Below are 132,178 nucleotides of genomic sequence, written 5' to 3' on the forward strand. Positions count from 1 at the left end.
AAAGTGAATTAATACTTCTGTCACACCTAAAGCAATAAGCAACTTCAATCAATTCAAGGTGAAACCGACAGATAAAACAAAAAAAAGAAACAGGAAATTAGAAGCTGGGGTCGTGTTGAAGGTTATCTCCAGACAGTTATTGACTTCTATTAGACGGACGTAGGGAAGCGGGAAGGTCTCAGCGGCACGTCTCTTCCCAATCACTCCAGCTTTGTGATAGTTGTGAAGGTAAAGACCTGCCTGGGAAGCCCCTTATCTTTATTTATCTAGCTGCACATCGGCCGTATTTGAATCATGTTTGACATGACAGAGCAGATAGATTGCCAGTGAACTTGTGTTCAAGTTCAAAGAAAAGTCTGCGTGGATGACAAGATAATACTGTATTTTGTGTTCTGTTCAAGTAGTGGTTCTAAAATTCATGTTGGAAAAAAGAAAAATTCTACACTTTGTTTTCGAGCTAGAATCCAAACCCAACACGTGTGTGTGTGTGTGTGTGTGTGTGTGTGTGTGTGTGTGTGTGTGTGTGTGTGTGTGTGTGTGTGTGAGAAAGCGCTCATCTGCATGTATGAAAGCCTTTTAAGTATGCAAGTAAGCACTCCCAAGTGTGTGTGTGTCTCCTGGAGATGCTGTGGGATTTAGATCCAAATGAGTAGAGTGTGGGTGCATTAATGAGTATCACACAACCCTCACACACAGCAGCACCGCCACCACCCTGCACCACCGCCCTCTCTGCTGACATTTCAAGGCTGTGTTGGGGAGCCAGAGGAGGAACTTCTTCATTTGGAGTGTGAGACAATGTGGCAGGCCGGTTGGCTTTGTGCTCCTGACATCCCGCCGAGGCACAATATGGCCCCGTCAGGGATCAGTGGGAATGCACAATGCCTATTACCCACGGGGCTGTGCGGAGGGCCTCCGGGGCAGCGTCGGGATGGGCCAGTTTCCAGACTACGGGGTGTCTAGGCCACACTCAAAGAAAGATGGAAGGAGGAATAAAGATCAGAGCGGCGATAGATGAGATGGCCGTAGGGAGCCGTGCCGAAATAAAAGTAGTGGAAGGAAGAGGAGGGAAAGTGGAGGGTGGAGAACTGAAAAATGGTGAAGGGTTATGAGAAAGAGCCAAGCGCAAGCGTGATAGCGAAAGAGCAAAAAGAAGGATACAAAAGAAGGGGTATTGAAAGTGAATAAACAGGGAGCAGGTCCTCTGGCAGAGATGGGGTGCAATGAAAGAGAGAAGACACTCTGCCAGAGGGGTGGGGGGGTCCCTGGGGATACAGAGAGAGAGGAGAGAGTGAGGGGGGGTTTGGTTTATCTTGGAGCTGAACTTGGTTGCTTGATCCCACCCAACATAATGGGAGCCTTGAACAAACGCACGCGAGGATGAGATGCATTTTCACCTTCACTGCTGCTGCTTCGACCCCCCCCCACCAGGGCTCTTTGAGGGGGGCACAGTGGGTGGACAGGAGCACACTGGGGGTGGATGTCAGGGGCCAGAGGACCAGAGGTGGGGACAAGGGGCCACCGAGGGGCGCATGGAAGCACAGAGAGAAAGATAGAGAGGGAGGACGTGGGTCAGCGAGCTCGCTGAACTTAACATCAGTCTCCCACGAAAATCGACCCTCCGGCACTGCTTTCCAACTTTCAGTGCTAAACCCGTTAGCTAGACAACCAATCTGCTATCTACAGTCGAGGTACCCTACCTTCAAACGAGCAGGGAGGGTGGGAAAGTGTCGCAAAAGGGATACCATGACCTCCGTGTTGAAACGTTAGGTTGTCCCAAAGTCGACCCACCCAGCTACGTGTGATCGTCACCTCGCTTTGCTTTTAGTTGAATCGTTCGTGCAGCTCCTGACCAAACGCTTGCTCTCACCTTAGTTGGAGGTCAGCTCACGTTTGATTAAATGGGTGAGCGCTCACCTATTTTCAGCCCTTGCTGACAGGGAGATGCATTAGTAATCTGGGAGTACATCCCTGGAAAGGATGGAAAAAGATAAAACTGCTGCGCCGGTGGGTTTGCATGTACCCTAGGAAGTTTTTCCACAGACTTCCCAAAGGTGTATATTTCCTGTAATAGAGGCGCTCTTATCTTTAAACAGCTTGCTTTGGTCTGCTGTGGGTCTATACCCCGTACTCATTTGGGTTCACCAACTGAATCCTTCTGAATTTCCCCCTTTCATTGAGGCCAGCTACAAATCAATGGCTCCCTTCACGTTTATTGTCTCACAGTGTGTTTTTGCAAAGACACACCATCTTTTCCCCCGTGTTTTTGTTGTGCAAATAATCTCAAGCATTCGGATGTGTGATAATTTGGTTCCAACAGGTATTGGTGTAGAAGTTCAGTAATGTAGAGCGAAACCGTTATGTACAACATGCAAATGGTGTCAACAGCCATCATGGGGCTCAGAGCGGAATACGGTCCGGCGCACATTATGCAACCAAATTGACCATCAGTGCTCTTTTTGTGTGTTCCCTCGTAACATCCCGTCCCTCACTTTACCCTCCGTCCCACCCTCCTATCCACTGCTGCCTGCACTGTAGCCTCCACCCTAGGTGCTGCCACAGGTTTATTTAAAGCTGGGGGCATGTCCATACTGCACAGCTTGTCTGAATGGGAGACTCACAACATGTGGCGCCCCCCCCCCTACCAACACGCACCATCTGGCCTGGTCCACGCACAGCAACACACTAGGGACTGCACAGATGTTTGATCAGAATATTCCCATGCTCGTGCACGTATAGCGATGCCGTGATTGTCGCAAGTTGGCACAAAACAAAAGGACACTTTTGCTATTGTGAAGCTTCTATTTTTATTTTTCTTCTATACCAGCCTTTGTCCGTTGGGAATAATACTTTGTATTAATGTAATAAACGATTGTGCCAACAGCATTACACAACACTTGTAACACATCGGGATCGTTTGATTTGGGTGCGCTGAGACCTCAGAGTCGACAGACTGTTCTTCAACAAGAGCTGAAGCACGTTGACCTTTTGGGGTCAGAAATCATTGTGTCCTTTCCCTCCACCGTGTGGTCTCCGGTGTATAATTGACATTTAATGAAGGCCTCCGTTAGCATGGGGCCACAATGGCACTGGTAAAAAGAATGGAGACAGGGGGGACGAGGTAAAATGAAAGGATAGGGAGAGTTATGGGGAAGCATGTTGATAATGGAATGGTAAAAAGGGGTGTGTGGACGGTGCGGGGGGGGGATGTGGGGGGTGAGGAGTGTTGGTGAGAGAAGGGTGCAGAGGCAGAACAGGACTACGTGGGGGCGAGGAAAGGAGCCCCGCAGCAGACACAGAGGACAACGGCCTGTTGTCTTGCTGCCAACCCCATCTGTCTACTTTCACATCGCCTCCGTCACCCCGAAAAGAGCGAGTGAGAAAACGGACGCACCAACGTGCCTCCTGTTGACACTATGCCCCGATATGTCGTCTTAATAGCATGAAGCTGCATGAGGGGCACACACAAGTGAATTGTCGTTTGATTATGACAATGATGAATCGCTGTTATATTACCTGTGCTGCAGGAATCATATTCTCCTTTGGAGCCTGTCAGGGTTGAACAGCACTTAATCTCTTATTGTGCGTCGCCGTCGTCCGTCTGTTTCTGGCTTAATTATCCTCTTTAACAACGGGACGGCTCAATCTGTTCATCAACCAAAAGGCAAAGGTGTGTTCTTAACTTCATGTCATTTGCCTACGCCTTCGAAAAACCTGTGTGTCTAAGGAGTGGCTGTTTTTTTTTTTTTTAATCTGATTCAAACTAACTGACGTTGGCCTGGTATCAAAGTCTCCACTCGGGGAAAACCATGCTGACACAACGACAAAATGGTAAAAGTAAACAACAGCGTGATCGGAGGTTAGCCTCATTGGCACAAAGGGTTTAGCCAGAGGTCACCTGTGGCCTCACAACGGAAACGGGAGATAAGAAGGTTTACGCGGCACATCAGCGTGCAGGAGAAACCCATGAAATATCTGTAACACAAAACATGTTTACTTATTCACTTCCAGCGTTGTTGGATTATGAGCAACCGACCTGCTGGCAATAGTGATGCCAACATTTTTTGTATCCCAATTGCTTCTTTTTGTAAAGTCAAAGAGTTGCTTCCAATGACCGGGCAATGTCCAGCTTTCCCAGCTCCAGTACCTTCAAAGTCCACTTTTCAACACTACAACAAAGTCCACCGAAGAATTCAATGATCCAATCCTGCAATCTTAATTGCTAACCGCTCCACTTTACACAGTTAATATATGGCTGAGATCGTGTTTATATATGAATAATTTCCCTCGGTAGTCATATATCTGAATCCAATCTATACACTTAAATCCTCACATCTCGGGATCTTATAAGACATTACAAACAGGCTGAAAACCACCCCTGAAAAAAAGACTACCGCCGTTTTAGCTCAGAAAACTGGTCACGGTAGGAAAAGCACTAGTGTTACTTATTAACGAATTCACAATACAAGGACCGTTAAATGGAACCAAATGGAATTTAACCATCTTTCATTTGCATTATCTCGACCTGTTATTTTCGTTCTGTGCTCCATCGTTTCCTGTGAAAAGGATCAGTGAATCACTTTTACCTTCTAACTCCCAAATGAACTGCTGCATCATCATGAACGTATTGTTCATTCGTAGCAGAAAAGTAACAAGAGTTAGGATTGATGTTTTGTTCTTGAGACTGCAGGCTGTTAAATGCAGTGTCAAATTATATTTTCTGTTCTCTTACACACTTAGATTACATATCATCACATTCACACACATTCACGCACACAAAGAACAAGGCTTTGCCTTTTTTTCTGTCATCATCCTCATTTCTTTCCTGTTTATCGTCTTCATAACTGTCTTACATTCCTCCACTACCTGTAACCACACTCTTAAAGCTGTTAACGGTGGCAGTAGTGTGTGTGTGTGTGTGTGTGTGTGTGTGTGTGTGTGTGTGTGTGTGTGTGTGTGTGTGCGTGTGTTTGTGTGTGTGTTATTGTGTGCACATGCACATGTGTACAACATAAACAGACTTAGAGACATCAATCTGTCAACGCAGGGAGGTAAACGGTAAATGATACATACACATCGCTTTTGTTCATTTGCCCACTGTAAAACTGTGGGGGGGGGGGGGTTATAGGCATTTGTGTGTGTGTGGGTGTGTGCGTGCGTGCGTGTGGGCGTCTGTTTCAGTGATTGACATGTGTGAGCCAATTGCTTGTAAGAGGGTGTCAGAAATATACGAGAGCCACAGCTCCTCTTAGCCGAACTACAATGATACTCTGTTACACCGATACTGTTCCTCAATACACCAAAGTAAAGAATCTTTAAATAAAGACCCATTCGGTTCAGTTGTGGTTGGTGTTTTCGTACACACACACACACACACACACACCTACACAAACAAAAAAACAAAGTTCAAACTGTGCAGTTTGCCTGTCAGTAGCTATCAGGTGTTCACACATACGGAGGCGATGGAGGGAAGAGCTGCTGCATACCTGGACTTCTCCCCTGCAGGTCACCTGTCAATCACAGCATGTCAAGGCTCATAGAGGCTGCCTTCAACACGGAACTAATCATCTCAGTCAATAAAGTCAAACGGAACTGCAGATTTCTAAACATTTAGTATTTGTTAAAAAGAAGTACGTTTCAATATGTTTCTATTGAAGGTCAGTTTATTTTAACTACGCGCTTGAATTTGTTCAGTCATTTGTCCTGGAAAGGAGGCCGACTTTTCTAGTTTATTAAGATTTCATTCGAATTATCATTACAATCATACTTTAAACACTAATTAAGTGAGAGAAATGATATCAATCCAAATGTGAATGATAGATCAAAACACTTTTTTTAACTGCACTTTTCCACCTGTGGATGGAAATCTGATCAGCTAATCTAGTAATTTATTTCTACTTTCTATTCATTTTAATAAATCTGATATTATAAAACTAATGTAAAAAGCAAATATTGACCCTCAAATGGCCGTAGTGTTATTATTTTTCCATTATAGTAAAACAATAAAGTAAATATATAGAGATACTTGTTGTATTGTATTAATGCTACTTTTAAGCACAGGATATAAAAACATTATTGTCTGTTGTTTCTACCATTGATTTAGCATTTTTTAGATGAAGTTCACACGTAGCCCGAGGCCGGCAAGCCAGAGAAAGTTAAAAGGTCAGAGTTCTAAGGAAGACGACACTGTTATCTGTCATATTTCCACACTGGTGCATATTTCACCTTGAGAGATGTTTGAGGGGAAATTTAAGGAACAACTGCCAGAGGGTGACCTTATTTCCTAACTGCCTCCTTGCTTTTCTTTCAACCTTCTTAGTCCACTTTTCAAGATCAAGCTCCCTTCATCCTCATGCAAACAGTAAGATTTCAGTACACCTGATAGAAACCACGTATAAGCATTCGGCACAGAAAAGGTTTTATTAAACCTGGCTGTGAAATAGTCCTTGAGTGGATTTAGTGAAAAGCATCAGCGCAAATTTCATTTCATTTCTGGAACTCTGAAACCTTTGGATATTTCTCCCTTTGTCTCTGCTGGACAGGTATGGGGAGAGACATCAACTCCTTGCCTCTGCTCAGACATGGCATCTTCTCCTGAACCATAAATCAAAGGGCCCACAAAACAAAGAGCGCCATTGGTGCATGTCAAGAAAGAATGAGGAAAGAGACGCAGAGAGGGAGAGAATTTATTGAAATTAGTTTTGTTTTAAAAAGCAAGTCCAAGAAAAGAAAAAGCAAGAATGAAATTCTATTCATACTTTGTGTGCTGCCACTGACACAGGTATGTGCCCGAACGTAAGTGTGCACGGGTGACGCTGCCCAGCAGCCATTTCTTGTGCTTGACGGGGCTGTCAGAATGCATCGGCTCGTCCCTTTGCCATCGGTACTGCGCGGCATACATTCCTCCGTCAGAGAATAAAAGGACCAGACCTATGAGGTGTCTTGATCCGTGAGGACAGACAGAGAGGTACGAAGGACTTACACCATCTGACAGTGCAGGTAAGTGGAGCGGGACATGGGCTGAGCCCGAGCGTCACATGAGTTCAGAACGCGGTTGACACAACTTGGAGGTTTTACTCTGCAGAGCAAACGTAACCAGACAGAAAGTTTAACTTCAGGGACTTTGGGAAAAAACGGTATAAATATTTTTCATCCTTTACGGTCTCCCCTCAGCTCACTGAGTAAAATCCATCCTCGCTGCAGGCTACTTTCATCCTCTGCCGTGTGCAGACCTGTGTTTGAGACGTGAGCAGACCTGTCTGCCATATCCCACGCTAAAATATAGCCCTTAACCGACAACTGACTTCTATATAAGTATAAATACATAATATATACAAAAAAGTCATATTGTTTTAACTGTAAATGAACATATTGCCGGGGGTCAAGTTCATGCATCACGCCTCCCAACTGTCATGATATTTTCCTAGAAGTTCAGTCCTTTTCCGTAACTGTGACGTATAAAAACTCACAACTCACACTGTGAATGCGTTTGATCGAATGCCGAGAAAAAACAGCACTGGTTGATTTTTAAATCCTCCCCGATTCTCCACAGCCAGGTTGTTACACAACAATGAAAGTGATTAAGTCCCTACGGAAATCTTCAGTCTGGGGTGGCGACCACCGGAGCGTCACACCAACAACACACCAGTATTTCTGACTCCTTCTTCCTGCTTGATGCAAATATAAACACTGGCAAGCCTTAACAATTCCAGTATTGTGTGTGTGTGTGGGTGTGTGTGTTTGGAAGCTTCACACTCGGAGGGATGAAGCGGTTGGCCGCACTTTGATCGTCTGCAGCCAACGCCTCGTCTGTTGTTTACTGTACAGTGAGATAAGCGAGACCCAAAACATGGAACGCAGTCAGCTCCGAATCGAGGGTGAGTTGTTAAAACAGCACACAGTCGTTTGATCCAACAGCAACAAAATCTGTCGAGGTGAGGCGATGGAAGCGCCGTTGTTGTCCACATGAAATGCAAAACTTTTTGCGAAACAATTTAGATGTGGCAGTAAATTTGCAATAGTTTCATACTCAGTGTATTTAGCCGACATATTTTACACCATTAGAAACTACAATTTTGGTTAGAACATCAAACTCTGAACTCTTACCAAAAGATGCATCCGACGTTGTGTGAACAGGCAAAAGGTAATATCATATCGGGATCGGAGAATCAATTAACCGAATCGTTGGTTCACTTGCAGAGGGAGCAAATCTTTTGCATCCAGTTTTACTTTGGTGAACTTGTGAACTTCCGCTGTCCTTCTTCTGTCAAAGGTAACATCGAGGGGACGATGAGCTGGAGAGATGAAATGATATTGTACAATACTGAGCTGCAGCACTTGGATCGACGTGACTCAGTCTCTCGTGTGTTCTCGGCCGGCACACAGCTAAAGTAGTCCTCTAAATAAACTACACAAAGAATACAGGAGATAAGAAATACCCCTCATGACTTTTTTTATTTACATTATGAGGATAATTGCCTTGGGGTAATAAATGAACAGGCATTTTACAACTTTGAATTACTGCCACATTTAAATATATATACAGTAGGGAGCAACCAGGACTTAAACATAACCACACCTACATTCTCCTAAACCCACACGCACACTCACACATGTATAGACACCTACTGTAATCGCACAGCACAACACTATTTTTTCATTTACATTTTTTTTCCATCAGCATTTTTTTAATTGTGCGATTTTGCATTTTTTTTTGCAAAGCGTTCGTAAGGCCACTGGATCCAATTACACAAAGAATGGTCTCCAAACCCATCGTCCAGTCGGAGGAATCACAGAAATATTTATCCTCTTTAAAAGTTTAGGAAGGAGAGAAAGGGCCTTGGCACTAAACCCTTTAGTGAGGCAAGAGGAATGAAAACCGCCAGTGTAAAAGGACCTATTAGTCTCAGGACATGGGCATTAGCATGATAGTAGACTTAGCCTCTGGGCTGAAGGAGAGGGACGCTGTCTACGCTTTCAGCTAGCAGGAGAGAGGAGGGTGGGGGGGTGTTTTTTTATACATAAACACACACACAAGCTCTCTGATAGGCAGGGAAATGCAAAGTGGGGCCCTATACAGAGAGCGTGAGGCACACCAGCGGCCCAGTAAATAACGAGGAGGAGGAGGAGGAGGCGCGGAGGAGAGAGGGCGGGTCGGGGACCGAAGGAGGGCGATGAGGAGAGAGGAGAATTAATCGTGCACACGGCAGCCCAAGAAGAGGAGAACCATTAAAAAAATGTAAGGTGCAACGTGCAGAAACTGCAAGTGACAAGAATGCTTTCATGAGGAGGGAGTTCAACCGTCCGTTTGTTAAGGCTGCAAAAGTTCTATTCTGCTCCGGTCTGTAGTGATAGACAAGAATTCCTTTATGAATACTTTAATCATGAGAGAGGACCAGTACGCGCTACTTTCTCACGCACACGAGGAAAGAAGAAGAACACTTGAGCGACAGATGTTGAATCCAGATTCCAAACTTTCACATAAGCAACACCCACACAGTTTTAATTTAAAATACCAATACGCGCAGTCATATGTGCTCGTATAATTAAGCAAGTGTGTGTGCGTGTGTGTGTGCGTGTGTGTGTGTGTGTGTGCGTGTGTGTGTGCGTGTGTGTGTCTGTGTGTCTGTGCGTGTGTGTGTGTGTGTGTGTGTGTCTGGGGTCACAGAGGGCAGTTATGTACAAAGCATGTGTTTATAGAGTGTAAAGATGGAGGGGACACAAGCAGCCCATGCAGGGAGAGGGCAACAAGTAAGAGAATGAACCTCATTGTATGTCCGTTAGGGAGATGCAGAGCATGGACGGGGGGGGGGGGGGGGTAGTTTTCCTGGGACGCAGGGAGGTGTGGAGGGGTCGGGGGGGGGGGTCAAAAACTGAAACTGAAAGTGCGTGCTGGCATTGAACTGTGCACCGACAAAACAATCGGCGGGCCGAGAAAGGAAGGGGCGGGAGGGGGGGTGGGGGGGCAGGTTCCAGAGGGGTGACACTTCCAGTCAGTCCCTGAAAATATGATAAATGGGCTGTTTGATGTGTGCATTCATAGTTTTGAGGCAAGGCAAGACGTTGAGGGATTAGGCCGTAAGAGTCAATATTAGCGGCGGTGGCATTAGGAAAGCCCTGTCTGGTCAAACACAGTGGGGAATAAAGCGATTCCAGCTGATGTCAATGTTTGAACAATGATTCTATTCATTTGCACAGAGATGAGGTCCGCGTTGGTTTATCTAGATAGATCAGACACTGGCGTGACGCTGAGAGCCCTGCATAGTGAGAGAAGTAACAGGAGTCTCTGAATGTACGTATGGGGTTCCAGTTATTGCATTTAGATGTGATTCTGTTTACATGTCGGAAACAAAATAATCATGAATATCAGCAGCGCATGGAGCATCAAGTGATGATGCAATGATGAGTTGAGTATTACACTGTTACAAGTTGTTATACCTGTCCTAAATCCTTCTGCCTACTCCATCTCTCATGACGGGATTTGGTCTTCTGAGTGTTTTTAGTCTCAACGGCATGAATGATAACGGTGCTCATGTTTGGGCAGTCTCTCCTTAAAGGAGAGTAATAGAAACTAAATTAATATAGTTCAGTGTAGATTACTCTATTTGGATGTATATGCATGTAAGCTGAAAACGTGTTTAAACGCGAGGCCACTGGGTCAATTAAAAGGCTCCGCACTTGCACATTCTAACTGATTAGACCTAATGTCAGCTGAAGAAATCACAATGACAATGCTGTAAATTATATTACGTCCATCAGTAAGATGTCAGTAGGTCCCTTCTTGAGAGGAGACTTTCACTTGTTCACGCTTGTTACAATATCTCTACACTATTCATGTGTCCAGAAGAGCAGGAATGATCCAGGACCCTGGAAGTGAAGTGTTTTCCACTGTGAGATGTCAAAATGTATCTACTCAGAGCGAGTCTGATCAGGTAAACAAGTGCAAACAGCAGACAAACACTGATCTCCCCTGTTAGAAGGAGGTATTATTGCATACCTTCTATACTCAATTGACGTTGAAATGCATGGCAAACTATCAGAAATGACTTCTTGTGCACATAAGAGAAATCAAACGATACAGGCCTAACAACATGTTAAGTGGGCCTCCTGGTTTTTCTGGGGAGATTTTGCACCTCATGTTTCAACTGTTTGTTTTGATGCAGATGATTTACAAATCCCTCCAGTGCAGCAGGAGCCCAAGGCCGTAACTGCCTTCCTACAGTAGGTGCGACATCATGCAAATCTAACCGAGCACCAGATTTGACTGATGGCATGGGAATTCTTTTGAAGAGAGATAACGCTTCTGTAATTGTTTGCATGCACATATTTAGCCGAGAGCATGTGTGGGGTAGCAGTGTGTGTAGAGGTATCCCCAATAAGACAGGGGGAATATGCTCGGCCCGCCTACAGCTGTGATGAATGGGTCTGAGGCTTTGTACCACAATACCCCTCACTTCATTACTGTCACATGGAACAGATGGTGCCTTTCACCATAGCATCACATGTACACACACACACACACACACACACACACTCACACTTTCTTTTTGGGGATTCCGTTATTCTGAGATGTGCACACACACACACGGAGGCTTAATGAATTCTACACCACATGCAGCTTCTGCGTTCAGCGTTCAGACATCTGAAGAGCAACCAAACAAAAAATTAAATCATGAGTATGAAATGTTAAACAAACCCGAGCAGGGGGTAATTGAATGAGGCGGGGAATAAACAAAAACCCTGTGTTCCATCTTCCAAATGGAAAACTGTATTGGTATTTGGGAATCTTGAGTTGCCAGCACAGCAACGCAAAATCCTGTGTTTGAGGAAAACCAACAATGTGTTTGTGTGTGTGAGTGCAGTGTATTTGCATTGAAGCCTTTGGGCTGTAAGGTTACACACTCTCCTTTTCCACTGTGTACCTCGACTGGTGTTCAGTGTATTACAAAAAATTACAAATTTGGGCTTGAGATTTGCATGTAAACACGCTTACTAAATCAACCAGAAAATAGGCCAAAAAAACACTAGTAGTTCAATAACATTGAGATTGGCCAAGAGTACAAACCTCATCTACGTCTTACCCAGTTGTTTCTTTTAACTTTTCTCCTGCAAGCCCCAAAAGCCCCAAGCCGGTGGGTGCGTGTCACGTTTGTGAAGGCCTACTGCCCGCACAACTTTCTCCTCTGCCGTAAACCAAACCTCCCCACCAAAGACACCCTGTCGCCCCTTCCCTTTCTTGTGGGGGGGCGGGGGGGGGGTCTGAGCTGTGGAGTGGAGCGCTGTGAAGAAACACGGCGGTGGGGCGTTCGGGTAGAATTCAACTTATTCCACGCGGAACGGGCATCTTATCTCTCTCTTCTTCTCGTCTTTTTTTTTCTTCTACACACAGACGCTTCACTGACATGTTCTGTTAAAAGGCTGTTTGACCAACGCTCGCAATGTGAGGGGCAAAGTTCACAGGCCTGCACACTCTGCTTTAAAGTTACACCTGCCAATGAGCGGGTGCTGTAAACATTATCTTTTTACTCGGGGCACACACGTTTCGGCCTCACTATCTAACTGAAAATCAGAGCCGCTGATACAGGGGGCCGAGAACACACGCCAAAAAGTCCCCAACCCGAGCTCTATCTCTGAATGGAGCGGCTCAGACTGCATGGTACCAGTATTATCTTATTGGTTTAACATTAAGCAAACTGTGGCAGCACACCAGACCACCAGCTAGTGGTTCCTCTTTGCTTTATTATATTTCTATTTACTTTGCCCCCCTTCTGCTATCTTGAAAGGGGCTATTGAAGATGCATGTTTCTTCTTTACAAGCAAACCTAGACAGGAGCCCGTGCATGTTTAGCTACTTTTATTAGGAATTGAGGAGAAGGGGAAAGGTGCAGAGTAGAGGGAATTATCTTTCAGTTAACCACGTACAAATGAGGTGATAATATTCTCTGTAAATCATTTTTGTCTGGTATATCATGTAAATATGAAATGTATTTTTTATTGTTATTTCATAAGAACATGTGCATGTGTTATCACATTCACAATATACAACAATGGCTGAATGGATAACCTTTTCTTGGACTACGAGTGGAGCAACTGGTCCCAGTGGGCAACAGATGCAGGACAACCTCCTCACTGTGAAACAATAGCTCCCAGGCCGTGCTGTCCATCCATGTGAAAACGTCCAATACAGTAAAGAATCCCTGCAGGAAAACCAACTGGCATTCTCCTGTTGTCTATTGTGCCCAAACTATCACAGGAATGGATCACCGGGAAGACAATGCAACCTAATTCCCTCATACCAAACCAAAAAGAAGGCCAGGGATGGACTTTGATTGATCAGGGAACAAATGGACCAGATTGTCGCTGCCTTGACATACAGTTCGAATGGCTAACTTAGTTCATTTCTACAGCCTGTTGCTTCGTCCCTGTCAAAGTCTGATGGAGTAGCGGGTTCCAGTTGGTGGCTCGTAGTGACTGTGGGGTTCGTAGGTGCTGCTGAAGGTCCCCCCGCCCCCCCCCCCCCCCCCCGGTGTCTCTGAAGTGAGTAGATGTGGACCCCCCAGTAGAGGTGAAAGCACGTCACACATTCCCGAGTCTTTGGGGGGATTACTCATCGCTGCAGTGACACTGGACGCCTTTGGGTCAAGCAGACGCACTTTCACACCGCAACCGCTGTAGGAGCGCTACTGCTTCCTCATTGGTCGATCGCATGCATTGATATGAATTAAGCCCCCTCACCAATTAGAACAGGGCAATGACCCATGTTAACATCACGCATACAATTATTGCTTGTAGCTGTGTCAGCCAGTTCATGAATAGATTGTGACACATCTTTGGTTATGTTTGGGCAACAGAACTGGCACTTTTCACACTTGGTCACTCAAAAGTGTATCATTTGGATGATAATGAATACGGAAGCACCAGTGAACACACAGCAGCATCGTGGCTGAAGAGGTCGCTGTCGGGTTGGACCCAGCGCTCTTTTTACGCTTTCCTGGTTGATCATCACACGGACAGCATGCAGGATGAGTCGCCGGGATACCAATGGATCGTGGCGCTCTCTGCCCGTCTGCAGGGTGGTGAAGACTCTGCCCAGAGAAACGGAACGCGGGGGTGAGGAGGGATGGATGAAGGGAAGAAGGGTCTCATCCTTTATTGCCCATAAAGACCCGGCAGCGGAGTCACTGGCGCTGCGCACCTGTCAGGATGTTGACTCAAAATCTTTATCACCAATATCTAATCGCTTGCCTTTTCCCCTCTGATAAATGGGCTCATGTCGGAATTCTCCCCCTCTATGAGCAAAAGACGCGCTTAACACAGGCGTGAGTGTCGTGTGCGCGTGTTTGACATGGGGACGGGATGTGTGAGGGACGGTGCACTTATTCACTCATGGTTGACATGGTTAATGCTTAAGCAGGTGTAGGTCTATTGATGGCTGTGGATCCGTACAGGACACAAAGAGACGAGACAGAATGGGGGTTCGTTGTGTAAAGAACTGTGATTAATTGTGAGCGGCGCGGACCTGCCGCCACACGCCATCCAAACTAGATACAAGCCAAACACGTGTGCGTGAAATACAGAGATACACGGGTTGCTGTGAGGTGTGTGATGAGTGTGGTGAGTCGCTGCTTTTAAATTTTCTGTCCTTCTTTCTTTCCCTCCAGAAAAGGCCTCCGACGTTCCTTTCAATGACTTAAACAGTGGAAAAGGAAAAATGTTCAAGAACAGAAGCAGGCTGTTTCTTTTATATGACAATGGTGTCTTTTTCGCGGAGGCTCTGTGCGACGTGAGATTTTACACACTTCAAAGTGTTTGGATTACACTGTTTGACCGAGTTAATCCCGGGAGTCAAATGACAAGAGAGAAACCTCAGACGGCTTGGGCCGAAACCTCTGGCAACAAATACACAAGGGAGGAGGAGGGGGGGGGGGAGCCAAGTGCTCTCTGAAATATTGACTCTGTCGCTGCGTCCAGTGCGTCAATAATCAAGTTGAAAGCTCTGCACTGTTACAAAAGCGTGTTAATGGCAGTCTTTTCTTTTTGCATTCACGGATGACGGGACTGAACTTTACCCAGAAACTATTCACACAGGTGCACATCTGTGTGTGTGTAGGTGCAGACAATAAATTGAGAGAAGTTGTTGTGGTGATACAACGGGAGCACGGCAACACGATGCGCTTGAGGCACTCGTGTATCTGCATGCGTGTGTATCTGCACGTGTAAAAAGCTCAGTAGAACTTGTCCCACCACACCCAGAGGTGCGTGTTATAATGGTCCAAACACAACAGACTCTCCCTCACACACACACACACACACACACACACGCAAAGTGTATACTAAACACAATTTTGTGACTTTTGTTGTTAGAAATTAAATTCTTAACGAGAAAAACATTTTCAACTAAAACATTTGTTTGACTTTGCATACAAACATATGATGACCTTAAAAGAAAAAGATTATTAGTTTAAACTAAAAATGTATCCATATCAGTAAAGTGATACTTGTCCAATATACTATACAGTCAATATAACACAAATAAGGAGCATTTGTTTCTCAAATGAAGTACTCTTGATACTTTTAAATTACTTCATTTTTCCTACTTGTAACACTTTATTGTAACATTTTTAAAAGAGACAACACAACCGCACCAACTGTTTAATTGAAGTGCCACAAAAGAGAGTGAAACAGGGGCCTCAGAGAGATTAGAGATTTCAGATAAAGGTGAATGAAAGTGAGGGAAAATGTAACATTATGAGGCCGCCCACCTACAGCGCAGGTGAGTACACACGTTCCAAAACGATCTGCCGATAGGAGCCGCCAGCGAACAATAGAGGCAGCGCTGCAGACGCATACTGATAGTGGATGACCTGGTAAGTGAGAGTGGGAGAAAAGGAAGACCTCCTACCAGCGAGGCCACACAGGATCAGGACCCATTTTACCAACTCAATTGACCCCCGGTCGGCTTCTGTTTGTGTTTGTTTGTTTGTTTGCAACTCGTCTAAATGCCGGCGTCCGGTGATAGCGGCGAACCGGCACGCTGTCCCCTGTTGGAGCTGTGTCGGATTTCATTTATTTATTTATTTGACACAGTGGCGTCGGTGAATGAGGCTGAAATGGGATTACACAGTGGCTTCAGCTCAGTCTCGCTCTTTCTCCAGTCCTGCCCTGGACCCGGTCCTTCTCGCAGGTCTATAAAGCCACTCTGATGAGCCTGACTGGCCACGGCTCTTTGGGCCAGTAATAATCTCTCTTTAGGAGGCTGAGAGGGTGAAGTGAGCCATAAGAACCCTCTCTGTCAGCTTCAACCGGCCAACAAAAAGAAAAAGTCATAATTATAGTACTCTCTCTGCCTGGATTTAAATAAAGCCTCCTGGCTGAGGCCCTATAGACACACACACACACACACACACACACACTTCAATAAAGAGGCACTAATCAATCAGGGCTTCCCCTGCCACAGCTTCATTGGAGCCACCATCTGAAAGAAGGACTGACAGCCCTCAACCTCCCAGTATTGTCAGACAAGACTGATTAGGCTTCTGACCGGCTACCTCAGCCACCAGCCAGCAAAGCACGGAGGTCAAAGGCTCCCCATTTCAAACTGACAAGCACTGAAAAGTTCCGGACACCTGCCTTTTAAAGTGATGCTTGTCTCCGCAGTTCTATCCTCCTTTTATGTCGTTTGCAATTTGAGGGCAGCGCAGGGGAGAGGGGGTTTTTTGAGAGAGAGAGTGAAAAAAAAGGGGTGAGTGGGGTACTGTGTGTGTGTAGGTTTGTGTGCGCCTGTGTTTGTGTGTGTGTGTGTGTGTGTGTGTGTGTGTGTGTGTGTGTGGCTTAAGTTTTGATGGGGGGGGAACATGGCTGCGGGCCAACGGTGGAACAAAGAGGGGACACTCTTTACATGCATAGCCAGACAGAGTAAACTAGCCAGCAGCGCTGCCAGAAAATACAAGGCTCGAAAACAGACTCCGAAGAGGCAACGGAAAGCGGGAGAGGGGGGGGGGGCAGAATATCAGAATATCCCAACCATCCACTTGCTCCGCCACGGAAACCATTCATGCATCGTTCACGTCTGGTTAAAATGAGAAATGTATTAGGTCGGGTGATTACGGGGCATTAAATGGCACAAGCTGCTTACATTTAATTGTGTTTGTTTTCAATACGGAGCTGTGTGGCCGCGGGTAAACGGCAGCTATCCCTCCGCAAACACCCGCATGATTAAAATATGGGTGCAGCACAGCAACAGAGGGACGGGGGGGGGGCAATTTGATTCATGAAACCTGCTACGTTAATAGAAGCAATTATAAAGTGCATTTTTACAAATGAAAAAGACTTTACAATGAGGTTTAACATTCTTAATTTCGGTTAACCCCAAATACCAAGCACAGACGTGCCTCATATTATGTTGTGTGTATGTGACCTGGACAAAACACGACACTGGGATGCCCCCCCCCGCTCCCTCCATCACAGAACTGTATCCTTAACATCTGAATGGCACTGTAGCTTTTGAACAATTCCTCAGTGCCGTGACACTTCAGAAGAATGATTTTCTAAAGCGCAGCTTTTTCTTCCCGTCACTGTTATTTTTAAGAAGGAGGCGCAGTGGATTCCCCTCCCTTTATTCCCTCTATTTTTTTTTCCCTTACTGAAATCAGCTTAAAGCTCTGCAACGACTTTACCCTCCAAAATAGGAGAGCCACTCCATCAACGAGGGACAATAGTAGATTCTGACAAAAAGTCTGAGGGCGTTACGCCACCCTGCCATCACCAGGTTCCCCTTCCATACAGCCTCTGCCGGTGACTGGTAAATGCCACTTTCAATCTCTCTCCTTTCTCTCCCTTTTCCCTTTTCACTCCCGATTCCTTGCAACTCAATGGGTGTGTTAAGTATTGTGCGTTCTGACGGGGGCGGTGAGTCAGTCGGGATCATTAAAAGCAGGCCGAGCCTTTGGCCAGATCAAAATAATTAACTGGAGAGGTCACAAGCTAATGAAATGAAATGGGGGCCTGAAAGGAGCCCCTAAACGGTGCTCACTAATCCTCCCTTCACCTTGTTTTAGGGAGGGGTCAGAACTCTGCATTGGTAAGCCAGGGCACCTCTGCTGATAATAGGTTGTGGGGTGCCGGGGGGACCTGGAACTATGGATTTATGTGTGTGTGTGTGTGTGTGTGTGTGTGTGTGTGTGTGTGTGTGTGTGTGTGTGTGTGTGTGTGTGTGTGTGTGTGTGTGTGTGTGTGTGTGCGTGAGAGAGGGCGAGAGACTGAAAGAGAAAGATGCAAATAACATCGTGTAATTTGAGTCCATTCTGAGTCACAATTTTTTTTTTCTGAAAACAGGAGAAACTGTTCCCTGGAGGGGGTTTTCTTTTTTCGGTTGCTTTAATGCAAATCAGTTTTACGTAATAACGTGTGATTTACGGGTGGAAGGCAGTGAGGCCACCCTTCCTGTTCGTTTCCAGGAATGAGCAAAGCTTCAATAAGGACAGTTTGAGATGCAGTTTACTGAAGGAAAAGTGCGGAACTATTGTCAGCTACGTGAATTTGCGATAACCGGGAACTATATCAGTGAGATGAACGTTAATTATTAAAATGCCTCTTTAATGGATTGAAAGTCCAGAGTCCAGAACTTGTAAAGTTAACGTGCTTAGGTAGGTTATTCCTAAACAGAGACTAATACAAACATTATGGTATAATCCAAATGTGCATATCTAAGTCTATGAGTAAAATGTAGCCAACATAAGGCAGTGAAAACAGGCATAGAAAAAACGTAACTGAGGTTCAACATCACTGAACCTCCCTTTACCGTTTTTTCAAAGCCTAATCCTTCATGTGCTCTCATGTTTCCGTGTAGAATGCTTAAAAAACAAACCATTCATGACTAAGACCAAGTGTACACTCTGCTTTGATGCAATAAAGACGTCCCTTCTATTGACGTCCCTTCTATCGGCATGCAGAGATATTCACAAGACTTCTAAAAGAAAATATCATAAGTGACCTGCTGTCTGCCTGAATTGAACAATAGAAGAATGAAGCTCGGGATCCGATGCTGGAGGCGATGCGTGTCAGAGGCTGATGAAGCCGATGTGTCACCGTGAACAGGTTCTCCAGGGGCAGGCTGCAACCTGTCGAGGACCCAAGGACAAGGCTGTGTGTGCGTGTGTGCGCGCGCGTGTGTGTGCGCGTGTGTGTGTGCGCGTGTGTGTGCGCGCGTGTGTGTGTGTGCGCGTGAGGGGGACGTTTTTTAAGCAAGTTGAAGAAAAGGTATTTTCAAGGTTAAAGGGGGGACCTCTGATGTGCAGACAAACATACAATTTGGACACACACACACACACACACACACACACACACACACACTAGAGGACAACGTATTGGTGAGTGAGGGAATGCACCTGATCAACAGGCGCATGAAGTAAAGCCATTTAAACACACACACACAAAGACGAAACACACACACACACGCACACAAAGAAGAAACACACACACACACACACACAGACTGCAAGCCTACACACAACATGTTTTTATAAAAGACAGTTAAAGGGAGTTGCCGTTTTTTTTCTTTCTTTGATGCATTAACGACTCGTGTCCTCACAAACACGGGCGAGAACGGAGCAGGACAGCGGGAGGGGATGTGGTTTGGTTTGCACCTCATTTTTACGTTGCTTTGGACAAAAGTGTTAAAACGACTTCATTCCAAATATTAAAATGTGCATGTTTTGGGGTTATTTAGCCTGTCACAAATAACTCCAATGGCGGTCACCTGCTTACCAGCCAAGACTTCACTGCATTGCCAGGATTTTTATGGACGCCATAAGCGAGAGGGAAACTGAACCTCAGGCAGCAAAATGTACCCTGAGAAACCACAGAGGCCACATCTACTGTTTAATCACAATCAAGATGTCTCTAATAATAGTCATAACTTGCATTAAAATCAGCATCACTGCTCTCACTACTCCCTGAGTTGCACACTAAATCACATATACTTCCCATTGTCTCCAATTTAACTTGGTTTTAAGACTTAAGAATACCATCATCATTGTTGGCTACGGTTTTCTTAGACAGTCCAATGGACTCAATATTTTGTCCGCCATCCGTTTATCCTTCCTGAACTCATACTACATCCACGCTTACATTTCTCCTTCCAGACGGACGGGCCTTCCAGCATCGTTTACCAGATGATCTGCATCCACACGGCAACCTTCTCAAAAGTATGTGATCATCATCAATGCACAGTGGGCACGCGGGTGACAATGTAAACAGGAAGAAGACGGCATACACGGTCACGTGACAGGAGTGTGGCGAATCAGAGAAGGACCCGAAATGACCGCTTAGAACGGACGCAGATCATCTCGAAAAAAAATGCTGCAGCAATGTTCTTCTTTCCTAGTCAGCCGATACAAGTAAAATAAATGAAAAGCATCTCCTTCTCGAGGATATGCAGCCGTCTCTGTGAGCCATCGTTACATTCATTAGGCAAATATAGGCTCTGTATCACAGGAGTCCACCAGCGTCCAGTCTAACCCAGCACAATTAGCACATCCGTTGGAGAAGAATTACCCTGTAAAATGAGAATGCGCCGTACAAAAGAGGCAGGAGAACTGGAGTTGAAAAAAGAGCGTAAGTGTGAGGGAAAAGGGGGGAGAGAGGAGAAGTAAGGGAGGACGGGGATAGATTAAAATTGTTTGAATTGGGTCCACGCTCGCCCCATTCATTTGGTATTCTGCTCAAATCAGGGCTTTTGTTCGGCCTGGTGTGAAGTAGTGTCAATCATCTCGACCCGGTTTTGTAGAACGGGGGAAATTTATTATGAATTTGCTCCTGCAGATAATGAGGACTACCCCCTGCCTGCACCCCCCCCCCCCCCCTCCCACACACACACAAGCCACCCCTCCTCTCTCCCCTTTGCCTCCACCCCCATATCAATGCTGCAGAATAGGCAATAGAGAGCGAAGTTAGCGATCTCAGGGCCACTCGCACTCTGGGCTCACATCAAAGTGACAGAGACGTCCAATCAGATTTGTCTTACAGGCATTACATGATGAATATGGTGCGGCCGCAGCACAAAAGCGCCTTTGTGTCTCCTCCGAGCGGAGACTATTCACAGCGCGCCACAGCCAGCCAGAGTGGAAGTAAATGGCCAAAAGGGCCCGGGCCCAAAAAAAAAGCACCCAAACTTGGGCAGCACAATGGCCCATGCAAATCACGCCCCCCCCCCCCCCCCCCCCCCCCCACGCCCTCCCGCCACCTCCACCCTACCACACATCCCCAGCTACTCCATCCCTCCACCCTTCAGGTCGGAGCTTGGTTCCTCCTCTGCTGGGTTGTCTGAAGTTTAGGGCCTATTCACACATATACAGAGGTGTCTGTTAAAAGCGCTGAGCTGCATGCATTCAAACATTCGCTTGAAAAGAGAAAGATAATAGAAAAACATGAGTGTAATGACTTGGGCGCTGTGGGCGAGGCTCCTTCTTTTAATGTGGGGAGATTTCCTGCACATTGGAGTGACACTGTGATATTGAATGAAACCTGAAAGACCCATTTGCCACAGAGATAATATTTATATTCATCCAGATATCAATTCCTTCCACACAGCAATGAAACTCAGCGCCTGACTCCGATTCGCACTTTAGAACATCTTTGAACGATATTCAGTCCAATGAAAGTCCATTTTCCAACTCTGGGATAGAACATTTGAATTTGAATCACAAAACTATTAAACTCTCAATAGCCCTGATCAGTTCCTGTTATGCCATTAAAAGTACTTAATCCCCAAAGAAGATTCCATCTACAGCTCCCAAAACTCTAAATAAAGAGAGGAGGAGAGAGACTCTTTAAATGTAAATTGCCATCAGAGAGGCAATGTTACCTGCAGGGGACTGACCAGAGCATCAAGAGTGATTAGTGCAAAGTACTTGTGGGTCCCTTGTGCCTACTGCCAGGGACCTTACCGGATCAATAGCCAAGGGGTCAGCAGATTTTTCTGAACCAGCTGCCTCTCCCCGTCTGTATGTGTGTGTTTGACTACTCCAAGATGGTCTCAGCACATTTTCTGTAGTATAAACGTGTCTGTGACTCTGCTTAAACATTAACACCTCTGTAAGCATTGCTCAAGGTTGTGCCTCTCGTCTGCATCACTGCTCAGTCTGTGCTCTTCTTCACAGCTGTGTAGTATTTCACAGGGCAACTGTGGGTTTCTACGTTGTTCACACCTTTTGCATTAGTTAGTTATTTTCTGTGAGAGAAAAAAAACGTTATTTGTGCTACGGTAAACTCAGAAGGAATCGAGTGGTTTTATCTGCTAAAAGCTGTTTGTTTGGAATTGAATAATTAATTATAAACCTTAGAGAAGAAGCAGGTGATATTGTTGTCTTCATGCATAGTAGGGAATGACTGATGCACTTGTTGCTTTGTTGGCCGTGTGGCTATATGAGCTTTGATCGACGGGCTGCAGCTATTCCAATTATTGCTTGTAATTGAACGCAGCCTGTGTTCTTAGTTTACAGTCACCTTGAGATATTAATTCTAAATACATTTTGGAACATGATAAAAAAGTAATTCACCCCTATAAGTCAACCATCATTTACAGCTGGGAGTCATTACAGCATTAGTAACAGCTGAAGGAAAAACTGTTTAAGATTTCACTCAGCACTTATAAATAAAATAAATGGATGTTTTAATAGTTTCTATTATTATGTAAACTTGGCCTGCAATTAAAACTGTTCATGTCGTGAGAAATAAACTTTTTTAGCCTCCTTTCATTCATGCAAAATGGCTAAAAAGTCCACCGGGCACTGTGATGACTGCATGTGGAGCAACAGATGATCCCTCGCCGCCCCACTCTTTCCTCTTGTAATCTATATATGTTCGCATTTGGCATTTCCATAGTTCATGCATACATCATGGCTTTGCGAAGGAAAACGCATGCATAAATGAGCTGCATTTAAGTGACCATTCATCATTGGATTACGACAACATTTACATGTATTGTAAGCGAAGAGGACATGAATAAATCTATTTTTGCCCTTGCTCATTCCAAACGGCTGAGGAGAGAAATTGCATATCCATCTTAATAGACAGGAGACATGACCTTATTTCTACTTTGTGCTCTGGCCTCTGCTTGACACTGAAGGACATCAGAAACATCATTTCAAGCGTATAATAATGGAGCAGCGGGGTATTTCGTGCCTTTGATTTGTCTTTTTGAGGCCCTGTGACGTAGGAGGCTATAAAGCAGAGCGTAATTAATGTCATTCATCATTTGTAGGAGCGACGGGCCTCACATCAAATACGCGAGCCATTAACCAATGGGAGCGCGAGAGCCTTTGTCACCAAGCACAGGCACGTGGCTTACACCTGCAAGCTGCAGTGGTTGTGCGCGCGTGTGTGCGTGTGTGTGAAAGAAAGAAAAGGCGCGTGCGCGCGAGAGAGAGAGAGAGAGAGGTGGAGCGTGTATTAATGTCTGTGGCACACTTTTAGGTGCAAGAAAACAAGCAACCTTTTCATTTTTGGATTGAAGTTGGAAGATAAAAATGTATTTGAGTTTTTCTAATTTAACAGAAAATATTAACCATATACCAACTTTAATCCGCCTCACTTCCCCACTCCCACAGAGAGCACCGGGTGAAATTAAACTCGTTATTTCTCGTTCTGCCTGGCTGCATTTTGCAACAGTGTTTAATTCCAATAGAAAATCTTCCATAATTGGCATAATGAGGCGCAAAGGCGCACACAATAGTGCTCACTATGTGGCGTCGGGCTCCCCATTTCGCAGGAGATGGGCTTTTTGATTTCACTGTGTGCCCCATGAAAAACACAGTTGGGGATACAACTAGTCTACAACCCCGGGTTTTTATTTAGATTGATCTCAATCGGGCAATAAGAATTTTGACCTCTGTCATTGTCTCGCTGACTTTCCCCGGGCCGTATTTCAAAGCGTCTATACCCTTTGAGAGGCGTGAATTATCCCCCCCCCCCCCCCCCTCCTCACCCTCTCTTCCTACGCTCCAGGCCCTCTGGGCTATTGGGTAAAGGCAGGAGTATACGCAAAGGAAACAATGCGATGCATGAAACGTAATATTAATCTCCTTGTCCTGAATGGAGACAAAGCGCCGTAGAAGGTGCGCGTCCATAATGGTTATTGAGTGCTCACCCAGCTGCGCAATCTTCCCCCGTGTGCGCAGGCAAGGCGGCTAAAGGTCATGCGCGAGCTTTGAATGGAAGAGAAGCTCACTAGTTTGCTCAATTACCGCCACACACACACACACACACACACACACACACACACACACACACACACACACACACACAAACAAACACACGTGTAAGAATAAATGTGTGCGGCATCACTGTAAGAACCAAACCACTGCAGAAGCATATTATATAAATAGAATCATCTTTATTTATAAAACTTGTTTTACACAAAATATATCTGTTAAAATCAAATATTTACACTTCAGGCTACGGGACGTGGAGAACAAGTGCATACATTGGTAAAGGTCTCCTTTTGAAATTTAAAGAAGAAGAAGCAGAAGAAAAGGAAAACAATGTGTCACAGGTTGCCTTGATATTGTTGTCCAGTCACACAAATACATGGCAACTCACTGCCTCACTGACAGCCGGCTGCTCAACAACATTGTTTGTTTGACTCATGTACAAAAATATGTGCCCTTCATGTGGAAACTATTCTTTGACACAATGATGTTTTTTTTTTTTTTTTAGTATGAAAAGGGACCAGCAACGACGCGTTATCTTTGTTTATTGTCTTTTCCAGAGGACGTGGCAGAGAGATGCGGTCTTCATCCAACAAGTCCTCTGGAGGCCGCATCGCCAAACCTGCTGACTCACGTCTTTTGATTGCACTTCATCAGGTCTTTCCTTCCACGCGTCAACGTAACACTGAGTCCAACTCCCTCCTTCGTGTGGGGACTCAGAGACTCTCTCTCTCTCTCTCTCTCTCTCTCTCTCGCTCTCTCTCTCTCTCTATTGCTTTGCAGCCCGGTTTGAGGGAGGGAGGCAACAGATCACTTCCAAGGATCACAGCGAGACTGATCTGACGCCTTTACCAAGTGTTTTCGGAAAGAACGCATATTTTTACGCACAGGCGCTGCCGTCGTCCTCAGTACCGGTCGAACCAGGTTGTAAAGTCCAACAGCTCCTGTTCCTCGGAACTCAGAGGCTCATAACTGCCCTCGTCCGATGAGTAGGTGGAGTGAGGCGACTCCGGGTCGGCGGAGTAGCTGTTGGAGATGGCCGGGGAGGGCAACCCGCACTGGAAAGCGGCCGACACCGCGTCGTGTTCGTCCAGCAGTTGCTGCAAAGCCCTGATGTACTCCACCGCAGACCTCAGGGTCTCCACTTTGCTCATCTTCTTGTTGGCGGCGCCGTTGGGCACGTGCTGACGCAGCGTCTGGAAACCCATGTTGACCTGCTTGACCCGGTTCCTCTCCCGTTCGTTCCGCCGGGCCACGGCAACGGGCTGCTGCTGAGGGATGGAGTAGCCGAGGCCGTTGAAGCTCAGCCGCCGCTTGCAGCGCAGGAGCTCGGGCGAGCTGGAGCGCTGTCTCTTCAGCACCTTGGTTTTACTCTGGAAGCCCGCGGCGTCGGCGCCGGGGTGCGCGGCGGGGTCCGCGCAGTCCTGGGCCGGGGCGTGCAGGCTGATGCTGGCGTGTCTTTCGGTAAATCCAAAGGTGAAGGCGGTCTGCGTGGTGGTGATGGTGGTCGTTTCCATCTCGCCCGATGGGGTTTTGTTCTGAAGTGACGGGAGGCAGAGGTGCGAGCGCAGCCTCTGGTCGGTGGGACGAGAAGAGGCGGAAAGGGGGCTGGCAGCGCACAGCTCTCGTGTCCTTCGCGTGGGGGACCGTGTGGCTAACTCGAGTCCAAGTCTCTCTTGACTACTTACTCCACGAGCCGATCTGACCCAAACTTTGGCAGCACTCTTCTTTTTCAACACGCGCCCCGACGCACACCCCACCCACCCACCCCCCTTTTTTTTGGGAGACGCACGCTTCGTGGCGAGGCCCCGCCCCCGCTGTGTGATTCTTCTGCACGCCGACTCCCCCCGGGCCAGGCGCGTGGCTCCGGGAGCTCAATAAACAATCCCGAGCTTTCACTGGGCCGGGAGCACGCGCTGAGCTCATTTACATTCCTATGTCCCCCCAACTTGAAGGCCCATTGGTCGATTCAAACGGCCTGCAACCGTGCAAAGGGGAAAGTAAGGCGGACAAAAAAAAGAATGGTTTGGTTCTTTGAAATGCCTTTTGAATTTGACAATGTACCCTTGGCAAGTCTTCAAATTATCAGCCCCCACTAACCCCCTTCCTCCCCCCATCGGCCATCATTCTCCTCGAGCCCTTTGCAACACAAATACCAAGGACGCTCTCCCCTGTATCCAGGCTACGGCTTTACAGTGCTAAATAAAGTGCAAGCGTGTCTCCGTGCGTAATGATTGGCAGGACGCGATACACTTTTTATGACGCGCAGGCGTCCGGATGCCCCCGCGTGCTTTATTACACACTCTGCAGGTCCAGTTTGTGGACACTTTCTTGACAGGTGGAAAGTCTTGTTAAATTAAATACAACTGTTGAACTCCCAGCTGAATGCAACCTTTACACTTGTTTTATTGTTTGATTATAGTGTTATGCGTAATATGCGTTTACCACAAAGTCTGGTAAAAACCAAAGCGCAACTCGTAAGTACAGATGCGTGAACGCAGCATTTCAGCACCACATGTGACTGGACAGTGAAACACAATAATGGCTTCGTCGTCCTCCAGTAGACGGAAGTAGTATTTGCTTCAAACCGATTTGGCTTCATTCGGCATTGTTAAAATACCATTTTGAAATACGTTTCGTGACAGTCTCCTTACCAGCAAATTCTAGAAGCGAAGGAGTGTGAGTCGAAATGAGAAGACCGTTGCCTTTTTAATAAAAGTGGGACACTCGTGGCCTCTAGTGGCAGAACATGATACAGGAACTGTGACAACAAGGACGCAGAGGACACCACACATAGAAAAGACAGATCTTGAGGACTTTTATTTCCAACAAAAGCTTTATTCATTTTTTTTTTTTAAATGAATTGAGAAAATCTTTATTTGAATACTACTGATGAATGTACATGAAATGCTCGCTTAATAATCACTTTTGCCTGATGACTAAAAAAGTTGTTCACTATTCATATATAAGAGACATCATTTATCTAGTTTCATACAAAATAAAATGGAACTCACTTTGCACCTCTTTGAAATATCACAGCTTGCACCATCTTTTTTACTTCTAAATATTAATATATATTTAAAGCTGAAGAACGTTCATGTTAAGATATGCAATCCCATTATTAATGGTTAAACGTATTGATACATCATTACTCTCATTTGGTTCTTGACATCTATACAGAGCACTTTACACAAACTTCATTTTATTCAAATAAAAAATGACAGCGCAAATATTGATTGTCACACTCAGTCAATGTATAACCAATTTCTTTCTTTATGGTTGTGTTCTGAAGGTAATATTATTCAACTGTGCAAATGTTGACTTGCTTTGGCCTGATGTATGCTTTTTCATGCTTCTCTTAATGAATTGAATGCTTTGACTTTTAATTGTAATGCTCGCTTTCAAACACAAATCTTTCTCTACCTTGTTAACAGCAGAGGGCGCAAAATGAAAATAAAACGGTAGATCACAGTAGATCGTTCAACACAGGTCATTTAGAGCCTTTCAAATGACACATCTCTCCATGCTACGTAAAAACTAGTGTCTAATAAATTTGCCATCATAAAAAACGCACTATAATCATGTACTATGATAACCTTTGCTAAAGAAGTCTTGGCAAGACTTTGTCATGCTTTAATTTGTCGATTATTAGTGAGATTTCTGCATCAGGATGACTTAATTAGTTTGCAAATATATCAAGACAAATCAGTGTGCGTGTTCTCAGTTTGCCAAACAATGAGTCATGCATGGACAGCCTGGGGAGATGTGAAGTACAAAGTTCAACAAACAGTTCATTGGGTGTGACTAACTCTTTGATACATTACATAAAAGTCACGCATATATTGTATATTTATATCAAAATATATCCACATGATATATGTATTTATATATGTATATTATACAATTTTATTATTTCCTATACTATTGTTTTCCTCAGTCCAGCCACGGAAATACACTCACACCTATCAATTAAGTCTGTGTCACTGTCAGGTGAAGGTGTGGCTGTTTATGAGAACCGTGGCAGGTTTCTTTTAAATACACTCACACTGCAGTGGCTCAAGTCAACATGGCCTCACATCGAACACGCGCCGCAGGTGAGAGAAAGAGAAATAATGCTGGTGAAGTGTGCGTGTGTAACAACAATTGTGCCTATAAAGTGTGGCATATCATGTAGTAGACACTCACATGCCGGCATGCACAGGGACTAGAAAAAGTGCTCAAAGCAAAACAGCGCACCGTTCTGTCAAAGATCTGCTCTGCGTCTGCCACTAAATATTCAATATTTCAATTTACAGAACAACACATGTATGATATTGCCTTTATATTTAGAAAACAAGTGTGAAATAGGATGTGAGCCATCCGTGTCATCTTTCAATAACCGAGCTCTCCTTCCTGAGAGGCCTGTGCATTCTCGAGGGGCCTCCAACAAGGACGAAGCAGTATTTCCAGTGAGCTCGAAAGGGGAAGTGCTCCATCATAATACGTATCGCTTCTCTATTACTCACAGATGTGTACTGGGCTATGGCCGTGTTAGCCATAGTTCTTAAACAGAGACGGATACAAGCTTCATGAAGCCGTAGGTCATCCCTTCCGCAGTCTGCGGTCAGAACGCGGCCAGAGAAAAAAAAGCAATCTCCACGAGAAGTGAGTAAAGTGAAGTAGGATTGGCATGCACAGTAACCTGACCTTTAGTTTGAGGATAAAACGGTTGAATAAGATTCCAGTGGACGAGAAGCAAATAAATAATTAAGTTTTACTTTTGGGCACGCAGGAAACACAGATGCTAGAAAGAGGAATTGGAGCAAGCTGAGTAGTGTTTTTGAGTAATATACTGAGGATCAAAATGTATGTCGTGGAAAAAAGGGAAACTCCACTGCACTCTCACTTAATGTCTGGCTATTCGTATTTTTGTCTCATTGCAACTCATGACACAACCACACACCTGCAGGTTTTTTACTCTGAAAGTCCCGTATTACACTTGAATTAGCAGCACATATGTTACAAACTATGGAACACTCGCAGGTGGATTCCTTTGACCATATTCTGCAGAACAGGGCTGGTTTCGTGGGTATCTGTTTAAGAAAGAAATCCCTAAAAACAGCCTACAGGTCAGAGCAGGTTGATAACTCACCATCACATGGGAAATACCTATGAAATAATACTAGGGATACGTTTGAAAATGTGTTAGGGGTGAACGGTCATGATGACCTTATGTTGTCTCATTTATTCCAGATCACATAGAAAAAATCTAATAAGCCTAAACCTAATAAGACCACAGGCCTCATTACAGGGTTCTTACCAACAACAAAACCCCATCGACATAAAGATATGACAGCAATGATGCTAATTCTCTACCGAGATCTTGGTTAAAGCTATGAAATGAAACTTGGCACACAGACCCCTATCGCCTACTTTTTATTTTTACCTTCTGCATGTACTTCATCTGCCAATGCAAAGTACAAACTGTTGCATGTTGAATGCATTCAATTAAACCCATCACAAGTACGTTTTACCCGGAGCTTTGACCCTCGTGCTGATGAGGGGCTTTTGGGGGCTCAGAATAGATACAAAAGCATGCTGGCCTACAAACACTGCAGAATGACACTGGATAACTTTAATCATTTGGGACATACAGAGGACATTTTGGTTTAGTTCGTGCATCAGATTTCACTCTGAATATACTTTTGTAACTCTCATTGGCTGTATGACTCTGCAGCTTCATGCATACTAGTTACACACTGTGGAATTAGAGCAACTCTATTAGGTATTCACACACCAGTTATAATAAAGGGCAATATTATGAAGAAATGTGGCCACGTCGCGAGGACCGCCCACGTGAAAACATCCCTTTGAAAACCTCGACGATGAAACGCGGGCTGTTGTGGTGACGCAAGAAAAGAGAATAACCGGAAAGACTCTTTTTCCGACTGCAGCTTCCACTTTCCCAACCAAACGATCGCTACGTCCGGTCTGCAGAGGGAGCGTTTCGTTCCGGAGGAGGTCCCTTCTCGCTTTTCCTTCAATCAAACTCGCTCTCTGCCTGCGCCGGAAATGCTGACGTGGTTGCGCCGTTACCCCGGGGGAGGAGACGGCGAAACCCCAAAGAGCGTCACTGATGTTATTTATACCAAAGGCTGCAAAGGTGCATCGAGGATCACACATCAACAGCGAGCGAGAGCAACTCTCCGATCCGAGAAATGCAAAGGTAGGCAGACCAGCCCGCATGCCTCTTCCTATGACGTTTCCTTCTTTGCTTGGGGCTGTGAGTGGATTGACGCGCGTGTTGAGGTTGTAGGTTGCCCGAGTAAAGATTAAATGAGAATCCCTTCTTGTATGTCGCTGATCGTTGCTTGTGCACACCATGCCAAGGGTCACAGGGTGCTGTGGGCGTCGTATAGCCATTGAACTGTCAGCATTCAACCCATAGCCGTAGTGTGTGTGCGCGGGTGCGCGCGTGTGTGTGTGTGTGTGTGTGTGTGTGTGTGTGTGTGTGTGTGTGTGTGTGTGTGTGTGTGTGTGTGTCCATTTCCTCCCTCTGCTCTTGGGAAGTGTTTCACCGAAGAAGAAGCAGCACGCTGATCTGTCATGTGTCCCTCTCAGCCCTCCCAAGCCTCCGTTCGCCCGCTGGCTCATAGAGCAGGTGGAGACGGGCCAGTACACGGGCCTCCGCTACGAAGGCCAAAACAGGTTCAGAGTCCCCTGGAAGCACAACTCCAGAAAGGACTGCAGCGATGAAGACTGTAAAATATTCCGAGTAGGTTCAACCGCCTCCATTCAACTTCACCTATCTTACCTCACACTGCACGATAAGATCACATGCCGATGGCTTTGTTGACATCTGTTTGACGCTGTATTGTGTCACTACTGTATTTCCATTTGGTAAGAAACTGTTCCACCAACATTCCTCAGGTGGATTCTAGATGAAAATCCCCCATCAAGTCATTTCCGCTACAGGGCTTAATTATGGCAGGGGAAATTATAGCATAGCAACAGCTGTGGAGCGCTTGCACTTCCCTCGAGCCAAAGCTGAGGCTCAGTAGAGATGCCACAGGGGAAGTAGGTCGAAAGACACTCGTAGCTTGAGAACGATGGAAAGATCGCTGTACCGTGTCTTTATTGGACTGTACCTTTTTTTTGCATTTAAATGTTCTTTTGTGGCACACAGGCATGGGCGGTAGCAAGTGGAAAAATCCACGAGTTCCCCAACAACAAGGCCAGGTGGAAAACCAACTTCCGATGCGCCATGAATAACATCGATAAGCGCTTCAAGATGATAATGGATAATTCCAAGAATTTGGACGACCCTCATAAGATCTTCGAGATTATCGACGCTGAGTGTAAAACGATAGTCCCTTAATCCACGTTCCGCTTCCATCATTTATTTTGAAGTTGAATGCAAATGAAACGATGTCTCTCTCTTTCTTTACCTGCAGACAACTATGAAAGTCCACCGACTCAAGACTCCCCGGGGGATTCTTACATGCGTCCTGATATATGCAGCTTCCCCATAGAAGATTTCCCCATTGAAGACGAGGTGCCGTATTGCCTAGAGCGCACTTTCACTTCTCTGTTGATTTGGTTTCATATCACAAAGTCCTTTTCAATACTCACTAGATGCCTAAATATGCTAATTTCTTCTTCAAACAGCTTATTCTACTTGACAATTTAATGGCCTTGGATCTCGGAAACCAGACATCAGGTAGGGGGGCTCATGCTCAGGGAGATACCATACAAGTCATGGTTGAATTTCCTCCTTCCCTGTTCATCTTTTTACATGGTGAAATGAGAACAAATGTTATTTTCAATGTGCTTTTTATTTGCTTTACTAGAGAATATGGCAGAGGACTTTAGCCGCTACCCCGTAGCAGCTGAGCACCACCTGCAGCCTGCACCAGACCAGCCTTCTTACTGTGAGGGTACGTTTGGCCAAATACTCAAATTCCTTTATTGAAATGCAAGACGGGAAAGAAATGATTGTAATTTGTCATGTGTAAGTATTTGGTTGTGTTTTTGCTGGTTCTTTTTCAGTAAATCCTCCACCAGTCCTAAGTTCACCTCCGCAGCAGCCTAGTATATTTGACCTGGAGGTCTCCATCCACTACAGGAAACGGGAAATGCTAAAGGTCACATTGAGCACTGCCCTTCTCCAGCTACACTACCAGCACGAGAGCCCTGAGCTCGACGGCCATCGCATCCGCTTCCCCTCCACAGACGGTCTGCTGGACCAAAGACAGGTAGGCGGTGACCTGGACATTTAAGGAAACCTCCCCAAAACTACTGAATGCAAAAACACCTCCCAGCAGTTTCTCACTTTCTTTCGCCTATTTCATCAAACATATTCCAAAATTATATTGTTTCAACATAAAACATTGACATTAAACATTAAGTCGTCCATTGTTTACCAGCAGTGTTCCTCTACCCCGCCTCTGCATTACTAGGGTTGCAAAGGGGCAGAAAGTTTCCGGAAAGTTTCCACGGGAAGTTTGGCTCGGCAATTTTTGGCAAAAAAAATCTTTTTTTGCAAAAGTCTATAACGGGGAACTTAAATGTAGTTGAGAACAAGACTATGCACGCCGAGCTCAGCTGGTTGGGAACATTGTCTGCCAGAAACCTAAACGTAAACATGAACGTCTTTGTCATTACTGAGCATATTGATTATTTGGTAAACTGAAGCCATGTTCATTTTAATACCAAGTTTATTTGTATACAGCAGTGAGAGTAGGATGTATGTATGTCCACACAAAAGTACACCATCACCTCAATTATTATCATACATTAAGCTTTCGGGGTCCATCAAAAAGTTGGGCAACTTGTCCCACTACAGCAGAGGCCACACTACTGCATTTGAGCACGAGTTTTGATGATATTACTGGGGTGAATATATTAAGACAAACAAGTCATTAACAAACTGGCAGCCTATCGTTGGAGAAGATGTATTCATTTTGAGCTGACCTGAGCGCGAGATGGGCATGGCTACTCTAGAGTAAGATAGCCGTCTTACTATCTGGATGTCTCGTCAAGTCAGGTGTCTGACTCCAGAATGTTTTATGGATGAAGGTATCTCAAAAATACGTTTTTGAACAGTCTTTTAAGATAGTTGATGCGTAGATGACAATGTGTGCCATTGGTGTGCTGAAAGAACGGAGGCTATCTAACGTAGGCTAACGTGCTAATGTTAGAAAGTTGGCTGACGCCTCGCAAATCACATCAACCATTATTGCTGGTTACAATAATGGAGTTATCGGATAGAACAGTGTTTTTATTTCTCAGTAACCTTTGAAAAATCTAAGCGAGAAAACGGCAAAAGATGTACATTTAATAAAAAAACTCACCGTCAAGCAGATGATTTCATGGTATTTTATAAAAGCGGAAGAGACCGAATAACAGATTTCGAACAGGAAGGTAGTAAGACTGCATTTTAAGAGTTTTCAAAAAACGTAGAGAATGACAGATTACGACTCCAATTCATTTCAATGGCCAATGCTATGCTAGCTACTTCCGCCAAGGAAGGGGGGGACCTTCACTCAGGTGTAGTTACTAACATAACTGCCATGGCTACAGAAAAGCATAAAGCTAAACGAAAGACAGTGAGCGTCTGTGTGTTTGTTAGTTATTTTACCGCCACCTTGCTGTCCTGCTGTTGTTTTTTTAAATGTTTTATTAGACATGTTTGCATGCATGCCTGCTTATGACACGGTAAATACAGTTAAATTACCCCCAAATTTCCCATTTATTTCTGGTAATTCCTGTTAATTCTCGTGAAAAGTTTTCAACTTTGAATATTCCTGGAATTTTGCAACCCTTCTTCTCTGGGTTAGCACCAGTTGTGGATGTCAGTGGGATGTTGTGGATGTCAGTGGGATAGTGTGAACCGATCAGCAGGAATGTGCATTATGTCAGTGACTCAGCGTCCTGTGGATGCACAAGATCCAACAAGACTCTGAGCCACTCATAGAAACTCCACAGCACCCATTTAAGGGATTATAATGTCTCTGTTTATAAGAAATGGCCGCATCACAGGCTGCAATGTGCAATGAAAGGGATCTGAAAAGTTTTGTTTTCTCCACCACATCTCTATCGGAGGTTTGTCAGAAATGTTATTCTTCTTTTGACACTCCGCATAACATGAAATATAGAAATGCACCAGACAAGAAAAATACTGAAAATTTAGGCTGGAATGTCCCCACACGTTTATAGACCATACACTGCTCTACATAATAAGTGTGCCGACATATTTCAGGTTGAGTTCACCAACCGCATCCTCAACAACATCCAGAGGGGTCTCTTCCTGGAGGTGCAGGACACTGGCATCTATGCCTGGAGACAGGACAGGTGCCACGTGTTTGCCAGCACCAGTGACCCCTCAGTGGCTCACCCAGAGCCCAGCAAGCTGCTCCAGAACACCAGGGTGGAGCTCCTCAGCTTTGAGAAGTATGTAAATGGTAGGTGTGGACATCATGATGATTTGAACTAAATTCAGACTCATCGTCTATAGTTCTGCTGTTCCTCCTCACGTGAAATACGTGACTTAAATGGTGATTAATCGAGTTCTGTTGCAGAACTGAAGCAGTTTAGAGACAACAACGGCGGCTCTCCAGAGTACACCATCAACATGTGCTTCGGAGAGAAGTTCCCCGATGGAAAACCTTTGGAGAAGAAGCTCATCGTAGTCAAAGTAACCCTCCTTCCTGCTTTGCATAATCTTCACACACACTCGGTATTTGCCTCTCTTTTAGTTGTGCCTTCGTTTTTTCCTTTATAAGAGCTGTAAAATGTGTCCCCTTGTCCATGCAGGTGGTCCCTCTGATCTGTCGACACTACCATGAGATCGCCCAGATGGAAGGAGCCTCGTCTCTTCACAGCGCCAACGTCAGCCTACAGATTTCACACAACAGCCTTTACGATCTCATTAGCTCGGTCTTTGGACTGCCGACAGAGGAAGAGTCCGCACGGCCCGCAGCACCTTTACTACCTCAGTCCTGAATTTGGGCGTCTCACTTTCCCCCCCGAAAGGGGACTATTCCAACGACCCGCGCTTACCCAAAGATTTGCTACAAAGTGAGCAGAATGAATTTGCTATTGCATTAATGGGCCACGTTTATTGAGCCTTGCTCATGGGGTTGTGTCACTTAAACTTAAAGGAAAAAAAGTGACATTTTATCACTACATAAATAAGTGAACTTCTCTACTATTGGACTGTTGCGTTACTCAACCCAATGGCCTCAAATATGATTTCCTTATGTCATAACTGTAAATATCAAATCATCTATTAATAAGCGTATGGTTCAGTTAACGTATGAATGCCTAACATGGTTATCGTGCGGTAAACATGTAACGTTTTTGCTTTTTGATTGTGCGTTTATGAGCCATTAAAAGTTTAAATTAATATATATGTGGAACTTTTTTTATTAACTGAAATATATATATATATATCTATATCCGTTTGAATTGTTTTTGCTGTTCGAAATTAGTTTGACATGTTATTTTTTACAAACAATGATAGACATTTGAATTGTATGACTAAAAGGTACCTAAAGTCTGTTGTGCGGTGGTGAATAAAGGAATTGCTGGATACGGTTTTATCTTCAGAAGTATCACTTCTCCAACTCCTTAAAACCAAATAGGACATTGAGCAGGTAAAGCATCAAACTGAGACGAAACCTTGTTTATATCCTCAGTGATTTATTCGTATTTGTGTTTTCTCTTAGAAACAGCTGACCTGTCTGATCAAGTAAATGCTGAAAAAGTGAAACACATTCAGATAAACATGAGCACCTGTTTTTATAGATTCCTCTACCACTCATCTTTATAAAGCCGGCTTAAACGTGACAACAAAGAACAAGTCCGCCCGCCGCTTAACAAACTACTGGAGACAACAAAATGGTGGACATGCAAAATGAGTTGGCTTTAGGACGATGAATCCACAGTGAGAAGTACTGCAGGCAAACAGAACGTATTCCTATAATACTGACAACTAAAAGGCCGTGTGGTGTTTTTCATATCGACCTTGAAAAGTGTTGCATGTTCCTTTTTTTTAAATCAGATTATATATATTTATCTCACAAAAGCATGACATGTGCCATTAACACGAATATATACATCAAATGCAAAATAAAAAAACAACCCTGTAGTTTAAATGTTTGTGTACATGAGCACCAGGTAAGGCGGTGAAAAAATAAGAACATTATAATAATCGGACTGCAGCTCAGCCACTGAGACATGAAGTGTGTATTATTCCCTTTCTTGCCCAAATAAAATCTACCCAATGAATTCTTGAGTGGTGATCCATTGAAGGAAATGTTACATTAATATCATCCTCCTCATTATTTCCATTTGTTAATGTGTTCGTTTATCCCTACCATCTTGAAAAATACAAGACATTCCCTGGTTCTCTAAAACCAGTAAATTGTTGAAAAAACGGATACGATTCAAAAGGTTTGTTCTGAACATAAACGCATCTGCCTGAAAAGAAGAGACTGTTCCTTTCAAACTGCTGAGAAAGAGTTTGCCTGCAGTATGCTGGAGCAGATTCAGCTCATGGCCACGAGGGATGTCAACAGAGCCTTTAAAATACAAAACACAATCAACTATGAACTCAAATCATTTATGTCATTCGCAACAGGCAGAATGTCAGTAAACAGATGAAAGGAACAGAAGTTGAGATTATATATATATATATAATCCAATCTATATTATTTACAACCAAATCTAAAATTGTACAATTACCCTACTCATAAATGTTCTACAAAAATTGCATAACAGTGTTGTTTTTGAAGGATGTCTTTGACGTGCATCCTTCGCACCTCTTAGGTTTGCCACTGATAAATACTCCTTTAATCCCACAGAGAAAAAACAGACACATGGAAGTCAAAGCCCAGGCAGCATCCTCCCTGGTTCAGCGCTTCATGAGGGGGCTTTGCGGTTTGCCTCTTCAAGGCACAACCTCAAGGTCTCCCAGGAAGTCGCTGAGCCGGAGTGAACAGAGGGGCCGGTCCAAGAGCACTACGTCATCAGGCAGAAATCAAGTGGTCAACGGAAACAAATTCAAAGTTTGTCCTAAAACTTCAGGATAGACAGCTCGACTTTACAGGAAGTGTTCCATCTCGAAGCTTTAAGCAAAACCTCAAGCAGCCGTCACGAGTGTGTTAGCCCGAGTTTGATGGTGGCAGGACACAAAGTGAAACATTTAGTGCTTGGAGCCGTCCTCGCCTTTTTGTTACGCCCCCTCATGGACTGTCAGAGGTCCTCCCATCCTCGGCCTCCTGTGCCTGTCCCGAGTCCTCTCCTTTCCTGCGTTTCCTTGCGTGTTTGTATTTGTCCACGTATGCCTTGACCAGATTGCCCACCTTCACAGGGTTGATCTCCCCACTCTTGCTGTGGCACACCTGATGACCAGGAACACAACACAGTCGCACATGTCAATTCTGGTCCCGTTTTAAGTTGATCGGCGGTCGGCGACAAAACCACACGTGAACCCACCTTCTGGACGGCTTTGCGTAGGATCTCTTTGTACTCGTCCTTGTCGATGTCCCTCCTCTGGTAGAAAGGCTTGATGGCAAGCTTCACCTCTTCCACAGCTCGCTCCTGCATGTGCAGCTTCTTCAAATACTGACGGCAAAAGTAAAACAGCAAAATTAGCGGTTCTATTAATTAGTACGCTGGCTATTATTTAGCATGCTGTAGTGGGCGTAGGGACATTTATTTACAACCAAAGATTCGTTGACTGTTCAAAGCCTATGGATTCAAAAGCCGGGGTCACCTGGTCTTTCCTCGGCAAATCCCCTTCCTCCGCGTCTCCTTGCTCCCCTTCGGATGTCGAGGAGGAACTGAGCGGACCAACAGCAGTGGTCTTGGAGGGGTGTCTGGCAGCTCCGGGGATTTCCTGTTTAAGTAAATAGAGATTATAGGAATGAAGACAGATTTTACATTTTATTTTAACATAATGTGGGAAAATGGTGAAGAATGGCCATTATAATTTCCCATTGTCGATCAAGAGTGCATCCGGAAAGTATTCACAGCGCTTCACGATCTACACATTGTTATGTTGCTGCCTTATTTCAAACTGGAAAGACATGTTTCTTTCTAAAAAGTCTACACACCAATACCCCATAATGAAAGTGAAAAGGGGTTTTGGGAAATTTTTGCAAATCTATTAAAAACAAAGCCAGACGGAAGCCCCTCCTCGGTAAAAAGCACACGACAGTCCACCTGGAGTTCGCCAAAGCGGAAGGACTCTCGTTCAACAAGAGACAAAATTCTCTGCGTCTGATGAAACAAAGGTTGAAGTCTTTGGCCTGAATGCAGAGCATCACGTCTGGAGGAAACCAGGCGCTGCTCCTCGCCTGGCCAGCAACATCCCTGCGGTGAAGCGTGGTGGTGGTGGCAGCATCACGCTGCGGTGATGCTCTTCAGTGGCAGGAAGTTGGGAGACCAGTCAGGATTGAGGGAAAGATGAATGCAGCAATGCACATGGACATCCTCGATGAAAACCTGCCCCAGAGCGCTGTGGACCTCAGACTGGGGCGACGGTTCATCTTTCAACGGGACAGCAACCCGAAGCACACAGCCAGGACAACAAAGGACAACTCTGAATGTCCGGGTCGGAGCCCTGACTGAAAATGGCTGCGCAATGACTCTCCCCATCCGACCTGATGGAACTTGAGAGGTTCTGCAAAGGAGAATGGGAGGACCTTCCCAGAAACGGGTGTGCCAAGCTTTTGGCATCGTACTTAAGACTTTAGGGTGTAACTGCTGCCAAAAGGTGCTTCAACAAAGTATTGCGCAAAGGCTGTGAATTTCGTTTATTTTTAATGAATTTGAAAAACCTTTTATCAAGCATTTGTCACCATGTAGTATGTCAAATTTTGAGGAAAAAAATTAATTTTGGAATAAGGCTGTAACATAACAAAATGTGAGACGCTGTGAATACTTTCCGGATGCACTGCATTTCAAAATACAGTCTCATATTGTAGTCCAAAGCTTTTGTAGGAACGACTGTGCAAAGGACTTAGTAGGGAATGTGTGATTAAATGTGTAGACAACAGTTTTCCATTGTAATTTTCAAAGAATACTTTACTTTTGTTGTTCGAAACTACTTCAGTATCGACCATGACGAAGCAGACTGTAGAGAACACGTCTGCCTCCTCTGGATAAACACTGCCACCTTCTGGTCATTTAACCTCTTTGTACACTTGATGACGAAAAAAACTTGTCTGCAGAAATGTTAGGCCGTCTCCGCGGTAACGCACGACTGCGTCCTACCTGACTGGAGGTCTGGACGGCTGAAGACGGTCTGCGAGCTCCTTCCTGCTTCAGCTTCAATTTGTACAGAGAAAGCTCTAGACAAGACAAAATCCAGAGAACGTCAAGATGAAGTTCTCCACAAGTTGAACGTGCGCGTCAGAAAGAATAAAAAGTGGAGCAATGAAGCGGCAACACTTACTGCTTGCAGATTTCTGTGGCTGAGGCCCCTCAGGCTCCTGTATGTTCCAGGTAACCCTCTTCACCTGAGCCTTAGCTTTTGCTCCCCCTGCAGCAGACACCGGTTCTTTCTTCTCCTCTCCGACCTCTGGCTTTTGTTCGACGCACGCGGCGCTTTCCCCTGCGCACTCAGACTTCACACGGTCCAGGTTGTCCAGCATGACGTCCACGTTAAAGTCGTCGTCATCGTCGTCTGAGGGTTGCAGAACTTCCTGCTTCACAGGGAGAGGCAGCCCGGAGGCGCCCGGTTGTCCCACGGGGGCCGTGGACTCTGCGTGAGACGCAGCGGCCGGCGCTTCCCGGAGAGCGTCTGCCGTGGTCGGGGCAGGGGACGAGGTGAAGTGGCACAACTCTGGGGAACCTGGCTCAGATTTAACGAAGGGGGCTTCACAGATCTCCGTCTTGATTTCAAACATCTCCGTCTTAATGGGGTCTTCTCTGCTTCCCTCCTCGTCTTTAGCTGCGGTCGGACGACGAGCGTCGGGTTCTTCTTTCTTGATTTGTTGCGCAGGAGAACAACAGTCTTCAAACATGTCAAGAGATTGTTGTTTTTCTTTCTTAATGTCTTTTTCAATTTTTATCTCTTTCAATATTTCCGCGGTTGCGCTCAAGCAGTCTTTGTCTTTCTTTCTAATTTCCGTGGCGGCAATTCTCAGTTTAGTCGCTGCGGCAGCTTTGTCGTCTTTGAGGGAGCTTTGACTGACATCCTTGTCTTTTTTCTTGCCCTGTAAGAGTTTTGTGTCTTTAGAGGACGAAACGCAGGTTTTCTGAGAACTCTTTGATGGTGACCCTTCTTTCTTTTTCTCTCTTGAGCTCGATCTAGACCCGTGTCCCTTCCTCTCTCTTGACTGTGACTCCTTGTCTCTGGAGGAGAGGGACGATGGTTGCAGTTGCGTGTGGTCTTTCCTCCTTTCCCTCGATCGGGATCGGGATCTGGAGCAAGACCGTACATTTTTTTTTTCCTGTGACCTGGACCTGGACCGGCCGCGTCTCTTGTCCGTTGACACCCGTCTTCTGTCACAGTCTCTCTCTCGGTCATCAGAGCTCTCCTTGCTCTTTTGTTTTGGTTTCTTCTTCCTTGAACGCTCTTTGCTGCTGGAGCTGGAACCAGACCTGAAGAAAACCGCTTACGCCTCATTAAAAAAAAAAAAAGATCTCCGCAACAAACTGACAGCTACTAAACAGTTGACGCCATGAATATTGGAAACAGTGTTATGTACTTACCTAGATCGCCTCCTGTCTCTGGATCTGGACCGCCGTCTCTTCTTGCGAGTCTCATCTGGGGAATTCCACTGGGAACTTTCTGAAGTCGAGCGCGCCCTTCTCGTCGTCTCTCTGGAGCTCCGTCCTCTTTCCGTCTCCTTCCCTCTCAGTCGGCCTTCCTGGCCCGCGGCCCGATGGTCTGCTCTACCGTCTCTGTCCCTCTCTGAACTGCTACAGCGTATCTCCTTTGCAGCCCTGAAGGAATTCTTCTCGTGGCCTAAATCTTTTGACGCGGGAGAGGGTTTGGAATCTGACTTTGTTTCAAGCTTGAGCTTCTTCTCGGTGGGGGCGGCGCTCGGGGCTGATGAACTGCTCTCACAGTCAACACTTTGTCCACTCTCCTCCTCGAGGGCCTCTCTCTCAGTCTTTAAAGGACGCAGACTTTGATAAGCGGCTGTGGTGTCATCCGCTTTCTCTGACTTGAAACTTTTTCCGCTGCGACCAAACCTTTCATTTTCTCCTGTGTCCACTAACCCGGGCTCAGTCTTCACTTTGGAAGTGGCGAGTAACGACGTTTGTTTCTCAGTCTTGATGTCTATTGATCTATGTTCTTCTTCTACCTTGACATTGTCATATGAGCATTTGGCCTTCTGCTGAGCACCCGTTCTTCTTGGTTCTTTCTGTGAGACGTCAACCTCCTGCCTTTCAGCTTTCACACTAACGAGGTCCTGCTCGCTTTTCACGGGTACCGTTTTATTGGCCAAACCGGGAGGCTTCCCCTGAAGTGCGGGATGATGCGCGTGCACCTCCAGGGCTGCGCTCTCAGCTTCGCCACCTGAGCTGCTGGAGTCTGACAGTGTGGGATCAAAGGGATCATAGATGGTCTCACTGTCTGGCTCCTTACTGCCCAGCACGCGTGATGCCAGCAGCATCTTTTTGTCCCTGTGCATCTGCCGCTTTTTTGCCTCATCTGCCTTTGCACTCCGAGATGTCTGCGCACCGCCTCCAGCAGCCGAGGACGACGAGCTGCTCAGCTGCCTCGACTGCCAGGAGTTCCCACTGGAGTTAATGCGGAAGCTTACCGCCGACGATGACGAGGAAGGAAGGGAGTAATGCGGGTGGCTGGCAGAAGAGCCGCCGGGGGACGACGAAGAAGAAGAGGAGGAGGAGAACGAGTTGGAGAAGGTTGAGGAGGAGCCGGATCCATCGGGCCTCTGCCTCGGAGCCGGACCATCGGGTCGACCCTTTTGCCGGTCCACACTTTGCTGCCTCCCCTTGTCCCCAGCAAAGCAGGTCATGCCTGTCTCTGGCACACGGTAACCATTACTACCGCTGGCAGAATTACTACCATTGCCTGTCCCGCCGCCGCTGCTGCTGCTGCTTTTATTGCTGCCGCCGTGGCTAGTGCCTTCCTGTGCGATGCCACTGCTCTCCCTTTTTATTTTTGGTATCCTGGGAAGCACTGACACATCTACCCACGCGGGCTTCGTAGTTGCTTTTTGATGCTGAGACCGGGATGAGGCCCCTCCCTTACTCTTGGAGGCGGAGCTGAGCGCGGGGTGGACGGAGGAAGAGGGGCCGGGCTCCTCAACTCCGACGTTTCTCCAGTGACCAGGAGGGCGTGTGGGTCCTAATGGACGAGGCGGCTGGAGCCTCGGATGACCTCTGGGTGGCAAGTCCGAATGGGAGGGTGGGTGGATGTGGCTGGCTGAGCAGGGCATCTGGGGGGGCAAGCGAGAAGAGCTCTGGGGGGTAGTTCTGTTCATAGACCTGTGGGAGGACCCCGCGAGGTCTCCGTTGGAGCTGGAAGACTGAGCAGCGTCTCCCTGGTTCGGCGACATCCCCGGGCTGAGCTGGGCGCCGGCGTCTCCTGAGCTACTGCAACTTGGATTTAACGCGGACGGCATCGCTGTAACACAAGGAATTTAGAAAGGATCAACTCAATTAAAGAGTGGGATGATTTCTGGCTTTTCTGCATTCCTCGTCAGATTATACAAATTTATATATTGCTCACAGAAATTATTCAGGAGTAACACGTCACAGTGTTACAGGGGACAACAACAAAAGAAGAGCAGCAGACTCAGGCAGTCAGTCAGCTGAGAGTGAGTGAGAAATAACTTCTAATATTTCCTAACCTGACCAACCAAGCGCTTGGTTTTCCCTCATTATTCACCATTTATTGCATTCACATATAAACAGTTTGGAGATACCAACAAGACATTTACAAAACATTAACAAGACAATTATAAGCAACAGGATACAGCAATAATTTGATCAAATGAATTAGAAAAGGTACTAACTTTGGATTCTTTTCAGGCGAGCTTTGCAGGATGGCTCGGTTTAGTATTATTAGTTTGATAATTTGATATTTCAAAAAGGAACAATTACGATGAAGTCGGATCTCTTGTCCTCTATTAGTCTCACAAACCACCAAGTGTCTTCAATCCAACAGCTATAACAAATGTAATTCAGTATTACTGATTAGATTTTGTGTTTAAAAATGTGCCACACACACACACACAAACACACACACACTTACTTGGCTTTATAGCTTTAAGGGTACCATCCCGATTAATAACGACATCAGAGCTGTCCATCAAGAGGACACTCTGTCCCGACAGGATGCTGCCCAGGAGGTCGGGTACAGGAGAAACCTCCACATCGCCCCCTGATTGGTGGATATTCATACCTCTCCTGGTAAAGCAGAGCAAACCTTTAGTCGCGTTAATCCTACTTCCAATTACGATTCTGATTTGTAATAGTCCTTGGAATTACTGTTCATTTTCTCATTATATTTGGTTCTTAACCTAAATGATTACACATTTAATCGTCTTTATTTAAAAGACAAAGGACTTTTGTCTAAATCTGCTGAATGTAATGTCCTAAATAGCAAGGTACTGTTTGATAAATGTTCTCTATGATGTGATGGACATTGTTTACAATCATTTCTGGGTCATCATTATAACTTCTATTGAGAAAACCCTAAATTATTATAACATGCTACAGTAAATTGTTGGTCACATTCGCCGTTGATTAAGCATCAACACATTAGCCCGCTATCTACAAATATGGAACATTCCCAAATAAGACCGGTTCTGGATAACCAACCCTTACACTTCCTGTTAAAGCTGATGTTACCTGGAAACACCTGCAGTGACTGGGCGAGCTACCGGCTGGTGGGAGCGAAGAGCGGAGCGAGAGATCCCTCGTCTCTTGGCCTCCAAGAGCGTTGTAACACGGGCCTGCTGTCCTTCCCCGTCGCTGTTCAAATCGATACTGTAAGACACCATTTGCTTTCAGATTAAAACTGTATGCTCAGCTGCACACAAAGGAGTTACTGGGATTGAGGACCACTGTGTGTGAGTGCTACTAGCAGCCATCTCTATGCAGTACTTGCTCAACGTACAATATTAAAAACAAGAGATATTTGAGTTTGCTATTTGGGTCAGCCCTTCAGGAATGCACAAGTCTTCTTACCGATCCACAAATGGATCCAGGTCGAATGGATCTCCATAGATGGAGAGGGATGCTGCACCTATGTCAGCGCGCATGCTGCTCAGCGTTTGCTCTGACGGCCGGTAGACTGTAGGAAGCGAAGAGTTCTTCGTGTCCTTTACAATTCTGAGATTACTGGCGATACGGCCCCGAGGGGTGGCAGCCTTTTGCAACATCTAGTGGGAGAAAAAAATGGGTATAGTGTTCGAGAGAGAAAAGCATCTCACAACTACAACATGCATAAAATGATTGGGTGTTATTCATTATTTATGGAAACTCATTATTAAAAATCCTTCTAATGCGAAATTCATGGCTCACATTTACATGTTAAGATTCATTGAGTGAAACATTTAAAATCGAATTATCTGAACGGTCAACACTGGTCTTGGAGTCACACTCACCAGATTTTTTCGGGATTTAGTTCTTCTCACTTTCCGTCTCCGCCTGCGGGCTCCTGTGCCGGATTTACCCGTAGCAGAGGACGTCTTCCTCCTTCTTACCTTTCTGCGCTTCCCTGTAAAGTCGTACAAGACGTCCCACCTTACAAATGTCTCTTGATGGTCTGTCCATTACATTTGTTCATGCGTGTGCATGTGATAACGATCAGAAAACAGTTGTGAATGTGTGCGTGTGGGACGACCTACCGGTCTTGCGCCTGCTGCTCGATGGGACACGAGGTGTCAAGTCCCGTATATACACGGCCGTGTTGAGCCCGGACACAACGGCATTGATAGTATCGTCCAGCCAATTGGACTGAATCAGATACGTGGGAGCCAGCTAGGAAGATAAATGTTTGCATCACTCAGCTAGTACGCTTTGACAAAACGTTGCAGCCTAAACGCAAGCACTTCAATCCCCAATCGAACTCAACAAATGTCCAAACCACATGTAACCATTTCTACTGTGAGCTACGCTAAAGTACATCACACAAACGCACAACTCAATGAGGCAGCCAATATTCAGCCCAAAAGATGCAGTGGAGGTTAGTTAGAAAGTAAGCCAACACCGAAGCGTCACGCCTCATGCCAAACCTGCGATGAGCGTGCCTGTGTGATGCGATGGCGATTGACGTTTGCCCGAACCCTCTCGCTCTGCTGAGTTCGGGCAATAGCTCTGGTGGGACCTGCAGTGGCGGACTGGGGGCGACTGGTGGCAGGGCGGGCAGTAGATGGCAGGCTCTCTGCATCACTCACATCATCAGCTGAAGCCCCTGAGGCAAAAATATTTTAACGTCTGACTTGTTGTCAACAAAGTGTTCCGTTTTTTTTCTAGCACTTGTCAAAATAAATACCAAGTAGCGCAAACTATTTCTAAAACATGGCCCCTCTAATATAAGGAATCAGGAAATGCCAAGTATTGCGTTTTTTAATCGAGATGAAATGCACAAAGTGACAAATACAAAACAAAAAGCATAATGAAGTGAATTAATTGAAATACATCATATATGGTCATTTGTGTCCAGTCTGTAAAGGACTAATAAGTGCAAAATATTGTTTGAGCTCTTTTTTTTTTTTTGCAAATAATTTAAAGTCGTACTTGAGTGACGATTGCTGGCTTCACATCCAGGGCAGAACCATTCCTCCACAGGAACAGAGTCAAGGGGGGGCGTGAGACATTCCATGTGATACCTGTGGAACAAAAAGGCATAACAAAATCACACAATAAAAGCAGACTAGAGGGTTATTTAGGTTCATAATATTGAATAAAAGCTGACTAAGAGCGGGTTATTTAGGTGCATAATATTGAATAAAAGCTGACTAAGAGAGGGTTATTTAGGTTCAAAATATCTGTCTCACCCGGCGTCACAGCCATCGCAGAGCAATAGACGGTCCTCGCGGTCACTCCCCCTACAGACTTCACATCTGGTCTGCTCCAGGTCCACATCGATTACTTCCTCTAGCCCTTCCTTCACGGGCTTTTGTACCGTGATCTAAAGGAAGAAAACAAACCGGCCACACAAAATGATGTTTATCGCTTGGACGGGTGTAACAAGAGTTTCAGGAGTGAAGCTACCAAGACTGAACGCACTCACCATTTTCTTCACCTTGCCTCCATAACATTTTCTTAGGTATATGCTGTTGAAGGCAATGCGGTCTACGGGACAAGAGTTGGCATTCTGAAAAGCGGGGAAACAAAAGGAATTCAAATCAATCACTGAGCTTCCTTCCCCACGGATGCTTCTTGAGTGCAAAGGATTTACAGCTAATCGAAAGACACAAGGTGCTCTCCAACAAAGGGCTTTCTCTTCGGGCCTGTTCGACATTATGTGGGACCCACCTTGGCCCATGCGAGGATGCAGTCGAGGCAGAAGTAGTGCTCGCAGCTCTCTGGTGTTGCAACAGGCTGGCTGCTGAATGAGTTAAGGCAGATGGGACACTTTTCTGCATCCTCGTCCGAGCTCATCTCCGCAAGATCAATAGGGATTCCCCCAGAAGCTCCATCCTCGGCCTTAGCATCTCCCTCCTCGACGCCATCTGATGGAAGTGTTGAAATCCGTTGTGATTGTACTATACATACTATATTAAAAGAGATTATTTCAGCACAAAGAAACATAACACAAAGAAGTGTTTTTAGCGTACTGCAGAAGGTTATTTTTCCTCTTTCAACTCTACAGGAAAACGAAGGCTCTATACGCTACAACTTATGTGAGCAAAAATATGAGCATATCAAAACAAAGTGCATATTTTAATTATAGAAAAGACCGTATAACAATATATAAAAAATCTGTCACTTTTACCATCTTCCTCCTCATCTTCCTCCTCCTCCTCATCGTCGTCGTCGTCTTCTTCGTCATCCTCTCCATCTCGATGCCCCTCTTCTTCTTCCTCACCACTGTCAGATTCTCCCTCCTCAGACTCCTCTTCACCACTGTCTGAGTCATCTGAAAGGAGCACAAATGCATGCGGCGTTAGTAACGTGTGTCGTGGGAGCGGATGACATTGGGTGCTCGTTCTCCCCATCAGTTCGTCACCTTACACACAACGAAAAGTGTTGCACGGACTACCTGAGATGGCCCACAGCGCGGTCCTCTTCCCTTTGCTGTGGGACGCGCTGCGGTTGATCAGCTCATCTTGGCTGTCGTCTTCATCCATGGCTGACCATCAGAAAAAATACTGCCACAACAATTTCTTGACAGCTTTACTTTGAAGGAATCCTTCAAGGACAGACCAGAATTACAGGTAGTGTTATTTAACAGAAAAATCAATGGATTTCTATTGAAAACAAATATTCAAAAACAAGCATCACAAAAATTAGTGTGATAGAATCTCATAAAGAGTGTGAGTGTGGTGGTTGCATGTAGCCCAAGTCTGCTCACTGCTTAGAAGTGGGCAGGAGCTGAAGGAAATATATTCATCCACAATGACATTAGTCCACGCTGGGAGTTTAGACTGCAAACCAACACTTGGGAACTCGTGGGTAGCTCAGAAACTGCCAAACAGCAGCATTAATAAAACGAGTTTAAAATAAAATGGTTAGCTATTAACAGCTCGTTAGCGAGCGTCAACCTGCAGCACACTGCAGCTACATTTGTAAACAAAAGGAGAAAGCGAAGCACCAAGTAGATTATCTCCTTTAGAATTCGGATAAAACGTACATGTGGTGTATTTGTAAATGTGTATGTGCTACAGATGTTTGCACTGACAATAGCACGGGACTAACCTTCAACGCTGTTGTTAAAGAACAACTTATGCTAGCAGTCAACGTTAGCTTCAGTGTAGCGTGTTAGCTTGGCTCACAATGGCTAAATTTAGCAAACGTCCACTAAAAGCTCCTTCGGACTGCGGCCAAAGGCGCTCGGTTTGCGGGGCGACGTGAGCGAGCCGTCACCCGAGAACCCCATTCAACCTTCATAACTGCGGTTCCTTATTCGAGCATTTCACGATAATTGAAAACCTACTCAGTAATTCACGGTCATTTTTTGAAGTCTCCACGGTTGATGACTGACACCACCGGCTGCCTGAAGACGGAAAAGGCAGCAGAGCGCAACTGTAACTCTTAAAGAGACAGTACTCGTTTTATTATAGACGCAGCAGGTGAAGATATAAAACACAGAATATTCATATATATATTTATAAATGTGTATAGTGTGATTTGTTAAATCGTATTATATTGTTTTGATACGTGGATCGACAAGAGATAACAAATAGCAAATGTTTTAATTTTAGAGTAAAAGTAGACATCTTAAAATCTGTGTACCTTTTTAACGTGTTAATAATCAAACATTTGGACATGGTTATATTTTACACATAGCTCCAAACCCTAACTACAAACTGATTGAGAGATTAACGATTGTTTCAAACAACAAACAGGCCGTGATGCTGTAAGTGATGCTGTCGCCCCCCAGCGGTAACCCCGATTTGACCAAACCTCAGGTTACATAACGTGATCTAACCCCGATTTTCTACTATGTGTCATGGGGTCATGTGTATCCTGGTTGGGAATAATCCAACAGCACGTTTTGTGTTAAAGACTGTCAAGGAGAAAAGCTCTAGAATAGACAAATATTATCCCAAATGTTGTTGTATATTATGAACAAAAAAATAAACACAAAAACATGGGAAGAACATCATGTTCCGGTTGACAAATTGAAAGGAGGTCAATGAGTGGAAAGTAAATAAATGTTTCGCCTTTATCCAAACATGGGATGCTGTTAGATTTTCCTTTTTAATTAATCATGTCATGAGTAGTTGTCTAAAAATAGTACTTATATCTACGGTTGTACTGAAGTATCCAAACATAACTGTATTCATGTGCTGCTGCGATTGAAAAGATTAAACAAATATAATTCTGATTTGTTAGCCTCAAATGTCTTTTATGCTGCGCACTGTAATTCCGTGGATTCCTAACTCTCATTTAATAATTGTGCTCCTCGAACATCGTGCTCCACCACCTCTCCTCCTCCACTTGGTCGTCACCGTCAGATCACACCGTCATGTGCTGCTTCCTTGGTACGTGCACATCCACACTCCGCTCATGGCAACACTGTACACAAGCGAGCCGAGTTCAACCACTTCACGCTGTAGGGGTAGAGGCGACCTCTGTCAAACCGCCTAAAGTCGGTTTATCCCCCTCCAGGAGCAGCTGGGGCAACACACGGCATCTTTTCGAGGGTGGTGGAAGACCGATTCACGTTTCAGTTTGCGATATATGGTCGGCGAGGACGGGGCACTGTTATAAGATAATGGTTTATTCCTAATGTACGACGTGCAGAACTGAACGCGCCGCACCCCAACTATAACTCACGAAGTCAGCCGCGCGTGCTGGCCTTGCCGGCCCCGCCTCCTCGCGATTTCTATTGGTCGATTATCTTAAATTGATGCGGCGTTCAACTTAAACGCAACAGCCCATTGGCTGTATTGTAAATACAGTTTCTTTTCGATTTGCATAACCAGGTCAGGTTGCAGATGCAGGGGAGTGGGCATGGTAGGAGTAATGCAAGTGAACCGAACTTGTGTGTCTGTGTCTGTGTCGGTGTAGGCAATACAATTTCATCAATGTGCACTTAACTTTAACCGTGCACAATGATTCATTTTAGAGGAAAAATATATGTGATTTTTTAATTGATAGTTGGTTGGGTCCCATCGGCGGAAATTATATATGATTTTATTTTAGGATTAATACAAAAGAAAACTTGGGTAAGTAGCTTCCTTTATCTGCCACTATTCTTTATTCTATATGGCATGCATGAATGGGCCACATCCATTACGTTAGATGTTACTTCTCTTGACATTTTTTACACTTGTCATATTTAATTACTTATATATTGGAAGTTTTTCATTACCATTAAAATGTAACGCATTCATTTGGATAACGTTACATTCTAAGCAAAAGGGATGTTATTAGAAGGTGTACCACTATTCTCCTTACTTTATGTTGGCTGTGTATGTCTGATATGTTCCTGTTTTATTTCACAGTTTCTCTACAGATAATGTGTGCTCGTGATTATGATATCAGAGACATCTAAAAGCAGGTAAGCCACTGACTAACGCACATTGTGCCAGTGTCCAAATCCACTGTGCGTGTGACAGCGGCTAACCTGGTTTTGGGAGCACTTCTCGCTTTTTGGCTCGTCCAATACAAGCCACAGCCGGACCAGACACCTACATCTATAAGAAGTAACCCCCCCCCCCTCCCCCACCCCAACTCTTGATCGTGTCCCGTGCACGTTGCTGGGACGGGCCTACTTAAGATGACTGCCCACCCAGCGGTCTCCATGTGTATTGTGCAGCCTACTTTCTGCTATATGTTCACACACTATTTATTTTGCTATGCTTCTCGGTTCACGCTTACCATCACCTCAGTTTCTTTTTAGGATTTGTAGCTTACGTGTTTCCGTTTTGAGGTCAGGGGTTTCTTAAAGAGGTTCCCTCGGAGCCATCCAGCACAAATTAGCATTATATGGTAAAACACAGAACTTTGTTGTAGTGCAAAATGGATTGAGGAAATACAGTAAGGTGGAAACGCCTTTACAGTAGAATAAGCAGTTTCCCAGTTTATTTACAAATGTGTTGCAAGCAATAAAATCCAAGTAAATTGTATCCAAACACTATATACTTTTATAGATTTTTTAGATTAGATTAGATTCAACTTTATTGTCATAGCACAGGGTACAAGTACTGAGGCAACGAAATGCAGTTTAACATCCAACCAGAGTGCAAAATAGCAAAAAGTGCAGAGTATGTGCATAAGTGTAATAAGTGAATGAATAGATATGTACAGTAAGAAATAGTTGTGCAATATGAACAGTAAGTAAGTAACAGTTATTTGTATCCTAAGTGAAAGTAAATTTTCTACCCAAATCAATTGTGCCATCATTTGTCCTTCTACTTTACTATCTGATGCATTTCTTGTTATCAGTAAGGATGTTTCCATTCGTGCGTAACGACTTGGTTTGACGCAGCCGTAGGTCAGACTCATTAACTTGTGGCCCCCATCCGTCTCCAGAATGTGGACGTGCAGATGCTCACTCTCGTCCAACCCCAAGAAGATCCTTTCCATCAGTTTTCATACAAAAGTGGTCAAATGTTCAACTTTGCGTCCCCTTTTGCATTAATCCAACACCTCGTGGATTTGGTACCATTCTATGAACAATAATAATTCCCTCAGCGTGGTGTCCCAAAACAGGATAATCTGTTAATGTCCTGTTTTCGAGATTGTGCGTGAGTATAAAGTGGATCACTTTGTAGGGTATTAGGAAAAAAACGGTATCTACAAAAGTTCAAGATTGTTGTTTTTTTATTTAAAAGGGCTCATTAGTTTCAAGTCCGAGGGAGGAAATAGAAAGTGAAAGACTTTTTGAGTTTAAGAGTATGTGAACCGTCCCTCGTGTCCACAGGTAGGCGTCAGCGTTGCACCATGTGGTCTTGTGCAGACAGTGGGATCTAAACAGCTTAGCTAACCGCTACCAAGCCACATTTTTCAATGTGTCTATTTAAATGGAAAGAAAAGATGTGGCTGCTTGGAATTATACCTGCCAAGTGAGTATTTATAGAAACCTGCAAGGTTTCCGTCCGGGGCTTTTTCTGGAGCGCAAGGAAGCTCACGTCACTCTCAGTGTGTAACGGCCGGCATATTTACTCCCCGGGGTAAACAAACAGGAAAGGGGTGGAGGAAGAAAGTCTTGTGTAGAAGCCTGAATTTCTGCATTTGTGTGCTTATTCTTATGCCAGGATTTGATTAGTCAGCTAATAAATAAATAACTACACAATTAGTTATTTTGTTGCCAGTTTTTTTTTTTAACTCAGAAGGATGAAGTCAACATTTTTTCCCCAGACATCTTTTGGTGCTAAAAAGAAAGCTTTTCTTACTAATAGTACGAACACACAACAGACCATCAACAATGTGCATTTTCAATTAAAAACATCGTCGTCTCTCATAGATGATGTTTGTTCCCGGGGGCCCTTATGGTCACGTGTCTTGTAGATATACAGTGTTACATCATGTGCGTTACCAGGATGTCAGCCACATTTCCATCTGTGAACTTTCGAGCAGTAACCTGTAAATACCACATATAAAAGGCCCAAGAACGATTGTGGGTGAAAGCACCCATGTAGCACAAGCTATGACGAGAGCATGCATATTTCAGTACCTAAAACGTATTCATAATTCATGTCACATAGGCTCTTCTTGGTACTGTCATTTTTAGAAAGTGCACACTGGTGTGTTAATTATTTACTGCAGGGTATTCTAGATGCACTGTACCTTCACTCATAGCAACTGTAGCTGTAACAATGATCCAACAGGGCATTAAGAAAAACAACCACTCAACAAAATATTAGCTAAAACACAATGCACATTTTTATTATATTTAAATATACAGTGATAGTAATTGCTCTAGGTAAAAGGACTCTAAATTATTTTACATTTCATACAGATTCTTTGCAGTGTTTACAGTAGCAAAACTCTGTAAATATATTTGTCTTATGTATATACAGTATGTATATCATGGTGGATTAAATAATGAGTTACAAAGAAAGGGGTTAAAGCAGAAGTTACGGTGACAGAACAGTGAACACCTTTCCTTTGGCCCTGCGGTCCGTGTTTTATCTCCATGACGACTCTCGGGAAGTGACGACTGCAAGACACACAAAAATAAGTGGGGATGACGCCATCCTTGCAGTCAGAGTCGGTTCGATAGGATTGGTTCATGCATTGTTTCTATACCAACTGAGATGTTGTATAATACCACAAAGAAATCACAAAACTGCAGATGGCAAGGGGGTGCACACTCCAACACACGTCACTTTGACCTGCCAGCATAACACACACACACATAATAGGATGCTGAGTGCTATCACAATGTCAAAATTGGTTTAGGTGGTTTGAAATGGTGATTTGGGAATATCAGTAATGTAGTAGGTAACAAAGCTCATCCTGAATCGGCTGCACATGTTATGACAGGTCAAAGGTTACGCGTGTGATCACAGCAGAGAAACCAGGCGCATACATCCCAACGGAGAAACAGAAAAGAGTCGAACGAAACCTCGGCCTTGTTGCCCTTCTTTTGAAATGTATCCCCTCTTTTATCTCGGATCGAAAAATGTAAGAAAAACAAACTCCAGGGCCGAGGTTTCACACAGGAGGAGAACGGGTCAGTGCAATACATTCAGCAGAGACCCTCCATGAAAGTCTCCTGCTCTTTGGAAGTCAAGCGTCACCAAAGTTCGAGGCGTTGTATAGATACGCCCCCCCCCCGACCCGTATGAATACTATGCATACATAGAAGGCAAACTGAAAAGGCATTGTCCTCCCGTCTTTCCATGTCACAGTGTAAAAAGAGCACTACAAACAGAATGTCTTCTACAGTCATTCCCAGTGCGATCAAAGTGCTACGTGGAGACACATGGTGAAAAGCGGCCGTCGGTGGACCGTTGTTGACTCGGGAAAGGCCGCTCTGTGTTACAGAGGAAGTGGTGTTAGGAGCGAGTTCCCATATGTATTACAGAGTTTAACCAAAGCAGCTACTGTGAGAGACAAGAGCAGAAGAGAGAGAAGAGACGGCATGAAAGGATAGACACACCCAGGGAATCAAAGCGGGAACACTTGAGTAAACGGAAGGGGGGAACGTGTCAAATAAACTGTTAAATAAAGAAAATAAGACAGGAATCAGCCGAAGCCTATGCGTTAGGTGCTGAAGAGAAGTCTTTCAGTCTTGAAAAGGTAGAACACAAGGAAGAAGGCTGAGCAGGAAGCAGGGATCCACCACACAGCTGATCCCACCGCCCGACACCAAACAAACGGCAGCTTGTGCCCCTAAAACCCAATCAAGTCAAGGGTTGGGGGAAAGAATGAGGGCGGCGGGGGAGGGGGGGGGGCTCTGGGACCAGGGGGACGGGCAGGGCAGGAGAGGAGCAGAGCGGGATGGACTTGGGAAGCAGCAGGGTCTCACACATACACACCCTCGGGGTTGAGACTGGACACTAGAGGGTTTTGCAGGTTGCGCGGATGGCCCAGGAACTGTTTGGCGGTGGGGCGAGGCGGCGTTTCCGTGTGAGCTGCACCGGGGCCTGATGGGGAAACAGAAAAAGGGGGTTAGAGGGCCAGTCGTCTGAATTTCAACAGCAGAGTACACAAGCGAGTCTTGCATGCGTACCTCCATTCCTGTACCCATCGGGCAGGAGATGGGCCAGCTCCAACTGCTCCAGCTGCTCCCGGAGCTCCGTGCGCGAGTGGGCGTGCGCCGGCAGCACACCTGTCTGTTGTATAAACTGCTGCAGGTTGCACTGCCTCAGCTCCTTATTCAGCTCCTCCAGCTCGTCCTGCTTGTCCTGAGGTGGAAAAGAAACATGAATGAACGGGGGAAACAAAGGGCCATTGAGAGCTCCCGTCAGTCAGCGCTGACTCACTGAGCACCGGCGCCTTGTTTGCCTGTGAATGGGTGCAGCGTACGAAAGTGTGATGACCTAAATACGCCTGGTTTTGGTAGATCTCGATCTTCGGTTTTGTATGGCTTGAATGTTAAGCAAAAAGGAGAATTTTAAGTATTTACAGGGCAGGATGTGTATTTTTTCTACTCTATAAATCACAACCTTTCACCATGAGGGGGCAGCAGAGTCTATACGTTTAGTCACCCACCATGCAACCCTTCAGCAACAATGAATCACACTGAACAATGAAGTCCCACAGTCACCTTAAGCATACTTCTAATTCCATCACATGCCAAAAGTCTGAGGTATATGCTTGTCGATGGATACATGAAAATGCTCCTTTGCCTGCTGCATCTCTAAGTTGTTGTTGATCGATCAGATGTCAATTGGTCAAGATATTATTCACCTCCCATCAATTTAAACATGGAGATTAGAGATGCTCCATATAGAGTGTGGCATCACCTTCACACACACAGATTCAACTGTGATGCCTATAAACAGGCCCGTCAATCAGTCTTAATCAACTTGCCATTTGCGCTTAATCAATGTCTCTGCACGCAGTACACAAAGCAGTATGCTAGTCACAAACTCCAGCATTTGTGTGTGTGTGTGTGTGTGTGTGTCTATAATTGCTGTTGGACTGACGCAGCCTGCTGAGGCAGCTCACACCTGCAGGTCTGCCTCCATTAGCCTAAGGACAGGAATGCTGCGCTCATCATCTCGAGCACATTCGACTGTCATCTTCAACCCCATCGGCTGACTGACGACACTGCTGCACATGCACACTTTTCAATTACAACCAACTGAGCTGTATTATACTGTATCATATTAGCAGGATTAGCGTGCATCTTATTTGTGATAAATGCAAAAAAAAGTAAGAAATGACTGGGTGGAAAAATGCCTCTGTGGTTACTTTCTGCATATAAACTCTTGTTATGACATGGTCGAGTACCCGGATAATACCTGTTCTGCAGCTGGATGCTGTCTATATAATTGGCAAATTGATCGTGACACAATTCCTCCCTGTTCCATCAATCCGTCTGTTGAGTCAGACACATCCCCAGCAGGATGACTGACAGAAAAGCAAACGGCCATATCATTATGTTTTATTCGGTTTTGCAGCCAGTTTGTCAGTGATTCTTTATAGCCCAGTGGATTGAGCGTTAGACGCAAAGATCTTTCCGTCCGATGAAAACATGGCGGCCTTAACTACAAATGTTTTCATTGTGCTCTACTTCCTTGAGGTAAAACATTCCAAACCATACGACAACGATGAGATCTACCAAGTGGATAACAGAGTCCTGGGTTTCATTTGGATGATCATGGAACTCGAGTTTCGAGCTTCAGACTGGGTTCGGCTTTTATTGATACAGCCGCATCTATGACAACCACCGAAAAGTAAACAAACAATGACACCACAAACTACCATACGTTGAGGCCGGGTCGATCCAATAAAAGGGGCTTTTGTTCTACAAATCAATCCTCTTTAATCTCTTTTTCCATACACAGTGTACAAGGATATGTAGATACTGGCAGCGTAATGTAAACACCATTAGTAACCAAGTGTTCAGGTCATGCATACAATACGATATCCGCCAAACCAGTTTGGCCAGACTTTAAGTTGTTCTTTCAGACAATAAAACATTTTTCATACAAGGTGGGATATGAATATACAGCATTAATGTCATCAAACTCTGTTGATTAATTATTCATATGTAAAAAAAATGCCACAATAAATCATGTGTTTAATGAGTCAAGTGTCTCTGCACTGCTGTTAGTCTGCAGCAGTATGCAGGCAGGAGAGGGATACAGTTTCACAGTAAGAGGGGCCTGTGCTACACCCCTCCAATGACAACACGCGGGCCGATGTGGATTTATAGCCCTTTCTCCAGAAACGTCACCTCTCTCCTTACCTGCATCAAAGACTCTGCTTTCCCAAGAGCCTTGTCAGTCTCAGACAGCTGCTCCTCCAGCTCAGTCCGTTGGTTCTCCCGGCTCTGGAGCTCGGCCTTAATGGCGTCCAGAGATTCCTCGGGCCCGTTGGCTCTCCCCTCCTCCTGGCTCTCTCTCCGGATCTCTTGCTCCAGCTGCGCGGAGCGAACCGAGAAGTCGTGGAGCCGCCGCCCGCAGTCGTCGAGCGTGGCGTGGAGCTCCCCCAGCTTCCTCCTCATAACTCGCTCCCTCTCCACCTCGGCCTCAAGCTCCTCCTCCCAGAACTGCTCGTGGGCCAGCTCCGCCTGGTTCCTCCGCGCTGCGAGCTCCAAAGTGTTCATCTCTTCCTGCACGTGAGCGTGGGGAACTGGCGAAGGACACGGAGATGAGTAGGGACGCTCCCAGGTATGTGACTCCCTCTCGAGGGCTTCCAGCTGGGCCTCCATGGCCCTCAGCCTCTCCTGTTGCTGAAAAACGTTCCTGATGACCTCCTCTTTGGATGGAGATGGCAATGGGGACAGCGCGTGAGGGGAAACAGGACTCGGAGAAGGGGAGGGGGAGGCCCTTTGCTCCGGAGAGTCCCGAGCGGACCTCTTTAACAGCTTGGCCTTGGTTCTAGGAGAGGTGGATGGTCCCAGGTTAAAGGTGAGTGCTTTCTTAGGCTGGCTGCGTTTGGAAAGCTCCGGCTCAGGATGCTTAGGCAGTGAAGGGGGGCTCGGCCTGTCCTGTTTGGAGGAGGGTCCGTCGCTGCTGCTAGGGCCGGTGCGGCGCAGGAAGAACTGGACTTCGCCTCCATGTTGGCCCAATTTAGCCAGAGACTCCAGAGGCTTCTCCGTGGCCAACAGCTGCCTTTCTGTGTCCCTAAGACGCTGGATCAGAATGTAACGGCCTGTCTGACCTGGGGACAGAGAGATGAACAGGGGGTGAGGACGAAGACATATACACATACAGGCTGAAAGAGAACACAAGCTACCGGACCTAAAACACCCCCAAACTGAAGAGACAGTCAAGATCGTTCTTCTCCTTTACTGTCATTAATGCTGTTGATTTAAATCTGGCCGTTACGCAAGTAGTGAAGAAATGACATCGGACGCATTATGATGATGCTCGTGCCTTTGAGGATTGGAAGAAAGGCTTCTTTGTAAGACTTGCAAAACATGTAAAAAATGTTGAATAAACTGAGGTTTCCACAAGGACCTTGAAATTAGGACGAGCCTTCCCCGATGGCTTGGCAGGCAGCTCACTCGTGGAAGGAGCGGAGTGCTAAATCTGGATTTATGTTGTTCAACGCTGCTGCAGCATAAGGCTTGAATAAAGCGAATAAAGCCGGAGGAAAAAGAGACAGGGAGCCCGTAAATCCCAACTGACCCCCTGACAATGCAACAAGAGAACTCAATTTGGGTCAGAGGAGAAGAAAAGGTGAGTGCAAATTCCAATTGTTGTTATGAAATCACTATGCAAGATGAGTCCACCGAGCAGAGACAAGGTGCCGAGTAGCATCACAACACAACGACCCGATGGTTTCACAGCGGAGAAGGCGCTCACCGATGGCCTGGGCCAGAGCGATGACCACATCCTGGCAGGACGTGTCCTCCGACAGGCCGCACACCACCCGCACCACTCCGTCCACCCACACTTTGAGCTCCATCCGGGACCAGGCGGGAGAAGGCGAAGGGTATGATGGTCTTCAAAACAGATCACTTCAGCTTGGCTCGACGGCACGACTCAACACCGCATGTCAAAGACTCTGAAAAGGGGGAGGAGAGATTCAGGTTAGGCGTAGGCTGGCGGGGTTAAGGACCAATCCAGAAATCACACTTTCCAGTTGAAGCAGAGTTGTGGAAAAAGTAGGGAGATCTCGGAGAGGACCAAAAAGGACACAATGCTAAAAACTTTTAGTGGTCAGTAATCACAGAAATGTATCACAGCTAAGTTGCTAACTTAAACACACGTCATTTATACATGCAGCACCCTCACAAAGTGTCTACTCCAAACAGCGGTGACGTCAAAAACTGAGTCAGAGTACAATTGAATTGTAAATCTCAGGACCCACAGCCGAGGGGGGGAGGGGAGAGCAGGGTGGCATTTTGTTAAGTTCATACTGGTTAGTTAAGAGCCTCGGCAGAATCTTGTGGACCTGGAAGCATAAATGCCAATCAGTAACCCAATTAAACGCTCTGCTGGGCTCCTTCAAAGCCGTTATGATAGCTTACTGCCAAGGGGAAGGGACAGGGAAAGTGGAGCAACTCAAGTGTGTCTACGTGTGGGAGAGGGTGTTTGTGCGGGTAGAAATACATAGAAACGTGGCAAGAGAGATAGAACAAGTGTGTGCGTTGAGTTCAGTTTGATCCCCTCAGCAGGACCAGAACCGGGTCCCATCAGACTCCATAGAGCAGATCAGCCGTTTGCCTTACACGCATCGGGCCAGCAGGTTTAACCAAAATGAATATTGGTACGATGAGTCTTCAGTCTCTCTCTCTCTCTCCGTCTGTACTTTTATAGCTAAGCTTTAAAAAGGGGGTAATAAAATACCGCAGTGCTCATAAAAAAGTGAAATGCCTCGGGCGGCGGCAGGATTATCTACCGAGCTTGGCACAGTTAATGAAACTTTGTAGCCTAGGTGGGTAAAAGACAACTCTCCACCAAGAGTCAGACAGATGGTGTCCTCTTTCTGCCGGTCTCCCCGGTTCTCACTGGGAGGCGTTGAATGCGGAGCCTCGCCATTATCCCCCCCCCCCCGCCCTCCCCTCATTCAAGGCCCGGCTCTGCTCCGCTGGCCGCCTATAGGGGAGTCGCTCCGGAGGAATGCACTGACTTCATCCGCCAGCCGGAGGAATTCCTGCTTTTCTTAACAAAGTCCTGACCCCGCCCCTTCTTCTGCCGCTGACCCCGCTGACCCGGCTGCCCCACAGCACCATTACTTTTCCGCTGTTTGGACGGCAAATACAGAAGCTGCTGTGGCAACAGCGTCACACAGAACAGCTCAAATGACACCGGTGTTGTGGGTGGGTGTTATGACGGCACACAGCTTAGAGATACATATCAAGATTTTTTTTGTTCTTCTTTTTACCACATGCAAAGTTGATATGAAAAGGGAGTGCTTTCCTAAATGAAGCACGGCACTTTCAACACTACTGAGAAGACAATAGGTGTCCTTGAAGGAGCAGTGGGCTCTGTTGCAATACGTAATTAAGTCGAACTGGTTGAGTGACGCAGTCACTCGACAATCATTTGCTTTGGCTGTGAGGCTTTTTTTACATGCAGGGGTGAATAGGTATAAACATAACAAACAAAGTCCTCAGGCCTCATGCAGTGCCACCTTGGAACCAGACTCCCAACTTAAAATAACCTAAACTGTGAGAAAAAACTGATTGCAAAGATCGCGAAGATCTTGAACTTCGGATACGTTTTTTTTTAAATACGTGTGAATTTCTCTCTCCCATCATGCTTTGCTCCTGTCCCTCCTGGCTGGTGAACTGTGACGATCTGCACCAACAGGAAACAAACAGGCCTGTGAGTTTCAGGTTGCAATCTATTCTCTTTGTCACAGACACAAGACTGAGAAGCAGACATTCGCCGAACCCAGCTCCTATTTCCCAGCGCAGCGCTGGTCCTGTGGCAGTTGTCATTGAAATGCAGCAGCACCTTCACACGATCAGCGAAATGCAGTCCATAAGGTACAAACCTCTTTGGAGTGGCTCAGGCACAACGAACATAAAACAAACTAGTGATACTGTGTGACGAAAGGGAGAGAAAGAGACAGAGACAGTGAAGGAGACAGACATGGGGGGTGGGAGGGGGGGCTTGACAGATAAGGCTGATTGGAGCCATTCTCCTCTGTCCGCGCTCGCCATCGCTCACCCGCCCAGCTGACCCGCTTTGCGTCTTTCATCACCCGGTCTGTCGCTCTTCAACAGCAGCATTTTTGTGGCCTTTCCCCCTTACATATGACAAATAAATAAAAACACACACACACACAAGCGCCAATGCACAAGATCTGGCGGAGCTGGGCGGACACACCCTGCATACTCGATTTCGTTCAGAGGTGAAACATTCATCTCCGTTTAAGTCATGAGCAGAATTGAGAAACATGCGTGGAAGAGCAAAGCTTATCAGGAGAAGAAAAAAATCCCAAGGGTGTTGTTGCACCGTGGCTTGTGAACACCTGAGCCCTGAGGCTACCTGAAGAGTGTGCTTACTGGGTGTGTGATGTGTGTGAGCGTGTGCGCACGGGGACGTACAGTACTCTGCGTCATGCTGGTCAAAGGTTGGGTTTGCTTGCTTTCATGTACGAGCCTGTGTGTGTGTGTGTGTGTGTGTGTGTGCTGTTGTATTAGTGAGATGTTGCTACAGTGATTTGTGTGCTATCTCTGCAGCAACAGAAGTCCAGCGAACAATAGCGGGAGTAAAAGGGCAGCGCGTGCACCACGCAGCGCTTCAGATCCGAGCCACAGACGGACACACAAGCACACAGGAATACGACAAGTAGGCACTGTTATCCCTATCAGGATCAACAGAGACAATAAGTCCCTGGCCCCGGCCCGTTGAAGTGGACATAATAGGTTTTATTGTCAGGAGGACAATGGACAGTGCCCGGGTGAAGCGCTGTCCTCTGTGCCACTCTGGCCCAGGTTGGCAAGGACAGACAAACAAACACCCAGAGAGGCAGCAACGTGCTGGAAGCGAGCAACCTCGTCTCGTCCGTCCTGCTGAGACACAACCGTTGTCTCGGCGCGCCACAACCGTTGTTGCTTCTTTTGTGGCAACCTGGCAACCCTGGCTCGCCTGCGACGCCGGCTTTTAGTGCCATTCTGCTACGTCCACGTGTTGCCGCGAGGACAGATACTCTCCTTTGTCCTCCGTGACCATTCTGTCTTCGTCACCCGGCGTTTCAGTGTACCAAGCGAGCACAGTGTCTGTGTTGAAGGACAGAAGAGACCAAGCACAAACAAAGTGCCCGGGGTTGAGCGCAGTAGAATACCTATTGACAATAGCAGAAAATGATCCGTTTGCTTCGGCAATCAGGACTAGTTCTCTGTGGAAGAACTCGTGATGAATCGCATGAGTATTCCCAGCACGGCTTTTGTACGGCAACAAGAGAAATGTGTAATTCCTGCCGAAACTGTTTCCATAGGGGTGTCATACTGTGGAATCAAACGCACAAACACATCCTTTGGTCACACACTGTAACTTGGAGAGAAGCTTAACGTTGCATAACACCACCGACAGGCCTGGCCGCGCGCCTCTATCTGCTCATGACGATCTACGAAAGCTTCGCGCCGTACAGCCGCACACCGTAACACCGTAACTCCAGTGGAAAAGTCATAGTGAGCACGGCTTCAGTGCCTGCGGTCAGAGAGCAGGGAGTGGTGCACTGGGCCCATCAGGACACCAGATCTCAAATCGGAGAGTTTCTATTGGCCGATATTAAGTAGTAAACTAACTTTTCAAATGTAAACATACGTCTCACACAGTAGATCATTTGCTTTTATGGGGTGACAAAGAAGTAGAATGTTGGGAAAGTGAGGTCGAAGCTGGAAGGTGTTAACATCAAACAGCATCCAGTCCTCTTTGCGGTTCGTGGAACCGGCTCGACATTTGAAAAGAAAACTGGGTTACGTGTGCTCTTGTTACGCTTCCAAGAGAACATTGTATTTGTGTGCCAACATTAGAGCATGCATGTGTAGAACTGTGTGTTTCACTATGACGGCGGCGGTGACTTTGCTGCTTCTTCTTCTTCATCACAGCAGAGGGCCGGGCTGCAGCGGAATCCGCAGACATGCTGCCTGTTAATTAGACTGAACGGCTGCCTGCTTCCCTGCTAACGGAGCCTCACTGAAGCCTCAGCACACCTCATGAATAATGCATTTCTCTTTTCAAAGCACATTCATTTGGCAAAAGTTTTGCGGTACAAAATCCGAATGCTTGTGAACGACCAACTCTTTGAAAATGGCCCCCCCTCCGCCCGCATCTCTCCTCCATTGACATGCTAATGAGAATCAGAAACAGCGCTAATAAGCTTTAGTCGTCATACTTGGATGCAGGGATCTCTGTCTGCAGCCTTCTCCATCACACCGATTGACTCCTCCAAGTGTGAAATCTCACCGAAAGTGGATCAGTGGTTCATTAATGCAGGGGACACCTTCCCCCTTCTATATCAAGGGCAAATATAGGCAGCGGTACTAATTATTTACAAAGGCCGACGTGCAAACAAAACGTTCGTGACTGAAATCCCAGATGAACTGAACAAATGGGAAATCGTTCGACTCTTCGCCTCTGTATCGCATGTTCAAATGGCGAACACACAGGTACTGCAATCGCTGTGCATGTAATTGATGATCGAGGAGGGTTTAAAAGGTGGATGTCGACTAGTCTGGTTGATCTGAAGCGAGCCTCGGCACGGCAACTCAGGGTCTGGCCATCACCTGTGGCTGTCATTACCACTCCAGTCACACTGTGTAAAACAGCACTTAGCGTGAAATCCCAGCCATCATGAATCACCAGCAGCTCTCACTCAAACAGATGGCCCGAACCACAGGAGAGAAGGAAACGGTGAGAGAAAATAGTTATTTAATTTCAACATTTGAAAAATGCTCAGAAGGTAGTTTTGTTATTTTAACTTTGGGAAAAGTATGAAGAACACTTCTACATTATTCATCTCACCAAGACCTACTCACACTTGATTTGGCATTTGGCATTAGTCATTCTCTTGTTCGCTTCAATCGTGGTCGACGAGCGCAGGCGAGTACATTAGAGACGGGGAATTTGTTCATGCGGACTCACGGATCCGTCCACGGGGCCGGCGTCTAACGGTGAGAATGCTAACGCAGGACTGCACCTGGTCGGGCCGAGCTGGTCTCTACCGAGAGCTTGGCTCGGCTGCCTGCAGGCTTTGCCCTGCGAGTACAGCAGTTTGTATTGTTGGTCGAGCCGGAGAAGAAGGGCTCTCAGACTGCCGATGGGCACCCATATGTAATTATATCCTCCCGTCCTGACTCAGCAATACTTGCAAGGGAAGGAGGACAATGCTCTGTTCCCATCCACATTCCTATGCACACAGCACACACACGCACTAGAGAACACACGCATGCATAGAGGCTGTGCAATAAGTACATGCACACGTATACACAGGCGGATGTTCACTTATCATCACAAGTCACCAAAATAACACGTTGCACAGATAGAAGGCAGACCGGTTGGCGCAAACTTAAAGAGGCTCCATTTGGAACTCAAATAACATGTAACTGTCAAAGTGAACCGACTCATTTCGAGGTGCCATTTACAAATGAGAAGCTTTAAAATGACTGACATGCCCAATAGTTGTAGTTGAGTTCTTTGCAGGTGCACGTGCAGCGGCATCGCCTGTGTGCACGTGCCCTGTGAGTCAGGAGGGCCCCGGCCTTCGGTGTCACAGGTTTGAAGCTCGACTCATTAGTAATTTAAAGGCCGCTTCCATGTCTGCTCATATCAATTATTCGCTCCATTTTTTGGGGGGGGGGGTTGTTCTTACATAGTCCAAACAGAATCCAAGATAGGGGCTCAAATAATGCCAAAGAAAACAATCCTTCAATATAAGAAAAGTCATTTAAGCGATGTAGTTGAAGGTGCATCGACTGCAGAGTTGGCGGAGGAAGGTGGCTGAGACTGGTGTTGGTTTCATCCCACTTTAATGCCATGCATTCCATTATGCAATGTAGTAGACTTGTCCGTCTTCATCTGAGCTGAAGGGCATATTGCCATTAGCAAGCCCGAGGAACTCCCTATCCATGTGCTGCTGCAAAGAAAGAGCCACGCAGGAGAGCTCGAAGCCACAAACTGACATCACCTGCACGAAGCCGAGGCTGTCACATCATGTGCTACAGCGATATATATTTAAATCCAGTTTTATGTGAGGCAGTTATCAACCCAGGACAGACCAGGTGCACATTATTGTGCATGGTTGGACCGGTAACATTACAACAAAAGTGTACGACTCCAACAGAGAGGAAACAAACCCTTCAGCTGAATGAACGCGTTTAACAGATGAATGTGAGGAATTACACCCAGTCTCCTCCCATGACATCAATCTCAGGACACGGACATTAGATGGCGCTTCCCAAACTACTACTATGACTAATGCGCTCCGTTCACCTCTGGTTTTAATCAGACACACCTTTGAAAACAGAAAGCCAAAGATCCTGACTGTGACGTAAGGTCAAGAACTGCGAGGAAGCTTTGGGAGAAACCGCATGCTGTACAGATTAACATGTTGTTCCATTGCCACGGTCAGCCTGCTATGCAAAACTTCTCTTCTCACATTCTACCAATATTTACCTAGGGAGTTTCAACATACCAGGGAGACGGGGATACAGGTAAACACAGCTATGGAGCACCAGAGACCGCCAGTCTCCAGGTAACCGACCCCGGCATTTAGATGTCTTTATCACGAAGGGGATTCATTCCACTAAAATGCTGTTTTCTATGCTGAGATAAGGTCAAGACTGGCGGGTTGTTGAATGTACAATGACATCAAACTGTGAGCAATGTTTGACTTTAGGTAATAATAAAAGTGTTTGCCCTGTGAATACACATCCCAGTTTGGGTCACACTGCTTTTTTAAAGATTTTAAGAGTTTTATTTTAATTATTTATTTAGAGTAAACCATGCATTGGCAGTGAAAAAATACTTTATAACAGAGATTGAAGCTATAAGGGGTCACTCAACACGGGAATATAACTAACCCCAAGAAGATACACAAGGAAGGATTAAGATATAAGTGAACATGTATGAGGAGGAACAGAGGTGGTCAGGCAGAGTGCTTTCTTTTCCTCACAGGCATCATTTCAAAGACACATTTCATTTTATGCCGGTGCAGCGGTTCACCAATACAGATTAATTATAGCATTAGTGAACAGAATTTTGTGGGGGTGTTTAATCTTTGGAGAAGAAGACCAAACCGCATTAAGAATGGGTTTAGCACAATTATGGCATGATATTGTGTAATGTCCTCACTAAAGTTTATCCGACGATACGACTCTATGAAAAAAGTCATAAAAGTCATCGGCATATTTCTGTATGAATAGAGACGCCAAATGTCTGAAATTTTCAAATGTAACGAAAACCTTGCCTGAAAGAAAAGAGAAAAAAGTACCTGAATATTTGATGGACAGTGCTGAACGATACCTAAAATGGACTGAGGGTCGATACCCGGCCCTAAATGTGCGCATTCACAACACGGAGAAAGAAAAGTATCGGTTTGTGTTGCGTGTGGATCAAATGACTGAGGGTGGGCCCCTCAATGAACCTGATTTACAGTGTAATGGGGAGGTGTCACACGGTTCTCTCCCTGTCATTACCCTGAGGAGGGGCAACGATCCTGCCTATTACAGTGTGGGGGGGGAGGGTGTATAGACAGTCAAGATAAGCAAGAAAAATAAAGGTAGAAGGGCAGAGTGCAGATTTACGGCTAATTCACAGTATTCTAGGAAGTCCTCTGGGACCATGGAGGTCTCTGTCGGTCGTTTCCAACATCACTGGAGGGGGGAGGGGGGGTGATCTTTGAACAAGAGGCTGGACAATAAAGCACAAAGAGGAGTGTTGGTTAAAGCGTGAACATTCAGCGGCAGGCAGACACTAACACCCAACCTGAAATATGTCAAAAGAAAACTGACCACACGGTCATGATGGTTGTTTCTCACAGAGAAAATAACCAAAGGTCTTTCAGAACAGGACATGTCTCATGGAGGACGTTTATCTGAAGTGTAAAACCTGGGGCACTTCATGTTCAGGATGCAGGTTCGAGGCAGAGAAGCATCTCTGCAAACCTGCGACTTGGAGTTCACCTCTACGGGCACCAGAAGCGCTCGCTCCGGTCCATTTGTCACTGCGCCGTGGGGCGCGACGACACAGAATCATCTTTAGTTATTCAGTAAGAGCTTTTTTATGTGTCTCCTAAAAAAAAACTACCACCTCCATCCTGTCATATGCTGTAACGTTTTAATAACTAATGCTTTAATATTAAGCAAATGTTTGAACTTTCAGGATATCCTACAATTTAAACTTAAAAGTTGGCAGAAATAACCTGGGGCGGTGCTTATATCCTACATTTTTTATATTCATTGCAAATAAATATTTTAGTCAAAACCAATATGTTAATTTATTGCCGTTCCGATCCTTGCCGCTCCCTACTGCTCTCGTGCCCTCCTGCTCACCGCTGTGCGCCGCGTAACGGAAGCTGCCGTCTTCCCATTTGCTGGCTTTGCTCCTGACGTGCTTGATCAAACACATCTGCATCCAGCGGCGGGTCCAACGTCAAGCCTCTCAGCGCCAGGGACGAGCCTGCCGACTCCACCTGCCGCTCTCCTGCCCCGTCTGTTGATTTAGTATCGCGGAGCCCCGAGGCGTACATTTTTTCTTTCTTTGTGGCGTCTTGACCCCTCCCACGCCCCCTCCCCCGTCACCCCAGGCCAGCACCGCCCCGTGGCCCTGTCCGGAGGCCCTTGGCTCCGGCACCATGTTATTTACTGCCCAGAGAGCTCTGTGTGCAGAGAGTCAACACGGCATGGCTGGTTGAGCATGGAAGCGACCTGCAAACACCCTCACAGCACAGTCACATGACCATCCCACGGGGCTGGCAGAGGTGTTTACCCGCGCTACATTTACCACACACGGTACAATTGAGAGCCATGGAGGGAGAGAGAGAGAGAGAGAGAGAGAGAGAGACAAACAGATACGGACAGACTAAAAAAACCCGGCAACTACAACCTGCCTGTGGTTTCAAACTGTTACAAAAGGAGCACAGAAGTGAAGCTTTGGGTTTGACGAGGTGATGGAGCAAACACCCGTGAAGGCTGAAGTTCAAACTGACCGGACATGACAGCGTTCACTCAGGTGAACTTTACTGGGGGTGGAAACGTGCCCTTTTGGAAGACTAAGCTCTGCAACAACAGTCTGAGATGGGTCTAACCTCTGACCTGCACATGGCCACTGAAGAGAGATTGCGGCTATGAGCGTCGCCTCAAACTGTTCCCACAATATTCCCTAAAAAGGTTGACGGAAGACAAAAAACAAGATGAATGGCTTTCAGTTGGCAACGACCCTCCTTCCTTCGGCATGTGTTTCTCCAACCTCCAGCTGGGCTCAGAACCACTAACAGGCTCGTTTCATATGGCTCCAAAAATGTTACAACCCAAAAATGTGTTTTTCAAGTGCTCTTGAAAGGTCAGTGTCTTAAAGATCTAAAAGTGTACCGGCAGTGAGATTCTTTCTCCGAATCCCCTCCTTCCTCTCAGTAATTATAGCCTTCCGGCTGACAAACTGCAGGTATGTTGTGTTTGTGTGTGTTTTTACCTCCTCGGATACAACAGGTGAAGTAAGGCCTGTGTGTGTGTGTGTGTGTGTGTGTGTGTGTGTGTGTGTGTGTGTGTGCTGGGCTGGGCTGGAGTCCAGTCTCCCTCTGGTTCTGCTAGCCAAGTATATAATGCTCTGCCTGGCTCAACTAAAGGCACCCGGGGACTGGAAGAGGAAAGGGCCTATTTCTTAAAAATATACAGTAAGTCAAAGGATTATTTTTTTGCATCACTGAAAATGTGTAATAGCAGTACAGCATCTGGCAGTAGAGCTGGTGGAGATGATTCATTTACGGGACGACTGACGTTGTGACGAATAGAAAACTGGGTTGATTGAGAAGAGGCGTGCGAGGTGATGTGAACGTGATGCACGGAGGGCCGGGATCAATCTTTTATCGCCGCAGCGTGCTTCCACCCCTAATGGATCCGACGCGAGCAGAGCGCAGCACTACCTTCCGTCACACTGCACAGGCACGTGGGGGGGACGCACGGAGAGAGAGCGAGTGGGGGTGCAAGAGAGGAGCAACACGTGAGAAAGAACGGACGGAGGGAGGCAGAAAGTGGTTCAAACCACCCCTCCCGAAAATAATCACCAAATCAAAAACATGTCATCTTTGCCAACGTGCTGTCATAGCACTTCCAATTGGTCCTGTGCTCCCGGTGCATCTGCAGGACTTGGGGAAACACTCCTGATAAGGCCGGTGGGGGGGGAATCAAGTCTCATCCCGACACCGAGTGTCAAGTCACGAGAGACAGCTCGTCTTTTTTTCGTTTGCCGTGCGAGCTGCGTGACAGACAGACAGACAGACAGACAGACAGACAGGCTCTCTGACGGGGACACGGACAGACTATTCTAGAAAGAGAGGAGAGCCCATCTGTGTGTGCGAGCAGTAAAAATAACACGGCAGGACGACTCTCGGAGGACACTCCCGCTCTCTCTCTCTGTCTCTCTCTGTCTCCATGCCGAACAGGCTCATTCGTGTGATAGAAACTGAGAAATATCCAGGCAATGGAAAGAGAGAGAGAGAATAAGTGCTAACCAAACAAGGCCGGAAAGAACGCCGAAAGTTTTATAATGCATTCAGATGGCTGGCAGCCAGATTGCCGCTTTAGCGATAGTATCTTTAGCCTTTATCAACACACCTTGTGTCACCACTTCTCTGCAACTGCAGAAAACATGCTGGGTTTGTCGGTCATTCAGCGGTTTAAGGGAACAAAAGTCACTATCGGCACCTGGCACGGTTAAATGTGCAAACAAGGATGACCAAGAGCAGGAACTTAGGACCAAAAAAAAGGCACAAAAAAAACAACGGGATTGCTGGAATCCATTGTTAGAGAAAGCTATGAAATATGCTTAATTCACTTTTGAATTGGTTTTACATTCGGTTCTTTCCCCTACAGTCCTTTGTCACGATGACGTTATCGCACTAACGGAGATAACACATGAGGTTACGGCCCGCTGCGAGCTGCGCGTTTGACAATCCGCCGGCAAATGACATGTGAGCCGAGCACGAAAATGAGTCAATGTTTAAACAGGCTTAGAGTGGTTTCTGCCATTAGTGTCTTCATCTGAGAGCACGGCGCTAACAGCCATTCGAGGCAGGAACATGCCCGTGCCCTCCCAGGAGGAGGTGTTATTCCTACGGCGGTAGAAAGGAGCAGCAGACCGGTGCAGGAGAAAGTCTGCACTTGTCCCAACTAAACATTTACACAAAAAGCTCTCTGACTAACACTGGGAGTGCTCCGAACACGAGGAGGAAAAAAAAAATCACTGAATACAAGTGAAAAACACTACTCCCCCAGGTGGAGTTTCACCCAAACAGGTTTGGGGTCCTGTTCTTTTTCTTCTTTTTCATACATACTTTTTTAAAGTACAAAACAGTGTCGCTTCCCCCAAAGACGCCAACGAAAGAGATCCTCTTTGTTTTCTCTGACACTCACAACAAAAAAATACCCCCATCAAGCCGACGCTTGTAACAGCTCTCTCAACACGCAGGCTGGAACACACAGCGAAGCCGAAGACAGATGAGCAGACTTCAGACAAACTTCCCGACGCTGACGTTCAAACAGGCAAAGGACACACGCACGCAATCTGCCAAGGGAAGCTCACCGACTGAGAGGTTGTTGGTGTTTCTCCTTCTCTTCTGTCTGCCTTCTTATTCAATCCCGTCTCTTCTCCTCCGTGCTCCGGGGGGAAATCCTTCACTTCTGACAGAGCAGAAGAGCCAGTTGTGCGGCTGCTGTGCGAGTCAGCGAGAGGGCGCGCACGTGTGTGTGTGTGTGTGTGTGTGTGTGTGTGTGTGTGTGTGTGTGTGTGTGTGTGTGTGTGAGAGAGAGTCCAGAGTCCTGAGGTCAGAGGCGGTCTGACTTGGTCATCGAGGGACATAAAGGATGCGGCGACTTCTGCTCTGCGTTCTCCTCGCTCGCCGCCTCAGGAATGCACTTCTCCTGGGTGTCCTCGCCACAGCCGAGATCTGAGGGACTGCTAGCGATCTCTCTCTCTCTCTCACTCTCCCCCCCCCCCCTCTCTCTCTCTCTGTCTCCACCCCTCCTCCTTGTCTCTGTCTCTCACCCACACAGAAACACCAGTCACTCCTCTCTCACTCGTGCTCTCCCCACCCTGCCTCGTCGCGCTGACGGATCAGGAACCTCCCCCTTTCTCAGGTGCTTGTTTTCCGCTTCTGTCGTCCTCTCTGCGCTCGACACCCTCTGATGACATAAAGTGCTGCTCTTAGGAGCGCGATACGAGAGATAAGAGCAGAATAAACTTCTTTGCATGCGAGTTTGCACCATATGCGGCCCGAGGCAGCAGACATCCACCCGGTGGCCTTCAGTCACATGAACAGCTGGTTACACAAATGAGTCAGGTGATTCTCTTCCTTTTCCTGGAATGAGGTCATAGTCCGGCAGATCAGGTGCAGGTACAGAGAGTCTGCGCGTATGTGTGTTTGAACTGGACAAAAACCTGTTGGGGAAAATCAGGAACCGACGCAACATAATTTCTGACGCTGCTGATCAATTATTGTCCACTAATACAATTCAATCTTTAAACAGTGGCACAATCCCAAACCTTCCGTTCTCCTCAGCTCGCTCCCACACACAAACACGGGGCCAACACATGCGTGACCAATGCGTCAGCCGGAATGAGCTGGAGCCTCTCAGCGTGATCCGACACCCTCTGTCATCACATGTCCCGAAATCTCACATTTCACCCCTTATTGGCCTCTTTTTCTCCCTGACCTTCTCTCACAAACTAAAGACTGGCCACTGAAAACAGACCAGAAACCAATCACATCTCCTAAATGTAAAAAATTAAAAGGTAGAATGTACTCTCACTACAGTAAAAAAAAAGAAAAATTCAGAACTGGATTAAGCATAGAAAAATATAAAATCATAAATAAGCATGTTAACAGCTGTTACCGGAATAATGTCTGTTTACAAAATGAACATGGTTGTGAGTTATATAAGAATCTTTCAAAGACGATACCCACCATAAGTTGGGTATGAAATATTATTGGCACTCCATCTGTGATAAGCCAATACCGGCAGTCACTTTCACCCAAAATGTACACGTCTTTGTGGTTCATTTGGCCTTTGCCCCAAAACCAAGAGTAATTATTAAAGAACTGTTTGTCCTTCGAACCGTTCCCTTAATTAGTTTTTCCTATTTTTCTGAATTGAGCGGAGGACATTGGATATTAAACACAAAAAAAAATGCATGCCACAGAAGAAGTTTCAAAAGATCGTTTTTCTTCCTACTCCATGGCAGCAGGCCATCAACAATCACCATATCTTCCTCATCCGCGTGTTTTACATCCCCTCAATCTGACGTCAGATTGCATTGCGATCGGACTAATGAGGACGTGCCGTCACCGCGCCCAATAACCACTGAGCACATTGTATCAGGCAGATATTCCAAAAATAGACATCTTTGATTAATTGCATTAATTTGAGGAATTGAATCATGCAAACAAAAGACCACTGTTGTAGAATGCCGCAGCTTTCGGGACGGGATGAGTCACGGCGGCCCGCCAGGAGTCCGTTTGCATCCACGCGAGCGGTTTCACTGTTCCGGCTATAAAGCAAAGCTTTTTGCACATCTAAGCTGTGTCGTCCGACAAATCCCTTGAACCACACTGGTGGAGGAGGGGGGAGGAGGGGGAGAGAAGCCTCCTGAGGCAATGGCACCAGTGGCGAGAGTGAGAAAAGGCTGAGGTGCCAAGGATGAGTGACAGCAGAGTGTATAAGTACACTATATGGATCCTGACTGACCGTTACCAAACGCTGGTGGTGCGCTTGCCGATTTCGGGTTAACGAGTGGTGAGTCATCGTTCAATGTTTGGGAGTCTGAAGGTGGGATCACGACGGGGCTGAAATCTGAGGGGTGGGTGAGGGTATTCCAATGTGGTTGCGGAGGATTATCCAACGAGACCTCTCTGACACCTTCCAGGCATTCCTCAGGGCACCTCCCATCCCTGTGCCTCCCTCATCCCACCCTCCCCTGTCAAGCCCCACATTTCAGCCCTCTTTTTCTCTCTGACTCAAACATTCTTTCAACCCCCCTCCTCCTCCTCCTCCTCCTCCTCCTCAACCCTCCCTGTGCTTTCAGCAAAGAAAGCTAAAGAAAACAAAGACAATGTCTAAAAAGCGTTTGAAAAACGACGCTTTAAGAAAATTCTCCTCAAACTTTGTACGCGTTTATCATTTGTCTTTGCCATGTGAGGGCCGAGGACGCACTTCACTCAAAACCCCCCAATAGCTTTTTTGACTGCATTCAATCTGCACCAAACACGTTAATCCATCAAGACTTGATAGGAGACATACATTTGTTGAAAGACAAGGGAGCTTTCATAACTCAACTCAGGCAGGACAGGGAGATGGCTCCCGGGCTGAGAAATAGGCCGGGCAGTTCTGGCAGCAGTTCAATATGTTCTGTGGAGGGGAGCAGATTGAGGGCGATACATGCTGATAGTGTCTTTGTTGGCCGTTATTCACCGAGAATGAATAGCATTAAGTTCCTGCCACCGCTCAAGCCTTCCCGTCCTGCCCCGATGAAACCCTCTACCCCCTTCTTCTCTCTCTGTGTATTCAGCCCTTCACCAAAGACAGACTTCGACAGGTGGACAACGGGTCGGTCAAGACTAAAGCCTGGACAGTGGAGTGGAATGAGAGCAGACAAGGCCGCCTCTATTTTGGAAGCCCAAACAAGCCACAAAAGTTGGTCTTCATACTCATGGCGAGCGACGCATGCCGTGTTTTTTGCCAAGCGTTACCAAGTATAGCACGGCTGTGTCATTGTGGTCCGGACAGCAATGCAGCGCCAGTGGTGAGGCCATGTCTTGTGTATCATTATGACAGGCGCGATGGCTTTCACCAGCAAAGGTAATTGCCCCGTTGAGACGTAAATACAGCCCGTGCAACGCCAAGAACAGACAAAGACTTTTGTTTTCATCCAAGATGAAACCCGGCTCAGAAGATGATTCATGTTTTGGAGGCAAATGCATGCCACTATATCATCGCCTTGCAAACGACAACAACTGCGTTGAAAATACATTGCCACGGTGAACCGGAGGACAAAGGAGAGTAAAAAGAGGAGGGAGGGGAATCAACACACATATACTGCAAGTAAAACAACTTTGCATCCCCCCCCAGAACACAGATTTCCTTCTTTTTTTTTAAACACTCATTTAGCAGCTTTCAAGTTGTCAAGACTTTGGCCGCACCTTATTTTATTCTGAGCCGGTCCAGACTGGCTCGGGGCTGAATTACCACCATTCAAAAAGCAGTTCTACCTATGACATGCACGGCAGTTACATTTTTTGAGGGGCCATATGAAAAGCAATTTTTGGAGAGGAAATTAATTTGGGCATAATAAAAAGCCGCAACACGGGTTTAACAACAAGGCTCTGAAATGGGCGTGTTGGGAGGCGCTAACTAGTGCATCCTATTTCTACAGTAGATGTCGAGGCAATCAATGTCTTTCGAGGCCGAGAGTTGGATGGGATGTTGGCGATCTGCCTTTTCATTTGTCTCCCGGGGCTTTCCCACGTAAAAAGAATGCAAGTGAGCCACGGAAACAAAAGACGGCCAAAGTCAACCAGACGTTCCCGCCACCGGCATCAGGTCCCGGCTAAGCGGAGGACCCGACCCACAGCCTACAACTCTGTGTGCACCGAGAGAGCAAGGAAACAAAGAGCAGGCTGGATGAGATATTGGCCTGCGTGGGGGTTGGAACGGCTGATTTAATGATGATCCCGGTTAAAAAAAAACAAAAAGCCACTGGAGGAGGGGGTGCAGTGGATGCACAGGAAATGCTAAGCTACAGGGGAGCTATCAGGTCGGAGCAGGTCAGGGGTCGGAGGTGAACAAAAGCTTGGTAAGCCCCCCCCCCAAAGCGAGGTAGAGGCCCGGTGGACGCACCACTGACGCCCAGCCGGTGCGTCTACACGCCTGCGCATGGAGGTTGTTTGTCCGACAACATTTTCTAACATCTGTTTGTCGAATCTAAATTCCACTTGTTCTCCATACAGACTAAGACGTCGACCCCATCTTTCTGTCCATTTAGTCCAAACACTGTTTACAATACTGTTCTGTTCCACTCTCGGTGTAGGGAAAGGCCTCTCCGAACACCTGCAGGAAAAACAGCATTTAAAAGCTTTCGCTGCAGCGGGGCTGTCATCTCTTCCCTTTAGTGGCTCTAGTGGATCAAAGGAAAAGCTGTAGCCGTGTATGGTAGGGAAGTCTTTTGTAGCTACAATTACGTGTCTATAAGCACACGCACACAGAGAAATATGGGCACGCATCTGCCCACATGCACATGCGTGTCATCATGAGGACGCGATGACACCAGTGCATAATAAAGTTCTGTAATCCCACCACACTCATTTTGGTTGGAAGCGGAGGATTTATGCAAGGAGGTCTTCAAGTGCAGCCACTTGAAGACCTGTTGAATTATAACAACGCCGGTGAGATTGCCATCGCCATCTTTATCGGGGTAGTAGAGGGTCTGAGGATGTGCATGTGCATGAGACTGAATAAATTACGTCTGTGTGCGTGTGTGTGTGTGTGTGGCGGTGGACATGCCAAATGCCTAATCAGAGCTTAGACAACGGCCATATGTGTGCAAGTCCGTGCATCTCACCCACACATCTCCCACACACTCCCCTCCTCGTCTGCGTAAACCCCTATCAGCAGGAATGTTAGTACTGTCGGGTCAGCAGCGGTGACATCATGGCAACAACACGGCCTCGGCGCCAGTTTCCTCCCGGTTGCATCAGCTGCGCGATACCAGGAGTGAGGACGCGAGCTCCGGCCCCGCTTCCTGCTCGATCCACCAGTCCTCAACATCAGTACGGACAAGCAGCAAGTGTGAAACCTACATATATGCTTGTATTATCCCCACAGATATCCGTCACTTCCGTCGCCGACAAACCCGCCTTTCATGTCTCCACTGTCCGTGTTAGGGGTCGAGAGTCGGCTGCAACGGAGGCTACCGCGTGCGCGCGGGAGTGCGAGTGCGGCTGTGCAAAGGATCCTTCAGGTCATCAGATAAAGTGCACCTGAAGAAGGGGAAAGAGGGGGCGGGGAGCCCGTTTTGCAATGTTGCCACGGTAACCCAATAAAGACGAGACCACCTGGTCGGCGGCGGAGGCCAACAAGGGTTGCAGAGAAGGGGGCAACACTTCAGGAGCGTAACCATGCCAGACAATCCCCGCAAAGTGGCCCGATTCCCGCACACAACCCACGCTGTGTTTGTGCCCCGACGAGCGGAGCAGCTGTTGAATCTTTCATGGAACATAAGAAAAGAAACTAAGCCTACTGCGCAGCTCCTGTTACGGATGAGAAATAGCTCTGGCCCATCCCGGCCGAGTTATCCACACATGGTTTAAGCTTCGTTCCATCCTCTTGGACACTTAAAAGGCCACGCCGAGGCAAGTGTGGCGCCTTACAGCAACAAATGTACAGAATCTGCGCGCACATTTCTTTGTCGTCACAGTACACAAACTAACTGGGGCTGAAGATGATTTCAGAAAGAATTCTCATCAGTTAAGATCACCTAATCTTATAACGAATTATAGCGTGCACTTTTCAGAAATTGTGAAAAAATTGTAAACATGGCGAAAATAACTGATGAAGTGAAGTCATTGTTTGATCAAGTGTTTCCTTGACTTTGGAGGGCTTTTCCCAGCATATTGAAAAAGAGTCCAGCCACAAATAGAAAAGAAACAACAAAAAAACTCTTTAACTCTGAATAAACAAAGCCATTTGTTTAACTCACCCCCTGCAGATTGACGGCCCGCCTGATCAAAAAGGAGAAGACAGGGAGGACGAAGAGTCCCTGCCTGAGTGTGCGTGGTGCTCACGGGACACCTGATCCACCACCGCCTGTGAAAGAGGCAGAGTGACACAGAGACACCGGCTCAGAGCAATGCAGAAGGGAGGAGTGGGGAGGGGGGTGTTTTTTTTGGGTGGGGAGGCGGGGGGGCAGCTGCAGAGAAAAGTGAAGTGGTGTCGCCATTCCCCGTCACCCGGGAAACCAACGCTCTTTCAAAGAAGAATGGCGACCAATGGCGAACACCGGCAATTGTGTTAAGACAAAACAGTCACATGACTGCTAAAACACCACTCCTTATGCACGGAGCGAGAGGGGAGGGAGATAAAAGGAGTAAGGGGTTGGGAGGTGGAGAAAGATAAAGCTGGGGGGGCATAAAGAAGGGAGGACGGAAAGATTTCTTTTTTTTCTTCTTTTTTTTTTTAGGTAGAAGAAGTAAAGCAGCATGAGTAGAGCACAGGGAGCCAGGCCGGATTCAGCCCAGATGTCTGCAGGACGGAACAAACTGCCTCCTCACAGTCCCATCTTCACAGCAGCTTATCAGAGCGGGTTTGGATTTAGCCTATTTCTGTTGGCTAAGAGGAAGAATGTTGAGTGGCACGGTGTGAGACTCAGACTTTACCTATCTACTTCCACGTTAGGCTATCTGCGTTACAGAGCAGAGAAAACATTCACATCCTTCCATCACTCTCTTCCAACCGCAAAGCCCCCACCTTCACTCAACAACTAAAGGTTAACTTACTTACTAATTCACTAAACAGAATTTATTATGTGAAACCAATGATGTTCAGAATTGAATTTTGTTACTGTGTGCATGCTTGTCATCAGCGCATAATGCGAAATAATGTTTTTTTATTATATATTTTAATTTTAGAGGCGGCACGGTGGCGTGGTGGTTAGCACTGTTGCCTCACAACAAGAAGGTCCTGGGTTTGATTCCGCCCAGTGGCCTTTCTGTGTGGAGTCTGCATGTTCTCCCCGTGTCTGCGTGGGTTCTCTCCGGGTAGTCCGGCTTCCTCTCACAATCCAAAGACATGCTCTGGGGATCAGGTTATTTGGGGACTCTAAATTGCCTGTAGATGTGTGAATGGTTGTGTGTCTCTGTGAAGACAGATGAGCAGACTTCAGAGAAACTCTCTGCGATTGGCTGGCGACCAGTCCAGGATGTACCCTGTCTATTGCCTGAAGTTGGCTGGGATGGACTCCAGCCCCCCTGTGTGCAGGATATGCGGTTTAACGATGGATGGATGGATGTGATAGTGGGGGGGACTATACTAAATTTAGGATTACAACAGAAATGCAGTAAAGGTAATCTAATATCACTATTCCAAAAATGTGTATCAACATACCATTAAAGATCATATTGACCCATTTCCATAAAAACATTCAAAAACAGCTGGATCAATGGAATATGTGGGTTGATACTGCATAAATGTTATAAATTTTGTTTACAAAGTTGAGCAATATTTACATCAAGCCTGGCGGTGCCTTACACATATGTAATTAAAATGTCCTCAAACCAGCCCTCAGGACAGCAGAGGTCAGGGCCCAATGAGGCCGGCAGACCCACATCCTCTGCAGCGAGCAGAAATCCCTTTTTCGGTTGACTAATTTGATTTAATATTAGCAGACGGTAGAGGAGAGATCTAAAAGTGCATATGCATATTGATATGACTGCTGAAGTCCCCAAAAACTTTAGCATTTTTGGTTCCTTCATCCGGCAATTCAGACGGAGGGAACCGGTGTGATGCAAAACCTGCAGGTTGGATCCCTGCAGCAATCAGCATATCCTGACACAAAAACGTTTTTTTTTATTAAAGCTACTTGTATGAGGCGACAACTTAACATACTCCCCCTGAACTCCCAAAATCCAAATCCCTTTGAATGTGCAGTGCATCATGTTCCAACTATCCCCACTGGCATCTGTCCTAAATAACAGCCAATAGTGAGACAATACGGCCTACCAGTGTTAAGGCAACAGGGTTATTACTCAGACTGAAATCACACATTTGTCACTTTCCCAGCAATGCACTGTCCACTTGAGCACAATCATCCGCCTCGTAATACATCGCCTCAGCACCAGTAAATTGCCCTACTTGATCTGTGGAAGGCAGGAATGCATTTACCAAGTGAAAAGAGGTCCAATCACCACGGTGAGAATGTGAGAGGATAGCTGATGGGTTATATGGCAAGAGAAGGCGACAAACCCGACAGTATCCAATAAATTGACAGCGAAGACAGGTCTGAACCGCCACTATTATTATTTTATTAGGTAATTAAGACAACTACCTGATATTAACAATCCTGGATCAGCTTGTCAATAGACACGTTCCAGCATCGGGCTTTCCGCACATTTTTCCGGATATTCTCGCAGACGGAGCGTGCGAGCTGGAGATTAGACTTAATCATGAAATGACACTTCAGGCAGTCAGCCTCACAATCTTTGGAAACAACAACTTACAGTCTGAAAAGCAGGAAACCTCCCACGCCTATCTGTACTGCAATGGGGCTTAGTATTAAAGTGCAGAGAAAAGAAAATCTAAACACAGGCCGCAAAAACTAGCACACAACATCAATATATATCAGCCTTTACTGTCCCATTATCTGAGCTAATCTGTCAAGAATGACTCCAAAGAATACTTAGTCAGGGAACAGCCCAAATACTAACAGAAAAGCACGTTGGCTTACGAAGACAAAAATGTATGAAATGCTTATAGCCAAGACATAAAGAGAACGCAAACACCGTGTACGAAGCTGAGCTCTTCAATTAAGGTAAATCATTGACGTGGGAAAGGAAAAGAAAAAAAGAGAAGGAAACTAGATCAGATAAAAATAACGAGGAAGTAAAAGTGTAAAAAGGTACAGAGTGCAGGAGAGGGGGGGAAGTACACACAAGAGACAATAGATGTAATTGACATACAATAGATGTAAAAGACATACGAGAAAATGAAGGGACAAATATGTAAATGTTGTCAGACCACAAAATGAACAAAGCAGCCAGACAGAACAGCAAGAAGAAGAAGAATGAAAGGTAAACGAATAGATAGATGGTCTGAATTCATGAACCAATATTTGTATTTTGCAGATGTGCATTCAGGACATGTGCGATAAAGAAAAGAAAGGGGACAATATATACCAGTTAAGTTATTGAGTTAACAATAACTCAATATGTCGATCAACATAAAATGTTATCTCAGATTATCATTTAACCATTTCAATTATTTATCAACTAGGAATGCCCATCTCACCTGGTGCTTCTGAATTGTGAGGATCGTGTGATTAAGTGAATTATTATTATTATTATTATTATTATTAATAATAATAATAAACAATGGTTGAGAATTAAGATAATGGAGCGATAATAATTTTAAAAAATACAACGTGCTTCAACTGGCAACAGTTTGACTGTTCAAACTATCTTTAATTTGCTACTTCCATGTAAAAATTACAAGGAAGCGTATGATGATAATAATTAGTAGACTAATTGTTGTTGTTTCTCTGTGGTTCGGTAACACTGTAACTACCGTTTAACTAAACTCTAGCCTAATATTTGCGTGTAAAAAGTGGACTAAAACAGAAGATAGAAGTTACGCTAGCACAGCGTTCACAGAATTTACTTATTTTGGCCTTAAAGTTGAAAAAGCGACGAGGACGAATAAAAGCACAAACAGCAGATTCGTCGACTAAACGCGGGCGTTACATGTTTGGGGACGTGAAGCCGGTTTATTGTTCGCCAAACTGCAGGTGCAGCGCTCGCGAGCACTTGTTGCATCCGTTACCAAGATAAAAAAATTAAATAAAAACAATTCAATGTCACTAAAGTCTGGCAGAAAATTAAATACAACGTAAAACATAAACTTACCAGTGATTCAGTCGTCAACCTCGGCGGATGACCGAGTGCTTCATCCTCTGGTCCCCTTCAGAAAAAAAGCTGTCACTCCAAACAGGAAATGGACATTAAACCATTTCCGGTCACTAGTTTCAAATTAAGGGCTTTGAACCAAAATATTATTATGTGGAAAATGTATCTTTACATCTTAGTTCCTTGACAACACAGTTGTAGTCACGGTATTGCTGTGTGCTCATATAAGTACCTATTAAAAACAAACTACAGAAGACTGACAGTTTTGGGGCGACAGCTTTTTAAACGGTAACTGGTGACGACTATGGAACTAGATCCTTACCCATCAAAACCAAAACAAAAGCTATGAAAGCGATTTCTTGGACAGACATATGTATGAGAACATCAATCAGTGCCCTCAAGGTGGAAGTAGTTGTAATAATAGGCCCTTAAGGGTCCCCTAACGACGAAGAAGAAAGGGATGAAATGCCCTCTGGATTTTGCTTAAATGGAAAAAAAAAAAACGCTAGAAAACATACACAGCCTGAGTCCGTTACCGGTGACTGGTGTCAACACATAGCTTGAGGAAGGCCCAGACACTGACAACGGTAGATGTAATCTGATTTCAAATTATAAAACAAAGCTTTTATATTACAGGTGGGCTACATTGTTGGATTATGTAGCGGATATGTTACTAAAAGAGAATATTTTGAAGTTACCGAACTAAATCTGACAGTATCTGAGATAGGGGGAATATAAGGAAGCTGCATTACAGAGAGTTCCCTTTAAAATATGAAACAGGTCACTGCATGTTTGTCATCTAAAATGAGGAGGAAGTTTTAGAAGCGGAAGGTTGTAATTCTTGCAATAATCTTTTCACATAACACATAACACCATTAATAGGTATTTTCATTAAAAAAAGTAAGAGGAACCATCCACGTCTTACTGAAGTCAAGTTAACCATGGGCTTCTTTGTTTTGTACTCTTTTTTTAATTGAACGTGTGTCGGCCCAAACATGTCTATAATTTAGTGCTGGAAGGCTAAATGACACATACAATGATCCCTGGCATTAAAGGATGATGTCACATATTCCTCTTCTGGAATGCTAACTCAAACGTTTCACTTGCATCTTTATGGGCCAAATATTCCTTACCTGATCATGTTAATTAAACATACAAAAGCAACAGTCTCCTCATAAAACGGAAACATATGTTACAGTCATCCCACAAATTACAATCGCTGCTCTACAACAATGTTTTTTGAAGTGAAACAAGGGAAATTACAACATCTGTTCATGGTTTTCTTCCTTTGGAACAAATCAATAAACACATTATGAATCTCTAGTCTATTTTCTTTAACTCCCAGTTACTGGAATACAAGCTTGATGTGATGCAATATTATGAGGTCAGAACACAGGTTTCTCTTCTAGTCTCACATTATTTGTTCTCTTCCAGTGCCTCTTGCTGCTCATAGTAACTGAACACATGCAGTATCAAAACAATCCGAAGGCAATTAATCTTTCTTTAAACGTATTGTCTCAGAAAACAGATCTGCTTTGTCACAAGCATTAGATGCAACTGAGAAAACTGTAAATATAAATTAGCAGTTGTCCGTTACTTTGTGCTTTTGTACCATTACAGTTGTCATTTCTGCGCGTGGTTGTAAAAGTGCCAACAGGGAAACGAGGAATAAACATCTTCGTACGTACCTTGTACGTACTGCAGAGACAGATTGTCCCGGCCTGCCTGGACGCATTCTGTAGGTATTTCCAGTTTCAGCACTTGCTTGGACAAGTGACAAGTCTCATGTCATGACAAGAAGGAGGCTGCTTATGAAAATATGAATCAAATTCCACTTTGGTTACACAGTTGTGTTGTTGTGAATGTTTTTACCAATGTGTTAGCCATCATGTTAGCTACAGTAACAACAACAGGAAACGGGGCTTGGCTTTTCTGACCACAGTGATGCTTTTTCAGTGGAATCCATTGTGCTCTAATAATAGCTTAAAATATTTCAAGAAAATGAAAGATTGCTGGAAAAACCGTATTTACTGAAACTGTTGTTCCACTTCTTATCAGAGGATTACAGGAAGGTGTCTATGGAATCTAATTTTTAGGTTTCCTCAAAGTATTTCCCATCTGAAAGAGGGTTAGGAGGTAAAAAGCTTTCTTTTTTTAATCAAATCATCTGTGCAGATCAGGTCCACCGGTAGCAACCAGCTGTGAGAATGATCCCTTTGAGAGAAATTACATGAGGCGGACCCTCTCCCACTTCCTCACAGTAAAAGGCCTCTCCTTTCATTCCCCTCTCATCTGCCCTGAGCCCTAATGGCACTAGAGAGACGAGGGTGTTGCTGAAAACACCTGCCAGGTAAGTAATGCCAAAAATGAACGATGGAAAGAAGATAAGAAATGCGCTAACATGTTACGTAAGAGCTGGTGAATGGATGTGCACACAAATCATACATTCCTGGGCCTAACAAGTGAAACTCTTCCATTCCGTCAGTGTTGTGAGGAGCGTTAGCTGTGCCCTCAAGGTTGAACTACTGTCTGTGCATTGTTTCTGTACAACTGAAGCACGGCTGACAGAAGAATGGGAAGTGCTTTGTCAACGTCCATGTTGAGGACAGTCCGACATAAATATGAGACCCTCAATAATATATGTCCGTCGAGAACAGGTATTCACTCAGGTATTAGATGTGGCTGCCTCTCTGGTCCTCATCATAAGTGGGCATCAGGACAAAATCAGTCTGCGAGAGTCGTTCATGGTGCAATGGATGGCTAACACACCGGAGCTTACAGTGTGTCACAGTTAGAACATATAAACTCAAAATGCACCCGATTGGTTCGACTCTATTACTCATGCTGTGTATCAATCCATCATGAAACAGTTTCTGCTGTATTAGCAGTGTGGAAGGCATTCTCAGCGATTGGGTGTATGTGTAAATGCGGCCTTAGATGTGCACAAGCAGACTCCTTTGTTTCAAGGTGTTGGAGTTCTAGGATTGTTTGACCAAGGTAGTTGAAACAATAGAATGAGTTTTCGATATAATGTATACATGGAGCGCCTTCAAGTGGCAATGTGCGCCTATTACACCATGACTGACAAGACAATCACTGATCCTTTTCCTGTAATCCACCTCACAGCTTTTTTTTCATTGGGAAAAACAAAATGTAGCATTTAAGTCAATTCAATGTTTTGACCGGAGAAATTCAAATATGATGGTATTAGTCATGTCTTCTTTATTTTTCATCTAGCTAAAGGAGCCACCAGTAAACCAGCAACTCAGTCGAGTTAGAGGGACAACGTCAGCACGAAGCACGTCCTTTAGGTAAGAGGAACGCTCGTGTTGACCTTCATGCTGTCACTCTTGTTCTTGAAGGAATGTCACACTAATTGTACGGATCCTTAGCCAGACAGTCTGTGCCCCTGCACCCCCAGGTTGTCAGTCTGGGTGTGGGCTCCCTCTGCAGGGCTGGTTTGTGAGGTGCTGGTGGTGTTTCTGTAGAGCGGCCCTGGCTGTGTGAGGACGAGAGATCGCTGGTCGGTCCAGAAGTTTGGACATTTGCGTGATTTTAAGACGCCCTCTGCCAGCTTGTTTACTGGATGAGTCCATCTCTGCACTGAAAGACAAAGAACCTTCTTTTAGCATCACATTTTTATGTTTCAATTAAAACTATTACAGATTGATTACCTAATTCACGAAATTATGAAATAACAATAAAATCAAAACATGATGCTGTTTGTCAAACATTTACTGATGAATTATAATTAGCTGATACTTTAAACAAATAAAGATGAATCTATTGTTTGTATTCTGTATACGGTGCACAAAAGATAACCTTTAATAAAGCCGTACCATGAACCTATGAGCCTTTGACCGGGGGCCCTTGTTGGAGGTGGGCGGGGTGTGTATGCAGGCTGGAGCGAAAGAGGCTTGTTTGTCTTTGTCAACTGCTGGATCCCCTGGAGTTTCGGGTGTGTGTCTCCAGGCGTCGTCTCTGCCCCCGGGCAGCGCCCTGCTCTGCTGAAATCAGTATGTTCTGAGTTGGTCTGGCTGAGTCGAAGCCGGCGTGCACGGAGCCCAGTCGGCTTCCTGTCTCCAGTTGCCGGTGCGGCACTGGGAGGGGGAGAGGGGGACAGCGTGGTGCCAGGTGACAGGGAGGGTCCAGCCGCCTCTGAGGAGAAGGCTTCTCTGGGATGCAGGCCTGAAAACAAAACAAAAAAAAAGATTTCCAAAGCTTCATGGCCAGATGGTCAATAAGATTTTCACTTTCTTTCAATTTAAGGTTCGCTCAGAGGGTATTTACCTGGGGAAAGAAACTGCGAAGGGGAATCTGGTGAGGCAGCGTCTCGTCTGTCTCTGCGCATCTCCGCTTCATGTTTTCCTTTGTTGTCATCTCCCCCCTCTTCTTCATCACTGTAACAAATAGCCAGGACCTGTGGTAATCTTTCTGTCTTTATGGCCTGGAGACGCCTGAAAAACAATGCAGAAAGGTGTTGAGTTTCATCCCCCTATGGTCTGCAAAAGAAGCCTGGTTGGCTCAAAGCGTAGAATGAAACACAGATACAATTCTCAATAGATATTTAGAATTCTTTTCATACCGACTCTCAGATCACATTTCAAAGGCTGTCCATGAAGCTGACTTCATAACGTATCATCACAAGCCAGCCTATTTCCAGTTAAAGAAGAATGTCAGTACCTGCCATGCTGCTCCCTCCAAGCTCTAAGCTCGGCAAAGACATCGATGCGTTCTCTGACATCGGTCTCCTCAAGGTCGTACGTGTGCTCAGGTACGTGGATGGGAAGGTCACGGTGGGTGAAAGTAGATCTGGTAGGTGCCGTCTAAGAGACCAAAGAGAGGGAGGAAGAGAATGAGGGGCAGAAGAGGGAACTAGAAAAGAAAAAGAAGCAAAATAGAGGCTTAAGAGCTGAGTACATTCATTATGGATAGATGTAAGAGTAATGGTCAGATAGTGAGGGAGAGCAAACACGAGAGGGGCAGACGGAACGGGGAGAGGAGGTAAGAGGAAGGCAGAGTGACACCAGATGACGTCGAGAGCGAGAGCTCCATCCGTCCGTCCGTCAAGACACTTCTAGAGCCTCAACACATCCCCATCCCCCGTGTCTCTCCTCTCAGGTTTCTGTCCACCTGCAGATAATTAGCTCCTTCTAACAAGATGACAGATGAGCCTATGGTGTCATTTGGCCATAATGGCCCGACCGGGCCCACAATGCTTCTTGTGCCTCTAGATGCTGTGCTGAATGGGAAACAGCGAGCATGAAATGATAGACTGCTGTTGATTAGTTTGATATCTCATTAATACAGATCTGTGTTTTTACCCTCAGCTTTTCACGCCTGGCCCGAACCGCCTGGACCGGGTTTCCGCAGAAGAGAATCTTGCCAGCCCCTTCGAAAAAGCAACAGATAAGAGAAGAATTTCAGTGAATCCGACACAAAGGGCAGCCTCTTGGTGGCACTGTTGAGTAAAGATTACAGAATGTATCTGCAAAAGGTAAAGCTCATGAGAGAAACGAGGAACTAGCGATGACAGTTTGAGACATCAGTTTGAAAGGCAGCCCCCTAACCATGTGTAAGGACGCTGGCTTCTGCTTCCACTGTCGCCAGATCTGAATCTGCAGAACCAGGTCTGGAACCAGAGAGAACTCCAGGCCTGGTGGCTGTCTTGGGTCCAGAGCATACATTGTATGCGGGGCGCCGGGCTGAGGCCGGGCGGCTGTAAGGATATCCACGGTCTGCTGTGTCCTCTGCAAATTCAAGAGGGAGAGGCCACTAAAATACACAGCTGTAATGAACTGGTCCGTGTCAAATCACTCGAAACGCCATGGCCATATACACACCGTATTCAGCAGCTGCCTGGGAGGAGCTGCCGTCTCTGATGCAGTCTCGGAGAATGGCCCAGTCCTCTCCCATGGTGCTGTGGGAGCTCAGGCCGTCCTCCTCCACCCTTAGATCGTCTAGGTAACGCAGCTGAGGGACCAACTCCCTCACTGCGGCCCGATAACTATAGTCTGCCGTCTGGGTGGAGGGGTGGAAGCAACGTAGGGGAACGTAGAGGGGGACAAAACATGATTGGGATTAGTCGAATCAATCGATCTATCTATCTATGTAACGTGTTAATATTCATAAACAAAACAAAGTGAAATAGTTTCAGATACTAATGGTTTAAAAGTACAACATGTATCGATGTGAAACTGAAACTTGTGGCAGCATTAGGGGTCTCATGCATAATGTGAAGCATCAAACCAAACATTAAACATCTTACAGTCCACACAGTAAATCACATTTAAAACACTGTAATTACAATGAAGATATGAACTCATATAAAGGAATTTTTAATTGTTAAAGAGAGATGCTGTTCCCACTGTTTTCTTTCAATGGAATGAGTTCCATCGGCCTGCTGAATTAGCTTAATTTGTTGTTTTAAATGCAGGTTAAATATTCATCTTAATGGCAATTGATAAATTGTTAATGATAAAAAAAGCTTATACAGTAGCAGCCCAAACGTCAGACAGTTCTAAATAGTTGCTAGCATCAAATTGTGGTAATGCATATTAGATAACCTATGTTATATGTTTTTGCACCCATTTTCACCATCATGGCACTTTAATGAAATTGTGGAACTTTACTTCGAGAGAGAGAGAGAGAGAGAGAGAGTCCAGCAGATCACTGAGGTACTAAGTGATCAAACTAGAGCTATATGCCCCCCCCCCCTTCCATCGCTAAACCACACTGACGCAGGGAATGAAAGCGAGAGTGAAGGGCTGGCAGGGTGGAAATGAAAAAGAGAAAGGAGGAGGAGGAGAATGTGTTGGGCGGGAGGAAATGAGGAGATCTTTGTGTTTGGTGGAAAGAAAAGGGAGCAAGAGGAGTGATGGTTTGGCAAGAACGCAAACCCAAGAACCCCTCAGTCACTACAAAGCACAGGCCTAATGCATATTCAGCTCAGCACCTACCCTCATTGCCCCAGTTTCCTAATTAATGCTCTGCTAGTGGGTGTAAATAAACACATTCACAGTGGCCCAAAAAAACTCACAGCACACTGTGTCTCAAATCAGCAAAAGGTGGAAAATGCAGCTTCTACTTTGAATATGCAGCTGCATCGTGCAGCACTCGAGAGGTCCATGGTGCGCTGCTCCTCCCATCAAAAAAAATGCATTTGCTAATTTTCAAAGGCATCAAATAGCTCTGTAATGTAGTGATTAAACATTCTGTCTGTGTCATGATGACTTGATGTTTTATTATTTGGACGCCTCCTGTCTGGTGCATTGAAGACCCAGATGCAGAGCGGTGAGATCACACAGATGCTTTTAAATCTCAGCGCATGCAGATTACATTTCAGTAATCATCTAACAAAGCCATGAAGGCTGCTAGTCTACTAGCACAGGAGAGAAAACTAACTACAAACTAGACATTTTACATTTTTCGTTCTTCCTGAAATCTCCAATTCCACTGTTTTACATTTTGAACGGTGACTATTAGTCAAATATCTGCGTGTGAAAAGTGCAAACAAGGACCATGAAACTATTGGCAACTATTTTTGCTGGCGGCTACACATGTAGTAAGATGTTGTTTTAAGGTAGAAACAAAATGATCAGAGCATACTCCTACCTGGATGGCAGTGGGGTTTGGGTGCGCACACACAGGGTTTCCTTCCAGGGACAGTGTCTGAAGTTTGCCACATAGCCCCAGATACTGAATCTGGACAATGTCATCCACATTATTCCCTTCCAGATCCAACAGCTGCAGGTTCTCGAGCATGCCCAGCTGACTCAGGTCCGACACGTTGTTATAGGCCACGTACAACTCCTGCATCAGAGAGAAGTACATACGGCGTATTCATTTTTTATTACAGTCTTTATACACACTCTTATAGGAACAAGGAAGTGAGGAAAGCGAGGCGGTTATGCACCAGTAACCAACAAACACTACCTTGAGGGAAGTGAAAGCACAAATGCCAGTGAGGTCTTGTAGGGAGCAGCGAGACATCCACAGCACCTGCAGGTGGGAGAGGGTGGTTCCCAGGTCTCTAAGAACACAAAGGAAAGCACCCACTTGATTTAGAGGCAGGAAGGGAGTTACACGACACAGGGAATCATGGAAAAGGCTATCCGCTCCGCTTCTCCAACGAGCAGATCGCTCCGTTGCCTATCGCTTGTCTCTGTGACACACCAGTGCTTTGACCCTTCCAGTAGAGTCTCAGTCAGCGCATAAAAATCCCATAACATCCTCTCCCCTACAGCTGCCACAGCTCAGAGCAGGAAATGCTATCAGAGGCAGCGCACGTCCAGCTGGCTCTGCTCTGCGGCGCTCAGGGTGGAGCACAAAGCTCCGTATCTTTCAGTCTCTCATACCCCAGTTGTCTCTCGGGCAAAAGATTCTCCACCTGTGGAGTCGTGAGGACAACTTGCAAGGTGTGAGTGTTTGGTCTTGGCGGATCATTTGGATGACACAGTCATGGCTGCAATGAAAGTGGAGAAACTGTCTCTGTGTCCTGACTTTTATCCGGACGTTGTCCACGTGGGCAAGCTGATATGCCACAAACCCCTCTGTTCTATTGTGAGACAAGTGGGGGAACCTATTCTCCATGTGTATCGAGCTATAAGACTTTACATTACACCACAAGAAGTAACATGTAACTTCCATACAGAAAAATGGTATTGCAAGTACCCATTAGAAAACAGTGGATAAAGCAGAGCTGAGCCCTACACCTGCACCCAGCGCATCGTACACTTTTTTTTTTTCCGAACAAGTACAAACCCCTGTAACTTCTGACCTCGTATTCAGCTTCAAAGCAGAAGAATCTTTTTTTGGCCTCCAAGACTTCTCAGTAAAGAGTTTCTTATAATCCACATACTGTATTTATAAATACAAGCTTAACATGAAGTGGTTCACCATCAGGGGAAAGTTTTGTTTGACGGTGCATTTTATCTTTGGTTTTGGGATTAGCGGCCTCTTGAGAATCTGTAGCGTTGCATGAGGTAATGTCAACATAATACGAGTGTGATTGTGCGTGTTCCCCAAGGAACAGGTTGCTTTTCCGGAATACAAAGCAGGAAGAACACAAGAAGATGGTTTCTGCGTGTTGTAACTTTAGACTTACCTCACTGACATTATGTTGCTGTTGTTCATTTTGAGCTTCAATAGCCTGGGCAAGTAGGCACCTGCAAGATGATCAGATAAAAAAGGCCATTACTCTCACCGTCATGTAACAGTGGGGGGATTATTTATTGGGTTTCAGAGCAGCCTCCTGCTCTGAATTCCAGTGCACTCCATTCCACTGCAATTAGCTATAAGGAAGAGCACCTAAGCATGACTCACACATGCACGGACCCTGCTCCGTCATGCCTGTACTCGTTGTGCAATCTTGAAGTTTCTGAAGAGGAAGGTGAGCCTAATGAAGTGTTCCTTCACCACTATCTGCTCAGTCATCCTGCACTGAGGCTGGCACACCTGAGAGGGAGCGTAGTACTGATACGTTGTGTGCATCACAACAATGTCTTTATTTCCAACTCCTGCTCCATGATTGTTATTGTGGTCTTTTAAAATCATCTAATCGTCAACAATAAAATTGAACGAGTAATTGCACATTTAACATTCGTAAATGCGTGGGGATGCCGTAGTCATCAGTCATTTTATGTGCTTTGTGTGTGCGTGGACTTTGAGGGCCTCAGTGTTACACCTCTTGTTACTACCTGAAGATTCTGACTTTTATCATTTTCATAATGTGAACTGTACCGTGTCAGATTAACAAATAAAATAAATATAGCTTACCAAAGTTACCCAGGGTGTTTTCTTGTGTGTCTACGCGGATCTCCAGCGAGGTCACATTAGAGAGATCCCGAGTTCCACACACTGATTCCTACCAGAGACGGAAGTCAACAGCCTGCATTATTCTGGATTTTATCTTTATGCAACATAGTTTATCATAATCGTCACTCGCATACATTGGAAACACACCTGTCTGCCCCCCTCCCCACCTCAAAACAGCCATCTGCACAGTATCTGCTGCCTTTTCTCTAGTTACTGTTCATAGAGCACCTCATCTGCCATGACAGAGGGCACTAATTGAATTAATTTACCAACTTCTCCTTAGAGAGGTAAAGCCCCGTTGCAGTTTCATAGTCCTCTCGTGGTTTCGGAGCAGGAGTCGGGTTGATGTGGCCCGATCCACTCGGCTCAGTCACCAGGACCCGTGCCGTGCCGGGCCGGACCTCCCGGGGCACAGGCACATGGCAGCAACTCATTTCTCACTGATGCCTGAAATGAAAAAATATAAGTATCAGTGACTTACCAACCCACGTGAATAACTTTCTAACCGAGGTGATACTAACACAGAAACTGGATTCTCTAACTACCGTTAGATTAGCTAACGAACTATTAAGAACTGCTGTTGTTAATTGTTGCCATAATGCGGGAGGGAAATTAATGTTGATTTCCTCTAAACTAGCTACGCACCTTCCAACGACAATTAAGGGTATTTTCATTGTAATACAAAGCAGTAGTATCCAAAAATATATATATATATTCACCTGACCAAAAGCATCTGCACTTTTCACAGAGAGAGCAATTCGCTTACGAGGAGAAGTTTGCTTGGCAACCACAGCAGACTTCCTGGATACCGCAGTGAGTGGCACCCTGGGATATGTAGTCCACGTGTGAAAGTGAAACTCTTGAAGCAAACGCTTCGCTAATGGATGTCCTATATATCTCTATACGTTTGTTCAAGTCTATAACTGCTACTACGATCAAAGAGTACATTTTAAGCCTCGGTGTATGTTTCTGCAACAATAAACTTAAGCCGCCCTCCCTGGTGTCGTGCTACCTTCAAACCGTCAAATGCGAGCTCTGCTTTTCGAAATGTAAGCCATCAAAATTGTAATTATAATCATAAAGATTTATCTGAATCAACGTTGTTACATTCTTCATGGCTGTTGATCTACATGAAACACTTTATGAGGCAATCATGGTGAAGACAAGCCACGTTAGAGTGAAAATTAGCGATTAGAGATAAGATTGGTGAAATGTAAAACTATTTCAAGAAAATGTTGTTTGTTTGGTGGTTTGTTTTCCCAGCGGGGTGTGTTTGTGATTGCAAATTTTGACTAATGACGCCACATTTTTTTGTGGCATTTGAATTGTTTGCTTGTCTCTTCCTTAAAACCGTCAAGTTGGATTAACGTCAATAGGTCAGCTGGGCGTTATCGCGGAGTTGTCGCATTTCCGACTGTCTGTGAATGCATCAGCAACATGCATGGTAACCGGGGCGGTTCTATGTTTGGTAGAGCTGGGCGTGGGCTCGACCCTCCTCATCCCCTCCACTCTGTGGAAGCACATTGTTCAACGCGGGCTCGTTTTTTACCCAGAACCAATGAAAGCCTCCGTGCACTGTAGCTGTTGAAAAAATTGAACACTTTATCGGATATACTAAAAGGTGTAGATATCCGAAGACGGTGGAAAGCGGACCCCCTCCCCCCAAAACGCACATCCTGTGTCCTTCTGATTACAGCGCAGAGGCAACAGAGTTGGAAGATTTTTTTCCTTCTTCTTCTTCTCCGGCAGACGAAACGTTCCTCTGGCAGCTAATTAGACCTCTGCTTGTTGTAAGTAAGCACTGCACGTTCCCATGTACGAAATGCGTTGGCAGTGACTGTTCTGTCTGATGATACCGCTTTAAAATGTTTTCATATTTCTTTTTTTTGGGGGGGGGGCGCTGGATATTGCGGTCCACAGTTAGCTAACATTAGCTATCCCCGCGTTTTGATTCGCCCTCCCTTCCCTCAGCCGGCTTTTATCTGCCGAGCTCTGTTACAGCTCGTGGCAGCGGTCAACTCTCGGCCACATGTAACGCGATACGATTCATGTCGCAATACGTTATGCACCGTTGTCTCGCGTCCCGGTTGGTCCCCGTTTCGATACTAGCGGTCTCCCGTGAGTTCGGGTGCTGTAACGTTAACTTGGTTATGGAGACCAAAAAAAACCCAGTTCAATAAATGTCCCCATCATCTCTACCGAGCGGCAGTCAAGCGTAAACGTGATAGCGTGTGTTTCCTGCGTTGTTGTTGTTGTTGTCTTTCTGTGTTTCGCCCTTTTTCGACCGTCGGGTGAAGACAATGTAGAGGGCGACGCTGCAGCCCGTAGTGGCCGCAGAAACAAGTACGTTAGGGTGACGCCCCGTCGCACGGAGCAACAGCTCAACGGATCACTGCGGAAGTTGGATTCCATTACGAGCCATTTATATAGCGGACTGCGCCGCTCGTTTAGACCCGCTGCTTTTAAAAAAACTGCTTTAGTTGACTGTGAGGGTAAAAGGTGGCAAAGGCGGTTCTTACGTTTCCATCACTTAAAACGTGGTCGTTAGACTAGTGGGGAAACAAAGCTACCCATCCCGAGCTGACGTAGGTCTTTGGTCCCGGCTCACCAATTTTTCAGTTAGTACCTTCGCACAAAGCAAAGCAACTATTGTGTGTTGTTTTGGTCTGCCTCCCCCTCTTTTAAAAAAAATCCACCACAACATCCCAAAGCCTATGAGTAACATGTGCACCCCTGTGTTTCCATGATCACACTGGATGGGAGGACGTGACCCACTCGTGTGCATTTGACGTCAGATCAGTGGTGGTTGTCCTGGAGAAAAGGCAAGAGCTGGAGGAGGTCCAGTGTTAGAGGTGTGATGCTAATCTATTGTCCCCTTTTTTCTGAACAGCTGTAGCTGGGTGGTGCCCAGCTTCTCAGACAAAATAAGTGAGACTCGTCCAGATGCCGGCGATTTTACAAATGGCAACTTTTAATACAGTTTTTGATTGGGTGAATGGCTGAGACATATTGGTAAATGTCTGTTTGAGACCTACAAATGGCATAGGATATGCTCTTGCGTGTTTTTTAAACAGTATTTGATGTATTTAGGTGGATTCTGAAAGTTTTCTACTTCTGGGACCCAATGATTGAAATAAGGTCTGTTTATGTATTTGTACCTGGAGGTTTACCATTTAAAGTGACTAATGTCTCTTTCTCCACCTTAGTCCAAGGAAAAAAATATATTTGGCATCACTTGGTGGATCCGAAAGTTGTAATTCCACCATTTGGCCACAATGTAAAGTTCTGCTCCAATGCCTTGAGCTCTTCCTTGGGTTTTGGATTGTACCCGTTTGCGTCGTTAAAGGAGAGCCAAGCAATTACGTTGATATTATAATATAGGACTGGATACTGTCTTGGGTTTTTTAATAGATGGCATGTGTTTCCTTATCCAATTGAAACTATGTAATTAACAGGCTATTGTAGCGGCCAGTGCTCATTAACTCGGACCCGCTTCGCTTACCATACTTCGTGGGTGTGACTTTTTGTACAAAACTCTTTACACAAACAGAATTCTTCATTGGCCAATGGGTCACCAACTTATAGCAACATGACTTTAGATGATTATTTATCATTGATCGTTGATGCACCATATTGGTTACACCTTAAATGGCCATTCTAAAGGCCTGTCTCAGTGTTGCCCTTGTTCCTACGTGTTTCGTTCAGGGAGGTTGGTTTCAATTGTTTCTTTTTTGGAGAATTAACCAAACATTTGCTGGGATCTTCTACAGGTTGACTCGCATCTAAGGTTATGAGACCCATAGGAGGCTTTTTGTTCATGTACTCACAAACTAAGACAAAATGGAGATTCGCTCATTATTCTGACTGCAATGAATCCAATAGAAAATAACACCACTGATGATTATCAGGGGTTTTTGTTGTGCGATGATACGCCCCTTGGCTCCTCTAACCGGCCTTTGTGTGGAGGTCAGCTGGCCTTTTCATCTCCGCTGCTGCCTCCTCCGTCTCACCAAAAGCGAGGAGCTGAAAGGCTGACCCAGTGGGGAAAAGGTCACTTGCTGTCCGGTACCTTTTTTAACAGCAGCTTGTTTAAGCATGAGCATATACACAGAAACTCTTCATGTAAATGTTTGTGAGGGAGAAAAATGTGTGGTCGAGGAATTGTTTATTACGGGATTTTGTCTTAAGATTCACAATCCGTTTCATTCAAGTTCGGCCATTTTCCTACCGTTTTAAAGGGTTGCAGTCTTGATTCATAGGAACAGGCATACATGTCCCCACTTACTTGTGTGTTCTTTGGCCTCAGAGAGTAGAAGTGATTGCTCAGCTGCCGGTCAACACTTATGTTTGGATGCTGTTTAGGAGGATGATGTCATCGGAGAGCTTGGTGGGGGGTCTTGGAGTCTCAGTATTTGACTGTGATACCTCCCTAGAGAGGGTCTCCTTACATCGTTGCTCCATTAGAAATCTATTAACTCTGCAGTGGGCTTGTGGCTCTGCCAGTATGGATTCTTTAACCAATTAAGAATTTTAATGGAGGGCAGAATGCACATTCGCGTACCCTGCTTCTTGCATCGTTTGTTTAGCAATTACTGACCGACTTTTATTATTTTTTTAACGCAATGATCCTAGCTCTGCAGCTGAATCACCTAAGAGAAAAAAAAAAGCATTTTCATTATTGATTTCAGTACATATTTATTCAGTTTCGAAGGTGGACCCCTCCCTCCTGTGGTTCTATGTGGGGCATATAGTAAAAGTAGCCCTCAGCCGCTCCCCTCCCATCACCCCTCTCGCTGCTCTGTACTTGCACCCTCCGTACGCTGTCGTGTAAGATTATCCTCTTGGTCCAGGCGGGGCTCTAGGGTTTCAAAACGAACTGTTAATTTCCCAGGCTGGAGGTGGCCGGCTATAAATAACCCCAAAATGCAGGCATACTGCATAGTGCTCCTCGAAAATCCTAAAGAGAACAGCTACGCAAAGATTGTGGGGACTTTGGGGTGAAATAGGTCAGTGACTCGGCGAAGATGACACGGCGACCAGAGCCCGTCTGTGAGCTGAGTATTTGACCAGGGGCGGCCGGAAGCTTTGAACTGCTCACCTTTCTTTTTAATGGGTTGATCTGTTTCTGCAAGTGCCATTGCCTTTGGATTATTAACTTTTGTCTGATATTCAAATTGCACAAAAAAGTGGAACGCTGCGTGACCTCGTTGTGGTTGAATATGATGTTTTTTCCCCTTCATTTACATATGCACTTTATGGGGCAAATGCAATTTGTTTTGACAGTTTTTACTATGCAATAGAAAACTCATGACACGGCCAAAGAGGCAAGTTCATTTGTGTGTTCCGAATACAAATAGATAAAACCTCGACAGAAAGTAGAGAAAATGTGTAAGACGATTGATTGTGATCTCCAGCGGCCGTGTCCTCATCTCTCCTCTCTGTCTGCACAAAGGCCTTCTCTTTATGAGCCCTTCTGGCAACAAGTGGCTTTGGGCAGGCGACGGCATCACTATCAATGATTCATTTAGCTATTCATCTCCTCACGTATGTGTGGATCATTAATAGGCCCGGTCTGTTTTTCCGTGCTCCATTCTCCTGGTGGTGGGGGTCTTGAAGCTGCATTTTGGGCTGAACATTTTTAATCGTTAGGCAGGTGTACACTTCAGATCTGTTTATGTAGAAAGAAATGTGTCAGCATCTGCCGCACTGTGGTTGTGTGACCGAGCAGGTGTCTGCCTCCTTTTTTAGTGTTTGTGTATGTCCGATAGTTTCCTCCTCATCGGGTCCTTTCAGTGCACGTTATTGGCAAGTACATGTTGTAGTACTTGGGTGTGTGTGTGTGTGTGTGTGTGTGTGTGCACGCGCACGCGCACGCACGCAGGAAGAATTGAGGAGATCTGATGTATCAGTAAAAATGACTTATGGTTTCATCTTGAAATTCTGTGCACGCCGTGCTAATTTGAAAAAAAATGGTATATAATTAACGTGGCAACTGACAGAAAATGTTTATTAAAATTGGCCTCATTTTTGTGTTTTAAAATCCATTAATCCAGCCAAATTGCCTCTTCCTCTAATCCGAAGCGTGACATGTTCTTTTTGTGCCCGCGTATTAAGCCAGCTCTGATGTGACTCCCTGCCCTGCGCCCAGCTCGTTGCCCACGGTGACCGAAGGTGTTCCAGCGTCTGGTCTGCCCAGCACAGCTGCTGTTTATTTGGTTAGAGGAGGCTGTGAGGAGCGTGGCGTTCTCTGCCACCAGCCGAGGCGCACTGCACTTTGTACCAGGCTGCTTTTTTTTTTTTTTTGGTGCTAAATGTTTGGCCACAAGATGGAAGATGGAGGATAATTCCCATCCTGTTGTGCCAGCGGGTGTTTTTACAGGGGCGGGGGTGGGCGGTTTAGAGCTACCTGTTTTCCGTGAGCGTGTGAGAGAGAGAAGCTAAAAGTCCGTGTCTTCAGTTAGCAGGTCTGCTTTCCTCTGCCAATCATTAACAGTGAGGCAGGCTTGGTCTGGTATGAACCCAGGAAAGGACAGTCACAAATTAAACTGTTTTCACAGAGGTGCATTTCCGTTACCTTTGACCAAGCTGTCTTTGGAGGCTTTGTGTGTCCTTTGACAACAGTGTTCAAGTCACCCGTTACTCCTCCCTGCACAGAGTTGATTGAAGAGTTGAAGATTCACTCCAGCTGTGCATGTTGCTCCCTTGGAAGATAAAGGACACCCCTTTCGAGGAAGATTTTAGGGCGATGCAGATGTATTAACGGTTTGATGAAGTCTGTGTCGATAGCGGCAAAGACAATGTTTGATTTAAATTCAAAGTAGAAGTTCCTTTTTTAAAGTTGAGTTTTTGATCACTACTTTCAAACTGAAAGAGAAACTACCCCCTGGGAGGATCTGTAATTCCACTGATTTCCCTCTGGAGTCAGGGATGACATCACCTGACCACTCATGGTGTCAAACTGAAGCTAGAACTGGGGGAGACGTCTTTGCTTTCACAATGGGCTTCCAGCAGGAGAGTGGTTAGCCATAGGTGTGGTCATCTCTCAAAGCCTCCATGATGGCTTCATGGCGCTCTGACTCATCGCCGTGGAGGGAACACCATGGATGGAGTTGTTCACGGCTCATGCTTGGGTCATAGATTTTGTAACTTCGTGGTAAATTAGCAAATAGCTGAGTCACACTCTGCCCCCGTAGGTAAGGGAAACGCCCATATGACTGCATTCTTTAGCCATTGATTCAACACGCCTGGAATTTCTCTGGCCATCGGCGTTGTCAGGGGTGATGTCAGGGGATCTGTGTGTGTGTGCCTCTTTGTATTGCCTTCTGTGGCTGCATGTGTGGTTCCAGCTGACTCGATATTTGGCATTGTAATTGCATTTTTGGCATTTTCTGCAAAATCCCACATTTTTTAGCACTCCTGGTTTTCCCTCTCTCTGGTAAAATCCCTATTTGTTGTTCCTTTCTGCTGATCTCCACCTAATATGAAGGAAGGTGTTGCTACCTAACCTTTCTGTAACGTCTAGACGCTTCCAGTTATGGAAAATACTCCTTCCCTACTACATTTATTCTGGAAACCTGCTTTCTATAAATGTTGATTTGGTGCTATGCACTGCAATTTAAAATGCAAATCTAAAGAAGAATTTCCCATTATCTTTTGGGATGACCAAGCAGAACTTTGCATGTCATTCCAAGTCCTTAAAATTGTACCGACTCATCGTACTTGAGTGTTGTATGGGTTAGAATTACAGAAGGGCATAGCACTTGTGTTGTGTAGGTTAAAGCCTCCAGAAAATGGACAACATGCCCTGTTACACCGACTAGACTCCTTTAAGTGGATTCAGTGTTTCCTCGGGGGACAACAGCAGGCACACCTGAAGCCATAAAACCCATTTTTGGCCTCTCATTCTGTCCCTTTAGAAAAAGTAAGGCGAATAGCAAAAGCTTGGTAATAGTGAAAATGTATGTTTTGAAAGGGAACAATATGCAGATCCTTTTTGAAAGATATTTAACTCGAACATGTTTTTCCTTGTTATATTTCTATGATGCATTTTTTGAACGATTGATTGTTTCAGTGTCGTGCCTCCTCTTGTTTTCCCCCTGGCTGTCTCCGGCACACACGCCGCTGCTCACTCTGAGCGGGACGGCTTTTGAACATCGAGTACAGTCTGCATATTTTTCACATTCCCCTCTTGAGGGGTCTCAACCTCAGCTCCCACCACACACACACACACACGTTCACACAAACTACTGGTGTTTCTCACCCCTGAGCTGCAGGGGTTTGTGGCCTCCGTGGCAGCAGTCCAATGGTAGAGAGAGCCAGACTGCGTATGTCCGTTGTTCTGCCCTGACCCGGTACTGTGTATGCTTCTTACCCATGCTAACCTGCACCGTTCTCCCTCCCTTTCTTCCCTCCAGCAGTGGTGTTGGTGCGGGGAGCAGCAGCGGCAAAGATGACGGAGTATAAGCTGGTGGTAGTGGGGGCTGGAGGCGTGGGCAAGAGTGCACTCACCATCCAGCTCATCCAGAACCACTTTGTGGATGAATATGACCCGACCATAGAGGTATGACCCCCTTCTGCATGTTCTACACATTATTCTCATCGGAGACGTGTTGGGGTAGGAAGGTAAACAATGGTTAATTATATTGTGGTAGTGTGTCTGCTGGTGCTCTCTCTCCACTGGGAGAGAGGGGTGGGGGGGCCGTTATACAGATATTTGATTCCAGACTTTTTCAAGGGGAAGTCATAAGCAAATGTCTGTCAGTTTTTACAAGAAATATGTGGTGTGCCCATTTGTAATTCTTACATTTGCGTGAAAACAACACACAAGAGGAGAGGCAAGCCAGTGAGAATGTTTTCTCCTCTCTTCTTCCTTCACTCCATCCCTCTCTTTCTCACCACGCCTGCCTGTGGTCAGACAATGTCCTTTTTGTGCGTTGGCATTCCTGGCCCCTGTGCTCTAACAAACAAAGGGACAGCCCTCCATGTTTTAGCGGCTGCATGTCCGAAGGCTAAACATTGGCTCCGATCCCCCAGCTCCTCTGAGCTCTTATCTGTGCATTTAAGCCCGGGTGCAGACTGGGAATTGATAACAGATTCCAGGTGGTGCACATCCCATCAACATCACATCTCTGTGCGTTCTATTTATGGACATGCTGCTCAGCCCTCGGTGGCGAAGGATGCAACCACCTTTGTGACCCCTTCAAATTCCACCGGCGTTCCTTACAGATTGTTCACCCGTAGATTTGTAGCAGCTTTCCCGTTTTCTGACCGTCTCCCCCTTTTGCCCGCAGGACTCGTACAGGAAGCAGGTGGTGATTGACGGGGAGACCTGCCTGCTGGACATCCTGGACACTGCCGGTCAGGAGGAGTACAGCGCCATGAGGGATCAGTACATGCGGACAGGGGAGGGTTTCCTCTGCGTCTTCGCCATCAACAACACCAAGTCATTTGAGGACATTCACCAGTACAGGTGTGTGTATAGCAGTGGGGCCGCGCACCACCGTGGTGGGAACCCCGAAACTGTGTCAATGACACGGAGCATCGTTGGGGCGGACGACCGAATCCAAGTGATTGCTGTTTACTTCTCTTCTACGCTTCTGTGTATTTGTATGTTCCGCGTGTGTTGCGGGGGACTCCCATACGGCCCCCCGGACAGAGAGGGGTGTGTGTTTACGTACGTGTTGCCAGCTCGCTGCAGTGGTTTGGTGATGTCATGCTGTAGCGTTTAAATCGGCTGAAGAAAGCTTAGCCCCCAACTGGAAGATTACAGCACGATGCCAATGAAATCGATGCTGACTCAATTAGGGGAGCGGAGAGAGGTAGCACTTTCAAGGACGGGGAAGGAGAACGGGGGGGGGGGGGGGGGCAGGGAGGAGGATTCAGCTGTAGATGACAGTGTTCTCTATCTTTGCCACATTTTGTCTTTCTCATCACATTAGCCACCCACTTGGCTGCGCGTTAACTTTGCCACCTCTTCTCCAGGTTTGCAGGTTGTTTGTCTTTTTGGGACTTTCCTACACACACAGACGCACACGGTTTTCTTTTTTTACCTGCAGCCATCGCGGTCCAGCCTTTTTGAGCCTCACTGTACTCATTGTGTAACTTGAAAAATGGATCTTTTGTCCGCTGCTTGAATAGTCCCGTTAGAGCTGTCGACTTATTTTATTATCTGTGGTGTATTTTACCGTTCAAGGCGTTTCTACCAAACCTCTGCTCTGCTGCTGACACCACACTGGATTTTTTATTTATTTATTACAAATCAGTCAACACAGAATATAAAGTATGTTGGTGTTTGCTGTCATTTAGTTAGATTTAGAAATAGCTGCCTCTGCTGAACACCGTTGGCAGTGTTGACTGCAGGGCCGCTGCAGTGGATGCATCCTGCTGCACTGTGGCTCAGGGAGAAAAAGGGCCGGTCTGATAGATTGATCTGACCCTCTCAGTCAGTTCCCTCCTGGCTGCTGGCCGTTTGGTGCTGGCTGCTGTGGTGATGAGGTAATGCTGTATGCTCGTTGTCAATCCCTCTCCCTCCCCCCTTCAGCAGTGCAGCACAGCAAAGTACCACCGGCGGGCTCTGGCTGCTCCTCAGGGTCCTAGAGCTCTCTGGGTGGCTTTCTTTCCAGCGGTGGAGCCGCTGTTGTTTATGAAGCAGGGAGGATCCCTGGACCTCAACTGCAGTGCACGGATTAGGGATAATCAGGAACATTTATTACCCAGACATACAAGGAATTTGACTTGGCATTTGGTGCATAACATCAGACAGTAAGGCACTAGACAACATACATGACAACATAGTGCAAGAACAGCATAGTGCAAGAGGCATTTAAATTGAAAATAAAAGTTGGGTGCACCAGCGAGCAGAAAGTGGCAAGTGCATGTGGAGTGTGAAGGGAGTGACCGGTGGGATGTCAGTCGGTGGGGGACCTGGGCTCTGTTGATGAGCCCGACTGCCGATGGGAAGAAACTATTTGTGTGGCGAGAGGTCTTAGTCCTGATGGACCTCTGCCTCCTGCCAGATGGAAGGGGCACAAACAAACAAAGTTTTTGTCTGGGGTGAGAGGGGTCGGCTACAATCTTTTTAGCTCGCTTCGGGCAGCCTGCCCTTGTCCTTGGCTGTGTGGCTGCAGCGTACCAGACGGTGTTGGAGGAGCAGAGGATGGACTCAATGATGGCCGTAAAAAAGTGCACCATCATCGTCTTTGGCAGGTTGAATTTATTCAGCTGCCTCATGAAGAACAGCCTCTGCTGAGCCTTGGTGATGGAGCTGATGTTCAGCTCCCACTTGAGGTCCTGGGTGATGATGGAGCCCAGGAAACCGATAGAGTCCACAGCGGTGACGGGGGGGGGGGGGGGGGGGACTTCCTGAAATCCACAAGCATCTCTACTGTCTTTAGAGCGTTGAGCTCCAGGTTGTTCTGGCTGCACCACGACACCAGATGGTCAGACTCCCACCTGTAGGCGGACTCATCCCCACCAGAGATCACTCCAATGAGGGTGGTGTCATCCGCAAACTTTAGGAGCTTGACGGACTGGTGGCTGGAGGTGCAGCTGTTGGTGTACAGGGAGACGAGCAGAGGGGAGAGAACGCAGCCTTGAGACATGTTTCCCCAGCGTCACATACTGCAAAATGTTTCCAAATGAATGCCAACTGTGGAAATTCTATTGTGCAATTCACAGAGAACAGATCAAACGCGTGAAAGACTCTGACGATGTTCCCATGGTGCTCGTGGGAAACAAATGCGACCTCCCGGCACGCACGGTGGACACGAGGCAAGCCCAGGAACTCGCCCGGTCTTATGGCATCCCTTACATCGAGACCTCTGCCAAAACCCGACAGGTAGGTCATGAGCAAGAAGCACACGCCCACAATACCTGCCTACGGTGTCGGCCCTCCGACTGGCAGACAGGCGCCTAAAGAGACACACGGTTCACTGATTGATGTTTTTAAGATTCTTTTCTTTCTTTTTTTTAGTCACCAGCCACCAAAATCCTACTTTCTTGTTCTCCTTGTCCTAGTTCAAAACCTTTGTTAGATACGTCATCTAAGTAGTCACAGATATCTATCTTCACAACCCTGCTGTAAGGGAGGAGTAGGCAGAGGGCTTTTCAGGGGTCTATCAAAATTCCGATTCTACGTAAATTTGAACTCCTGTCCTATGTATGGGATCTAGTGAATGATCCGCAGTATTATGCCATTTGCGCTGCTGGAAACGCTTTATGATGCCGCATGCGGTGACTCGTAGCCAGGTGGCCTTGGCAGGCTGCATAAAGACACGTCGCTGCACAGCTCCCACTGTCTCTGACTCACTGTCACACACTATGGAGGAACATGCAGTCTCTCGCATTCATCATTTAACCGGAAGAGCGCGTTAAGAACTGACTGACTTCTTTTCAGTCCCAATGATTTCTTTTGATTAACGGCGTCTGAAATGTCCATGTTGTCATGGCGATGTCACCAGGCCTCTCAATGCTAAAGACACCTGAGAGGTTCAAGGTCTATTCACAGGGGGTTTATGCCGTGCGCTCACATTTAAAATTGACCCTTGCCTGTGTTCAGATGTCTGTGCAACCTTTTGCTGTGTGTTTACAGGGAGTAGAGGACGCCTTCTACACACTGGTCAGAGAGATCAGACAGCATAAGCTGAGGAAGCTGAACCCACCCGATGAGAGCGGTCAGGACTGTATGAGCTGTCGCTGTGTGGTCTCGTGATGCAGGTGAGACATATCTTTTTTTTTTTTACGGTTATCACGCAATATGGGAAGTCCAGTTCGACTTCTCATTATGACCAAGAATAGTTGTGAAACCTCAGTTTCACTTTTCACTGTGTAACCGTCTTCCCCAAAAACGCCACCAAGATGCCACTAATATCCGCGTCCCTTTTTTGTCTCCCCTCTGTCCACAGCGGACTGTTGCATGTTGAGGAGAAATGCTACTGCGCGTAGTGGCAGCATGGACTTACTGATAGAAAGTTAAAACAACGCAATGATGAAATATAAACTTTTTCAAAAAGGATTGCAGCAAAAGCTCTCAAGGGAACCACCAGACCTGACTGAACCGTGGCCCTTCATGGAAAGGAGGATTTGGACCGTTGCCTTTTGTGGCTATCTGAGCGGGTCCGGTCCCTCCTTTTGGTTTCCACGTGTCGCCCTGAGAGCGACGCCACTAATGACTCTTTGTCCACTCCGGCGTGGTCTCCCTGGATGGCTCCACAAGTTTCCTGCTAACTTATTTTTTTTCAGTCTCAACACTGGTCTTAAAGGGGGTGTCTCTGACCTCCTTCCACCTTGAAAGCCTAACCCCCCCACCCCCTCCATTCCCCGCTGCCGCCTGCCCACTGGAAGGACCGACTGACTACAATAGAAAGGACTAGAACATGGATGCCCCTCCCCTTGTCCCCCCATCGCCCTCCACCTGCCCTTTGTGTTCACCCCCCAATGCCTGCGTGGAGCATATCAGTCATTGTGCTGGATACGGGTTGGAGGCTGACATGGAACTGACTATACTTTGTTGTTTGACCGGTTGTACAAAGGCCTAGAGTTTGTTTTTTTGGGATATGACAAGTTTTGTTTGTGATTGCAGAATCTAAAAGCCACAGAGCAATATGTGAGTGAGGGCGTTCATTACAGGTGGGACTGGGCGTGACACATAGAATTTGTTAATATAAAGATGGATGAATTCCCAGAATGCAGCTGCCTTCTTTTCTTTCAAATGTTTTCTTTGCTACAGCAAACGTTGTCTTTCTGTAATAGTAATCACTAATGTACGTAAGTTCTGGTGCAATAGGATTATTTACTGTGGATACTTTGGTTCGGGTGGGTTTATATCTGTTGAGGGTTGCATGTGGAAATAGGAGAAACCCCCTGCACAGTCACACAACGACCGCTTACAGTTTTACACGAAATGACAACCAGGGGACTTTTCTTGCATTTCATTTCGGTAAGTGTATGCTGTCCAACTCGTATTTACTACATGGTGATAACGGCTATTTTTAGATGGCAAGAATCCGTCCTAGTGGATGACAAGGCTCAGGAATCCAGAGTGCAAGAAAGCGTCACCATTCAACAGTCCTGGAAACCCGAGTTCACAATGTCACCAAATAGAGTTTTAACGCACACGGTCCTGCCTCAGACTTACACTTATGCAGTTTTTTTTTTCCCCCTCACACCGTTCTATCCTCAAACCGCTCCTCCTTTCTCTGCCTCCTCAGTTCTCCAATAGAACAATAGTAGTTCAGGTGCTACTCATGTCAGAATCATATTTACTGTAAGTGCGGGACTATTGCGTGTAATAGGTGATGGATATTGGGTTGTGGGAGTGCGTCGCTCTGTTAAATTCATACTAGCTTTTGCCACCGAGAACTGCATTAATTTGCCGCCTACGTGGGAAAAGACTGCTCCGGTTTTACTTATAAATGGACCTTTACATCTTAGCTAGTTTGTACCTCGTGTCTGCAGCGAGATCTACCTGAGACGAATGTGTTCTGCTGGCTGCATTGTTCTGTTTGTTTGATTACGTGTGAAAAACAAACAAAAAAAAGAAAATATTGAAGTGGGTTAGGGTTTAGCGCGTTATGCGCTGTATAGAATTTTAAAGGAAAGGCAAGTCCCTTAAAACACTACACTGATTTTAGAGTGTGGGGGGGGGGGGGGGGGGGTCTGTAATGGCATGTGCGTTTGAATGTGAGTCTGTGACTGAAAGCCAACCCACTTAAGAGCCCAGTATATGCCAAGTTGTCTTGCTTAAAACATTGGAACATGTGTGACTTTTAAGTCACGGTTATACGTCACGTATGATTATGTTTAGAGTTCCAGGCACTACAAGCAGGTTTTTAGCGACAGACCACAGAGAAATCCCACGCTTCCTCCACAAAAGACGTAACCTGTTATTTTGCCTTCGTCTCCTGTCACCGAAACAAAACAAAAGTTTTTCTCACCTAAACGATTTTGTACAGTTGAAGTTCCCTCATAACATGGCTTAAAGTAATATGGTCAGTCTTGTTAGTGTGGATGTTGTAGAGTGTTTTTTTTTTTTTTTTTTTAAATCAGTCAAGTGTTCATGTCTCTGCTGGGAGGAAGGATATGAACTGTGAATGTGTGTTTGAAAGAAGCCTGTTTGTTTAACTTACAATAGTATAATAATGCAGGAGTGGATCCTTGGTCACACTTTTGGCTGTGTTGTTTCTAACCTTTATTTTTCACCCATTGTGCTCATATATATAAAAAAAAAAAGGTGTGGCGTTTGTAACATGTAATTACAGTCATAATAGTATGCTTGTCATCTCCCTGTCAATCATAAAGAAAAAACGTTCATTCACAATAACGCATAGATTTCGATAAATCTTTGTATTCAAGTCCCTGTTTCATTAGCCGTCTTCATCATATTGCAACAGGCATTCTCCAGCCAGCAGACAATGCGTGCACCTGTCAGACCTAGAGAGCATGACGGAGACCGCACGGACCGGAGGGACCTTTGCACAAGGACAAAGTGGCTCAAGGGCTTTGTTTCGCCCTCGCAAACTGTCGTTGGAGGTGTGGAAGGAATAACAACTGTTTTAGCTATTTAAGATGTATTTACTCTTTGAAAATGTGGCAAATGTATTGCGGCGACAGGAATAAAGATGTCAAAAGGAAACCGGTCTTTGGTCAATGAGGTTACTCTCAAATGTAAGATTTGCTGCCATCTGCAGGTTTCTTTATGCATCATATTTGAGAGTTAAAAAAAATCAAGGGACAGAATTTGGTTACATTAAATTGTTAAGATTATTATTAATGTTGTGTGGTTGAACTCAGCTGAAATATGTGCGTGTTCTTTGCAAATACAGTACTGAATAATCTCTGTTTGAATGGGAGGATCACAATGTGATACTGTGTGGTTTACTTTATGGGGCCCAGCTGGGATCAATGTTCAAAGTACTGTCTTAAAATGTGTTTACACAGGAGTTTTGCAATCAGCTGGACCATTTGTACAAAAGTTTTAGGCCCCACAGGTAAACAGGGCAGAGCTTTTATTTATTAAAAGTTAACGAAGTACCCAATAAGGTACGGTAATGATCCCTTCACAGGCAAACTTTGTTATACAAGAGAAGGGGGTAAAATCAGCTTGACTTCCTTGATCCTGATGCAAAACAATACAGTTTCACTGACAACAACCAATCACTGCAGTCTCAATCACAATGATTATTAATAATCCTTTTTAATGTTTATTGAGTAACTGCCTTGCTATGGCTTTTTATGGCAGGTGATTTGCATATTCGTGAGGTTGTTCTTTTCACTGGCTTTCAAGTGTCATAAAAGCTGGGCGGTTACCCATAAACCCGAGAACCACACAACTGGAATTGGTGATCGAAAAGATACACGGAAAGTACATTTTCATTTCGGTTTAAGCGTAATCATGCCGTACTTTGAGAATGCGATTAGGAAAATGCTCCCTACGGTAAGAATAATTATCAACAATTGGACCAATAATTTGTATTCCCAAAATCAATCAAGTTGTATGAATAGAATCCATGTGTATTCTGTTCAGTGTTTGTTTTTGTGTTGAAGAAATATCGCCGCAAACATGTGGCCCATGACATGTATGTTGCAGTGGTCCACTTCCAAAGCCTTGTGCCGATGATGGGCAGACATGGTAAGAAGTGAAATAACAGCTAACAATATCTTCCTTACCGTTCGACCAGAGAAAAATTAAACAACAAGCTTTAGATACCACCGTCAGTCGTCTATTTCTTTCAGTTTACAACGACGGAACCACAAAAAACTTGATGAGTCTAACCGGAACCATTCCTGTCCTGTTTGAAGGTAACAATGACTTTGCGTTTTTTACGATTGAATCAAATGCCGACTGATGTGTATTCTGTAAACAGTTCATTATAAAAAAAAATTAATGTATTTATAATATATAGAGAATATATAGATAAATCACCATTTTCTCTGTTCATACATACAAGACGAGACCTACAACATTCCTGTATGCCTTTGGATTGAGGCAAGCTACCCTCAAACTGCTCCCATCTGCTATGTCACACCCACTAGTGACATGATGGTCCTCAGTGGAAAGTACATCTCCAGCAATGGTGAAGTCATGCTGCCTTACCTGGAGGACTGGAAGAAAGTGAGAATTTAAATGATATCTCGTGCTCTTTCCCTCGTCTGTCTGTAAAGAGACACAGACAATGGCCCTGACGTGTACGGAACGCAGCGCCTCCGAGCTTTACATGTTCACGCGTGATCTCCTTTCTCCTGTCAGGGCGAATGTGACCTCGTCAGCTTACTGCAGGTGATGGTTGTTACGTTCGCAGACTCCCCCCCTGTATGCATGCAGCCTCATCCAGAGCCCGAGGAAGCTCCTTGTGAGTTACTAGTCTCTGTGTTGTTTTAAAAACAACACGTATGTGCCCTGGTTACAAGTTGCTGCAAATAAAATGCATAGGCCACACCCCATTCAGTTCCTGTAAACATGTTCACGAGTTTGTTGTAACAACTTTCTAAAATGAAAATTGTGTTTTATAGGTTGGCTACAGTTCCACAGACAAGCAGAGGTTCTTCCAAAGACAGATGGAAGTTTGTATATGAATTTAGCTGGTGAAGATGGTCTACCTTTCCAGCAAGAAAATGAAACCAACTGTTAGTTCTGTGCAATTTGAAAGTTAATCTGAACAGTTTGTGTGTGTGTCAGATGGTATCCATTGATCATATTATGGTTAATGCATTGATCATTTCAGATAAATAACAGCATGCTTAATTTGTTTCAAATCATTTAGACTATAAATGTCAAGCAGCAGAAAATATATTGATCTAGTTTGGTATGAATGTATTAGACTTTTTTTCCAATATGCATTTTATTTTAACAAAGTTACTATGACATTTGAATGATTTTCTGTCTAAAGACTGACATGCTTTACAAGCATCTCATAAAACGGTGCCTTATCTGTACCCTTGTGCATTTACTATGTTCTTATCTACACATATTTTGGACTTTGGAGTGAGAAAGTCAGTTATTTAAATAATACAGCCATGCAGCCCAATTAATCCGATTTTTTTGTTTATTTAATTTTGACAGTGAATCTATCTGATAACTCTTCGGTTGATTTGAAAAACTATTTCTCAGTTACTGTTTTTAAAAATGTTGTGACTTCTTTTGTCAAACGTTTCATCTGCCGAGCCATTGTGAATAAAGTTATGGTGTGAAACACCTTCAATAGAATATATTTGTTTTGCATAATTGCTTGGTACACTGCGTCCTTTGTCCTTATGGTTCGCGAAAGGAAAGTCACCTAACTACACCGGAACAGCTCGTCTACTACTGACGTCACATGCAGACCGGAAGTAGTCAGGTGGAATGCCGGAAATTTGTTTTGTTGACTATCGGTTACTTATTTTCTACCCCTTTTCTGGAACTACTAACTACTAACTTACGTTGGTTTGTTTTTTGTAATATTTTTGGACTAGATTTTAGCGCGTTGACAGAAGAGTCGTCGTGTTGGAGTGGAGGGCTCCGTATAGACACCGAACGATTGTTGTCGGGTCCCGGGCTGGGCTAACTTTAGCCTAGCATTCCGTGAAGTCCTGCTAACCAGCCTTAGCGTTTGTTAGCTGTCAGTCTAGCTGCGTCAAACGTCAGCCATTAACTCACCTTGCTCACTAACAGGAACGGTAACAAACACAAGTGCAAACACCATGGCAGTCGTGAACGAAGGTGCCCTAAAGAAAATGCTGAAGGTAGGTGTTACGGTGTCTAGCTGACTAACAGTAGCCCGCTGGCTAGCTAACTTAATGTTACCGATACCACACACTGGAACCGTCCGCAGGTTAACATTTCCTGGAAGGTTTAATGGCCGGACGGCATTTTGTCTTTATTTAAGTAAGTTAGTAAGATGCTTTCATAAGAATGAATGTTTAACTGAGACCCTTTTCCACAAATACTCAATCTTAGCTTGTAACGTTACCTCTTACCGTATAGCACAGGCACCTAAACAAGCTGACGTCATTAAAACATTATAAACATGTTGAGTTTTATGATTTATATATTTCCCACCTCAACAAATACCCCTTTGTTGTTCGTCATGTTGTTGAATATGCTCTCTTATAAATACATGCAGTAATCTACATTTTATTGAATATCTTGTACTATTAATAATATATCTTGTGTTTCTTTCAAAAAAAAAATGTATGCAGTTCTGGGATAATCAGCCTTTTTTGATTAAGTAGAGCGTTATTGATGTTCATAATTTACGTTTCGTTTACAGATTAAATGTAAGCATTATGTTTACGTCAGTTGATCACACAGTTGATGGCCTTATGATGGGTTTCACACAAACTTCACAGATGTCATCAAATTGTGTACAGGACCAGAATGAAATTGTATAACCCAGATTTAAGTGTGTTCTCACAGCTTTTAGCAGACAACATCCCACTGGCTTTTCTTCACAGGGCCCGTTTGTTTTAGCATTACCTTTTAGGGTATCTGTGTAACCCATAAATACATAGAAGCAGTATTGGACCCAATGAGCCAGCACGGAGAATGGATCTTTACTAACGTAATTTTTTTCCTGTTAAACTTTTGTTGTCATTGTCCAGCAGTACAAATACAGAGATCTGACTGTCCGTGAGATAACCAACGTCATCCTCCAGTACAAGGACTTGAAGCCACTCATGGATGCTTATGGTAAATGATACTCATATCCTGTTTTATAGAGGTATTGTTTGCTAACTAATGACATATAACCAAATTGTTTGCTTGTTGACATGGCCTTGTTGAATTTCAGTGTTCAATGATGGCTCCACAAGAGACCTGATGAGCCTGACGGGAACGGTCCCAGTGAGCTACAGAGGTAAAAATATGTTTTCTCTATAATAAAAAACAGAAAACGTAATGTATAGTTTCTAAGTAGAAAATGAAAGACTGGGGAATAACAAGTTGACGGTCAGTTTCTGTTTGGTTTTGCTTCTTTGCTCATCGAATCATTCTCTAGTGTAGCTTGCTCTATTTATCTTCCACTCTTTAAAAGTTAAACTGTCATCCCTGCCTCAACCAGAGTATGATTGAGACCTGCTGTTCTGGCATCATGGCTTCAATTGCATTCAGGAGACTTTTGATAAGACATCTCATTGTGAGCATCCACCCAGTTTGGGTTTGGGATTACTAACACATTATCTTACTTGATATCAAGACACAATTTTAGCCTTTAAAAGGTACATTTCAACAGCACATGCTCATTCTGATGTTTGCTCCATGTAGAGGTCCAAATTGCACTTGAAAACAAAATAAAGACTTTGAGAAAGTGTTCTTCGAGTGTAGAGTGGCGTGATGGCAATGTTGAGATTAATACAAAAAAAAAAAAGATACAAACGTTATAACGTGGCGTTTGTTTTTCCTGAAGGCAATGTCTACAACATTCCTGTGTGCCTCTGGTTGCTGGACACGTATCCCTACAACCCGCCCATATGTTTTGTCAAACCTACCAGTGCAATGATGATCAAAACTGGCAAGCACATCGACGCCAACGGCAAGATCTACCTGCCTTATCTCCATGAGTGGAAGCATGTAAGTGTGAGGTCTCGAGTCACTTTGTAACTGCAGACTGTTTTCCGAGGAGCGTGAAATGTTGAAAATGCAAAAACATAGAAATATGGAGCTATACATGTCCACTGTTTGCATAATGCTGTAATAGAGGATTTGAGGCGTCACTGCAGCAGCGACATACAACACTATTATAAGGCTAAGTGGAGCTTCCTGGGAAAATTTGAAACGTGTGTACCAGTTAGTGAGCACTAAACGGCACAGTTATATCGGCCATAAATGTACCTTTGGCTCCAGATTTTCATGTTGATCTTTTGAAGAGGCATTTTGCATTTGTTGTCTTGCTCGATGAAGACATGCGCTTCCCTGTATGTCTTACAGCCTCAGTCAGACCTGTATGGTCTAATTCAGGTGATGATTGTGGTTTTTGGAGAAGAGCCTCCTGTGTTTTCTCGCCCCACCACACAAGCCCCCTATCAAGCGTTCCAAGCTGCCGGACCCCCTAACCGTGAGTGACATCCATTTTTGTTGGGTTGCACGGCAATCTCAGTGGACATGGCACCGACCAATACAGCATAAGGGCAGGCTGGACCACAGGCGTTAAATATTTCTACTTGCACCATATCGCTTTGTAAGAAAACACACTTGAACGCCTCCTAGGACACTGAAAGTTGTTGCTGATGGGCCAACAATTTATATGAATGATGGTCCTCTAATCTCACAGCTTTTCACCATGTACTGCCAAATGAGGCACCACAATGGTGATTGAGCCTACGGTTTGTTCATGAAATCATGGCAATAACATCATTTTTTGCATTATTATAAATGGACCATATTCACACAAAATGAACCACACAATTATTGTGATGGAAGAGGTACCCATATTAGTTTCCCATTCTGAAAACCTATGACATGTGAGCTTCGAATCATGTCAGGAAAAAGCTTTTTTATACTCGGTTATAGTTTGAGCTGGTTTCACATTGTAATGTCACAGATCTTTTGCTGAGACAATATACTAAAGATGTTTCCCATTATTGGAAACTTCTATTATTGGTGCTGATGCCTGAATACAGCACGATGGTTCAAGTGATGCATTTACTTCCTTACACACTAGATGGAGCTCAGACACCACGACAGCGGCCCATAGAATATTGAATTGTTCTGATTGATTCTGATTGTTTTTCCATCTCTCTACCTCAGCTTCCTATATGCCTGGCATGCCTGCAGTCTCCCCCTACGGCTCAACTCCGAACCCAGGGTACTATATTTGCCAAGCAGTTCTCAAATCTCTCCCCGTAATAATAACTCATCCGTGTCGTTCTTCCTGACAAACCTCTCCTGGCATTTCAATTTTCTCACTGAATACCAAACAGAAGCCCTCTTATTAGTGAAACACTTTGCAACGGGCTCAGTTACGTTTACCCCTAAAAGTTGAGGTTAAAATTGAAAATAGGAACAATTGAAATATTTAATTTTAACCATAAATCTATTTGCAGAGGCTACCCAGGATACCAATACCCAGGGGGCAACTCTTACCCGGCCCCTGGTGGACCTGCACACTACCCCACCCAGCCTCCAGTATCCACGGCTGGTAAGTATCACATTTAGTAAAGACGGTGATTTACTTTTCTGTCATGGTTCAATGTTTTAAGTTTAGCATTTGGCACTAAGCACTAAAGATACAGATGAATATGTCCACTCTAACCGTTATCTTCTGCACTCTTCAGTTTCCATTACCTATTTTGGGTTTTGATTTAATACTGAATGAACCTCTGACAAGACTACACTTTCTCCTTGCTGCTGCCCTTATTTAACGTTGCGATAGGTTGTTTAGTATTTTTACTCAAACCCTCTCGCCCTCTATGTGACTTGGGAGGTGCTGAACCACCAGTGAAAGGTCGTTAGTGTAACTAGAGTGGTGCGCATTAAAGGCCAAAGGGTATGGTGCATCAGGAGGGAAAGGCACAGCCTACACCCTAGGCACAGTTTTATATTTAGGACGGCACACAAAGACAGACCTACGATCCGGAGACCCATCTGCCGCCCCAAAATCAGCTAACCGCGCGACTCCCGTGTAGCCGTGTACCATGTTTAGTGAAGGAGGAGGACTGGGTTTGCATGTACGCTGCTCAGGTCTCAAGGCACAATCGACTCTGACATTTATTGTGCTGACTCCAACCTTCACATGAGGTGGTCTCGACCTATGAGGACAGACTCATCGGTGCCTTTACTCTCACATAACCTCGTATCTATCAGCTTTCGAAGCTTTGGTTTGTGATTAATAAAATAAAAAGACAGTCTGGGTGGGCTGCTTTCGGGGGAGCTGTGGTGAGGATGTAGGTTGCCCTGGTGGTCTAGAGCTCGTTGAGGGGGGGATGGGCTCAGGACTGCGCCATTGTCATTGAAAGCGTCAGTAAAGACCTCTTGAGCTTGTTCGCAGGGTTGAGGTCATTCGTGGTGGTGTGGGGGGGCTTTGGGCTTTTTGTTGGTCTGAGAACTCTAGACACAAAGCCGGGTCACTTAGCGAGAGCTGGTGTTGCACTTTCTCACAGCGCCTTGCTAAACTTGTATTTCGACTCTTCAACCACATGCATGTCAGTGCTCACAAATGTCTTACTCCGTTTGTGACCATAGCGGCATGAGTTTAGCAGCAGAAACCCATGTATGCCGCTTACTCATCCAGACTGTTAGTAGTTGTACTGAAAACATCCCAGTTTGTACAGCGCGAGCATCTCTAAAGTTATTCCTTAAGTAATCACAAAAGCAGATAATCAATACTAACTTCGAGAACACTATATATACACTGCACTAGCTATATAAGTTAGGTATGGGTCTTGATTTTTGAATTTCCAAATAGTCATTTAAGATTTAAATAATGGAATAGTTAATGTGACTTACCTTGGGGGGAAAAACTACTACACTGTGTTTTGCTTGTTTGCTGTCCAACGTCACTCCTCAACTTCTTCTCCTGAAGGTCCGAACAGAGATGGCACCATTGGCGAGGACACCATCCGCGCATCCCTGATATCAGCTGTGAGTGACAAGCTTCGCTGGAGGATGAAGGAGGAGATGGACAGAGCTCAGGCAGAGCTGGACGCCCTGAAGCGGACCGAGGAGGATCTGAAGAAGGGACACCAGAAGCTGGAGGAGATGGTCTCCAGACTGGACCAAGAAGTGGTGAGGAGTCCTCTTCTTGCACTTATTTGTTTATTTAAAAGGATCCCCATTAGCTGACGCTGAGACGATAGCTAGTCTTCCTGGGGGCCAAAAAAAAAAAAACCCATAAAAGAACAGTAATCACAATTACTCACATATATCATATATAAATACACACAAAAGACAATAAAAAGCAACAATTCTGAAAGTACTGATTAAAGTAATAAAAAATAATGCAAAACACCAGGACATATGATACAACCTCGCTCAACCATTCCAGACGATGTTATTTGTTACTTACATTTGTGTTAATGGATATGTTTGTGACGGTGGTGTTTCCGTCAGACCGAGGTCGACAGGAACATCGAGCTGCTGAAGAGAAAGGACGAGGAGCTGAGCGAGGCCTTGGAGAAGATGGAGAACCAGTCGGAGAACAACGACATTGACGACGTCATCGTGCCCACTGCTCCGCTCTACAAGCAGATCCTGAACCTGTACGCTGAAGAGAACGCCATAGAGGACACGATCTTTTACCTCGGAGAAGCCCTTCGCAGGGGGGTAATAGACCTGGAGGTGTTCCTTAAGGTAACCACGCCAACGCAACTACATCTTAATGTCTCTCCCATCTGGGTCCACACTATTGGGTGTAGGTCACACGTATTTTGGCGGTGGTCAGTGCTCGACGAAAATGTCCTTGAGGCGTAAGGAGCATCAACGACTCTTCTTCTCTTTTGTTCCAGCACGTCCGCCTCCTGTCCAGGAAGCAGTTCCAGCTCCGGGCCCTCATGCAGAAAGCCCGCAAGACTGCCGGTCTGAGTGACCTCTACTGACCCGCACTGACTATAAAGGAAAACTACATATTTTCACTCTCTTACTCTCTCCTACCTTCTCCCTCCTCTTCTGTTTTATTCCCCCTTTTTTAAATGTCCTCTTGCAACTCTTCTGGTTTTAATCTCGGTAAAAATGTGTTTGTGTAAGATAGCAATCTGACCAACAACAACAACAGAGAATGTTTAAAAACACACATCATGTACAACTGTGCTGTCCTGTGTTGGCACCGCTCTGATAAGACTTCATTTGTATTTTGATCATTAGTCGCTGCCCCTTTTTGCTCCTTTTCCTCAAGAAAGGGGGGGGGGGGGGGGGTGAGGTGGGAGCCTATTGGCGTAGAGTGAGTCTGTGTGTTGACCTGTGTATGTTGCGCTGCATGGGGAGCCAGCAGGTTTTTACACAGTCAATCGGCTGGCAAGCACACATAGTCGGGGGCTGGTAGAGAGCCCCATATGTCCAGTCGTCTCTCAATGGAAAGGTTAGGCTCTGAAATGAAAACCAGGGCAACCTTTTCAGGAAGGACACTGGGTTCAGCTTTAGGATTTATTTCTGCATGAAGTCTGGTTCATGTTCAGGAGCGATCGGAGTCAAAGGGATCACTTTTCATACAGTAGAGGTGATGAACATTGGAACGGTTTTTCTTCGTCTTTTTAATGGGGTACATTTTAAGCCCCCTTCGATCACACTATGTTTTCAGTTTCCGTGTCTCTTGCTGATCAGGTCTGACTGCATTAACCCGTCAATCATGCACAGTGGTTCTTTTACTCTGTACAGGATCTCTGTTGGAGATGAAGGAAAGTCTTGACAGGCTTTAAAAGATGACTTTACTCATGTTTCCCCTGTTCTGTCCACTTATTCTCAGTCCTGTCCAGGGGGTTTGGTTTCCAGTAAAATAAGGAAATAGTTGTGAATATAGCCAGCACATTTGAAGGTACACAAAATAAGGTATTGTACTAATCAAAAGTTGATGTAAAGTTTTCAAACATGTCATTTAAATTCACCTTTTACTAAATGCACTTTGAATTGTATAATGTTTTTTTCCTCGTTTCCAATTCAACCGTAGATCACCTGTTCTTTTTATATCTGTAGATTTATGTAAATCAGTACAAATAAAAGACAACGGATTTGATTCATCTGATTTTCTTTGATCAATATTGTTTATATATTTCAAATTATCTTGAAAAGCCCAACAAAACCGTATATTCTAACAGTGTTGAACAAACCAAACCACGGGGTCAACCTACGTGTGAACTTGCTATAATCTAATATCTCACAGGAGCATAAATTTTTCTTAATACTGCTTATTTGTAAGCACACATAGCAGCCGTTATGTTCACCGTGTCACATATTGAACCTATGATTAGTTTGATCTCCTGCATAAAACCCGCAGTCGGCTTCACACAAACATCTGCATGTCAAACCGAAGGAAAAAAAACCCCAAACACTTATCGTGATCCTGGCAGATTTATTGGATGTAACAGCAATAAAAAAAAAAAAAAAAAACTACCCAGCTGCCACGACAGATTCAGTTCCTCAGGGAGTTTGCCGATTATTAGACTTGTAACAGTAATACATAAATAGATCTCAACAGTATTAACAACTATAAATAACATTATTTTCTCTTGATTAACTCGTTCCCAGAGTTAGTTGCAGTAAAATAAATACAAATCTCACGAGGTTGTTTAGAGTACACTAACAAACAAGTCCCAACGATTATGACATTCATAACGTAACCTTGGCTGTAGCAGAGTACTGGTTCTCTTTGCGGAGTCAAATTATTTTACGTTTCAGATGCAAGAGGTCGTGTTTAATTGTGTCATTACACTTGTGTTACTAGCTTGAACGTAAAACAGTCTGAAGAATTGCCTTTGTTGTCAACTGATGAAGAGACTTTGGTTCTTTCAGGATGTGAGGCCCCGCTCACTGTGACTAGCCAGACATGAAGGCCTCCTCACAGGGGACAGAACAACTCCATTATACCTCCAATAAACAGAACACGAGAAAAGTGGAGAAAAACAGAATAAATATAAACTACCAACACGGAGTGTACAGAAGAAACAGCCACAGTGTACATTTACCAGACAGAACACAGAATGTAAACGCTCAAACTGAAAAGGCCTTTTTATGTGGACGACACAACACAAGGGACACCTCCTTCCATCAGACAGGCTGAAGGTGGTAGTTAGATTCAGTCATGGGGAGAAGAGGACAGGAGGAGTGTGGCAGCAAAGGGACACCTATATGTGGACAGTTTTAGCTACAAACACGCAGAGGTTTCACTCGACTGCTGAAGATTCAAAGGAACGCTCTTCACAGGACGAGCTCCTTCTGGACGCCCCACAGGGTGTCGGCGCTGCTCATCAGCTGCTTCTCCTCGTCGGGCTTCAGCGTCATGTGGATCACATCCGTCAGGCCGCTGTTGCCCAGGACACTGGGGACGCTGAGGAAGACCTCGTCCTTCACGCCGTGCATGCCCTGATGGAGGGAAGGAAGCACGGGCAAAGGTCAGGGGGGAGGGAAGACACGCAACGAGTCTTTGATGAAAGGTATCGCTGAGGAATTTTTTGCAAGTTGTATTAAACGTCCTCACCTGGACCAGCGTGGACACTGGGTGCACTTTATGCAGGTTCTTCAGGATGCTTTCCACCAGGTCGGCCACAGACATACCGATGGCCCAGGAAGTGTAGCCCTTCAGCCTGATCACCTCGTAGGCCCTGCAGTGCACACGCAGCATAAGAATACATTGAAAAGAAAAAGAAAAGTCAGTTTTGGTATTTAACTCCACTCTTCGCACCCAATCAGAGAAGTGTGAAATTGACGCCTGCATATTTGTTTGCCTTATGGCAGGAGTTGACAGTTGTCCGTCCCCCATCTTTGCTGCGCTGTTCTCGATCTGTGCAGGGTGATTAATAATGAACCTGTGTCTTCGATGGCTGACCACCAAAACATTCAAATGGGTAGCGCGGTTTGAGTTTGTCAGTGCAATTTCCTATATGAGTTTGAAATGAAGAGGACGAACATCAAGGTCTTCTCCCCCCCCCCCCATACACTTAATAACGTCAAACATTAATTAAATAAAAAAGCCACCATGTGAACTAAGGCTGCTCTAGTGGCCATGACGATGTGGTATCAGGCCCCTTTGCTGATCTTGGTTCTGTTTAGACGTCCATTCACCAATCGCCTTTGTCCCTCCATCTTTTATTGTACACAGTTATTTTGCAGAGATCTTTGATAAGCCCTCCTTTGTGTCGTAAACGGCTGACTATCTCTGCAAGATAAGTCGGGTCGCCGGACGGGGAAATATTGCTACGATAGCAAAGTTCAACAAGTGTAGCAACGTTTATTGGGTTGCATGGATAAAGTTGCCCGTTTACGGTGAACGCGCCTTTCAAAAGCGTTTTATGTTGCCCGCCGCTTCATGAATGCAGACGTGGGTGCAAAAGGTGAGCCCACGGGCACAGCGCCACAGTATCACGTGACAGCGCACAGCCATTGTGTTTGAAGCCAGGCGCTGTGAGCGCGGCACCGGCCGCTGGCCATTTGGCCCAAAGCCCGGTGCAAATCGCTCACCAGGCATCGCAATTGTGCTTTTGGAATTTTTGGGGGTGTGGCCAAAAGTAGTCAACGGTCCCCGAAACAAGTTTCCACCCGTTTCTGTGTTTGACAGACACGTGCATGACGAGAGTCTAGGAAAGAACGTGGTTTGCAGAGTGGGCTGGAGAAAGAGAGGGAGGGTTTCTGGTGTTTCACTCACCCGTCGACCACCTCCTTATGCACGGCCTTCCAGTTCTCGCTGTCGCCCTCGGCCCCCATCTGCGGGTTGAGGCCCTGCAGAGAAACTCCGGCGACATTCACGCCGCTCCACACGGGCACTGTGAGAGAGACAGCAGACACATAAATGGATGAAAAAAAAGAATTGTCGTGACCCCCCCCCCCCCAACTCTAAACGCGGGGGAATAAAACACGTAGTTCAGGTTGATGTGCGGTTTGGTCTGTAGTCAGAGACTACGTACCACTGGAGTCCCCGTGCTCGCCGATGATCCAGCCGTGGCAGCTGGAAGGGTGGATGTTGAGCTTCTCTCCCATCAGGTGGCGGAAGCGGGCCGAGTCCAGGTTGGTGCCGGAGCCGATGACGCGGTGACGGGGGAAGCCGCTCAGCTTCCACGCCACGTACGTCAGGATGTCCACTGGAGGGTCAAGAAAATGATGAGCACCAACAATCTGCGACCGTTTGAAGCCGCACCTCCTCGCCACATTTCCTTCTAACCTGGGTTGGAGACCACCAGGATGATGCAGTTGGGGCTGTGCTTGACGATGTTGGGGATGATGAACTTGAAGATGTTGACGTTGCGCTGCACCAGGTTGAGGCGGCTCTCGCCCTCCTGTTGGCGGGCGCCGGCCGTCACCACCACCACTTTGGAGTTGGCCGTCACACTGTAGTCTGACACATTGACAGAAGGACAGACGTTGTCATGGCGCTCCGGGATGTGAAAAAAAAAAAGGAAAGAAGAAAAACCAAGCTCTTCCAGGTTGCACATTCTCACCTTTGTCTGCTACGATCTTGTGCGTCTTGAGGAAAAGGGATCCGTGCTGCAGGTCCATGATCTCGCCTTTCAACTTGTCCTCCATCACGTCAACAAGGGCCAGCTCGTCACACAAGTCCTGAATTTGCGCATAGAATTACTTGTAAAACAGCATTGCAGAGCCGGATTCCACAAGGCAGCAGAAGTCTTTCTAAATTCAGAGACCTTTTATTTTTTCTTCTCAATTTGTATTACTCCATTCATCATTTAAGAGTTTATTCAAACCTCCTTACACCTCGATACTGTAATCACTGCACATTCACACACATCCCTCAGCTCGTTCACTCACCTTGAGCAGCACGCTGATGGCACAGGCCATGCCGACCATGCCGACACCCACCACCGTCACTTTGTTTGCGCTGCCAACGGGCTCCTCCTTCATCACGTGGCTGATCAGCTTCTCCTTGGTAGACATCTGAGGGAGAGAGCAAAAGAGAAGGGAAGAAGTTTAACAGGAGTATAACATTTATTTTTATAGGGAGAGGCGGGTCAGTGGGCGGTGAATCAGAGCGGCAGTAACGTAGTGATGTCCTACCGACAGGGAGATGTGTTGCTATTAATAGGCCCACACAAGGACGTACTTGACATGGCTGCTTTCTCCGACAGGAAACCACGGAGGCAAACTGAGGTATTCCCTTTTCAGCTCAGTCACAAAACATGAACGGTGCTCTTCTCATTTTCCTCAAACATACCCCCTGAGCTCCAGTTGGGTAAATCATCCCCAGCTCTCGTGTTCACTTCCATAAATGGTATGCGGAAATCCTCGTTTCCAAAGCAGGACTCTGGGTCGCCATGGCAACCCCTTCCTGGGAAAGTAGTACTGCTGGCCGCCTCTGCGCAGCATTCCCATCGCCTTCTGAGTCACACACACTACTTCACGTTTCCTGTTTGGGTGAGCGTGTGCGAGTGCTCACGCTTGCAGGGTTTTACATCATCAGCATGACGCAGCACGTTGGAGAGTACGTGACAGGATTAAAAACGGTGGAACGCTTTCCCTGTGTGGATATCTAAAATCAATCCGTGGTGAGCTTGCACACAATAGTCGCCTGGACAGCCTCCAGCATGCCAGGCCTCAACCCCAGAGGTCTGCTGGGTTTGTGTTTTATAACAGGACCCTTTGTTAGCCTGAAGTAAAAGGATTACTGTACGTCAAAACCAACCAGACGCATTAGTATTGTAGAAAGACTAAATGAGGATTACAAAAACAGATTATTTGGTAGATGAAAGAGCTCAATGTTGTATTGTAGGCACCAGTTATTGGCTGCACTAGCACTCTCACTACGATCCGCAACCTCAATGGGCCGCCAAATGAGTCCATTTCATGGGCCATATTTATGGGTCAGAAGGCCTTGTTGATGCTGGTCGTCAAGGTCAACAGAGGTCACCACGAACCACCCGATGCAACTAGAAACAAGTTCAAACCGCCTGCACTTTAGGGCTGTTACATTAACTTATAATTTTTTTTTTTTTTTTTAAATATCGGTGATATATTTATTTTCTTTAATTTACGTGTGTCCCCATTATAAGTTAAGCAATAAAAAAAAGGAATATCGTTGAATTAATATATATTTTAATAATAATAATAATAATAATAATAATAATAATTTCAACGACATTCCTTCACGCCATTCATTCAACTGCGACAAGTAGGCTCGGACGTTTCCCCGGTGAGACTCCAGCCGGTTACTTCTGCCACACACACACACACACACCCACACACAATAAACTCCTTTATTACACAAACGGAATGAAACACGCGTAACCGGAAAGCGGGCCGGTCGTAAACTGGCTCATTTCGATCAACACTATAAACACTTGCGATACATCGAGCAGCGACATGGCGCGTTCGGTGTCCTCTTTCCGGCGGCGGAGGGGGGGCATCGTTGTATGAGCCACCCCTCCCCTCCCCATAACACCACTCTCACCGATAAGCGGTTAAATTAACCCAAAGAGACGGGTTCCTGCAGGCGGCCGCAGAGTGAAACACCGAGTCGGGTTATTTGCTGTTGGTAATCAGGGGTCTTCCTACCTTAAGGCTTTCTGGCGTGCAGGTGGAGCAGGAGGAAAAAAAGGAGCTTGAACGCGGTGCTGCTTCCCCGGAGAAGTGGTGCAGCGGTGGGGGTGTGCGCCTGTATTTAAGGGCAGCCTCCTCCCCCCTCCCCCTCGGTGCACGTTACGTGCGCGCATGTCAACGAGGGCGGGCGGGTTGTGTCGCGCATGTCTTTTGTCACGTCCGAGGCAGGATGCTGCAGCGCAACAGCCTGCAACCCTGTGTGTGACGTCACGTCGGTACTACTCGTTTCCTCTTTTTGGATGAAACAACTTCGTGTTTTACTTTCTCGACAGGGAAGAAGCCGTGACGTCACGTTGGGAATGAGGGGAACTGCTTTATCGAGTGGGAATGTGTCCTCGGCTGTAAAGGACGGCAGACCACCCGGATGTACTTTATGACGTGGTTTTAAACAAACGCCCCTCCCGTTTTATAACCGCGATTACGCAACTGTTACTCACCCAAAACGTGACTTACGTGCGGTGGGGGCTCCCCTTGGAGTTTTGGGACTCACGTGAATTGTGTGATGTAATTTGTGTGATGTAATTTGATGTGTGATGTCATTTATGTACACAAAATACGTGTTACTTTAATTAACTCTGTGTTCGAAGAATCGGCAGGAAAGTGTAGTTTTGCGGTTGATGTAATGTGGGAGAACCGAACAGGAAATTGGCATTGTGGAAAAGTGGAAATGTACCGGCATGTCTTTGATGTGAGCCGGCCCTACGTCATCACGCTACAACGTCTGCAGCGTCCCAGCGCCCTCTGCCGTCTGGTTCAAGGTACAACAAGAGGGAGAAACCACAAAAACTTTTAACACCAAGACATCTGCTCTACTTGTCTGAGGAGTGTTCTTAGTCTGATAGAGCTGATTTGAGTTACAACACGACATTTCCATTGTTCATTGTTCTGGTGAAATATTTGCCCTGCTAGGGGACAAAAAGATTTGGTCCACTCATTTCCTTATGAGTAACCTACATCGCCTGCTGTCCAAATGCGCATAAAACCAAATGAATGACAAATATGTCCGTTTATGATACGATGGTATTATTAGTCACGGTCGCTCCCTCCGCTCTATTGTTACGTGAGGATTTCACATCCTGCCATGTAATCTCTTTTCAGTGTTTCAGCAACCTGCTGGCTTAACTTTAGACAACCAATCTAATCAGCTGTCATGTGAGGTTGACATTTTGCAGTTGGGTGGGTATCTTTTTGTGTTACTGCAACGGCACACTGCATAAACTGACAAAGGTGGAGGCATTTGTAAAATCAGTCACAGGCAACGTGAGACAACTATATAATAATACAAATTGAGACAATGGGTAGAACCCACATAAGGGTCAGGGCCGATACGCCCAGTTGGGTGACTAGAAGGTCAAACCCAGCTGCTCTCTCGTTGGACCCTCACGATAACAGCAAGGTGGTGCGCTGGTGGTGCAGGGTGTCAGGCGGTCAGAAATCAACTATACAGTAAAAACATCATGATTTGATGGTGTGTACACCATAAAAACGAGATGTACACATTCTGTATACGCAAGATAATGGATTGTGTGACTTAATGGACCGTCTCTCTGAGTTTTCTGTGCAAAACAGATCCGACGGTCTAATAAATGACATCACTGTTGAATGTGTTACGTCCCCCTTTCTGGTCGAGGGACAACTTGAGACGAACACACGACAACCAAACAATGTAAAAAAGTCAGCATTAGTAAAATTATTTATTTAGGTACATTCAAACATAGATTCTCAATCAACGTGGTCAATCCAAAGAAATATAAAACAACGTTACAAAACTAGGCCTGGCTTACTCCTTCCCCTAAACGCAGAACAAATCGGCTTTACATGCTTCTCCAAACATTTCTTCACCAAGACAACAAACTCAGAGGTTGCACCAATAATCCTAATGCATCTCGCTTAAAGTCCCCCCAACAGAAAACGTTAAAACAGCGTAAACAGGCAAAGAACAAAAAAGCTGAGAGCGAACTCCTCAGGCTTCTTTTATGCTTGGTCCCACTCTGCTGATTGGCCGGTTTAAAATCTGTGGGAACTAAGGAGAAGCATGACTGGCCTGCAAAGGTGGAAACCAATCGCTATAATGGCACCCGAGGAGAAAACAAGGGAGGGAGACAGAAAGAAGGGCAGGAGGGGACAAAGCATGTGCACAGACGCCTTCCCCCGGCCTGACACGGAGCAACGTGACCAGAGACAAAGAAGCGTCTCTGCAATCAGAGCAACGCAGCTGGAGAGTTTTCTTTTTCGAGAAGAAAGCAACACAATACAATTCTGGAAGCTTCATAACCGTTATATGGAACGAGTCGAGCGTTATCCACGTGTGTGCATCAACAAAAGGCCAAAAATGTCAGGTCGAAGAAAACGTCCAGCAATCAAGTCAAAATATTAAAAAATGTAGGTCATGGGAAAAAAAAAAAGTGAAAAAATGTTTGCGTGAAAAATGGCATGTTAAAAATATTTCCCTCCGCATGAAATGCCTTTGCAACGCAGGCAGTTCCCCAACAGGAGGTGCTGTCATACAGGCAGCAGATCAACCTCCAGGCTCTCCTGCACTCAGACCACATTACCACATGGACCGTATTAACACCCACGGTTACATTGTTTGTGCAGACGGGAGATTGAGCATCCACGGTTAAAACAATATACCACCGCTGCACTGAATCAAAGGTGTGGTACATTTTAGGTCCCCTGACTCGTCTTTAGTTAAAACACCTGTTACCTGACTTGAGGAATGGGGAAAACTTCATTGAATATGTCTGACTATGAAACTTCCCTGGAGAGCGGTGATCTTACATTAGATTTGTGTGAAATCATTCTTCATCTCCCGTTGTTAAATGTCTTCAGTTTGCCTTCAGCGGTGTGCTTAAAATTTCCCCCAGACTCTAAGCAACTTCTCTCCTTTTCTACTGAATTACTTGTCTTTTTCTCCATCTTTCCCCAACTCTTCCAATGTCCTCTGGAGCGTGCGCCAATATAATCCCACCTACCCCCCCAAGTGGAATAAAGAAACAGTAGTTTGTCATGTTCGCTTCCCTTCTCACACCGCAGGGTCAGTTGAAGGCACGCTGTTATTGCGCAGGGCATTAGGACCGAGGCGTATCTGCAGAAGGGGGATATCCTACCTGGTGCCCTGCTATGTAATGGAGAAGAATCTAATCACCTCGCCACAGCCTCCTCCTCCTCCTCTTCCACACTGTTCGGAAAAAGAGCTGGAACAAGGCCACATCAATCATAAGGAGGATTTCCCAGGGAGCGAGATCCCTCTCACAGCTCCTTCAGAGCAACATCCAGCACACTGACGCCACCCTGCCTCACCTCAGACGGACACGTCCCGAAACACAAGCATTTAAATCCACAACGCCGTGTTTTTCTCTGTACCAATTTGTCCTTCCTTGTCTTTCAAAATGAATCAAACACTTTACCTCCTCTTTCATCCCACAAACACTTTCGTATCCCCTCTCCCTTCTTCACTGCTCCCAGCCCTCCCACATTTAGCTTTTCTTGGCATCCAGTTTCACTCCAGTTTCACTCCATGCACACCTTCTGTCTGCGATTGATAACATCCCCGATGGAGCTCCTTTATTAGCCACCCACAGGCAGATTAACCAAAGCAATAATACACCAATCAACAGCAATTATGCCGAGATAAACCATGGGAGAGCTCTGCTGGGTGCTGGAAATGATGTGGCAGTTGCAGAGTGATTGGGGGTGTTTTAGTGCAGAATTAAAGGTTGTTTGTCTGTGCAAACATTTACGTGTTCTACAAGTAAATTGAATTGAGTGTACTTTGTTTTGCCCGCAGTCATAATCCCTTCATAGGGCATGTTATTATAAGAAGATTGGAAATCTTTATTTGGAGCTAATTAAGTCATGATCAGGCAGGTTGTATTCTCATCGGTGTCTGGTATCAAAGTCATTATTGAAAGTAGAAGCATGAGTGTAGCAAACCAGCAGAACGAGTGCAGGTTTGGAATCAATATCGTGGCATCATTGCTCACTGAGTAGAATGGTATTGTTGAAGGGATCCCTTCCCACATCATTATAGCATATTAAAGCACTTCAGTTACAATGTGGGCACTTGTTTTGGGACCTTGATGCCTGAACAGCAGCCTGGTATTGTTTTAGATCAGCTAAATGATGATGAAAACGAGTGGAAGCTTAGATATGTGTTTACTGCCTGCAGGCATTCACACGCCGGCCAAGTCTGATTTTGACAACAGCTGTGCTGATTTAACCTCCCCTCCCCCCCTATGCATTTCTTTTGCACTCACAAGCATGCATTCACACAAGTGCAAATACACAACAGCATGTGCGCCTGGAATATGTACATGCTTGCACGGCCACGGAAAAACACAAGCTACTTTGTAAAGGCCGAGCAACGACCCTGAACTCTGTTTACCGCAGTGTAACTGGGAAAGCCACCAATATTTAGATTCCCGATTTGCTTCATAGCAGCATACTTTCCAAATTGTGTTCGCAGATGCATCAGATTAGTGCTCCGCTATTGGCGTCAGAAACGTGATCCAACGCTCATACCAAAGTAGACCACTGATCATACTTTTTTTAAAATTGATTTGGGCTCTTTTAGGACTCAGCGCGGCAGATTGTGATTTAATTCTTGCAATTCCAGGCAAAAGGCTGCGCTTTAATTCTGGAAATTGGCACCGAAATGCCCCTGGACGCTCGGCGGGTGGAGGAAGTAGATTTCATGTATTTCTCCTCCAACCTTGAGGTGCCTCAGCCAACGACCTCCAAGACCTAATCCTAAAACAGAAAATGAAGCAGGCATTTACTAATTCTCATCTCGTGCATGAAATTAAATACATTTCCCTTTTTCCTTGAGCTGTCCCAGCTCTAATTATTTCAAAGGATTTACGACAGGGTCACTGTTATGTGTTTAAAGACACTGCCTTGTAGCCTCGCATTCTTTACCGTGTCACCGGGGAAGCTGCGAGGAGCTTCTGTCTCCCAGTTCAGTGACCTTAACCCCTTTGATTGATATGGGCAGGGAGGTGTGCGTGTGAAGGCATGGTCTACCCGGGGTGTGTGTGCGCGTGTGTGTGTGCACATGGGTGCATGCATGTCTGTGTGCTAGAAGGGGGTAAGGTTAATTGAAGTTGTTAGAGTGAAAACGATTCCCTCGGGAGGAGGGAGGGGGCACAGCAGGTGGTGGAGGCGGTGGGTGGGTTCAGCAGCGGGTGACGGAGAGATATCATCAGAGAGGGATGCTGTGGAGGGGGCAAATCAAAGGGGGGGGGTGAGGGTCAAAGGGGTTGCTCTTCACCCCCGCTGCTCAGAGGCTGTGAAACATGGGGATGAAGATGAAAATGATTCACCTAAAGGTCAGGCGTGTCTCTCCTCGCCTACATTTGACCCCCGTCACCCATCCCTGTTTTTGTCTCTGATCCTCGTGGCCCCCCCCCTGCTTGTTTAACTCGCTGCTAGATGTGGACTAATTACCAGTTCTCTTCAAACTACGTCTAGTGGATTCGCATCGTAACCTTTGGTAAACCAATCTGCGTGCTCCGCCCCTCTTCTCCCCGTCTCACACCTCCCTCCGTGGCTCGCTCCGTCCTTCTGTCCCCTCCTGTGGCCTTTCCCCTCTCCTCCCATACTGGCCTTCATTTCACAGATGACAGGTTGGCTCACTGTAATCCAACAGATGCTGGGGCGAGGAGGCCTGACCAACGGTTTTAAGTTCAATCGGCTTTTATTGCTCTCCGGAGGAACTCCGCGCAACCCCATGCCGGCCTGAAATTTCAGAGAGCAGGAAAGAGAATGAGAGGAAAACCCCACAATGTGTGTACATGCATCTGAGTGTGAGTGTGTGTGTGAGTGTGTGTGTGTTGAATAAGACAGCGGGGGTTGATGGGGAAAAAGGGGTGACAGTCATTACCCCCTGTGCCTGGTGTGGTGCCAAACCGCGACGTTAATCAAATAGTTTCATCTGTGTTTTTTTGAGTGTGCGTGTGTGTGTGTGTGTGTGTGTGTGTGTGTGTGCGAGGAGGAGCCCGGCATCAGCGGGGATGGAGATGTCGCTGGTAATGCATCTGCCAGTGTTTCTGGTCCCCGACAACTTGAGCCACCCCTGCATCGCCGGCGTCTGTCGCCTCCTTCTCGTCCTCTATCCATCTCCCTCTCGTCACCCCCCCCCCCCCCGTCCCTCCCTCTGTTCCCCAACCTCAACCTCCCTCCATTCCTCCCTCTGAGACAAAGACAAAAGCCACCGCGAGTTACTACCAGTATGACTTTGCAGCGCTTGTTTAAATGGCAAGATGCTATTTTGATGTTTTTGTCATGTGAGCTGTACCTCTAGAGTCTCCCTAAATGTCGCTTTACAAATGATTATCGCCAAAAATGTTTACCTTTAGTGGCGAACACATTGTTGAATTCTTATCTGCATTAATATATTCTAAAGACAGAGTAGCCATTATAAAGCGTGGTCATTATGGAGGCAATTCTATGCATCATTCATATTCCTGTGACAGCTATAATGCAATTTAAAAAGTGAGTAGTAATTCAAGTTCTTTTAGTCCATGCGGTTTTATTCTTTTATTTTATTTTACTTAGTCAAATGTGGTAAATGAGATGCCCAATAGCAGAATAGCCAACTTCCAGAAGCCATCAGTCATTTGATAAGCGGGTATCTCAGTTTATCTGATGATAAATGGGGTTGCGGTGCTCTCAGTAGAGCCTGGGGCCACTTGAACTCTGCAGCCTGAGCTGCATGCAATTAAAGCCATTTAAGACCCTAGAAACCCGTTACTGCTGCTAACACAAATAGGTTTAGTGACCTTGTCCGCGATGGTATTGTTCAAACGGGAGATTGATATCATACAAGTGCACTTGCGATGTAAGACATGCACAAATATGAATATATCTTTTTGTATGTTTTGTATTTCATTGTAATTCAGGTGTCTCATATGGAGCTTGGAGAAGAGGTTATGATGCACTGCAGCACAGAGGGGTACACAATCAGCCTCTAGCTCTTGGGAAAATATATTTCTTTATTATCCTTTCAGCAATTACAAGACAGGTTTAATGTCCCCATGGAACATTCTTTGGATATCTTCAAATGAAGCGTCTCGTATCTTCTGACGTACTTGCTTCTCCAATCAGCCTCTCTCAAAGTGATGTGAGGAGATTCTTCCTCTAGCTTAGAAATGGAAAGATTGTTCTACGGCTCTTTTTATGACATGCGTGAGCTCACATGTACGGCTAGAGGGACACTAGACTTTATGCATAACAATGTACAAGATACCCGATGTGCCATATGTTTATTAGACTATCGGATCATGCAGCTTGTGCTGCGAATGACATTGCCGGAAGTGGATTTCAAATTGGCCAGCGAGGGAAGCGTGCTTTAGTGTGTGTGAGTCATTTTCAAGGGTACGCAGGCAGTTTATGACAGGGAAAGGTCACCTGTGTAGTCGGCCCACAAGCATCTTGCTCTTAATACAGGCGAAATGGGTGTTTGCAAATAGTCTTTTACGAAAGGCTGTTTGTCTGTTGTCAGGTCACAGTGTGTAAGAAACTATAGATAGTATAGTTCGTTAGGAGATTAACTGCCGCTTGACTGGGAAAAGTGTAAAGAAACAATAATATATATACATATATCATAATAAATTAAATTGAAATTGAAACTATAAGAAATGTACATGTCACTTGAACAATAAACACCTGCTGACTGATTGTGTGTTTAGTGTTTGAAATGCTTGGTAAGAATGTACTCCAAAATATACTGCTGTTTATTTCCACGGAAACTTACACGCTGTGTTCACAGAGGTGGGACTCTTTCATTCTGGTACTTTGATTATGTTGTGTTTCTCTAAACTCAAACTGATAATGAGCCAGAAGACAACAGGGACCATGCACACTGAATCAGTGATAAGTGAATTTATTACAGCTAAATGGAGTTGTTTTAGTCCTTCACCCCATGCTGCCATTAAATGTCCCTGTGATTAGTGAGGCACACGCAGCCAACCTAATTATCCAACGCCACAGCCAAACCCTTCGCATGATTACAACAGTTTTCTTCTTATACTGCAATTATGTTCTTTGCAACGGCGGACGCTATAATTAAAGAGGAAATGCTTGCTTTCCGTGTGCGTCTGCGTGTCTTTGTGTATCTGTTCAGGTATCTACAGTACGCGCATGGAAACATGCACTTGCTGTGTTTTTTTCAAGCCAATCGCATTAGTTGCAGCTCCTCTGCAACTATTTCTGTTCTGTAAGAGCTTAATTGTAAAACAAGAAAAGAAGTTGTTATCAGGGCGAGTAGAGGTGATGATTTGCAGTGCGGATCCTGGATGCAAAAAACAGAGAATTCCCTCTTCACAGCATATTCAGCCGCTTACAGTGCTGATCAGGGCTGCAGCACCACGCAGGAGAAACAGAGCTAAACTGGGTCACATGGATGTGGTTGTGATTCAGTAGAGAGAGGTGAGATTGCGAGACAGTGTGAGAAAATCCAAGAAATACTCATTTCTCCGCCAGCATCTTGCTGATGGTTTTATTTAACATGACAAGTGTAGAGGAGCAATCATTGTTATAAGAGCATTACGGATGTCCCCACGAGGGAGTCTGGGGATTTCGGCAAAGGGGATTGAGTGAATTAATATGCATTTTCCTTACCAGGAGGGGGCAGTGCAGCTGCAGCGGTGCGCCAAACAAATCCTTGTGCTTTGTGAGGGAGAGGCTCACTCCCTCTGGTGAGTATTCCCTCCACATCTTCACTCGCTGGCACGCCTGTGTACAACCAGCCCAGTGCGGTGACATTTGGAATGAACACCGGCCCGCCATTGTTCATCGCTACACGACGTGTTGGCGTGTGATTCTGTACTCATTCACGTACAGAAGTGTCCAGGACTCAGGTGCACCACACGCCCAAAGTCCTCTGGCACGGCCTAGATGATGATGTGGTTTGATTGCATGAAACAACACGACACCCTGCTTCTCTGCGAGCGGGGGCCACCCTTCCTTTTGTTAAGCCCAGAAGCCACATGTTTGTCGGGTACATGGCTCCTCTCAGACTTACATGCACAGAACCTCCAAGGCGAGGGATGGAAATGAAAACGCCTCGCTGTTCGTTGTCTGTGGATCTCACACGGACACATTGTATAGCCGAACATGGAAAGAGTGGCCTTGTCCTATTGTTTCCCCTGTTGGCCTTGGGTGCGCCCCTTCCGCAGTCCGACCCTCTCCGAGGGAGCCTTTTTGTTCGCGTTGGGAGGGGAAGCTGTCTGTGTCACGAGATCACCTCGATCGGAGAATGCTTTTCATTTTCGATGCCCCCTTTTTCTTACACGACCTCGTTTGGCTCAACGGGTGACTCACGCGCGTCAGGCGGAGTTCTAGCCATTTGAAAATCCAGCTTCGCTGCCCTTTTATTTATCTCTCACCCCAGCAGTTTTCTAAATGTTTGTAGATGAACACTAATCGTCTCCTGGCTATGTGGATGACACGCCAATTAATCAAGCGCACCGTTCTGGCCGACCCAGCAACGGCGAACAGCTTCTAGCACGCGGCTGGCTGGCAATAACCAGTTTGTACAACCCCCGAAGGGCTGTGAGGCCACCGCTGCATGTGTTTGTGTGCACGGCAGTTGTTTCCTGGGTGGAAACATTTTAATACTACCAGTTTGTCAGTTCGGGTGTCTGCTCGTTGGGGGTTGTGTACAGTGTGTGCAATCCTTTAGTGTAACATAATGTGTTCATTGCCCCCCCGTTGAGTCGGTCAGACTCTGTCGTGAAGCTGCTAATGATACAGCGGCGTGGTGGAGATATTACGCAACCTCCGAAGGTTATTGGACCCTCGCCACACATCAAGTGCGTTCCACTTTTTTAGTAAACCTAAAAAAAATGTTTTTATTTCTCTGGGGCACACCTTTTCTTTCATCACATCTCTCATCCAACAGTAAACAGAAAAATGAACTCAATAGTATTTGTGATCTAGGAGGTCTTTCACTGTACACAATATCCCATGATGTGCAGACACTATTCGTATTCACATCCTATTCGAGCCTGCAGTAGCAGGCGATCGCAATCCGGTGGATGGTAAATGTGTGTTATCTAACAGGGCTCTTTGATAATTCTTGCCTTGCTGCCCATCCAAAAGACGAGGTGCTCTGAATTGTGTTTATCCAGTTGAATGAGTATTACAGTGTGGTGGTTGTTTGGCCACATGCAAAAATGCACTTAGACACGTGTTCACATGCACACGCTCAAACACAAACTAGCAAGTCTTTTCATTTCATTCATTTTCATTCCTTTTTTTCAAGGGGAAAAGGGAGAGAGGAATGCAGGCGGTGGAGGAGTGGAGAAGGATTGATGGGAAGCAGGGAGGTACAAGAAAGGTGATTAAAAACTCCAGCTACAGATGTTTCTGGAACACTTCAAAGTGGTGAGCGTGCCAGTGCCAGCGCCGGGCATGATGCATTATTGAGACGGTGCCCACCTGGCACCTGGCACTGACATCACATGCCCGCTCCACCTGGCAGCATGCAGTCACGTGGGTCACACTGTGGGTCACACCTCCCCACACGAATCAGGCTCCCGGTGTGATTTGTGGAAAGTGGAAATAACACACACACGGTCAACACGGACCTCAAAGGCACTAAACTGGGGCGTGTGCAGCCGGTTAACTCTGTGAATGAAGAGTGAGGACACGGGCAGACGTTCTGGCGAAGGCATTGTGATGTTTCGATTTGGTTTCTAGCTACATCATTTATGCCTTAAAAAGAATCGCATTTCCTGCAATGTTTACGTAATTGTATTTCAGGTTGTGGAAAGATGGATGGAAATCTGACTGCGCACTACAATAATTTAATTCCCCCATGCAATAAATTATTGAAATGCAATGATGATAATTCAGTGGAGTATTAAGAGGAAATCCTCAGAATCGTTCTGGAAGGTCTTTGGCTTTGAAGTAGCCTACGGTTTGTGTTGATGCAATTCCTTCCACTTAATATTTCAGAAGCCCCCTCAACCTTATATAAAGAATGCTTAGAGGT

General features: G+C 45.6%; 9 protein-coding genes across 19 annotated transcripts; 4 read left to right on the forward strand and 5 right to left on the reverse strand.

Annotated features, from left to right (window-relative positions):
- Positions 1 to 24,368: 24,368 nt before the first annotated feature.
- Positions 24,369 to 26,373, reverse strand: LOC144383739 (achaete-scute homolog 1b-like). Its single transcript, XM_078082753.1, has one exon. It carries the CDS (start codon positions 25,718 to 25,720, stop codon positions 25,109 to 25,111), a length of 612 nt encoding a protein of 203 aa, XP_077938879.1. The 5' UTR covers positions 25,721 to 26,373; the 3' UTR covers positions 24,369 to 25,108.
- Positions 26,374 to 30,244: 3,871 nt separating this feature from the next.
- Positions 30,245 to 35,780, forward strand: LOC120809125 (interferon regulatory factor 7). Its single transcript, XM_040162734.2, has 10 exons — positions 30,245 to 30,408; positions 30,804 to 30,957; positions 31,369 to 31,540; positions 31,637 to 31,737; positions 31,851 to 31,902; positions 32,033 to 32,119; positions 32,232 to 32,437; positions 34,444 to 34,645; positions 34,763 to 34,878; positions 34,998 to 35,780. The coding sequence occupies exons 1-10, from the start codon at positions 30,401 to 30,403 to the stop codon at positions 35,184 to 35,186; spliced, it is 1,287 nt and encodes a 428-aa protein (XP_040018668.2). The 5' UTR covers positions 30,245 to 30,400; the 3' UTR covers positions 35,187 to 35,780.
- Positions 35,781 to 35,865: 85 nt separating this feature from the next.
- Positions 35,866 to 48,368, reverse strand: phrf1 (PHD and ring finger domains 1). Of its 4 annotated transcripts, none has more exons than XM_078082752.1 (19): positions 48,042 to 48,368; positions 47,386 to 47,535; positions 47,119 to 47,262; positions 46,659 to 46,855; positions 46,414 to 46,497; positions 46,178 to 46,311; positions 45,918 to 46,009; positions 45,428 to 45,591; positions 45,026 to 45,158; positions 44,783 to 44,895; positions 44,364 to 44,557; positions 44,025 to 44,162; positions 43,426 to 43,580; positions 40,908 to 42,795; positions 39,646 to 40,796; positions 39,465 to 39,541; positions 37,963 to 38,085; positions 37,683 to 37,811; positions 35,866 to 37,588 (listed from the first exon to the last, which is right to left on the reverse strand). In XM_078082752.1, the coding sequence occupies exons 2-19, from the start codon at positions 47,471 to 47,473 to the stop codon at positions 37,430 to 37,432; spliced, it is 5,163 nt and encodes a 1,720-aa protein (XP_077938878.1). In that variant the 5' UTR covers positions 47,474 to 47,535; positions 48,042 to 48,368; the 3' UTR covers positions 35,866 to 37,429. The 4 variants fall into 4 exon arrangements, with proteins under 4 accessions (XP_077938878.1, XP_040018666.2, XP_040018667.2 ...); XM_040162732.2 differs by having other exon boundaries at positions 45,413 to 45,591; XM_040162733.2 differs by having other exon boundaries at positions 48,280 to 48,366.
- Positions 48,369 to 52,656: 4,288 nt separating this feature from the next.
- Positions 52,657 to 80,444, reverse strand: rassf7a (Ras association domain family member 7a). Of its 3 annotated transcripts, XM_040163275.2 has the most exons (7): positions 80,202 to 80,444; positions 76,286 to 76,392; positions 58,226 to 58,427; positions 56,662 to 57,578; positions 54,475 to 54,649; positions 54,281 to 54,388; positions 52,657 to 52,956 (listed from the first exon to the last, which is right to left on the reverse strand). In XM_040163275.2, the coding sequence occupies exons 3-7, from the start codon at positions 58,326 to 58,328 to the stop codon at positions 52,925 to 52,927; spliced, it is 1,335 nt and encodes a 444-aa protein (XP_040019209.2). In that variant the 5' UTR covers positions 58,329 to 58,427; positions 76,286 to 76,392; positions 80,202 to 80,444; the 3' UTR covers positions 52,657 to 52,924. The 3 variants fall into 3 exon arrangements, with proteins under 3 accessions (XP_040019209.2, XP_077938881.1, XP_040019208.2); XM_078082755.1 differs by lacking the exon at positions 76,286 to 76,392 and having other exon boundaries at positions 80,202 to 80,264; XM_040163274.2 differs by lacking the exons at positions 76,286 to 76,392; positions 80,202 to 80,444 and adding an exon at positions 70,118 to 70,847.
- Positions 80,445 to 83,403: 2,959 nt separating this feature from the next.
- lrrc56 (leucine rich repeat containing 56) lies at positions 83,404 to 91,022 on the reverse strand. Of its 2 annotated transcripts, none has more exons than XM_040162135.2 (13): positions 90,784 to 91,022; positions 90,287 to 90,464; positions 89,979 to 90,066; positions 89,308 to 89,368; positions 88,137 to 88,233; positions 87,816 to 88,013; positions 86,045 to 86,222; positions 85,772 to 85,951; positions 85,526 to 85,593; positions 84,885 to 85,027; positions 84,492 to 84,658; positions 84,041 to 84,389; positions 83,404 to 83,804 (listed from the first exon to the last, which is right to left on the reverse strand). In XM_040162135.2, exons 2-13 carry the CDS (start codon positions 90,449 to 90,451, stop codon positions 83,627 to 83,629), a joined length of 1,872 nt encoding a protein of 623 aa, XP_040018069.2. In that variant the 5' UTR covers positions 90,452 to 90,464; positions 90,784 to 91,022; the 3' UTR covers positions 83,404 to 83,626. The 2 variants fall into 2 exon arrangements, with proteins under 2 accessions (XP_040018069.2, XP_040018068.2); XM_040162134.2 differs by having other exon boundaries at positions 90,737 to 91,022.
- Positions 91,023 to 91,482: 460 nt separating this feature from the next.
- Positions 91,483 to 105,648, forward strand: LOC120808880 (GTPase HRas). Of its 4 annotated transcripts, none has more exons than XM_040162140.2 (6): positions 91,483 to 91,807; positions 98,432 to 98,577; positions 99,308 to 99,486; positions 101,694 to 101,853; positions 102,607 to 102,731; positions 102,920 to 105,648. In XM_040162140.2, exons 2-5 carry the CDS (start codon positions 98,467 to 98,469, stop codon positions 102,724 to 102,726), a joined length of 570 nt encoding a protein of 189 aa, XP_040018074.1. In that variant the 5' UTR covers positions 91,483 to 91,807; positions 98,432 to 98,466; the 3' UTR covers positions 102,727 to 102,731; positions 102,920 to 105,648. The 4 variants fall into 4 exon arrangements, with proteins under 4 accessions (XP_040018074.1, XP_077938884.1, XP_077938883.1 ...); XM_078082758.1 differs by having other exon boundaries at positions 91,484 to 91,811; positions 98,435 to 98,577; XM_078082757.1 differs by having other exon boundaries at positions 91,488 to 91,811.
- Positions 105,649 to 106,282: 634 nt separating this feature from the next.
- On the forward strand, positions 106,283 to 108,223 carry LOC120808879 (tumor susceptibility gene 101 protein). The gene is made up of 6 exons (XM_040162139.2): positions 106,283 to 106,449; positions 106,560 to 106,644; positions 106,749 to 106,814; positions 106,964 to 107,127; positions 107,263 to 107,365; positions 107,526 to 108,223. The coding sequence occupies exons 1-6, from the start codon at positions 106,408 to 106,410 to the stop codon at positions 107,642 to 107,644; spliced, it is 579 nt and encodes a 192-aa protein (XP_040018073.1). The 5' UTR covers positions 106,283 to 106,407; the 3' UTR covers positions 107,645 to 108,223.
- Positions 108,224 to 108,249: 26 nt separating this feature from the next.
- Positions 108,250 to 115,651, forward strand: LOC120808877 (tumor susceptibility gene 101 protein). 2 transcript variants are annotated; one of them, XM_040162136.2, is made up of 10 exons: positions 108,250 to 108,734; positions 109,593 to 109,680; positions 109,781 to 109,846; positions 110,396 to 110,559; positions 110,917 to 111,043; positions 111,736 to 111,793; positions 112,032 to 112,126; positions 113,510 to 113,712; positions 114,037 to 114,276; positions 114,432 to 115,651. In XM_040162136.2, exons 1-10 carry the CDS (start codon positions 108,693 to 108,695, stop codon positions 114,519 to 114,521), a joined length of 1,173 nt encoding a protein of 390 aa, XP_040018070.1. In that variant the 5' UTR covers positions 108,250 to 108,692; the 3' UTR covers positions 114,522 to 115,651. The 2 variants fall into 2 exon arrangements, with proteins under 2 accessions (XP_040018070.1, XP_040018071.1); XM_040162137.2 differs by having other exon boundaries at positions 108,273 to 108,734; positions 109,596 to 109,680.
- Positions 115,652 to 115,970: 319 nt separating this feature from the next.
- On the reverse strand, positions 115,971 to 121,382 carry LOC120808878 (L-lactate dehydrogenase A chain). Its single transcript, XM_040162138.2, has 8 exons — positions 121,135 to 121,382; positions 119,395 to 119,520; positions 119,067 to 119,184; positions 118,790 to 118,963; positions 118,536 to 118,709; positions 118,277 to 118,394; positions 117,113 to 117,236; positions 115,971 to 116,997 (listed from the first exon to the last, which is right to left on the reverse strand). The coding sequence occupies exons 2-8, from the start codon at positions 119,518 to 119,520 to the stop codon at positions 116,833 to 116,835; spliced, it is 999 nt and encodes a 332-aa protein (XP_040018072.2). The 5' UTR covers positions 121,135 to 121,382; the 3' UTR covers positions 115,971 to 116,832.
- Between the last annotated feature and the right edge of the window lie 10,796 nt (positions 121,383 to 132,178).

The sequence above is a fragment of the Gasterosteus aculeatus genome, chromosome X, assembly GCF_964276395.1.
Source record: "Gasterosteus aculeatus chromosome X, fGasAcu3.hap1.1, whole genome shotgun sequence".
NCBI lineage: Eukaryota > Metazoa > Chordata > Actinopteri > Perciformes > Gasterosteidae > Gasterosteus > Gasterosteus aculeatus.

What these genes read in the sequence shown, in the direction of transcription:
- LOC120808877 (XM_040162136.2), top strand. Translation starts at nt 108,693, where the DNA reads ATGGCAGTCGTGAACGAAGGTGCCCTAAAGAAAATGCTGAAG. An exon ending in GCCACTCATGGATGCTTATG is followed by an intron (nt 109,681 to 109,780) that starts GTAAATGATACT and finishes GTTGAATTTCAG; the next exon opens with TGTTCAATGATGGCTCCACA. An exon ending in AGCTGCCGGACCCCCTAACC is followed by an intron (nt 111,044 to 111,735) that starts GTGAGTGACATC and finishes TCTCTACCTCAG; the next exon opens with CTTCCTATATGCCTGGCATG.
- LOC120808879 (XM_040162139.2), top strand. Translation starts at nt 106,408, where the DNA reads ATGCCGTACTTTGAGAATGCGATTAGGAAAATGCTCCCTACG. An exon ending in CATTCCTGTCCTGTTTGAAG is followed by an intron (nt 106,815 to 106,963) that starts GTAACAATGACT and finishes CATACATACAAG; the next exon opens with ACGAGACCTACAACATTCCT. An exon ending in AGAGCCCGAGGAAGCTCCTT is followed by an intron (nt 107,366 to 107,525) that starts GTGAGTTACTAG and finishes TGTGTTTTATAG; the next exon opens with GTTGGCTACAGTTCCACAGA.
- LOC144383739 (XM_078082753.1), bottom strand. Translation starts at nt 25,720, where the DNA reads ATGGAAACGACCACCATCACCACCACGCAGACCGCCTTCACCTTTGGA.
- LOC120808878 (XM_040162138.2), bottom strand. Translation starts at nt 119,520, where the DNA reads ATGTCTACCAAGGAGAAGCTGATCAGCCACGTGATGAAGGAGGAGCCC. An exon ending in CCATCAGCGTGCTGCTCAAG is followed by an intron (nt 119,185 to 119,394) that starts GTGAGTGAACGA and finishes GCGCAAATTCAG; the next exon opens with GACTTGTGTGACGAGCTGGC. An exon ending in CCTGGTGGTCTCCAACCCAG is followed by an intron (nt 118,710 to 118,789) that starts GTTAGAAGGAAA and finishes TTGACCCTCCAG; the next exon opens with TGGACATCCTGACGTACGTG.
- phrf1 (XM_040162732.2), bottom strand. Translation starts at nt 47,473, where the DNA reads ATGGATGAAGACGACAGCCAAGATGAGCTGATCAACCGCAGCGCGTCC. An exon ending in GGAAGATGAGGAGGAAGATG is followed by an intron (nt 46,856 to 47,118) that starts GTAAAAGTGACA and finishes CACTTCCATCAG; the next exon opens with ATGGCGTCGAGGAGGGAGAT. An exon ending in CCGTCCAGACCTCCAGTCAG is followed by an intron (nt 38,086 to 39,464) that starts GTAGGACGCAGT and finishes TTACTTAAACAG; the next exon opens with GAAATCCCCGGAGCTGCCAG.
- LOC120808880 (XM_078082758.1), top strand. An exon ending in AATATGACCCGACCATAGAG is followed by an intron (nt 98,578 to 99,307) that starts GTATGACCCCCT and finishes TTTTGCCCGCAG; the next exon opens with GACTCGTACAGGAAGCAGGT. An exon ending in CCTCTGCCAAAACCCGACAG is followed by an intron (nt 101,854 to 102,606) that starts GTAGGTCATGAG and finishes GTGTGTTTACAG; the next exon opens with GGAGTAGAGGACGCCTTCTA.
- lrrc56 (XM_040162135.2), bottom strand. Translation starts at nt 90,451, where the DNA reads ATGAGTTGCTGCCATGTGCCTGTGCCCCGGGAGGTCCGGCCCGGCACG. An exon ending in AGCAACATAATGTCAGTGAG is followed by an intron (nt 88,234 to 89,307) that starts GTAAGTCTAAAG and finishes TTGTGTTCTTAG; the next exon opens with AGACCTGGGAACCACCCTCT. An exon ending in AGCCAGCGTCCTTACACATG is followed by an intron (nt 85,594 to 85,771) that starts GTTAGGGGGCTG and finishes GCTTTTTCGAAG; the next exon opens with GGGCTGGCAAGATTCTCTTC.
- LOC120809125 (XM_040162734.2), top strand. An exon ending in GTCTGCTGGACCAAAGACAG is followed by an intron (nt 32,438 to 34,443) that starts GTAGGCGGTGAC and finishes GACATATTTCAG; the next exon opens with GTTGAGTTCACCAACCGCAT. An exon ending in AGAAGCTCATCGTAGTCAAA is followed by an intron (nt 34,879 to 34,997) that starts GTAACCCTCCTT and finishes TTGTCCATGCAG; the next exon opens with GTGGTCCCTCTGATCTGTCG.
- rassf7a (XM_040163275.2), bottom strand. Translation starts at nt 58,328, where the DNA reads ATGGAGCTCAAAGTGTGGGTGGACGGAGTGGTGCGGGTGGTGTGCGGC. An exon ending in AAGCAGAGTCTTTGATGCAG is followed by an intron (nt 54,650 to 56,661) that starts GTAAGGAGAGAG and finishes TTTCCACCTCAG; the next exon opens with GACAAGCAGGACGAGCTGGA. An exon ending in GTCCAGTCTCAACCCCGAGG is followed by an intron (nt 52,957 to 54,280) that starts GTGTGTATGTGT and finishes TGTGTCTTGCAG; the next exon opens with TCGTCACTTCCCGAGAGTCG.